The 144,179-nt window shown below is 42.6% G+C and overlaps 1 protein-coding gene across 2 annotated transcripts; it reads right to left on the minus strand.

Moving 5' to 3' along the window:
* Positions 1–12,279: 12,279 nt before the first annotated feature.
* On the minus strand, positions 12,280–96,652 carry HGF (hepatocyte growth factor). 2 transcript variants are annotated; one of them, XM_073328630.1, is made up of 18 exons: positions 96,463–96,652; positions 82,705–82,870; positions 78,791–78,903; positions 77,992–78,106; positions 68,895–69,022; positions 65,550–65,670; positions 60,777–60,895; positions 44,696–44,870; positions 35,964–36,091; positions 34,310–34,412; positions 32,817–32,956; positions 30,004–30,042; positions 29,369–29,465; positions 25,805–25,879; positions 21,243–21,386; positions 19,498–19,604; positions 17,796–17,941; positions 12,280–15,142 (listed from the first exon to the last, which is right to left on the minus strand). In XM_073328630.1, the coding sequence occupies exons 1-18, from the start codon at positions 96,536–96,538 to the stop codon at positions 14,969–14,971; spliced, it is 2,166 nt and encodes a 721-aa protein (XP_073184731.1). In that variant the 5' UTR covers positions 96,539–96,652; the 3' UTR covers positions 12,280–14,968. The 2 variants fall into 2 exon arrangements, with proteins under 2 accessions (XP_073184731.1, XP_073184730.1); XM_073328629.1 differs by having other exon boundaries at positions 68,895–69,037.
* Positions 96,653–144,179: the final 47,527 nt, after the last annotated feature.

Here is a 144,179-nt window from a genome sequence, read left to right on the forward strand (position 1 = left end):
AGCAGGGGAAAAAGGGAGGAGGTATTGCCTTATATATTAAAAAAGTATACACATGGACTGAGATTGAGATGGAAATAGGAAACAGATGTGCTGAAAGTCTCTGGATAAGGATAAAAGGGGTAAAAAACAAGGGTGATGTCATGGTAGGGGTCCACGTAACCAGGAAGAAGGGGTGAATAAGGCTTTTTTTTAAAATAGCTAACAAAATCATCCAAAGCACAGGACTTGGTGGTGATGGGGGACTTCCACTACCCAGACATCTGTTGGGGAAAATAACAGAGTAGGGCACAGATTATCCAATAAATCCTTGGAACATATTGGAGACAATTTTTTATTTCAGAAGTTGGAGACAGCTTCCAGGGGAGAAGCTGTTCTAGATTTAATTTTGACAAATAGGGAGGAACTGGTTGAGAATTTGAAAGTGGAAAGCAGCTTGGGTAAAAGTGATCATGAAATAATAGCGTTCATGATTCTAAGGAATGGTAGGAGGGAGAATACCAAAATAAAGACAATGGATTTCAAGAAGACAGACTTTAGCAAACTCAGGGAGCTGGTAGGTAAGATCCCATGGCAAGCAAGTCTAAGGGGAAAAACAATAGAAGACAACTGGTAGTTTTTCAAAGAGACGTTATTAAGGGCACAAGAGGAAATTATCCCGCTGCATAGGAAAAATAGGAAGTATGCCAAGAGACCACCCTGGCTTAACCAGGAGATCATCAATGATCTAAAAATCAAAAAAGTGTCCTACAAAAAGTGGAAACTAGGTCAAATTACAAACACTGATTATAAACATATAACACAAGTATGCTGGGACAAAAGTAGAAAGGCCAAGGCACAAACTAGCTAGAGACATAAAGGGTAACAAGAAAACATTATACCAATGTATTAGAAGCAAGAGGAAGACCAAGGACAGGGTAGGCCCATTACTCAATGAAGGGGGGGAAATAATAACAGAAAATGTGGAAATGGCAGAGGTGCTTAATGACTTCTTTGTTTCGGTTTTCACCAAGAAGGTTGGTGGTGATTGGATGTCTAACGTAGTGAATGACAGTGGAAATGAGGTAGGATCAGAAGAGATTAAAATAGGGAAAGAAGAAGTTAAATGTTACTAAGGCTATGTCTACACTACCCACCGGATCGGCAGGCAGCGATCGATCCAGCGGGGGTCGATTTATCATGTCTAGCCTAGATGCCATAAATGGACCCCGAGCGCTCTCCTGTAGACTCCTGTACTCCACCGCCACGAGAGGGACAGGCGGAGTTGATGGGAGAGCGGCAGCAGTCAGCTCACCGCGGTGAAGACACCATGGTAAGTTGATCTAATTACGTCGACTTCAGCTACGTTATTCATGTAGCTGAAGTTGCGTAACTTAGATCGATATCCCCCCCCCCCCCCACTGTAGACCAGGGCTAAAACAAATTAGATGTTTTCAAGTCACCAGGGCCTGATTAAATGCATCCTAGAATACTCAAGGAGCTGACTGAGGAGATATCTGAGCCATTAGTGATTATCTTTGAGAAGTCATGGAAGACTAGAGAGATTCCAGAAGACTGGAAAAGGGCAAATATAGTGCCCCTCTATAAAAAGGAAAATAAGGACAACCCAGGGAATTACAGACTAGTCAGCTTAACTTCCGTATCTGGAAATAGAACAAATAATTAAGCAATCAATTTGCAAACATCTAGAAGGTAATAAGATGATAAGTAACAGTCAGCATGGATTTGTCAAAAACAAATTATGTCAAAACAACCTGATAGTTTTCTTTGACAGGGTAACAAGCCTTGTGGATGGGGGGAAGTGGTAGACGTGGTATATCTTGACATTAGTAAAGCTTTTAATACTGTCTCACATGACCTGCTCATAAACAAACTAGGGAAATGCAACCTAGATGGAGCTACTATAGGGTGCATGCAAAACTGGTTGGAAAACCATTCCCAGAAAGTAGTTATCAGTGGTTCACAGTCATGCTGGAAGGGCATCACGAATAGGGTCCTGCAGGGATTGTGGTTCTTTTCAATTTCTTCATCAATGATTTAGATAATGGCATACAGAGTACACTTAAAAAGTTTGCAGACTATACCAAGCTGGGAGGGGTTGCAAATGCTTTGGAGGACAGGATTAAAATTAAAAATGATCTGGACAAACTGGAGAAATGGTCTGAAATAACTCGGATGAAATTCAATAAGGACAAATACAAAGTACTCCGCTCAGGAAGGAACAATCTGCCTAGGAAGGACTAGCTACAGAGCTTGCTTATACATGCACCAGATGTGCTCCTCATAAGATCCTTTAATGCTCTACTGGGCTAGGGCTGAGGGTCCTTTAAATAAGATATTTTATTCACAGTGCCACCTGGTGGCTGAATGGAATAATACAGTTTAACATTCCATTACCCCCTGTAAGGACAGGTTCGGCACTTAAAAGAGTGATTCATAGAAGAGCCAGTACGCTAAGCAGATTGCTGCCTGAACTAGCCACTGGGAGATGCTGAGGAGAATGGGTGCAGCCTAAGCCCCACCCCTCAAGGGGACTTAGATGCCTAAGTCTGGGCCAGAGGGAAGTGCATCTCGCTGTTTGGGATTCACAGCTATGAATCCTCGCCTCACCTAATTCACGTCAGCCCTTTTTTAAAGAAAAACTGAGGCGTAGGTGCTCCCCCCCATAACTGTCAGCACACTGGTTAAAGTCCTCACCTGGGCTATGGGGCACATGGGTCATTCTCTCTATTTCTCTCTCTAGCCCAATGAATATTTAAATATTAGTACATAGCGGAACAGCTTCCACAGGAGAGAGTCCGAGAGCAACCCACCCATAGCCCAGGGGTTAGAGATGGGAGATGGGAAATCCGAGTGCAAATCCCTGCTCCACAATAGATTGCGGGTAGAACTGAAGCCACAGCTCGAGCATCATGGGTGAGCAGTCTAACCACCAGTGTGGGGGGTGGGGCTAAAAAGTTATAAAGAGGCACCACCATTTTGTGTTGTGTGGGTTCAGGCATGCTCAGAACATGTCTACCAGACCAGGCCCACAGGCGAGGAACTCCTAGTTTGTGAATCCCACTGCGACTGTTTAAAAGACTCTAATAAGTATCTGCCAAGAAGTAAGCATTAAAGTAAGACGCCTTGGGTTTGATTAATCTGTATGCTTTGGCTGTTCTCTGGCCGTGCAAAGCAGCCATAAACCCAGCTAACAGCTAAACCAGCTGTAGGGCTGCTTAGTGTCACTAGAGCCACAGAAAGCAGCCAGATTGTACCAAGCGAATCTGACATTTGGATTTTAAAGATATTTTTCTCACTCCCCAATTCCATTTATTTTCATTGGCATGGTGTGACAGACCATCGTTTTTCTACCAACAAGACAGCGTTCCCACATTTCCAGAGCACAGGTGCTATGAAATATCGTGACGACTGACCTTCTGCTCCCTGCTTCACCAGGTGTTAACTGAAGTCACGTCTCCATTTCTCATAGTGTCATTTAATCTCAATGAATGAGGAAAGAAACAAGTGTTTGGGAAACTCTGGCATAAGTGCTTAACTCTTCTTCTGTTGCTTGCTGAGTGGGCTGTCCGGGGAGGGGGGAATATATCTTCTCTTTCTCACTCTTTGTGACAGAATATGCAATTCCTTCTTCTACATCATTTACATCACAGGTTTCAGAGTAGGAGCCGTGTTAGTCTGTATTCGCAAAAAGAAAAGGAATACTTGTGGCACCTTAGAGACTAACAAATTTATTTGAGCATAAGCTTTCGTGCTTATACTGAAAATATGCATCTGATGAAGTGAGCTGTAGCACTGAGCATCTCCATTGCTTTGAAGAGGCTGCAGGCAATGGGAGAATTTGAAACTTGATATGACGTGTTGTATGTTTAAAAATATTTTGGGGTTAGCTCTCCTGCTATTAGATCTCCACTGAGTTAAATGATGACTTTCCATCACAGCCAATATTTTTGCTTGCTTTGAGCATAAGTTTAACTTAATAACCATAATTAGGACAAGACTTTTGGAGGAGCCCAATATGTAATTTACCAAATACCCAAGCCTGTACTGTTGGAAAAAAGGGATGGTTTAGTTTGCCTCCCCCCCACCCCAGCAGTCAAACAAATGACTAAATAGATTGCCCCTGGAGTTCTGTTTCTGCACATTGGCGGTGCATTGTAAAGGAATCCAGTCAGCTTTGATTTCCTGTCAGGTTTGTTAATGCTAGTGCCTGACTACACAGACCCAGACCCGTGCTGTTGTCTGGCTTTTGTTTTTGTGGCTCTTGCTGTGCGTGAATATGGGGTGTCAAAGGGCTAAATCCTCATAAGGATTTAGGGGTGACAATGCTCTGCATTTCTCCTAGCACCCTGCCACCTGTTGGAAACCTCAGCCTCTCATTAGGTGCATATAAAAGGGATCATCAGAAGCCAGCAAACTGAGTTGTGAGCCATTTGTCTAGCTAGGAGTGAAATGCAAAGGAAGTGGGAGAAGCGTGGGGATGCTGCCTATAATCCTTTGATCTGTACCGTGGGGGGTGCCTAGCTCTCACTGATCTGGGCCTTATTTGCACTTACTTGCACTCAAGACTTAGGCGCCTAATCCTTTCTGGTGATAAACCAGAGAGGAGAGAGAACTCCCCCCTTATTTCCCCATTATAACCATTAGCCCAGTGAATAAGGTACTCACCTAAAATACAAATGACCTGTTTTCAAATTCCTAATTTGGACTTGAGTCCAGGTCTCCCAAATCGCAGGTAAATGCCCTAGACCCTGTGCTATTGGGTATTCTGGAGCATATGCTCACTCTCCCCCCAACACCTGCTCACCACTCTGCTGTCTTTTGCACTGGGTAGGCATGCTCCGATCAGGTTAGGAGGCCACCTTATTTGAGAATCCTGCTGTGGCTTAAGCACGAGCAAAAGCTCCGAGCAGCTCTTTAGCTGCAGGTCGCATTTGAATTGACAGCTTTGCAAATGCTGACCCTCAGAAGTGTAGGCACCTAGGGGACTTACAGGGCAGCTTAGTGGTCTTGGGTAGCTAAAGAGGCAGCTTGGTTTCTTACACACCTTTGTGGATTGAGCCCTTAGTGTATATTGCACATTTGGACTGAACTCCTGTATCATTTACATTACATTTGTTTGACTCTGCATCTTGTACTTTTCCATTTTAAATGACTGTAAACCAGGGGAAGGCAATAGGGAAAGGGTGGAGTACTAGTGGTCTAGGCCAGAAGTGGGAGCCAGGCATTCTTGAATTCTCCTCTCCATTTTGTGCTGGCTCTCTCCACCTAAAACTTATTGACCTACCTCAGCACGAGGACACACAAATTAATTAGTTCAGACCAAGTTCTAGCTTCATTCAATGAATGCAGTTCCCATTGACTTCAATGGGCAGATTTTTGACCTTTACTAGCCTCTTATGAGCTTTCAGGGAAGATCCTAGAGGAAGCTGGAAATGCCATGGGCTAAATCCTGACCTTAGGGATGACTATGGCAAAGATCAGATTGACTACATTGTAGCCAGGGTTTCCCTATGAGCTGAATCTCCCCTCCTGGGGCAGGGTTTTGGAGAGGGCATAGAAAGTTATGGAGCCTGGGCCCTGCAGAGGTGGTCTCTGGAGGAGCATGTAGCAGAGCTGCTGCTCTGCTCTGTGCACATTTGGGTGCATTTATGTCAGATTTTGCTCAGCTCGCCCAGGAGTGGCAAGTGTCCATTGCTGCCTCTGTCTGTAGCAGAATTTAAGTGTCCTGGCGTGTAAATACTCAGCATTATTTTTATATTCAAGCTGGAAAAATTGAAGGGAAAATGGGAAGAGAGTCAGGCCAGCAAAGCAGAAAGGGGAGCACCTGAGGTCGTTCAATATTTCCACCCTGAAGATACTGTGGAAAGCACTTTCCCATAGGAGAAAGCAAAGCGAAGTGTCTTCACACAGCCAAGTGGACTTCCATGAAGGGAGTGAAGGGATAAGCTTATCAAGAAGCTGTCCTTAGTGGACCATAAATCTTACCCTGAGAACAGTGTGAAAAGTTAAATTGCATAAATGTTGCTGTTTCCCTGTTGGTTTCCCTTGTCAGCATTCAATGGAATAAGGTGTGCCAGGATAAAACATGGAAGGGAAGAGCATGAGGATTACTTGTAAAAAGAAAAGGAGTACTTGTGGCACCTTAGAGACTAACCAATTTCTTTGAGCATAAGCTTTCATGAGCTACAGCTCACTTGTGCTACAGTACTGCCTCGAGGCCCAGACTGAGACTGGGGCCACATGTGCAAGGTGCGATACAAATATATTGTGAGAAACAGCGCGTGCCCCAAAGAGCTTACAATCAAAATAGCCAACAAGAAAGACAAAGGAAAGGAGGGGAAAAAGAGAGACACAGAGAAGCAATGTCATTTGCCCAAAGTGAGATAGTAGGTCAGGGCAGAACCAGGATGAGACAGCAGCTTGCTTGGTTTAGTGGCTTATGACATATTCACTAGACAAGTTGATGGCTTGGACCCAGAGCCTCAAAGGTACTTGAATGCCTCTTCAGGCACCCAAGTCCCCATGACAATGACACTGCCAGTCTAAAAACTGCTCAGCTGCTGTCAATCCCTATAAACATCTAAGTTGCCACAGAGCCACCAACTGCCTGATGTCACTGCACAGCTAACAAGCAGCTTGGAGCCCGAGCTCAAGCAAAAGCCCCACAGGTCCCCTCCCCGCCTCACCAAGTGCAATTCTCAAACTAGGCAGGTACATATTATCGTGCCAGTGAAGACTTGTTCCTGGGGGCATGCACTGAGCCTGTCTAACCTCTGATCTCTGTCAGACTGCACAATAGGAGGCCCGGATGCAAGTCACCAATAAGTAGGGAAGTACAGCACCAACACAAAAGGCAGCTGGGGAGGGGGCACAGTGAAATGGGATGACTGATAGAAAGCACCCTGGGAGCAGGGTGCCAGGGAGTCAGAGAGCCAGCTGGACAGGCAGTTGTGAGCAGCTCACTGTCAGGGAAAGTGAGCAGGACTGTGAACCTGGGGAACCCAGGGGCCATGGCAGACTGATGGGCAGCACATTGAAGCAGGTGGCTAGGCTGGCAGGAAACTAGCCAAGTTTCTGTCAGATACCTGATAGGAAAAAACAAAATAAACAAAAAACTTCTGTCCAAAAAGTTCCAGCCAGCTTTAATGGGAAGCATGTTAGAGGAAAGGTTGGAATGACCCTGCCTCCCACCCTAGCAAGTGTACAAAACTGCCAGGAAGTTATGAGTAAAGGAAAAGGCTCAGCCGAAAGTAAAAGAAACTAATACACATGGATTAGTGCTGGCATGTTAACAACTGCAGAGTCATTAGCTTTAAATGGGAACAGACGGGATTAAAGCATTAGATGTTTACAACTAAAGCAGGCCTTCGCTGTTAGGATAAAAGGGAAAGGAAGTCTGGAAAACCCAGCCTGTGTTTGAGAAGGAACATTCATAATGAAAGCAGGTGAGATGGGAGCCCAGAAAGAACTTTAATGGGGCGCTTATTTCCTGTAGTGGAAAAGCTGTGGCTTCCCCATGGACGTCTGGCTACCTGTGGATGTAACAGATGACTCACGTGAAGAGTCAGCAAGCTAGATTCCTGGACATGTGTGCATGGAGGCACTCTCACAGCCAGCCTCAGCAGAGACGGGCGCAAGCAACTGGTGAACATTGCAGTGAAATGATGTGGCACAAAAGTGAAAAACAAGCATCCAGTCTTATAAGTGGCAGCATCCTCAACTGTTTAAGGCAATTGTCATGGTCTTGAGTGGCGCCGCAGACACAGCCTATAGGAGAAACAGTCTTGGCATCCCCATTCTCCATAAGCTCATTGGCTCAAATGCCACCCACTTCACTCAAAAAGCAAACATTTGCTCCTAAGCTACTTGGTTACATAGAGGCAATCCAAATAAGCCCCCCCCCCAAATTAAGGTTTTAAAAAAGGGGTTTATAATTAAAAGCCTCTTTTTTTATTTATTGAGGTAGACTTCTCGCAGCGGATTGCTTACACTGAGCTGAGCTGCAGCCTTTCCAAGTTTTCCTTTAGCTGAAAAAAAAAGTAGAAGTGAAAGCATTTTAGCTACTCCATGGAGTAACGCCGTTGTGAAACTCGTGACTGTGCAGCAGATGGCACATTTACGCACCAGGCCTGATGAGCCCACGCTGACACAGTCCACATTACCAAAGCTTTACATTAAACCCCGTCCACCCCCGTGGTTGTATTACATAACCTCAATCCTCCAGGAAACAAAAACAGATGGGGAAATTTCCAGCTAATATAATCTAAACCATATTAGCTATTTAAAGTAAACTCTTATCACCAGTGACAAAAACCTCATCCCCAAATCACTGAAAATCTCTGTAGCCTTATTTTTTCTTTTTACTAGCCCCCATACAGTCCCTAACACTTCAAAGTTCATGTTTCCTAGCTTAACCACCTGCATATAAGGCTTTATAAAACTTTCCTCCAGAAATGCACTGTCCTAAGCCACCCAACCAAACGCACTATAGGCTAGAAGAAATGCCCCATGCTGAGAAATACTAGCACCTCTTGACAGGTGTCCTTCATTTAGGCTGAAATGAAGGACTGCTCAACACCTAATAATTGTTCTCTTAATAAATGCAATTACTGGGGGGAGAGGAGGTGTAATTCCATCCAGAACAACTAATTTATTTGTGTGTAAGAAATGGAATTCAACTACATATAACATGCATATATACGGAAAAAGTGGTTGAACAGACAACAAATGAACAAATCCTGTTCATTTTACGCATTAGGGCCAATTCAGCAAAGCACTTCAACAGGGCTGAAGCGTGTGCTTTGATGAATCAGGACCTAGAGTAATTCTACTGTAGTCAGTGGAAATAAATGCTCAGATGAACAAGGGGAGCAGACTTTGGGGTCTAACCGCTAGACTCAAATGGAGTTTGCCATTGATTTCCATGGGAGGAAGAGCAGGCCCTTGCCCTCTAAAGTGCAGTGTGGATTACAGTCTCTGTGTGCATCTGGAGAAGTCATTGCACTTCAAGTGTTTTGAAACAGTATGGATCATTTTTAAGCAAACCGAGGCTATTAGATTATGCTAGGGGAGCTTTTCACACCATATATCCCACATTATAAAAAGTGAGACCACATAAAAGATTTTATTTATTCATTTTAGAGCTTATTTGGTATTAATCTTTTTATGGTTTGCCATATTTGTTTCCAGATGTTTCCTTTCTTATTTATTGCAAAAGGCTTTTATTATAATGTAGCTGTCCAGAGATTGGCGCTTTTGAAGGCAGGGGTGATATACATCAGGGCATTGCTTAATGGCCTGCTGTGTTTACATGAGGATTGCAGAAAACAAACACTAAGCATTTATCTGGGCTTTCCTCCGGCCTGTTCAGAGTGCACTACTCTTGGAACTCCCATAGATAACAAAGCACTAACCAGTGAATTTAATATGATGGCAATAACGCTTAGCAGGGCTTTACCTCTCCAAACTGCTATGCAAACATTAGCTAATTCTCACACTTCTGTGAGGTTACCTAAGCATTATCACCATTTTCACTGAGACAATATGGTAACAGTTCATTTTTGTATCATATCACTTGTATTCCTAATTTTTTAAAAGAGGCAAACCTGGATTTCTGAAGTTAGTGACAAAATTCTCATTAACTTCAGTAGTCATGGATAATACACACTAATTCAAAATGTCACTTAGAAAACTTTTTTTTTAAACAGTGGATTCAAGATGCAAAATTCAAATCCAGATTTCAAACACCCCAAAATGTGAGCATTTTTTAACCAATTTTTGTGTTTTACCATTAATGAAGATGGGGCCTTTGGCCAAATTCAGATCTGGATTTGGATGTCAAAAAAACTCGACTAAGGTTTTGGTTTGCACCCACTTTGATTTTTAAAAACCAAGGACTAGACTTTTAACCCCAAACTGAAAATCAGTAGCAGCAGTACACACTTCTGTACAAGAGTGAAGTGACATAGAGGACAATTGTTCTATATCCTAAACTACAATGAAGTAAACAAGATGAATTCTGAGGAATCCGGGTCGCTGCTATTCATTATGTAAGGTGCTATACATCTCCTCGTAAGTGTGGAATGCCCTCATGTGGAATGCTCAGTGTTAATTGCATGTTTCCTGTTAGTTCCTTTATTATTTTTTTTTAAATACTTCCATCTTTTGGAACCCATGCCCTCATTCTGAGTGCAAAATTCTGATTGGGACGTCTGAGGTGGGTTGGTGGGATCCAATCCTGAATTGGGGGTCAATTCTTCCTTTTATATGCAAACAGTGTTACTGGTAGCATTGAATATGCATTAAGGGAAGAATGTCTATGTGACCCCAATCCTACCTCCTTTGCACATCCAAAACTCGGCCCCTGAAGTCAGAATTGGGCTTCTTGTTTTTTTCAAGGGCATTAGTGCCTCTGCCCAACAATACAATTTCCAAACCCCAAATAAGAAATCTGATGCTGATTTGGGTGGGTTTTTTTATAAAATATTTTATTAAGAATAATAAGGATAAAGGTTACAAAAATACCAACTTTGTTAACTAACAATAATGCCATTAATTACAGAATTTTTGTAATAGAAGTTATAACCACAGTGTTCCCTTTTTGATAGGCATTCAGCTAGTCTTATTCAATAGGCAACATTAATATGTTCCTATTTAAATACAAGAAAAAGAATCAAACCATCCACAGCTTTTCACTGACTGCTCCCTGAAGTCAGATTCCAAATTAGGAAATTCCACAGTCATATGTCCATGAGCCTATTTATAAGGACAGGTTTCAGAGGAACAGCCGTGTTAGTCTGTATTCGCAAAAAGAAAAGGAGGTAGGGTGAAAAGCAATGTTAGTTCTTGTCAGCAGCCCCAACACTTGCGATACAGTATTATACCAGTGCATGTGAAAGAAGAAAATAATTGCTAAGAAAACATTTAATGACCAGTCCAACAGACTATACGCTGCCAAAACTCCCATTGACTTCCAATGAGATCAGTTAGTTCATATTTAGACTTCTAAGGCGATATGATTTTTCATGCCTTTTGATATTTGGGGATTATGTAAATGGATGTGTGGTCATCTTAGACAAGCAACCTTCAAGCTCGGTGCTGCAGTTTTTTGGCAAAAAAATATCCACTGATTTCAATGGACATTTTTGCCTGAGTGGATTGTGTCCCTCACAGAAAACTTCAGGTATTATTCTAAAAACCCTCAATTGCATGAGTAGCCCCATGAAATTCCATGGCACTAAGTGCAGGAGTAAGGGTTTTCAGGATTTCCCTTGAAAGCTCTCATCTTAAACCCGCGGAAAGGATTTCAGCAGCATCAAGACTACTCAGACTTCTAATTCCCCGGGGAGTCATGCATTTGTTTTCGGATTAGGGTCAAGGGAAAAAAGTCTGGAGAGGAGGTTTGCAGTAACAAATGCAGATTCAGTGCTCAAAGAAAATCAATAATAAAGCTCCATTAACTTTAATGGGGCAGAACCAGCCCCTAAGTTTTTCGAAGTCCCATGTCAATTATGTATTACACTTTTGTCTGTTATCCCAGCCCTGGGACTAGTTATCCTTCTTGCCGGGATCAAAAATTTGAAAAACAAAGGATGAATTTGGGTTAAGACAATGTCAGTGACTGAGGTTTTTTCCTAATTACTTGTTTCATACCCTTTATACCACTACCACCCAATTTTTCTCTTAAATATGGCCCTGGCCAGAACTGCATCCACAGAGCCCAGGCAAATGCCCATTTAAGTCAGTAAGAGGCTTTCCTGTTACTTCAGTGAGCACTGGATCAGGCCCCTAGTTGTTTTAAAAAATATTGTTAAAACAATTAAAAAAGTCCCTTAACAGTGTCCTTTTGAAGGAGAATGCTGTAGCTATAACATTTGCCTGGTACAGTACCATTGGTACCAACAAGAAATATTCACAGGAATAAATGAAGTACAAATTAATTATCATGTCATTATTCTTCTCTTTCCTTGCTTTTCAGAGTGTCAAATTCCCTCCATACTGAGAGAGAGTGCATGTACCTTATAAGCAAGTGCTTACAAATACATTAAGTTCTAGAGCATTGACTCTGCACAACTCATTTTACTGAGATGCTGCCCAGAACAAACAGGTAAAAATCCTTACACATTGTCTAACAAAAAAACAGTATATTTATCATATATATATATATATATATATATATATATATATATATATATATATATATAATCATATTGTCCTCTGCACAGCAGAAGATTATAACTAAAATACTTTAGGATCCAATTTATTTTATTTTGTTGGTAGACATAACAAAATGCCTGCAAATATAATACAGTGAGCACATAACAAGTCTTACAATAGGAAAAGTAAATATGTCATTGTATACTTTATCCACGCTCTTCTCAATGGCACAAAATAAAAACTCACTTGGAGTTTCTCATCTCTCCTTAAAAGTTAATCCTTTTTGTTAAGATATAGTCAGCACATATTTAATGAGAATATACACTTTACATAAATGGCAACAATTTCTTGTAAGTGCTACAGGCTAAATCCTGCCCTCGACTGCGCTGGAAAACAAGAGGAGCCAGAGGGAGAGTATGAAGCCTAATCCCCTTCACTAGCAGACCAAGTGGGAGGTACACCCAGCTAACATCCAGGCATACAAGTGATGAGCCAGAACCTAGAAGCCCTTGTGAGTAGTCCTACTCATGTGAGTAGTCCCACTCATGTGAGTAGTCCCATTTTGGTCAGTGGGACTACTCACACAAGGAAGGATTTTCAGAAACATGCCTATTTATCTGCTTGCTGCAAGACCTCTTGCTTTGTGCCAGTAGATTGTTTTGGGTACTATTCAGCCAAGTATTTAACTATATAGCTAAGTCCCATTAAAGTCGAAATGCTTTGCTGATGAGGGACAGTTTGGGGAATCAGCACCTTCACAGCCTCCCAAGGCAGCTCCCTGCATAGTTATTTTTACCAAGGCAGGATTCAGCCCTATGTCACTTACATGTAATTAAGGTGAAATGTTCTTTACTTTTACACAGTGATGTCAGTTTAGGGGCTATGTAGTTAGATATGGTACATATTTTACAGTCTGCTATCTGAAACATATGCATTTACATAGTTCATGAATAAAGTAACAATGAAGTTCCTTATGCAATTTAATGTACAGTAGTAAGTACAATGGGATTATATAGTGTATCATTTTTTTCCAGCAGGTACATGGTAATTAGTGCCATCTAACATAAAATATTGCCATTTGCTAATTGTTTAGTACTTTCAGCTACACAATACATGTTCTAAAGGAGCACAAGGAAGCCTCATAGATGTTGACTATTTGTTCTCTTGCTCCATCTTCAGTATGGAAAATTATGGCCCTAGGTGTGCAAGTAGACATGTAACACAAGCAATTGCACTATTAGTGACATGTTGCATACTTTACAACAGGCCAGATTCATCTCTGCAATAATTCTATTGGCTTCAAAGGAGTTATACGAGAGATGTATTGTTTAACCACATGTTTAGGTTTTTCTCTAAGATAATAAAACACCTATAAATAAAACATATTTAATGTTACTGAAATCAAAAGATGTATTCCATTTGATTTGAAATATTTGTTGTTTCAGTGGTTCTGTTTGTTACATACGAAGGGCTGAAATTATGCCTTCAGACTGAGTATGCAATTTCCAATGCCCTCAGGCATACCTGAGGGCACAATTTGGTTTTAAATGCATTAATGACAACAGTATTCTTTTTTTTCCCTGTTGATTCTATCAGCTCATGATCAGATTCTACTCTTACTTACCCTGCTGTAAATCCAGAGTTATTCCCTTGAGTTACTGAGAAATCTGGCACTAAAGTCTCTATTTCAATGCAATTAATTTTAATAGTAAAAATGGTCTGTCATTAGCTAATCAGGATACATTCCTGGGATCCTATGAAATACACGTTTAGGCGTGATTTTTAAATATGAGGGTTCATCTACACTGCAGCTGGAGGTGCAGTTTCCAGATTTGATTGAGCTAGCACACTAAAAATAGCAGGGTAGCCACGGCAGCATGGGCAGCTGCATGGGCTAGCCGCCTGATTGCAATCCCACCAGTGACTCTAGATAAGTACTCAGGAAGTTAGCCCATGCCATTGCCAGAACCACCACAGCTACACTACTATTTTTAACATGCTAGCTCAATCAAATCTAGCATGTATAGATTTGTGTACATCTACCTGAGCAGTGAATTACACCTTCAGTTGCAGAGTAGATGTACCCTGGGACGATTAAAAAAAGATTGATAAGTTGCTCATCAACCCGTTTCTCTGTCTTGTCCCTTATCCATAGGGTATATTGTAATATCCCTTAGGACAGAAGTACAGAGCCAGATCCTATAAATCCTATGTAAAAGGAGCTCCCATTGACTTCAGTGAGAGCTCTGCTCATGGAGGGCTTGCAGAATTGGGCCCACAATGAAATGAGCAAATAAAGAGATTATTTTTAACATATTTAAATTCTGCATATGGGGGAAGAGAATTAGGTCCATATACGCTGTTCTTCATCAATGCACACAGCTCTCCGTAGAACTTTTGCCACAAACAGAGAGTGTATATGGTACATAGCAAGAGTAAGGGGTGTTAAAGAAAACAAGCTTTCTTTGTATCTCATGGACAAGCTGATCTGAAGAAGGAGCCGAAAGAGGCCACATGAGCTATTTCCACAAAACACTTCTGCATTCAGCAATAGTATCTTTGCAATTTTGTTTACCCATTCAAGTATCTTCAGGAGATATGTCACCATACTTGCAGATACTGTAGCTCACTTCAACATCTATAAAACAACACTGATAGACAAAATCTTCAGAAAACACCCATAAATGATCAGGAAACTTGACTATCAAGTAGTTTTTTTAAAAAAATCATGGATCTTTACATTACACATTAATTTCATGCTCTCTGAGATCTTCATGTGAATGGAATTGGTGGTTTTGTGTGAAATATTCAGCTATAACTCAGATTTGTACGTCAACAAGATTTTGCGTATCCACTTGGAGTAATATGCCACTCTGACAAAAATCCCAGGACGATTTGGAATGGCACATCCACGGCCAGGAACGATAACACCCACTATTATTTTCATCCTGTTTTGTTCACAGACCAAGGGGCCACCATAATCCCTCTAGGAAAAGAGAAATAAAGAACATTAATTTGTGAACAGCTAAAAGACACAGTTCCCCCTTGTTTTCTGTGAGCTATTGGGTAGCACCCTACTCTAGGAACCTTCAGTAAGACTATCTAAGGAGTAGTATGATATCTTCATTTATGCAGAGCATCACAAACAGGGCCTATATCAACAAACAGCAGGGTTGGCCCTAGGTTTTGTCAGGCCTCTATGCAAAGAGCCAGGCAAGAGAGACCCCATCCAGATACTGATTGTAATTCTTCCAAACTTCTACATACCAACAATATTGCTTCTTTCTCTCAGCTACCTGGCAAGTGCAAAATATGTACAGTATTCATAAAAGCCATCCAGCAAACAGGACAGGTGGTTGGAAAATCTCTGGTGCAATGCCAGGCTATTCATAGAAGGGTTCTGAGAGAGCCAGCAGTGCTATCCCTCTGTCACATGTTGGGCAGCAAGGCCCCTGGGTGCGTAGAGCTGCATGCGTTTGCACAGATGGCAAAGGCCACCGCCAAGAATGATTCAGAAATGAATTAGCCACAGCTATAAAAAGGAGAGGACTTCTTCTCTCCTCAATGAACCCCATAACTCATTATTTTTAATGGTGGTACACACATGCATCAATCCAAGCTCTACATGTATGATGGGAATTTTACATGTGTGGACTAGCATGTCGCGCACTAACTGGCCTGGGTGGAACCTGCTGGCACAGTGCATGCTAATGTAGAGCCATTGTAAACAGCATCACGTTAGCATGTACTAGAGAACTTTTAGTGTGCCTCTGCAGGGTCCATACAGTCCAGTGCGCAACACACTAGCATAACCAGAATTTATATCCATCTGTTGCTCACTAATGCACCGTGTAGACAAGCCCTTAGTTAGCGATGACATTCTTTAAGATTTGATTAGCTAATGAACGATGAAATCGTGCAGTCTTCATTCACTGACGCCAGTGAGTAAGGAATGCAGGACTGGGCACTAAGAAGTGTTTGCATCAGATCTTGAAATACTGCCTTAAAACATAAAAGATAACAATCCTTGTATCCTCTCCAGATCACTTCAGAATTAACAGTGATTGACCTCTTCCAAATACAGCTGGTTTTCTTAGTTCTTGCTGATTGCAGGCTAATTCACAGACTATGCCTGTACTATTATAGCATCACCAAACCTGCTAGTGAAATATTTATTGTCTGCTGGGCTTTCACCTGCCATTCTGACTTAATTTCCCTTAATCTGATAGCTCTGTTTTTCTGTTTGTTCCATACTGATAGATGTTGTTCCAAGAGGAACACAGGAAGAGTGAAACCATCCACTAGTTATAATCATAATTAATATTGATGTGCTTCATTTCTTCTTACATGAAAAAATGAAGAGCTGGATTTCCTGAGGACTTCTATGCAGGTGTGTCATTTATATCTTAGAACCCTGAGAACTAATTGATAATGAACCAAATGTTTAATTTTGAGGAAAATACTTCGTTATTACAAAATGATCCCACTGAGGAGTCATATTAACATGCCGCTACCTAAACAGGACCTGCCTCCCGCAAGTTTTGGTGCTGTCCTTGGGTAGGAAAAAGTCCATTGTTTTATTTATATTGAACTACTTAAAATTTCCTTGTACCCATCTAAACCAAATGTGTACTCATACTAGTGACTGTTGCCTTCTCCACCCATCATCTCGGCTGGCAGACTGTCAGTCTAAAAATGATACATCACTACAATAAGAGGATTTTGTACCTTTTCCTCTACATCCTAACCAATTCCCACTCAAAGGGACTGATTCAAACCCAAATGAAGTCAGTGAAAAGACACTCCCTGACTCAACTGAGCTTTGGCTCAGGATGCAATTGAAAGATACCAACTTCTCTCACAAAGCTCCACTTTTCTATCTAGAAACAGAGCTACCATCTGCTGTGTTTTTTTTCCCCAGTAAGATCCCCACCACAATCAAGGATGAATGCCAATATATCCCAGATGTATATATAACAACTAAAACTGCCCCAAATTCTGAATCTAATCTATTTCATAAAGCTGCAAACACTCTAAATCCCAGTAGTGGTTGCACAGATTGTGAGACATCTACCCTGAGAAGCTTGGAACTCTAAGGGCTTCCACTCTGTTCATAGCTCTCTCTTTCAACATCACAATGAGGTGACCTATTTTGTTAATTTCTTGGTCAACCCCCGACTTGGCTCAGCAGCTAACCTGATTGCAACCCTACTGGCAATTCAGATAAATTGCTGCTGCTGCTCACAGGGGGCGTGATGTTGCCACCTTTTTCGGACTGCATATACTTACTCCACAAACAGATCCCAGTCCACCAAAGCATGTGATTTAATCATGCTGAGTAAACTTAGCATGTGCTCAAGAGCTTTGTTGGATCGGGGTCATAGTCCCATTGATTTCAGAGGAACTAAGAATAAGAAACTATCCAATGTGGGTCAAGGTGGCAGAAAAGAGTCTTCCAGAGAGAGACCTTTGTTTGCAATGTGCATGGAAAGGAAATAGTATCCATGGTTTCTTTCCACTTACCAATTAAATGCAGAGAGAATAATTAGGCAAACACCAGGAACGTATTACTGGTAAAGGAAAAAAACAACCCCGGAGCAGATGTTTGTAGATTCTTGCACTCTGTCTTACTATTTTACCTCACACGGTCCAGTGCCAATGCCCTCAGCCCCAGCGCAGATTTCTGACTCGTTCACAGTCATCTTCCCTTTGAGATATTGGTTGCACTTCTCATTTCCCATAATAAATAGGTTTGCTACTCGGAGCAGGCCATCAAAGTGAATCACTAGCATTGAAAACAAGAGCAACAGTCAATTGTGCACAAATTATATTACATTTTAATGAAAATGAACACTAAGTACTAATACCGTTTATGCTGATATATACCACTTTATCAGCTGCACATTCTCCCAAACTCTCCAGTAATACACATGCATGTTTTAGATTTCTTACATTGTTACAGCTAAAAGACAGGTAAGAAAGTGTGTCTGGAGTGTGTGTAATATTTTTAGATTATAATACCTGGAGATGCGTGTTGTACTTGTAAGAGCAAAAGACTGGAATATGGATTTCTCGCTTTTATTCCCTAATCAACCAATGATTTGCTGTATGACTTTGGAAAAAAATCACTGAGGGTAAGATTGAGACTGTGGGTGCAAGTCTGACTCCACAAAAATCAATGGGAGTTATGTCATTGACTGCAACAGAGCCAGGATTTCACCTTTTGTCTTGCCCTGAATAAAGGGCAATATGCAGTTGTGCCACCCTCAGATCAGCATAGGGAAGGAACTATGACTTAGGGTATGTCTACGCTGGCCCATGCCAGCTGACTTGGGCTTGTGGGGCTTGGCCTAATGGGCTGTTTAATTGCAATGTAGATGCTCAGGCTTTGGCTGGAGCCCAGGCTCTGGCACCCTGTAAGGTGGGAGGGCCCCAGAGCTTAGGCTGAAGCCTGAAATTGAATATCTATACCACTATTAAACAGCTCCGCAGCTCAAGCTCCATGAGCCCAAGTCAGCTGGTATGGGCCAGCCATGGGTGTCTAACTGCAGTATAGACATGCCCTTACAAGCACAAATTCCTCCTCTCCCTTCACTGTTCAGCTACTCTGGATAGCACAGTATGGGTTGAAGTGCAGAAACCAGGCTCTGCTCACATTCCACTCATCTGTTTGAGGAAGAGGAAGTAGCAGCCCACAGAGCTCGCTCTCCCTCCTTGTCTAGCAAGTCCTAGTGCCCCCCATCTCTAGTCCCTATCCTAGATTTCCCACACTTACAGTCCAAGTCTCCTTGCCTAGCCATTCCTGGTTCCCAGCCCAACCCTCTAGGCTCTTGGCCCCCAGTTTCCTTGCCCAGCCCATTCCAGTTCCCTCCTGGCTCCTCATCAGATCTGCCTCTGTCACATGCATCCCAAGACTCCAGCCACCTTCCTGATGTTCCCCATCCCCACTGGCTTCCCATCCAGGTCTCTTTGCCCAGCCTTGAAGTCTTTAAACCACAATTCGAGGACTTCAATAGCTCAGACATAGGTGAGAGGTTTTTCACATACACAAAATAATGCATTTTTCCCTAGCCTCATTCTCAGACACAGCTGAATCATTTTCGCTTAATTTTCCAATAATATTCAGCTTCATGAAGACATCGAGCAGGGAAAATTTCATCTGAAACAGTTAAAGTTTGGCAATGTTATAAGCAATGGAAAACAAGATCTTATAATGGGACATTTTAGGGAACTTCAATATTAGCTAGCGCTACTAGTCTTGCCTATAATATGTTGGGAATGGGAACTAAGCAGACTGTCAACATATATTGTTTCATTCAGTTTTAAAAACTAATATCTTACATCCTGTGTGTCCCCATCCGTAAACACTGCAGGTGGTCCTCTCTGGAATGGTACATCCAGAAATGGGCAATCTGATTAGATCCACAAAATTATTGAATACTGCAGCTCTGCAAAGAGAAAACAAAGAGTAGATATGATGGATCTTATATAGCATTTTAAACTGCTTTTTAAAAAAACAATATGATCTATGATATATCACAGTAATAATTAAAAATTGTGCCAAATATTCTGCTTTATTTTTCTTCTCATGAAAATCTGGGAGTTCCTTTTAAATATTTTTTGAATTGCAGATGTTACTTCTCAAGTAGCTTTCCTGTAGTGCTGTTGCAGCTTTTATTCTGTTTAATTTGGGTTTTCTGTACAAAGATAAACAATGTAGGCATAAAGGGAATACCCTTAATTTGAATAAACATTTATGATAATATGACGGTACATATGAAGGGTCATATGTACAAAAGGAGCTCACTTACAATCTAGTGTTTATTCTATTCTATAAATTAAAACCACACGCCATTCTATTTAACTAGGCCTGATTATCAGGAAGAAAGATACATGTAGGGCATGATTTTTCCGAAATGGCATTTGTTTTTGTTGGTGCACAAGGTGAATGTGCATTTTTAACACATGTCCAAGAATCTGGGCTCCATTTTGACGGAATGCTCATTAACTTGAGAATCAAACTACATGCGCACCCCAGCCTCTCTGGTTGCTGCTGTTCCACACCAGTTATTGGGGCCACTGGATAGCATAAAAATAGATCTGTGAGCCCACTCTTGGTTAGGGAAACTAGATGTCCCGATTTTATAGGGACAGTTCCGATATTCAGGACTTTGTCTTATATAGGCTCCTATTACCCCCACTCCCCTATCCTGATTTTTTACACTTGCTATCTGGTCACCCTACTCTTAGTTATCCCAACTGTGGCCTTTTATGCCAGACTTCATGGGACCAGTGTAGAAGCTGCTTCTTTAGTACATAGTAAGTGCACGGGTACCACTTTTCAGCTATTCTGCTAGCAGACACCAGCATAACCCCTAAATAGAGACTTTGTACCAGACACAAGAATGACAGGTCAATTCCACCAGCAATGAATTGTTGGTACAAATATAATCTAACTACTATCCTTTGCACCAGCAAAAACTCAGGATGGCTGAAAAATCAGGCATATACTGTGAAGAATATTAAGCCAATCCCCAAAACAAGAAAACAATGATTAGCAACTAATCACAAAGTTATAAATTATATCACTGTGAGTAGAGTTGGTCAACATTTTTGTCAATGTTTTTTAATGAAAAATGGATTTTCAACCACCAAAAAGAAAAAAATCCACAGTTTTGTTTTCATCAACATTTTTCCTTTTTTGAAGGGGGAAATTTTTTCTTTCTTTTTTTTTTTTCATTTTATTTGGATGGGGAAAATCCTATTCTTTTGCTCTATTACTTTAACACACCCCATTCCAGTGGGGTGGGAGAACTTAAATATTGTAAAGGTTTTGTTATTTCTCCTCCCAAAAGGATTATTTTTGTTTAAAATAAATGAAAACTTTCAAACAAACTGAAAACGTTTCTTTTGAATTTTTTCATGATCTAGGCTTACTTTACCTTTTTATGACTAACTGTAAGTGTGAGTTTAATCTATATGGACATAATCCGTATTGCTACTATCTAGATCTGAGCCTACAGTACTTTCTTAGGCAAAACACTCATCAACTGGAGATCCTGGAGTTAGCAATATTAAGAACTAACCTGGCAAGTTTCAATAATACCAGATCAGACCCTTCAGGTCCATACACCAACTGGGAGATATTCAGAATTTGTTTATGTTTCTCTTCTCTTCCTTTGATATTATGAACTCCAAGCCAAGCTTCATAGTCTTTCAAATCTTTGTACCTGAATAAGACAAATTTAGTATGAGACATTGGCATATTACTTGGTCTAGTCTCAACACAAACATTCTTTTTTGGTATAGTAACATTCACATATATATTGAAAGAGATTAACTGCCACTCTTTGGTAGAGATGGACACACACTGCCATTTCCAAGTCAAATCAGAACTTTTCCAAAAATTTCATTGCATTCAGATATAGGGTTTTGGTTTGGAAATAAAGGCAAGCCATAAAGTTCACATCCAGTTCCAAAGTTTTTCAAAATCCAAAGGCATTTTGGTTAGCGTCCATCTCCACTATTCCCGTATTCTCTCTCTCTCTCTCTTTTTTTTTTTTTTTTTGGTTTTGTACATTTTATATCAATTCCACCAACTGTAAGATTGTATTGTTTCACTTTGCAAGTACTGCAGCTTGAACGAGAATCTGTTTACTGGTTTTTAAAATTGTGACATCTAAGACAAGAACTACTGAAGTTTTATTTTTAAAAGTGGGAGTGATCTTGTAGCAGGTTACCCATCTTTTCTCCACTTCTATATTAGGATAAAAATATGCAGTTCATTTCCACATATATTCATGGCAGGCCTCTTAGTCTATACACTGGAAGATGCTAGGTCAATAAATTAGAACATGTTAGTAATTCAGCAGTGTATAGAGAGGGGAAAACAATATGGATAAAATAAGAACCAATAGAAACTTGCATCCAAAACTCAAACTGATCCTTTGGAAGACCCAACAGGTCACACTTTTAAAAATTATTTAGTTTTCATTTGCACAATGAAACTGGACTTACTGATTTCAGCCAGGACCTAAAGAGGATGAACTGAAAGTTTGTTCTGTTTGTATTTCCAAGGCAGAATAAGAAAACTCCAGAAATTTCATGATCTCTCAGAATTCTTGTGAATATTCAGATCTTATGGAGCAATGATGGCTAAGTAGTAAGGCCTGGATGCACAAAAGAAGTCAGGTGTGTAATGCTGAGCATCACAGCACCTAACTTTTAGATGTCTAGAAAATCACTGCAATTCACTAAGCCTGCGTTAGGCACTTTGGCTCCTATACAATGAATGGGGAGAGATAGGCTCCTTAGACTGATTCACAGAAACCAGTATGCTAGACAGGGAGCTGCTTAACTAGCCAATGGGAGATGCTGACCAATGGTGAGTGTCAAGCCCCACCACCTCATAGACATAGGCATTTAAGTCCAGACTGCAGGGAAGCACCTATGTCTGCTAGCAATTCTCATCTGTGAATCCTCTCTTAGAGTTAGGCACCTTATGCCATTGTAATAAGCTGCTGAAAGAATCATAGAATCATAGAATCATAGAATATCAGGGTTGGAAGGGAGCCCAAAAGGTCATCTAGTCCAACCCCCTGCTCAAAGCAGGACCAATTCCCAGTTAAATCATCCCAGCCAGGGCTTTGTCAAGCCTGACCTTAAAAACCTCTAAGGAAGGAGATTCTACCACCTCCCTAGGTAACGCATTCCAGTGTTTCACCACCCTCTTAGTGAAAAAGTTTTTCCTAATATCCAATCTAAACCTCCCCCACTGCAACTTGAGACCATTACTCCTCTTTCTGTCATCTGCTACCATTGAGAACAGTCTAGAGCCATCCTCTTTGGAACCCCCTTTCAGGTAGTTGAAAGCAGCTATCAAATCCCCCCTCATTCTTCTCTTCTGCAGGCTAAACAATCCCAGCTCCCTCAGCCTCTCCTCATAACTCATGTGTTCCAGTCCCCTAATCATTTTTGTTGCCCTTCGCTGGACTCTCTCCAATTTATCCACATCCTTCTTGAAGTGTGGGGCCCAAAACTGGACACAGTACTCCAGATGAGGCCTCACCAATGTCGAATAGAGGGGAACGATCACGTCCCTCGATCTGCTCGCTATGCCCCTACTTATACATCCCAAAATGCCATTGGCCTTCTTGGCAACAAGGGCACACTGCTGACTCATATCCAGCTTCTCGTCCACTGTCACCCCTAGGTCCTTTTCCGCAGAACTGCTGCCTAGCCATTCGGTCCCTAGTCTGTAGCTGTGCATTGGGTTCTTCCGTCCTAAGTGCAGGACCCTGCACTTATCCTTATTGAACCTCATCAGATTCCTTTTGGCCCAATCTTCCAATTGGTCTAGGTCCTTCTGTATCCTATCCCTCCCCTCCAGCGTATCTACCACTCCTCCCAGTTTAGTATCATCCGCAAATTTGCTGAGAGTGCAATCCACACCATCCTCCAGATCATTTATGAAGATATTGAATAAAACCGGCCCCAGGACCGACCCTTGGGGCACTCCACTTGATACCGGCTGCCAACTAGACATGGAGCCATTGATCACTACCCGTTGAGCCCGACAATCTAGCCAGCTTTCTACCCACCTTATAGTGCATTCATCCAGCCCATACTTCCTTAACTTGCTGACAAGAATACTATGGGAGACCGTGTCAAAAGCTTTGCTAAAGTCAAGAAACAATACATCCACTGCTTTCCCTTCATCCACAGAACCAGTAATCTCATCATAAAAGGCGATTAGATTAGTCAGACATGACCTTCCCTTGGTGAATCCATGCTGGCTGTTCCTGATCACTTTCCTCTCATGCAAGTGCTTCAGGATTGATTCTTTGAGGACCTGCTCCATGATTTTTCCAGGGACTGAGGTGAGGCTGACTGGCCTGTAGTTCCCAGGATCTTCCTTCTTCCCTTTTTTAAAGATTGGCACTACATTAGCCTTTTTCCAGTCATCCGGGACTTCCCCGGTTCGCCACGAGTTTTCAAAGATAATGGCCAGTGGCTCTGCAATCTCAGCCGCCAATTCCTTCAGCACTCTCGGATGCAACTCGTCCGGCCCCATGGACTTGTGCACGTCCAGCTTTTCTAAATAGTCCCTAACCGCCTCTATCTCCACAGAGGGCTGGCCATCTCTTCCGCATTTTGTGATGCCCAGCGCAGCAGTCTGGGAGCTGACCTTGTTAGTGAAAACAGAGGCAAAAAAAGCATTGAGTACATTAGCTTTTTCCACATCCTCTGTCACTAGGTTGCCTCCCTCATTCAGTAAGGGGCCCACACATTCCTTGGCTTTCTTCTTGTTGCCAACATACCTGAAGAAACCCTTCTTGTTACTCTTGACATCTCTGGCTAGCTGTAGCTCCAGGTGCGATTTGGCCCTCCTGATAACATTCCTACATGCCCGAGCAATATTTTTATACTCTTCCCTGGTCATATGTCCAACCTTCCACTTCTTGTAAGCTTCTTTTTTATGTTTAAGATCCGCTAGGATTTCACCATTAAGCCAAGCTGGTCGCCTGCCATATTTACTATTCTTTCGACTCATCGAGATGGTTTGTCCCTGTAACCTCAACAGGGATTCCTTGAAATACAGCCAGCTCTCCTGGACTCCTTTGCCCCTCATGTTATTCCCCCAGGGGATCCTACCCATCAGTTCCCTGAGGGAGTCAAAGTCTGCTTTCCTGAAGTCCAGGGTCCGTATCCTGCTGCTTACCTTTCTTCCCTGCGTCAGGATCCTGAACTCAACCAACTCATGGTCACTGCCTCCCAGATTCCCATCCACTTTTGCTTCCCCCACTAATTCTACCCGAGGGAAGAGAGGGAGGGAAAAGAGGAGAAACTTACTCATAACTTTAGCCAACTCATAAGGATACTGACCTGGGAGGCTCCCAGTTGAAGTCTCCCTCCATCTGAGGGGGAGAAAAGATTTGAACTGAGATCTATCACTTCTCCAGTTCTAACCACGGGGCTATGTGACATTTGGATACAGAGCTCCTTCAGTCTCTCCTGGTGAAGCTGTTGCACTTTGTATCAGTAATTAGTCACAGGGGGAAGGGGGAAACTTGATTCTGGGACACTCATATCCTAGGTAATGCTCTAACCATCAGCCTATAAATTATTCTCACGCATGTTCTCTCTCTCCCCCCAGTGACTCAATGGGTTCAAACTCTGCCACACAAGTCTTTCCTCTTAACTTCTTGTTTCCATTCTTTTAAGGGTTTGGACGGATGAAATGTGCCACTAACTGTAGTTTTTGTTTCCTAATAATATCCAAACTTTAGATTCTCAGTGAACTGAACCTTTGAACTTTCCGAGATTTGCCCAGGTTTGTATTATACTCTAGCCAATTCCCAGCAGTAGCATGAAATTAAATCTTATAAAGAGGCAATTGTCTAATTATCACACTTGAAAGAGACAGTCGTACTTCATACTTTCTGTAAAATGTCCAGTGCTCTTTTGGAGCTATGATAATGATAATAAATGAATAGCAAGTTTCCATAAAGACATTCATTATCAAGAGAGAAGGACTGAAGATAGAGCAAGAGAGAAGACTGCAGGGTTTAAAGGGAAGATGCATTGTGCCACAGGCTTAAAAGAAAGAAAATACATTTCAACAATGTAAATCTACAAACTACTGTACCGAGAAGGGAAACATTGTCTTGCTGTTAGAACCCAGTTTTCCTTTACCAAAGTACCTCCACAGATATGTTTATTCCTAGGGGAGGAAAAAAAAACATAGGAAAAAAATTGTACTATTTGGTTTTTATCAAGCCAAAACTTCTAACAGCACTTCTAAGGCCACCATTCAGTTACACAATCATATTATTTAAATAAATTTAGTGCCATTAAAAGGTATATTGACAGCCCCAGAAAATGAAGATCTCCCTCTACAGTGCAGGTGAATCATGGATAATACTGGAGCAATGTAGGCTTCCCTCAGACTGCCCCACCAACCTATCTCTAAAGATGAGAGGGAAGTTCATCTCTCTGTTCATTCATTTTTTGGCCTCAATGCTGAGACTAAAATAAGGGAACCAAATGTAAAACTGTGATGTGGCTATCTGTCTAGTAGGAACTGGACTGAAATTACCAGCTCATTTCAGACAGGCCCCTAAACTGCCACCAGATGGTAACAACATTTGGTCATTACTTAGCTAGCTCGTATTCCAAGTATTGACCTAAAGGTGGAAAGTTCCTATTTGATTACCAATCCCTTGGGTTATCCAGTCCCAACGTACTTCAGTTGGAAACAATCTGCAATATGTGATGACCGGTGTGAGATTATAGAAACTGCGGCATACTATATCATGTAAAATTAAAAGGATTAAATATGACAGATATTCCAGGAATAAAGAAGAGAATTTGGAATGCAGATTAATTAGTTTGCTTCTTTCTACTTCCAAAATCATTATATTTATTTACTGCCGCTCTTTGGAAGGAGATACATCAGTGCTCTGGGCAAAGTTTAACTTCTCACATTTTATGAATTCAAATCATACAGATGTTCAAAGCTTTAGCAAGAACTACTGGAATGAGCCCAAATTCACTTATGCTTATTCTGTGTTGCAGTTCAAAGATAGCAGACTAACACAGATGTTTGCCTTCTACTTCTTTTTGGACTGTATTTCGGCTGGGGAACAAGTTGGGTTCTTTTTAAACGAAAGATTCCTTGTCACTGCATCACAAGTAAGAGTACATATAAACTTTTTGTCAGTGTCACTTGGCCAGATTGGCATCATCTCATTTAGAAGTTGTGACTGGTACATACACAGTGGCACACAGAGGTCAAAATTCTGCTTTAACAGTGGCACAAATTCAGAGTAACTTCTCTGCAGATGAAGTTACTCCAGATTTACTTAAGTGTAATCAGTAGCAGAATCTGGCCTAGATCTCAAGATGCTCAGGGTAATTAATTTTCTTTACATTTTAGAGATGGGCCTTAGCTGCAAAGTATGGTCCCAGATCTGGGTTTCAAGCACCCCAAAGTTTAAAGAGCTTCAACTCTGAGTTTGGTTTTGCCCATTTTAACACTTTGTAATGTTTTCAAAACTCGGATTAGGAGACTGATTTGATTTTAAAATTTCCTCCCTCCACCCCCCCCCCCCAAAATGTTCCAGAGTGATCTGAAGTTTTGGTTCAGACCTCTATTATAATTAGTGGGTTTGTTTCTAACAATACAACAGTTGAATAATAAAACCATACTCTTATTCACCAACAAAGTATTTTTCAATCATAATTTTGTTCTTTGTGAATTTTACTCACCCTCCCTACTACCAAACAAAATAAAAGCTTTTCGGAATTCATCTTTCAGTAAAAGACCCCATAATCTTTTAAGTGTCTCTGGTGATTCCCCCAGCCACTGGTCATTCTGTCTCTCTTGAGGATATATTGTGGTATGGCCTGAGACACAGTGTCCAAAGACACATTCCAATTGGCCAGTGGCTGGGCTTTTTCACTTATATCACCTGTGCAGCAACACCTGACAATGCACAGATGAAGCATCATCATCAAAAAACTTCACAAAACAAAGCTGCTATGTCCATTATGGGTATGGGAGAGAGAAAAGTTAACAGAGGAAGGGGAACAAAGGCAGTTAGGGCCGGAAGAGAGGTACTAGTGGCAGGTGGACAGAGGGAAGCACTGAGGGCAAATATATCAGAGATTTAGACAGCCTACTCTTCCAAAATGCCTTTTCTGCAGCAGTTTGTGGCCTGCAAGCTACTTTTAACCCACTTGCCAGAGTAAAAGCTAAACTGGGAGTTGCTTTTGGTGACCAAATATTAAAGGGGAGAATCAAGACACCTGCTATGGTAGGCAGATAGAAGATAGTTTTGGAAAGGTCAGAAATGTGCGTATATCATAGGGTTTGGGCAGCTGTGGGGTGAGAGAAAAGCCATGCCCACTCCTTCCTTTTCCTTTCCTCGGTCATATAACAAACCTCCTTTTCCTTCTTTGCTTGCATGTGCTGAACACACTTGTCTGGTTCAACATAGCACAGGTGCACCTGCCCTGCTTTGTCAGTAGTCCAGCTGAAGTCAATGCTTCACATGTTAAGCATGCACTTAAGTGTTTTGCTCGATCACACCAGCCTTGTAGGATCAATCCCTCAGCCACCTGATTAGTAGCTTATTCAAGAGGACAAAAACATTGTTTTTTGTCAAACCAACTGGGACGTTGAGACAGACCCTGGAAATATTATAAATGATAATTATTTGTATTTTGGCAGTGCCGAGGAACCCCAGTCATGGACCGGGACCTTATTGTGCTAAGTGCTGTACAAACGCAGAACAAAAAGTTGATGCAACATTCCTGTTATTCAGGGAACATGTCACCATAGAACAGTTTGATCATCCAAAATTAGCTTTTCTAATAGAAAGTGAGTTGGAGAGGGATGGGGGATGGGAGTACAAAGGGCTCAAATAGTCCATAGAGCTTTAAAGAAAGGCTAATATAGCTATCAAAATAGTGCAGAAATATACATCAATTGGAAAAGGCAAACAAATGGGTTAAGAACTGCATTTGTGGAGGAGCAGAATAATGAGTTTAAGGAACATGCATTTTTTTATGTTGGGAGTTCTTCATATGGTACCAAACGGAGAACAATATGAGATAAACTATTTCCATAACTTTATCGAATAAGATCTTTCATAATGTAATATACATTTCCATCTGTGGACATTAGGATCTTGTTTTACAGGGAGAAAAGGGATTTCCTTATTGCCCATATTTATTTCTCATACATATTGCATTTCAATTGCATGTAACGAGATGAACAGATAACCTTAAAATTTGACACTGGTTTAAATCCTGCATGTCATCTTAAATCTTAATGTACTGCTGTTAAACTGCAGAAGGCAACATGCAATTCAATTTTCTAACAAGAGACGCTGAAACAAACATTTTAAGGCTAGATGTGATGCCAATGATATAAATGGATCTACAGTAGCTAATCTGGAAAGCAGAAGATTATGCATGTTTTATAAAGAACAGTTCTTATACATAGGACAGAAATAATGAGCTTATAACCAGTTCATGGACAAGAAGAATACAGACTTGGATTCAACAGTTGTTCCAGCATATTTATACTTTGCTTATGCAGTGTTTAACCAAAATGTACGTGTGTCTTTACTGAGGTCTATGTTTTAGTGTAACCTCAAACCTATTTTTTTTTTAAAGTAGGGTCATCTTGATAAATGATAGTTACCTGTATGCCAAACTAACCATCCATCCTTCGTTAGTTTGCGTTGGGATTCCATTTACAACTCTCAAATGTTTTGTTGAGGCACAAGAAATGACAGTATCTGAAAGCAGGTCCAGAGATCACATTTTACTAAAAACAGCAGGAGGAAACCTGTACAGTTGCACATAAGGACCACAGAAAGGTCAATTTTTAAGAAACAGATTTTTTTCTCTCAGAGCTACTAAAAGCATTCAAAATTACATCAGTTGGAGTGGCAGTAGGCCATCTAATATTTAAACAGGCTGCTGGCATGAAAACATTTAAATAGTTTTATTGTTGAAATTCATATAATTATATAGCTAATACTGAAAGCTAGCACCATACCTCACCAGTTGGAAGAGTGAGTTTAAAAATGTATATCACAGAACACTATAAAGGTATCAGCTTGCCAAGGAATTTTAAGTGTTTCTTTTGTAAATCTCATTTTCTTAAGCCTAGAAGTAATTTGCTTTCTTTAGCTGATATTGTGGCATGCCAATCAGAAAGGATTGGCTAGTTTTAAGGAACTTATTCCTTTACCTCATACATATACACAGAACACTCAAAGAAAGTGGAACTATCATAATGGGACATACAGTATGTATGCAACAATTACTTACGATCTAAATTGGTTGTGGTAGGAGTTGTATCACCTTCACCTAGCAGACACACAAGACGTCCATAACAGTGAAAAATAAAAGAAAGTCTAAAATTAAGAGGAGTCATAACAGAAAAATAAATGCTATGTTATTGATTTTAATAGTTCACAAAGATTAAGGCTTAAATGAGCTTTGGAAAAGGCCACAAAGGCATAGAGGCAAGGAAGGGGGTAGAATTTAATTTCAGAAAAAATTTAGCAACATTTAGAAATGTTTATTTCACATTTTTCCTCTTGGCTTAATTTTGGATACATCTGAACTACACGGACATTTACCAATGCATGCATCTGGTTTCACATAAGCATCGGCCAATACTAATAAATAAGGCTGGTGTTATGAAAAGGAGTTACTTGTCCAAATCCAACTGACTTTCCAAGGAAGTTGGGTTCCTAACCCTAACCCTCTGGAAAATCTAAATCTTATTTATATATTGATATTAGGGAAAATTTATCTGAAGCCAAATTTGTTATCTGAAGATCAACTCAAATCCAGTTATATTTTTTTAAACTGCTTAAGCTTTGTTCAAGTTAGGAGAACTTTCACCTATAACTCTGGGGTTTGAATCCAGAAATAGCACTGCCAGTGGTGACCAAAAATAATTACCATTGCCACATAGCCCACTAGGGCTTGCTGTAAACCAGGAGTTGCTAACCTGAGCCTGAGAAGGAGCCAGAATTTATCAATGTACATTGCCAAAGAGCCACAGTAATATGTCAGCAGCCCCCCATCAGCTCCTCCACCCCACTCCTAGCGCCTCCTGCCCACCAGCAGCCCCACGATCAGCGCCTCCCTCTCCCTCCCCGTACCTCCTGATCAACTGTTTCGTGGCGTGCAGGAGGCTCTGAGGAGAGGGGGAGGAGTGAGAGCATGGTAGGCTCAGGGGAGGGGGTGGGAAGGGGTGGAGTGGGAGCAGGGCCTGTGACAGAGCGAGGGGTTGAGCAGTGAGCACCCCCTGGCCCACTGGAAAGTTGTCGCCTGTAGCTCCAGCCCCAGAGTCGGTGCCTATACAAGGAGCCGCATATTAACTTCTGAAGAGCCGCATGTGGCTCCGGAGCCACAGGTTGGCCACCCCTGCTGTAAACAATCCAAAAGTACTAATAATAAAATCAAAAGCTGAATAGATTTGACATTTGTTCGACTATTTCTTTTCCTCTACACTGACAAAACAAAAACAAAACACCTTTTACACAGTTTCTTTACTTTCAACAGATATAACAACACCTGAATCAGAGGATCTCCTTCTAAGGGCTGGTCTACACCTAAAACTTAGGTTGACCAAGCTGTATCACTTGAGGTGTGAAAAATTCACACCCTTGAGAGACCCAGTTGAGTCAACCTAAGCCCCAGTAGACACCACGAGCTCAATGGAAGAATTCTTCCATCAACCTAGCTACTGCCTCTCAAGGGGATGGATCTACTACAGCAAAGGGGAAACCCCTTCCTTTGCTGGAGCAAGTATCTACGCTGCAGCTGTGTGGCTGCAGCAATGCAGCCATACTGCTGTAGCGCTTGTATTGTAGACAGAGCCTGAACATGGCTGCAGGGTTAGGGGCTGAAAAAGTGCTGCCAGTTGCTCCTAGGAATTAGTGTGATTTTCTTCCTAACTCCTAGAGTGCATAGGGACACATTTCTGCCTTAACCAAGAGCCTATTTTACTCTTGAAATGTTCTCCCAGGTTATGAAGCATTTCCAGTTTTAAGATACAAAATGAAGATAAACATCTTTCAAACTTAAATGCGAATTCCATAATTTGCATCGTGAACTTTTCCCCCCACTATCTCTCAATTAATTTTTCCAATCCCTTTTCTTTATGTTTATTTACACCATTTAATTTTAACATATGATCTGTCTGAAAATGACTTCCACAATATTTGCCAAGAGGGGGAACATTACATCATTCTCTAAAAGTTTAAAGGGAGTACCCCATACACATATCTGTGGTTTTATTCCATATATAATGTATACTGTGTTTTGAGATGTAAAAATTCACACAGAGAAAAACACACATACACACACACACACACAAATAAAAGGCAATGAGTTTGTACTTTCTTGCTTCATATTTAAGACTATCAGCTATAGCAAATGAGTATAATGGTGAATAAACTCTTTGTACACTGAAGCAAAGATTTCTTTAATATTTGTCTCCTTTGATCACTTGAGTTATTTAAGTAGTACTGTAGAAATTTGGGCAAATTATGCTATCCAGGTACTTATATGAACCCCACTTTCCCCCAGAATCTGAGCACCTCATGCTCATTTATGTATTTATCCTCCCAACACCCCTATGAGGTAGGCAAGTGTTGTTATCCTTTTACAGATGAGGAACTGAAGCACCAAGAAGCTAAGTGATTTGCCCAAGGTCACATGGGAAGTCTGTGGCAGACGGAAAAGGGAATTGAACCTGGGTCTCAGGAGTTCCAGGGTAACACCCTAGCCCCTGAATCATCATTCTTCCTCTCCTTGCTTGACTATCACTGGTAATCTTGCAGTGGGCAGGATTCTTTCATCTGCTACAGCCCTTTTGTCCTGCTGTGGCAGCATAAATGAGCCTTGGAGCCAGTCAAGGGAGAATCTCCCTGGCACAGGCTTTGCACAAGGCATTTTCTCCCCATTGCCCCCAACTAATGCACAAATTATTCATGATAAGAGTTTAAGTTTTGTGGTGCCACATGTAACAGCCAGAACAAAGACAAATGTACGTTAAAAACAAGATAGCCGACATTATACAGCTGACGGTAATTCCCAAGTTGCAAGGCATCTTCAGTGCTTACATCGAGAAACTGGGCAGTAGTCCCAGGGAATGAGAGGATTGCTTGTGTAGCACCAGGGACCATGAGCATCATCATCTGGATTGCGGCAGTAGTTTTTCTTCAGTTTGCTAATATCTGGTTCCCTGAATACTGGTATGTGCCTACAGAAGAAAACATGCTACCAATAAGTATGTTGCTATAAACATTCATTCCTAATTTTAAATGAATTCACATGGACTATATTCAAGCATAAGAACTGCAGGGACGGTTGCAGAGTTGCTTTCTAGTTGCTTCAAGGAGTGGCAGGAAAATTCATTTCCTCAGCTCGATATGAAGAAACCTAGCACAAAGCTCCGTATTCAGGCAGTGTGCTCAATGGGAGGCTTTGGGCCACATTAAAGAGCAAATCATATTTCCTTTCAATTAGGTGGGAGTGGCTGGTGAATCAGGATTCCACGTTCCACACCAGAGATCAGAAAGAGGCCTAAAAATCCACCCACATGCCTTAAAGATTCCGCTCGTAGTGTTTTCAGAGTATGCATGCACACACGCATACATGTGCATAACAACAGGACTTCTCTTCCATCTAAAACTGTAGAGATTTTCTACTTATGCTGATGAGAATGGGATGAGCCAATCAAATCAAACAGTTTACAGGTCCCAATTAGAACAGACATATTTGTACATGCAGATCATGACAAATCCCTTCAATATAATGGGTTAATAACAGCAGTCAACACAAGTGTATAGCAATTCACGTATTGTACAGTGAGAAATAACCAGACAGTGACTACACAAACTAAACACACAGCACAAATCAGAGAGCAGCGAATTGCATTACTGAGGTAGAATAGTTTAATTAGGGGCCAGTAGCTGCGTGGCATCCCTGCAAGCTGAATGGCTGAAACAGTTCAATTTGTGATTAATCTTGTGAGGAGGGTGTTGTACCTTTAAGGCATCTGCACTTTTTGCTGTGGGAGTTATTTAGAGTCCCTTTCTGAGCAAGCTGAATTGGTGCTTAGAATACAATTGAGCTATGGACAGCCCGGAGAGCTCTTATTCTTGCTTTGAACCTTTCTTGGGTTGTTTATCCATTTTCATCTTAAAACCAACTTGAAACTATGCCTGTTAAACTGAGTTGCCTTTTTCACCACCAATCATCTTGGCTTCCCATTGCAGTCAATGGGACCTGAGGATGCTCAGCAGGGAGCACTCAGCAACTAGCAGTACTCATCCTTAGGGAGCAACTATGCTACATTCCCTACCCTCCTCGCCCACAACTTTAAAGGGCAGAGACGGGAAAATCCCAGGCATTGAATGTACGGGCTATGAGATCCCAAAGTCTGTAATTAGTGGCAAGCCTGAACAAAGACACATTGTACAATATACTTAAATGTTGACGGAAATTATGCTGGGAACTGCAGGGGATATTTTGAAGTGTTTGCATAAGACAGTGAGGTGCAAATTGGAGGTGATGTTTGTACAGGACTCATTTATGTCTTGTAGCTACACACCTCCTTAAGTCATCAATATTCTTGTCCCACATAGAGCATGTTAATCCAGATCTTGTTTTAGATAAATTCCCCATGTAATTCTTGCCATTCCCACGATAGCAATCTGGAAAAAGAATATTGAGAAAAAGAAATGTTGAAGGAACTTGTGCAATAATGAAAAGAAAGTTGTTCTTTTACAGCAAGCATCCACATAATTAAAGATAATCAAGTGCTATATTTAGCAGTCACTATACAAGATAAAGCAAATATAACCAAAACCAGAAAACAAATTAATGAGGGAAAGTCAACCTTTCTGAAATTAGATGATATATCCCCTTCTTAAGGCCTAGGGTCTTAACTATAGTATGCAATAACTTACTTTTACTGTGTCTTTCTTAGATAAATTGGAAGCTTTTCAGTTTAAATATAATTTGCTTACAGTTAACTTAACAGGGTCACTGCAAATTATTCTACTTCTAAAAGCTGCCAGAATATGTTGTGCTCTTTTTAAAAAGTCCAGATGTCCTCAATAGAACTGAGAACAAAACTTCTGAACTCATTAAGGAGAGGTTCTGGATTTTGGCAGCAATAGATAAATTGGAGTTTTTCTGTTCTCTGGCATGGCCAAAGAGTAGTGCACCTTCAACTTAAATACAATTTAAAAACATGCCTTGATAATGAAGCATAAATTAAGTTTATCGTATGATGTGCTGTCACCAAACATGTATGTGTAAAAATAATTTGAAATGGTCAATAACATAAGACTTTATGTATAAAATGATTGATTTGAATGGTCAATATTTTAATTCCAAACAGACTCCCCCAACACGCTTTTGTTTTTTGTTTTTTTACAAACACAAAAAAAAAGGAGGCAAAATTTAATCCTTGTTAATACAAAAAAATCCAAGCCCCTTATCCCACCAAAAATCTTAATGGAATGCTAGGATAAATGGAATAAAGCTGAAATCTTTTCTTATGAATTATTCTAAAATAGGGTCAAAGCCTGAGCATGCTCTACAAGATGCTGAATGCGGTCAACTCCCATTGATAACAATGCATCTTGCAGGATCAAGTTGACATATAGCAGAGATCTAATGGGAAAATATCTGTAGAAAATGTATGTAATGTTAAAGCTTCAGATTAGAATGCTTCCTGATTTTGTTTAAAATTCACACCTATCTGGGGTAGGTTGCATGTTATTGTCTACATTCATTGCCCGGTGGTCAGGAGTCCACATTAAAACAACCAACCAACCATACATCAGATCTGGTAGCCTTGTTGGCAATTTCAGCAGAGAGATCAAGACATAGCTAGGCCTGGAGAATGATCTAGAGATGGTCCCTCCATCTCAAGCAGAAAACACAATGGTCCAGATCTTCAATTGGTGTAAAATGGCACAGTTCCTTACTTTCAATGGAGCTGTACTGATTTATATCAGCAGAGGATTTGATACAATAAGGCGTCAGATGGGGGAACACTTTCACTGTTGCTTCCTTTGCCTGACTAGAGGGACTAGGCCAGATTCAGAACTCATTTATATGACTGTAAAACCAATGAAATTCAAATGAAGCCAGTGGACTTGCTCTGAATTGCATAGGTGTAACTGAGATCAGAATCAAGGAAGTCAGTCTGGCATCTTGAACTTAAAATATTTTATCTCCTTTGTATCAGTTACCTTGTTCATTTGACACATCACACTTAGGTATTTGGGAGCAATAACCGATCCGAATGTTTGGGTCAGTAGTAAAACACCAAGGTGACTCCGATCCATCTGGATTTCGGCAGTAGTTCTCTCTTAAATCCCTATAAAAATAAATATGCTATTTTATATTAGGCATAACCTAAAACTGCTGTGTTCTATTGCTTTTTCTATTACAAGGTAACAATAATAGAGGCTCCTTGAGGTCTGTATGTTATTGATCAGTAGTTAGTGCTGAGAGATTTAGGTGAGACAATAAGAAAGCAGGTACTAATAAAGTAAAGCAATTGTAACTGGAGTATGGTTAAAGAGGAATCATCTCCAGTAGATCTATGTTTTGACTAGCTATAGGATTTCACTTTAAGTACAATAATATTTTAAATGTAGTATATTGCCATATGGGAACTTCCACCATTTTTTTCAAAGCTTTCTCTGATTACAAAATTCTTGCATGGCATCAGATACACCTGAAACCTATTAAAAGTATTTAAAAAAATACAAACCATGCCATAGCATTAAAAATTCTCAGTACTTTGAATGGCTCTGTAGAATGTTCAGAAATGGTGTCCTGTAGTTTCTCGTTGATTTAATTAGGAAACTGAATCTTAATATATGAAAAAATTGTGTTGAAATCTTATACAGGTGTTACCTTTTGAATAGGAATCTAATCACAAGGGAGTCACTCTTTAAAAATCTCTCACAGCTTGAATTAAATAATCAAACTTCTCAAATGTAAGTTTTATTCTCTTTTCTCCTGAAAGCTGTTCTCACTTTCTTTGCAATTTCACATTCCACAGTATTTTCCCATCTGCAACAGTCATTGATAACTGACGTTATAATAAATAGGCCTGATCCTGTAACCCTTATTCACATGGGTTTTCCTCAGTCACACAAGCAGTTCCATTGACTTCATGAGGGCTAGTAGCATGATTAATAACTACTCATATGAGTAAGGCCTGCATATCAGCCCCATTATTGTTTTCAAGGTGAACTGTTACAGGGCTACTTTTTTACAGGAGATTGTGAGAACAGTACATTAAGCCTAATCTTACAATAGTAGTGACTCAGGCAAAATGTCAAAGACTCAATTGTATTTTGGCTGAGAAAACACTTCAGGAACAGCTTCACCGATTGTCTTTCAGGTGGGTGCAGGAAGGTCCTGCTCAAACATCTATGAGATTTATACAGGAGATTCAGGACCAGTTCCAATTCTATTCCCGCACTGAAGTGAACAGGAACGCAAAAGGTTAACATGTGAGTGATTTAAACCCAATATTCTTGCCCAAGGAGAGAATGCTTTTAGCTTTACGCCTATATCCAAGTGACTCCAATTATTGTTCATTTTACTGATAACTCTCTAAAGGATTGTCATAAATATAAAGGGAAGGGTAAACCCCTTTGAAATCCCTCCTGGCCAGGGGAAAGCTCCTCTCACCTGTAAAGGGTTAAGAAGCTAAAGGTAACCTCGCTGGCACCTGACCAAAATGACCAATGAGGAGACAAGATACTTTCAAAAGCTGGGAGGAGGGAGAGAAACAAAGGGTCTGGGTCTGTCTGTAGTCGTCTTGGCCAGGGACAGAACAGGAATGGAGTCTTAGAACTTTTAGTAAGTAATCTAGCTAGGTATGTGTTAGATTATGATTTCTTTAAATGGCTGAGAAAAGAATTGTGCTGAATAGAATAACTATTTCTGTCTGTGTATCTTTTTGTAACTTAAGGTTTTGCCTAGAGGGGTTCTCTATGTTTTTGAATCTAATTACCCTGTAAGATATCTACCATCCTGATTTTACAGGGGGGATTTCTTTATTTCTATTTACTTCTATTTTTTATTAAAAGTCTTCTTGTAAAACACTGAATGCTTTTTCATTGTTCTCAGATCCAAGGGTTTGGGTCTGTGGTCACCTATGCAAATTGGTGAGGCTTTTTAGCCAACATTTCCCAGGAAAGGGGGGGTGCAAGTGTTGGGAGGATTGTTCATTGTTCTTAAGATCCAAGGGTCTGGATCTGTAGTCACCTAAGCAAATTGGTGAGGCTTTTTACCAAACCTTGTCCAGGAAGTGGGGTGCAAGGTTTTGGGAAGTATTTTGGGGGGAAGGACGCGTCCAAACAGCTCTTCCCCAGTAACCAGTATTAGTTTGGTGGTGGTAGCGGCCAGTCCAAGGATAACGGGTGTAATATTTTGTACCTTGGGGAAGTTTTGACCTAAGCTGGTAAAGATAAGCTTAGGAGGTTTTTCATGCAGGTCCCCACATCTGTACCCTAGAGTTCAGAGTGGGGGAGGAACCTTGACATGGTGGCAGCGGTGGGATTAACCTGAAATCATTTGAGATCCAGTTGAGATTTTTTGAACTAGAAATACAGATTTTAAAAAGGAAATTTTTTTTTCTTTGGAAAGAAAGTCCAGAAAGCAGCTTTGAAACTGAAAGCAGCTTGGTTTCTCTCTGCTTTGTGGCCAAGCAGAGACAAAAGGGGATTATCTTGTGAATTGCAGGTTTTCTTTGCCTGGAGGCAGGGTACTTAACTCCTGCAGGGAAATTCACAGTCTTCCAACCCAGAGGTTTTTTTTTCTTTTCTTCCTAAAAGTAAATAGGGGGGGTGTGCTCTACCCATTTGCCTGGAGACAAAAGTGGCAGGGTTTTTTTTAGGATTTTGATTTTTTTTTGTTTTTGTTTTACAAGGAGCACAGGTTTGAAAAGAAATTTTTTTTTCTTTGGGCTGGGTAAGCAGGTTTCCAAGTAGTTGGAGGTTTTTTGCTTTAATTTGGGCCCAGAGCAGAGACAAGGGAATTGTCTTTTTCTGTAGGCTGACAATCACTATCAGAGAATAGGTATTCTATTCCAGCACAGCAAAATTTTACAGCCAAGTTTTGTTTGTTTATTTCTAAACCTCGGGTGTAAAGTTAGTTAAAAACAGAGAGGTTAGAATGGCCAAATCCTCAGCTCGACTACAGCTGGAATTAGCCAAATTTCAGGCTGAGGAAAAACAAAGGGAACATGAAAGACAGATAGAACTCATGCAGCTGAAGAAGGAACAAGAAAGGGAGGCAGAACAACACCAAGAGGCTGCCCACAAGAGGGAAATGGAGGCAAGGAAGCATGTGGAGGAGGAGAGGGAAAAAGAGAGGAAGCATGTGGAGGAGGAGAAGGAAAAAGAGAGGAAGCATGTGGAGGAGATGGAGAGGATAAAGGCCCAGCAGAATATACCAAAAAACCCTAGCAATCCTTCTCCAGGTACCACTTCCCATCCCAGAAAGTTCCCCACCTACAAGGCAGGTGATGATACTGAGGCCTTCTTAGAAAACTTCGAAAGGGCCTGCCTTGGGTACAACATCTCTACTGACCAATACATGGTAGAGCTGAGGCCGCAGCTCAGTGGACCCTTAGCTGAGGTGGCAGCTGAAATGCCTAAAGAACACATGAACAAGTATGAACTGTTTAAATCCAAGGCGAGAGTCAGAATGGGGATAACACCCGAGCAGTCTCGTCGGAGATTCCGAGCCCTAAGGTGGAAACCAGACATGTCATTTACCCGACATGCCTACCACATTGTAAAACATTGGGATGCCTGGATATCAGGAGCAAGTGTTGAATCTCCAGTAAATTTGCCCTTCCTAATGCAAATGGAACAATTCTTAGAGGGTGTTCCTGAGGAAATAGAAAGATACATCCTAGATGGGAAACCCAAAACTGTAATTGAGGCAGGAGAGATTGGAGCCAGATGGGTGGAGGTGGCAGAGAAGAAGAAAACTGGTCGCAGTTGGAGCGGAGACCAGAAGGGACCACCCCAGACCACACCCTATTACCGGGGGCCGCCCAAAGCCCCACCTACCTCCCAAAGAACCCTCCAGACCCCTTATCGTCCCACCACCCCGTTCTCCAGCAACCCTCCTCGCCCCAGTGACCCGTCAGCTGGACGATGTTTTAAGTGTAACGAGCTGGGGCATGTAAAGGCCAACTGCCCCAAGAACCCCAACAGATTACAGTTCATTGCACCGGAATCACACCAGAGGTCCACAGGCCCAGATACCTCCCAGATACCCTTGGAGCGGAGGGAAACTGTGAGTGTGGGCGGGAAGAAGGTCACCGCGTGGAGGGACACCGGAGCACAAGTGTCAGCTATCCATGCTTCCTTAGTGGACCCCAATTTAATCAACCCAGAGATCCAAGTGACGATTCAACCCTTCAAGTCCAACTCTTTCAATTTGCCTACAGCCAAGTTGCCTGTCCAGTACAAGGGCTGGTCAGGAATGTGGACTTTTGCAGTCTATGATGATTATCCCATCCCCATGCTGTTGGGGGAAGACTTGGCCAATCATGTGAAGCAGGCCAAGAGGGTGGGAATGGTCACCCGCAGCCAGGCTAAACAAGCCGTGAGGCCTAGCTCTGTTCCGGAAACTTCTATCAGGACCCAGTCAGAGGTGATGGACCTGGACCCCAGGCCAATGTCTGCAACAGCAGTAGTGGATCCAGTCCCAGAGACCCAGACGGAACCAGTCCCAGAACCGGAACCAGCCGAACAACCAACATCAGACACCGTGTCAGCACTGAATCCAGTACTTGCAACCTCAACACCAGAGGGCCCCACCGAACCTGAACTGGCAGCAGCCGATAACCCTACACAAGAGGCTCAGCCGGAGCCTGAATCCCAACATAGTGCACCAGCGGAGAGCGGTTCACAGTCAACAGAAACAGCTCCATCCCCTATATCGCTTCCAGAGGGACCAAGCCTAGGTCCACAATCCAATGAGGAACTGATGTCCCCAGCATCAAGGGAACAGTTCCAGACCGAACAGGAAGCAGATGAAAGCCTCCAGAGAGCTTGGACGGCGGCACGGAGCAACCCACCGCCTCTCAGCTCTTCTAATCGATCCAGGTTTGTTTTAGAAAGAGGACTTTTATACAAGGAAACTCTTTCTGGTGGACACCAGGAAGACTGGCATCCTCAGAGACAGTTGGTAGTTCCAACTAAATACCGGGCCAAGCTCTTGAGCTTAGCCCATGATCACCCTAGTGGCCATGCTGGGGTGAACAGGACCAAAGACCGTTTGGGGGGATCATTCCACTGGGAGGGAATGGGCAAGGATGTTTCTACCTATGTCCAGTCTTGTGAGGTGTGCCAAAGAGTGGGAAAACCCCAAGACCAGGTCAAAGCCCCTCTCCAGCCACTCCCCATCATTGAAGTTCCATTTCAGCGAGTAGCTGTGGATATTCTGGGTCCTTTTCCGAAAAAGACACCCAGAGGAAAGCAGTACATACTGACTTTCATGGATTTTGCCACCCGATGGCCGGAAGCAGTAGCTCTAAGCAACGCCAGGGCTAAAAGTGTGTGTCAGGCACTAGCAGACATTTTTGCCAGGGTAGGTTGGCCCTCCGACATCCTCACAGATGCAGGGACTAATTTCCTGGCAGGAACTATGAAAAACCTTTGGGAAGCTCATGGGGTAAATCACTTGGTTGCCACTCCTTACCACCATCAAACAAATGGCATGGTGGAGAAGTTTAATGGAACTTTGGGGGCCATGATACGGAAATTTGTAAATGAGCACTCCAATGATTGGGACCTAGTATTGCAGCAGTTGCTCTTTGCCTACAGAGCTGTACCACATCCCAGTTTAGGGTTTTCCCCATTTGAACTTGTATATGGCCGTGAGGTTAAGGGGCCATTGCAGTTGGTGAAGCAGCAATGGGAGGGATTTACACCTTCTCCAGGAACTAACATTCTGGACTTTGTAACCAACCTACAAAACACCCTCCGAACCTCTTTAGCCCTTGCTAGAGAAAACTTACAGGATGCTCAAAAAGAGCAAAAAGCCTGGTATGATAAACATGCCAGAGAGCGTTCCTTCAAAGTAGGAGACCAGGTCATGGTCTTAAAGGCGCTCCAGGCCCATAAAATGGAAGCATCGTGGGAAGGGCCATTCACGGTCCAGGAGCGCCTGGGAGCTGTTAATTATCTCATAGCATTCCCCACCTCCAACCGAAAGCCTAAGGTGTACCATATTAATTCTCTAAAGCCCTTTTATTCCAGAGAATTAAAGGTTTGTCAGTTTACAGCCCAGGGAGGAGACGACGCTGAGTGGCCTGAAGGTGTTTACTACGAAGGGAAATGTGCTGGTGGTGTGGAAGAGGTGAACCTCTCCATGACCCTTGGGCGTATGCAGCGACAGCAGATCCAGGAGCTGTGCACTAGCTACGCGCCAACGTTCTCAGCCACCCCAGGACTGACTGAACGGGCATACCACTCCATTGACACAGGTAATGCTCACCCAATTAGGGTCCAACCTTACCGGGTGTCTCCTCAAGCTAAAACTGCTATAGAACGGGAGATCCGGGATATGTTACAGATGGGTGTAATCCGCCCCTCTGAAAGTGCATGGGCATCTCCAGTGGTTCTAGTTCCCAAACCAGATGGGGAAATACGTTTTTGCGTGGACTACCGTAAGCTAAATGCTGTAACTCGCCCAGACAACTATCCCATGCCACGCACAGATGAACTATTAGAGAAACTGGGATGGGCCCAGTTCATCTCTACCTTGGACTTAACCAAGGGGTACTGGCAGGTACCGCTAGATGAATCTGCCAAGGAAAGGTCAGCCTTCATCACACATCTCGGGCTGTATGAATTTAATGTACTCCCTTTCGGGCTGCGAAATGCACCCGCCACTTTCCAAAGACTTGTAGATGGTCTCCTAGCGGGATTAGGAGAATATGCAGTCGCCTACCTTGACGATGTGGCCATATTTTCGGATTCCTGGGCAGACCACCTGGAACATCTACAAAAAGTCCTTGAGCGCATAAGGGAGGCAGGACTAACTGTTAAGGCTAAGAAGTGTCAAATAGGCCTAAACAGAGTGACTTACCTTGGACACCAGGTGGGTCAAGGAACTATCAGCCCCCTACAGGCCAAAGTGGATGCTATCCAAAAGTGGCCTGTCCCAAAGTCAAAGAAACAGGTTCAATCCTTCTTAGGCTTGTCCGGTTATTACAGACGATTTGTACCGCACTACAGCCAAATCGCTGCCCCACTGACAGACCTAACCAAAAAGAACCAGCCAAATGCTGTTCAGTGGACCGGAAAGTGTCAGAAGGCCTTTAACAAGCTTAAAGCGACACTCATGTCTGACCCTGTACTAAGGGCCCCAGACTTTGACAAACCGTTCCTTGGCCAGGGACAGAACAGGAATGGAGTCTTAGAACTTTTAGTAAGTAATCTAGCTAGGTATGTGTTAGATTATGATTTCTTTAAATGGCTGAGAAAAGAATTGTGCTGAATAGAATAACTATTTCTGTCTGTGTATCTTTTTGTAACTTAAGGTTTTGCCTAGAGGGGTTCTCTATGTTTTTGAATCTAATTACCCTGTAAGATATCTACCATCCTGATTTTACAGGGGGGATTTCTTTATTTCTATTTACTTCTATTTTTTATTAAAAGTCTTCTTGTAAAACACTGAATGCTTTTTCATTGTTCTCAGATCCAAGGGTTTGGGTCTGTGGTCACCTATGCAAATTGGTGAGGCTTTTTAGCCAACATTTCCCAGGAAAGGGGGGGTGCAAGTGTTGGGAGGATTGTTCATTGTTCTTAAGATCCAAGGGTCTGGATCTGTAGTCACCTAAGCAAATTGGTGAGGCTTTTTACCAAACCTTGTCCAGGAAGTGGGGTGCAAGGTTTTGGGAAGTATTTTGGGGGGAAGGATGCGTCCAAACAGCTCTTCCCCAGTAACCAGTATTAGTTTGGTGGTGGTAGCGGCCAGTCCAAGGATAACGGGTGTAATATTTTGTACCTTGGGGAAGTTTTGACCTAAGCTGGTAAAGATAAGCTTAGGAGGTTTTTCATGCAGGTCCCCACATCTGTACCCTAGAGTTCAGAGTGGGGGAGGAACCTTGATAAGGATATAACACACATTAAACAACCCTGACAATGCCCCAGGTCAATGAAGGGATTGACGCAGCAAATACAAGTGTTTTGCCCAAAACTACAGAGCAAGTGCTTCTCAGAGTCAAGGTTAGAACTCGGGCTGGAATCTCTTCCACTCAAGTCTTGTGCTCGGGCCAAGGGATCAGTGTCATTAAATCTAGACAAGGTAATGAAAATACACGCTAGAAATGTAATCATTAATGAGGGGGAAATAGAACTGACAAGACAACAAAATAAAAAAGGTTAACTCCATAAAATATTATAAATGTCAAGTATCCACAGTGAGATTGTTTAGCTTAAAAAAAGGGGGGGGGGCACCAAGATTAAGTTACTTCTGAATATTAAAACTACAGATAAACAATTGTCTCCTTCTAAGAAACAGTGATGCTTTATTAATGGGATTTAGGCCACAGTATTGTAAACACACATGTACTTAACTTTGAAATCAGTCTACTCATGTGGTCAAAATTAAGCTCATGGGTGTTTTCAGGATAAGGGTCTTCAGTGTGTAAAAACAAAGACAGCCTTGAACCAATTCATCTGTGACCCATAATAACCCATAATTTTTGTTTTCAAAGAGTAAGAATTATTTATAGCACAGTCTTGCAATCTTCGTGTAGTTTCCAATGTCAGAGGCAACAATGAACATGTCAGCATGCAGAGTAATGATGATGATGATGACAATATTAAAAAAGTAGTAACGTTTCTTTGAATACCCGTTGGCGACATGAATGTCTAAATTGCAGGAACTGATCTCTGCCCTGTAATCTATGACACCTGCACACGCTACTCACTTGCACTTGAAGTTTTCTGGAGTGATGTTGTGCTGGTGAGGAAACTGGGAGACCCAGTGCTGACACTGGACTCCACTCCATATGGTGTTCATGGTACCTCGGTAGCCCTCACCTTGTCCCTTGATGCACTCTGTCATTTCTACGGCAGCATCAGTGATGTTCACAATGGTCTGAGCTGTAAATGGAAAGAAAAAGAGTGGTTTCCTTTTCCTAAGAGTGAGTCTGGTGTTAGTGTACTGCAGTTCAGACTCTATAGCTATTCAAATCCAGGGCCTCTGATGACATTGTCAGTGATGGTCAAGTCTGGCAACTCTAAAACAATTAATTTCCTCTTTAAACTTTTACAAGACCAACGAGATTCTCTGTGGCCTCAGGGACTCATGTTAGCACATTTGCTTTCAGGATTAGGGCATAAAATGTCTGAAATATATAAGGGTTCCTTTGTAAATCTTGCTGCACAGAGAGATACTAGGTTGTTTCTACAGCAGTCAGTGTCAGAGTCATATTCTTAGTTATTATAATCCCAATCCTGAAAGTATTTACACACATTCTTAATTTTACCCAATTGAGTAGCCCCAATGGGACCTCCCACGTGTTAAAGTGAAGCCTATGCATAAATGTTTGCAGGATTCATACCCTAATGTAGGGAGTTTTTTTCCAACGCACCCAAAATATCAGTGATGGATTAGTGAACAGTACTTACCTAAAAAGCAATAAATCTTATTATTAGCTAATGTCCTAAAGCTCCTTTAAGCTACTCATTTTATGCTTCATAAAGTTAAGAAAAAGAAGTGCCCTAACTTCTGGAAATTTGAGATCAGAATTCTCTAGAGAGAGATAAATATTTTCAAGACCAACAAATGCATCAGATTCAAGGTCTTTCACAGATGTTAATATGATCTGCATTAATCCTAGTCTGGGCTGTTTTGAACTAAATTCAGACAAACAGTGGCTTCTCAAATGAGTCATTTCAAATGCTTGAAAGCCTCTTTATATTTCCTGTAATTGAAAAGTTGATGGAAAAGATGTTGTAGCACAAAAATTATTAATTAACGCAAAACTAAACACACTACGGTAATGTCAGTGTCTTCCAAATGCCCCCCAAAAAACATGTTTGAATAATTATTCAAGAGTCATTTTGTAATTGTTGCTAATTGGTATTTGTTCATAGTCTGATGAGTAATTTTACAAGTTAATTTACCAGGTATAGTTTTCAACTGTAAATATGTTAATAAACAGTCTCTAAATTAATTTTTCTATGTTCCAGGAATTAGAATAATATAGATGTGTTCTATTGATAATGTCATTCATTCTTAGTGCATCAGTAATTCCAGCCAGATCTCCTAATTTGCAAAGGGAATGGATCTCAGGAAAACGAAATGTTATAACATAGGTTTCTGTATGACTTATTTTCAAATCCCTCATTTTAAAGATCATATTAACATCAGTCAATAACATCAAGATGCACAGTGGTACTATATATATCTCTGTGCTAGAACTCTAAATTTCTCTTTTATTCATCGTAGGATGCTTTTACCTCTGCTTCATAGTCAGATTAATTGCCTGTCTCCCCTTCCCAAGGCAGTCCATCTGCAAAAGTTGCCCCTCTGCACTGAGGTTATGATTTCCAAGCTCATTCCAAAGCCAAAAGGCCATTGTGATGTCCCTTCTATGCCTAGATTTCTGCAAGCTGGTAAATGCACCCTCTAGGGTAGATTCACTAAAGGGATTTGAAGCAGTAGCTGTTCTTTAGTTTTAAATTTTTAAAAACATTTTTATTGATTTTATAAATAAAACCAGGGCAAAGGGAGAAGAACTGGCTCTTAGAGAAGCACCTAAGATAGAGCAGTAATGGGCAGGGTCAGCAGAGGCTTGGAGAGCTCTAGGCTGATGACTGTCAGACTGGGGCCCTGACACAAAGGGGCAGAGAAGGTGCTGGGGCTACAGGGAAGGGGCCCAGGGAAGTAGGCAGTGGAGGAGATTTGGAGGAGGGCAGTCAGTGGCTGCCACTAGAAGGTCCCTGGGTCAGGGCCCAAAGTAGCGGGTGGGCCTGGGCCTCCACTTCCCCCCACCCCCTGCAATTGCCAGTGATGAGTGGCTAAGCCAGACTGCAGTTTGCCCTTGGAGGAAGTGGCTAGACTGAGGATTGCAGTGACCCACTGAGGCGAGTAATAGAAACAAAAGCTGCCAGTCTAATAGCCCCATCTCTGTCACTCATAAAATGTGTGGCTTTGGACAAGTCACTTAACCTCTCTGCATCTCAGTTTCACCCTTTACAATGTTATATAATAATATCACATGACAGGGCTGTTGTGAGGATTAATTAGCAGAGCTGAGTGAATTATTCACAATGAACAATTTATCCTCTGAATGTATCCTTTCCCCCTCTTTTAGAATAATTGCAAATAGATTGCAATTTCCTCAGACTTATTCATTCTTTGAACTAATTTAATGATATTATTCCTCAACATTTATTCTGTGTATTGATCATAAACTGAGCTGACTATATTTGGAACTTGATCTTCATAAATTGAGCCGTGTCCTTTAGTTCCAATTAGTCAGGTAAGTCACAAAGTATTATTTCTGTTCCCTGATTGAAGGAGAAGCACTTCTGGCACCAATACTTAAGCCTCCAAATTTAAAATTTGGCTTCTGGAAATTCTCAAGAATGCAACTTTAAAATGCATTTTCCATGAACATTTGCAAAAGGCAAAACACAAAAGGCCTATGAATATGGCTAAAAAAATCTAAATGATTATTTCTTGTCTTACACTATCCCATCCACCCAACTCTATCAGGTCCCAATCCTGCAAAAAGTCCTGCATGGATTGCTTTTCAGGATCAGGTCTTAGTCCCTGATCCAGCAAGCCATTTATGCACATTTAAATTTAAACGCATGACTAATCTCATTGAGTTCCAAAGGAACAGTCATGTGCTTAAAGTTACACATGCTTAAGTGTTTGGCAGAAGAGACCTTAATTAGGGGCCTTAATTAGTAAAATAAATTAAATAAGGGCCTTAATTAGTAAAAAGGTAGAACTGACTTCAAAGGGAGTGTGATTCTGTGTTATGTTTTTACATTTTTATAAAAAGTGCTATGGGTTATATATTAACGCTGTCCTGTGAAGTTTTGTAATCGTTAGCAGAAATAATTTTGTCACTTATCTATTTTTTGGAACTTGAATGAAACGATTTCTTACAATTTGAGGACCAAAAGGAACCCCACTAATTTTATCACTTTGATTGATTCAGAAAGCTGTGACAGATTCTCCCACATCCCTTCTACGCCTCTACGCCTCTACACTTTCACCATCACACTCCTAACGCAAAAATAAAAAAGTTTCAAAAATGCAAAAGTACCAATTTTTCATAAAATTGTCTCTCTTTTGATATCTTTATATGAACTACTTATTAAAGGAAGCCCTTGTGCAGAAAAAAACAAAAACCATATGGAATTTTGGGAGAAAGGACAAGCGCACAACCTGGAGCTTTGCATGGCAAACTGAGGATGATCTTCTCGATCCTATTCCTCACAACAATGGTAAGGTAGGAAAAGAGCAGTCAACACTACCATTTGTTCCTTCCCTAGAGAATTCCACAGTAAAGAAATTAGTATAGAAGAGACTACCATTCTTAGAAACCAAGGAGAAATCCTGGCCACGTGGAAGTCAATGGCAAAACTCCCATTGACTTCCATGGCGGCAGGATTTCACCCCATGCTGGCATTTGTGGAAATTTGATATTAATGAAGGTGGAATTTTCTTTTAATGGTAACAGTAGCTAGGTTTACTAGAGAAAAATTAGGTGGATAATTCGCAATGAACCCATAGAGCCAAATTCTGTTCTCAGTGATACCAGTGCAACTTGTTCGAGTCAATGGGTTTACCAGGGTGTAAATGAGGGAAGAATTTGTCCCAGTTTTTAAAGACAAGCAGGTTTGTACCTAATACAGTAGAGGAACTGTTCTAAAACAACTCAGTCATAATAAAATGTGACCTGTGTAATGCTGCAGAGATCAGTGAGAAGCTGGGGTGATCTGTTGAGCAGGTACTGCTCATGCACAGTAAAGTTGCCCCAAAGGAGCCTTAATTCATGTCCTGTATTATTATTGAATTTGAAATTCTAGGCTATACCACAGCTTGGGTAACTTTCCTACCCTATATTTTGAACATTGGCTCTTCAACCCCTTCTATGTGCTTGGTAGCTTTATTATGATATACAGCACAGCAGAGGAAAAAATACCTGCTTTATAGCATTGGTGTGGAAGAACCATGTAGCGCCAATTTTAATCTACATTGCCTGAGGGATAACTAAAGAATATATTAGAGCTGAATCCAAAACAAAACACAGAGGGTCATATCTTGGCACATGCTGCAGCCTGAATGTTAACACCGACAATTAGATTGTTCTGGAATCCAGATACACATTTCAGAGTTGTTCTTACCTCTATAATGGGCTGAAAATCTCTGAATCCAAAACCCCTTTATATTTAATGTGTTCAAAATCCAGATCTGGATCCAAATTTTGACCCTGAATCTCACCTCTAGATTAAACAGAACTCCTACTCAATCTCATATTGAAAAGTATGCTAGAAGTAGAGAGATGGAGTCTTTATAAAGAGAGAGAAAGTAATACATAGTTACACAGAATGAACACTGTATCAACCCTCTGTTAGGCCCAATTGTAAAATTAAGTGGGAGGTAACTATCAAATTTTAAACACCAGTCTCTTCCCACTGACTCACTTCTATAAACATCTTTATGTTAAGTAAATATGAAGCTTGAGTTGCACTTTCTTTATTTGTGTAGTTTGTTTCAGCAAGACACTCTAAGGGCTTGCCTACATGTGGTCACTCAGGAAAGTCAAGACAAATTAAGTGAAGGTGCAGAAATTCAAGTGCACTAAACACCTGTGTGGGTACTCTCATTCAGAAGTAAAGTGTCCTTGGTGCATTGTTGCTTAGGAGGATTAAACTACAACAAACTTTACTTCTGAATGAGAGTACCCACACAGAGCTTTTAATTTATGCACATTAACTTCACAGCTTTAGTTAATTCATTTAAACTCCCTTAATAGACAAGCCCTAAGGCACAGCTCAACATTCAAATCAGCAAAGGAATCTCTGCTTCTAAAAAATGTAGTTGGCAAAAATAGAGGCGGTCCATTTCTTTATCCTCCCAATCAGTGTTGACAACAGCACCCTCGTCCCTCTGACCCACGCTAGCAACCTTGTTATTTCTGACTCCTCTTTCTCCTTCTCTTATCACATCCAGGTGCTCACTGAGTCCTGTTACCTCTTCAATATCTCCAAACATCATCCTTCCTCTCTGTCCCTTCTACTCTGATGTAGGCTTTCAATACTTCTCACACTGACTGACATCTGGAGTCTCCTCCTCTCTGTGCTCCCAACAAATGTCTCCTCTCCTCTTCCCCTGTAGGCCAACTAACTGTATCCTCTTTCTCTGTCATTCTAACCATGTTATTGTGTTCACCCCCCACCTCTGATTATTATAACAGGCATCCACTCTCCTTTCCCATTAATCCCAAATTCCTTGTCCTTATCTCCTCTTCACAATCCCTGTCCCTGCTTCCATCTCTGCTCTCATTTCCTCCTACACCCATTCTGCCTATTTTAATGCTCCTTTGTATCTTCTCTCCTAACTAGAAATTGGCCCAAGCCAAAACCACATCCACATATGTGAACAACTTCAAACCAACTCATGTGCTCAAAACCTCAATCCAGATCCAGCTACTGCAGTTTGAATCCATCTCTAATCCTAATTGTTGCCATCATCTCCTTCTCACACTCTTGGCTTTATGTCTTCATTTTCATACTGTCTTCTGTGCTTGGAAGAGACTTCAGTTTCTGGTACACCAAGTCCCCTGACTTCTGTCCATTCAAATCCTTCCATAAACATACATTTATTTTATGAAGCCATCCGTACATTGATTTCATCACTAAAAATGTTGCGTTCTTGCATGTGAACTGTCTCATATACCATATTTCTGAATTAAACTGCAAACTACTTGGATTTATTTGTGTTTTGCAAAGTGTCATATATACTAATGCATGCTATGTACCAAATCCTGGGCTGCTGCTGAGAGCTGTACTCTGCGAAGTTTGGGTGGAGTACGAGGGAGGGAGCACAAGGGCGACTGTAAGCCAAGAATTCACCTGTGCTGAGGAATCACATGGTAGCTGGTAAACCAGGTTTAAGGCTGTTTGTTCAAAGCTTCTCTAACACACAGTAAGTTCTGGGCCAACAATTAATAGTAATGATAGCAGCAGAAGGCAATTTCAGATTAATTTAGAGAAGATAATAATTGATTATCAATTTAGGGTTTTTTTTATTATGAGGTTTCATCGTCTACCTTTAATACTTTTATGGCCCCTGTAGTAGGAAGAGAGCCAGAGACATAAGCCCTTGTATCAGAGGCCTGGTATGAAGCAGAACCAGCTCACAGAATCTGGCAAGAATAGGGCTAATATTGCAAAAATACACATTCCTCAGAAGTGCTAAGCACAGAGTACTTAAGCAAACACATCCCAATATGAAGTGGTACCAGAACATCCCGATATCAAGGATGGTGCAAAAACATTCCCCAAGGATAACAGGAACACACTGACCCCTCCTAAAAGATAAAGTCAGGATGACAGTACGTAATAAAGATGTTTTGATCAAACCAACGTGTACAAGATAATAACTAGCCAAGTCAGGGGGCACTAAATAACTATGTCGGAGGCAGTACTAACTTGTTTGTATCAGGGTATAAAAAGGGTATAATCCTGAGTGTCTCTGGATTAAGTTTAGAAGTGTGTGCAACAAGAGTGATGTAGTGGTGGCAGTCTGCTATAGACCACCGGACCAGGGGGATGAGGTAGATGAGGCTTTCTTCCGGCAGCTCACGGAAGCTACTAGATCGCATGCCCTGATTCTCATGGGTGACTTTAATCATCCTGATATCTGCTGGGAGAGCAATACAGCGGTGCATAGACAATCCAGGAAGTTTTTGGAAAGCGTAGGGGACAATTTCCTGGCGCAAGTGCTAGAGGAGCCAACTAGGGGGGGCACTTTTCTTGACCTGCTGCTCACAAACCGGGTAGAATTAGTGGGGGAAGTAAAAGTGGATGGGAATCTGGGAGGCAGTGACCATGAGTTGGTTGAGTTCAGAATCCTGACGCAGGGAAGAAAGGTAAGCAGCAGGATACGGACCCTGGACTTCAGGAAAGCAGACTTCGACTCCCTCAGGGAACGGATGGCCAGGATCCCCTGGGGGACTAACTTGAAGGGGAAAGGAGTCCAGGAGAGCTGGCTGTATTTCAAGGAATCCCTGTTGAGGTTACAGGGACAAACCATCCCGATGAGTCAAAAGAATAGTAAATATGGCAGGCGACCAGCTTGGCTTAATGGTGAAATCCTAGCGGATCTTAAACATAAAAAAGAAGCTTACAAGAAGTGGAAGGTTGGACATATGACCAGGGAAGAGTATAAAAATATTGCTCGGGAATGTAGGAATGTTATCAGGAGGGCCAAATTGCACCTGGAGCTGCAGCTAGCCAGAGATGTCAAGAGTAACAAGAAGGGTTTCTTCAGGTATGTTGGCAACAAGAAGAAAGCCAAGGAATGTGTGGGCCCCTTACTGAATGAGGGAGGCAACCTAGTGACAGAGGATGTGGAAAAAGCTAATGTACTCAATGCTTTTTTTGCCTCTGTTTTCACTAACAAGGTCAGCTCCCAGACTGCTGCGCTGGGCATCACAAAATGGGGAAGAGATGGCCAGCCCTCTGTGGAGATAGAGGTGGTTAGGGACTATTTAGAAAAGCTGGACATGCACAAGTCCATGGGGCCGGACGAGTTGCATCCGAGAGTGCTGAAGGAATTGGCGGCTGTGATTGCAGAGCCATTGACCATTATCTTTGAAAACTCGTGGCGAACCAGGGAAGTCCCGGATGACTGGAAAAAGGCTAATGTAGTGCCAATCTTTAAAAAAGGGAAGAAGGAGGATCCTGGGAACTACAGGCCAGTCAGCCTCACTTCAGTCCCTGGAAAAATCATGGAGCAGGTCCTCAAAGAATCAATCCTGAAGCACTTCCATGAGAGGAAAGTGATCAGGAACAGCCAGCATGGATTCACCAAGGGAAGGTCATGCCTGACTAATCTAATCGCCTTTTATGATGAGATTACTGGGTCTGTGGATGAAGGGAAAGCAGTGGATGTATTGTTTCTTGACTTTAGCAAAGCTTTTGACACGGTCTCCCACAGTATTCTTGTCAGCAAGTTAAGGAAGTATGGGCTGGATGAATGCACTACAAGGTGGGTAGAAAGCTGGCTAGATTGTCGGGCTCAACGGGTAGTGATCAATGGCTCCATATCTAGTTGGCAGCCGGTATCAAGTGGAGTGCCCCAAGGGTCGGTCCTGGGACCGGTTTTGTTCAATATCTTCATAAATGATCTGGAGGATGGTGTGGATTGCACTCTCAGCAAATTTGCGGATGATACTAAACTGGGAGGAGTGGTAGATACGCTGGAGGGGAGGGATAGGATACAGAAGGACCTAGACAAATTGAAGGATTGGGCCAAAAGAAATCTGATGAGGTTCAATAAGGATAAGTGCAGGGTCCTGCACTTAGGACGGAAGAACCCAATGCACAGCTACAGACTAGGGACCGAATGGCTAGGCAGCAGTTCTGCGGAAAAGGACCTAGGGGTGACAGTGGACGAGAAGCTGGATATGAGTCAGCAGTGTGCCCTTGTTGCCAAGAAGGCCAATGGCATTTTGGGATGTATAAGTAGGGGCATAGCGAGCAGATCGAGGGACGTGATCGTTCCCCTCTATTCGACATTGGTGAGGCCTCATCTGGAGTACTGTGTCCAGTTTTGGGCCCCACACTTCAAGAAGGATGTGGATAAATTGGAGAGAGTCCAGCGAAGGGCAACAAAAATGATTAGGGGACTGGAACACATGAGTTATGAGGAGAGGCTGAGGGAGCTGGGATTGTTTAGCCTGCAGAAGAGAAGAATGAGGGGGGATTTGATAGCTGCTTTCAACTACCTGAAAGGGGGTTCCAAAGAGGATGGCTCTAGACTGTTCTCAATGGTAGCAGATGACAGAACGAGGAGTAATGGTCTCAAGTTGCAGTGGGGGAGGTTTAGATTGGATATTAGGAAAAACTTTTTCACTAAGAGGGTGGTGAAACACTGGAATGCGTTGCCTAGGGAGGTGGTAGAATCTCCTTCCTTAGAGGTTTTTAAGGTCAGGCTTGACAAAGCCCTGGCTGGGATGATTTAACTGGGAATTGGTCCTGCTTTGAGCAGGGGGTTGGACTAGATGACCTTCTGGGCTCCCTTCCAACCCTGATATTCTATGATTCTATGATTCTAAGGGATCTCAAAGGGAGTATTTTTGTCCAGCCGAGGGAGGAATGGAAAGTCCCGCCTTTCACTGAGCTGCGTCTGTTGTCACAGGTATGCTATGTGAATAACGTAGCTGAAGTCAAAGTACTTAGATCTACTCACCGCATTGTCTTCACTGCAGTGAGTCGACTGCTGATGCTCCCCCGTCGACTCTGCCTGCACCTCTCGCTCCGGTGGAGTACAGCAGTTGACGGGAGAGTGCTTGGGGGTCAATTTATCATGTCTAGACTCGATGCAATAAATCGACCCCTGCTGGATTGATAGCTGCCCGCCAACCCGGCAGGTAGTATAGACATACCCTCAGTATCCTCATAGAGTGCCAGGTGCTATTACCGTGCTTTGTCAACAATAAACCTGGTCTGGCGCCTTCGTACCTTAATAGATTTTGTGGTCATTGAGTGGTTCGTTCAAGGTCTGCTGTGCCGGCTGTCTGCACAGAGCTGGGACAGCACACAGGGAGAACACACACACGCTGCCAAACATCTAACCACAGCCCCCATTATGCTAGTATCTGAGCACCTTGCAATTTTTAATTTATTTATCCTCACAACATCCTTGTGAGGTAGGGAAGTGCTGTTATCCCCATTTTAGTGATGGGGAACTGAGGTACTGAGAGACTAAGTGACTTGCCCAAGGTCACACAGGAAGTCTGTGGTTGAGCAAGGAATTGAACCCAGGACTTCCAAATCCTCGGCTAGTGTCCTAACCACTAGAAGAGTGGTTTGCAAACTATTTAGGCTGTGTATCCCTTTCCAAATAACATAGCTTACCACATATCCCTATCTGAGATAGGCAGAGGCAATGTGTGGGGGTGGGGGGCGCATGCGTGGTCACGTGCCCCTTTAGTCTTCTGCCTTCTATTTAGAAACAACTCAAACTGTCTATTCAGAAACAACTCACCCCGCCCCCCACCCCCTCCCGGACGGTGATTTAAGAACCAAAAAGCCTGACCTGTCCGGGAAACTACGGATGTATGTTAACCGTACCTAAAGTTCTTTTTTAAAAAGATGGGCCTGAACTAAAAATGAGCTGTTTCACATGTGTGGGTCCCTGCCACTCCCTGGGGGTGTGCTAGGGTGACCAGATGTCCCGATTTTATAGGGACAGTCCTGATTTTGGGGTCTTTTTCTTATATAGGCTCCTATTCCCACCCACCCCCGTCCTAATTTTTCACACTTGCTGTCTGGTCACTCTAGGGTGTGCACATGTGTGTGTCCCAGCTGCTCCCTGCCCCCCTCATTGAAGCAGGTGTGCAGGGTTACTGCCCTGGGAACTGCAGGGCACCAGTGGATGTGGGGCTAGCGGCAGACAGGGGCGTGGGGCAGGGTTAGCTGGAGGCAGGGGATGCAGGGCTGGCTGCGGGGCAGGGGCTGACTGGAGGTAGGGGCTGGCTGCATGCAGGGCAGGGGGGTGCAGGGCTGGCTGGAGACAGGGGCTGGCTGCGGGCAGGGCAGGGGGTGGCTAGAGACAGGGGCTGGTGCGGGCAGGGCAGGGGGTGGCTAGAGACAGGGGCTGGTGCGGGCAGGGCAGGGGGTGCATGCAGCAGAGGCTGGCTGCAGGCAGGGTGTGCGGGGGTGGCTGGAGACAGGCTGGCTGCGGGCAGCGTTTGCGGGGGTGGCTGGAGACGGGCTGGCTGCAGACAGGGCAGGGGGTGTGTGCGGCAGGGGCTGGTTGCGGGCAGGGGGTGCAGGGGTGGCTGAGACAGGGGCTGGCTGCGGGCAGAGGGTGCTGGAGGTGCGGCAGGGGCTGGCTGCAGGCAGGGCAGGGGTGCGGCAAGGGCTGGCTGCAGGGAGCGGGTGCGGGGGTGGCTGGAGACAGGGGCTGGCTGCGGGCAGGGTGGTGGGTACTCACAGGGAGAGCAGCAGGATGCAGCCCAGGACCAGCAGAGCAGCCAGGGACCCACCAGGCAGCAGCGGGAGCCCCAGGGCCAGGGGAGCAGCAGCAGCAACAGGGCTCATGCCCAGGGCCAGGCGGCAGCCCACATGGCTCCCGCAGCACAGCGCCCCCGGCGGCCGGAGGAGGAATTGCATCCCCTGCAGGGAAGCGGGTTAACAACCGGGTCTAAAACTGCTTCAAAATTTAACAACCGATTCACGCGAACTGGTGTGAACCGGCTCCAGCTCACCACTGGGCACACCCCACAGTTTGAAACCCCCTGATTCTGAGGTACACCAACGCTGCTGCAGTTTTAATTGAAAGGAGATTCAACTTGATTAGATTGCCAAGTCTTACTAAATACATGTGTTGTCGGCCATGATAGGATTTTTCTCATATCCCCTCTGATGAGAGCTCACATACCCCTAGGGGTACGTGTATCCCAGTTTGAAAACCACTGCACTAAAACATCCACCATATTTAATGGAAAAAACCTCATTTACCTGAGTTTTATTCAGTTTTGAAGATTTTTAAAAAGTGGAGGGTTTTTTTCTGCTGTAAAATTAGAACACTACTTGATAGTATCATCATCATCACTATTGTCTGATTACTAATGTGAAACAGAATCAAGCAATTTATTGAAAGAACTTTTGTATGGTGGATATATCTTTTACATATTCACCCTTACACAGAACACTATCATTTACTATAAAGAAAATTTAGTTTCGAGTGTGGAATTTCCCCTGATATCAAATGAAGATCAAAAAGAAGACTGTGTACCCAATAAAGAGAGCCCAACTTCATCACAATATCAAGAGCAAAGTGCTCAGGATCATCAATGTAGGCCACTTATTTTTAGAAGGGCTGTACTGGGATTGCATTTCTTCAAGACTCTAACATAATCTTGACTGCTGGGGGAGTAGGAGCCATTACTAGAGTTTGGAAAAGATCCCCTAGCATATGTCTTTTGAAAAATTGGATCAGACTGTGAATGTTAAGAGTCACATTGGTTGTTAAGCTTATGTAACCACCAACGCCAGATGTGAATCTTCAGAGCACTGACACATCAACTTGGGAAATGCCAAAGGATAAACATTTATAAAAGTTGCATTTGTAAAAACTGTCAGAAATTATAACTTAAACAAATTTTTAGTAATAAAATCTCCACTACCGGAAAAAAGTATATGGATATGTTAGAACAGAGACTGATCATGTGTATTTTATTGAATATTGAAAGTAGTTGTGGACAGAGCTGGATTAGGGGTTTGTGGGGCCCTGAGCCAGAGCACATGGGGGCCCCTCCTCACCCCTTCTGCCTGCCATCCCCTTCAAGCCCCCCCAGCACTGCTGCCAGAGAGCAGGGTTGGGGAGCAAGAGCTTGCCCTGCTCCATCCGCCCAGTGCTCCTGCCACGGTGTGGGGTCGGGGCGCAGGGGCTTGCCCTTCCCCACCCACCTGGTGCTCCCCCAATCTCTGGCAGGAGCACCGGGCGGGCGGAACAGGTTGGGGGCGCCCATTTTTCCAGGGGCACCCATGGCTAATCAGCAATGGTTGTGGGAAGAATTACCCAATAAAAAATAAAGACTAAAGAAACGAATAGTAAATTGCTCTTCATAATCTTTAAACTAGGTGTATAGACTCAACTGTTTTATATTTGAGACAAAAACTAGGTCCAAACTAGATGATGTCTTTGGCTTAATAACTTCCCAGTTGTTCTTAGAGGCCAAAGTCGGACGCTCGAGTAGCAAAAAGTCCAGATACCAATATATAGAATAAGCTGCTTGTAGTTCACAGGGGAAGTTCACCGGAAATCTTTTGGCACAAGGTCACACATGAACTGATGTATAGATTTTTGAAGCCACTATTTTTGATCACATAAGGCAGCAGGGTCACTTCTAAGTAAGTTGCCACTGCTCTGTACACTCCCTTTATAGACATCATACAGCATGGCAAATTGTCCTCTCCTTTACACCACTTTTACAGTGATGTAACTCCTCTGACTTTAATGGAATTATTCTAGACTGGTGCTGATATATGTGAAAGCAGAATTAGGCTCAAAGTGAGGTTCTACATCAAGGAGTAAATCAGGAGTAACATCACGGAAGTCAACAGAATTACACCAGCATAAATACAGGGTAATGAGAAGTGAGTCATGTGTAAAAAGGTTACAGTAACATAAAACCAGCACAAGTGACTATGGACTGTTCAGAAGTATTGATGGGCAAAATTTTAAAACATTGAGAAGTTTAAATTGGATAAGAACCCAAAAGGTAAGGAGATAAATTCTGCTTTTACACTGTGAGCAGCCTCTTGGACACTATACAAGGGTGCAAAGCAGAATGTGGCCCCAGATGTTTTATCCACACTTTGACCAGTGAGGGGCTAGAAAACTGGAAGAATATATTTTTCATACAATTTCCAGTTATCTCTCATTTTGGGCTAGTTGAAAATACCACAAGAGCGCCCCCCCCCTTCTGTTTCTGGTCTCAGTCAAAACCAAAATTGCAGAGGACTACAACAATTAAAATAAACAATCATAAAGGTTCACTCAACTATTTTTCTTTTCTTTTCTTTTCTTTTTTTAAATCCACAAATAAATAAATTCAGCTTCCGCATGGATAAAAGTTCTAATGGTGTGGGTTTTTAACAGCATCAGTTAACCTTTAAAACTAACTGTGCCAAATTCTGATATCATTTATAACCATGAAACCTTACCAAAGCCACAATCTCTCTGAAGAATAGTACTGCACATAAAGAGCTCTCAAGACATAAGTCCATATATCCTTACACAGAAAAAAACTATGTTAAAAACGATGGTAAGATAGCAAAGTCCAGCTAAATGCCAGGAAATGCCAAAATTGAAGTTCCCTGTGTGACTTTAATTTCGTCGCTTGTGCATGTGCATTATGGCACAGCCCTTAACTATGTGATTCCGTTCCATTTTTTCCAAAGGACTCGTGTCTCATTCAGTGCACAGGATGGACCTGCTGTGGGGATGCCTCAGGGTTGTGTAGTGAAAGAGTGCTGTCTGCAGGATCCCTGCTTCATTTGCTGCTGAAGTTGAAAGGTGTGTAATGAAGGAGGCAGGGTTGCAAGAAGAGAAAGGATTGTCTCATGGTTTAAGCAGTTGAATGCTGCCCTGGACAGGGGGATTCCATCTCTGCATCTGCCACAGATTTCCTATGTGATGCTAGGCAAGTCACTTATATACACTTTTCACAAGTGGCCACTAATTATGTGTTCCTTATTCTCTGGGTGCCCAACTTGAGACACCTGATTTGCAGAAGTGCTGAGCACTCACGACTGCAACACAAGTCAGTGGGAGCTGTATTTTGAAAATATAAAGTGCTATATAATACTAAGGACACTAAAAATCAGCTCAAACTGGCACTCAGAATTAGTAGACACTTCATTTAAATCTCTCTGTGCCTCAGATCCCCATCAGTAAAATGGAGAATAATAGCACCCCTTATTTCACAAGTACATTGTGAAAATAAATTTATTCATGTTTATGAAGCACTCAGATACTATAGTGATGAATACTATAGAAATCCCATAAGGAAATGAATAATTCTGTCTTCAGTGGAGGGTTTGAATAGTGTCCAGTAAGCAAGCCAGGAGATTACATATTGAACAAGGATAAAAAATATTGAATAGCTGCTCATTCAGTGAGCACTATCCATCCTGAACACTGAATGTGGCAGGAGACCTGTTTAGAAATGTGTATGATTATGTAATTGAAGTCTGTATCATAATACATACACCCAAAGGGGTGGAATTAAGATTGCATAGACAACCTTAATTTTGGCATTTCCTAATTACTCTGTGCTCAATTTTGAAACCTTAGTGCTCTTTTAATTTTGGTTTTCTTGTGAGCACAACCCAACAGACTGCCCTTGGTGTGACAACCTGTCGGCAGAGACAGAATTATGGGGACAACCCTTACCCACCAAACTTGATTCTTGTGGGTGGAGAATGGATGGACCTTATAACAAGATCCAAGATAAACACCCTTAGGGCAAGGAGGGGCAGAGGCCTAGTAGTACCTCTAGAAAAGGCGGGAAAGTGAGGAAGAAGACGTATCTTTCCACTGGAAAAAGGGAGGAGACATGTGACAGAGTCATGAGGTCTAGCACTTGAGCCAGCACTCTAGGCACTATTATTATTATTAATTAGATTCACCTGGAGAATGCCTAATTGGACAAGGTGTACCTGATTACCAGGCCAGATTGGGGCCAGTGAGTGAATGAGCCAACTAGCCCATTAGCAGGGAAGCTATATAAACGGACATACGAATGCATGCTCAAGGGGAAAAAAGGAGAGGAACAGAAAGCTAGGAGAGCTTGACCAAGGGGTCCCTCTGATTAGAGTCACCTTATTCCCCCTCCTCTGTTTGGGAGAAGGGGTTAGAAAGTTTAAGATACAGTGTCAAGAGGTATGGAGACACTGCTATGGATTGGTGGAAGGATTAAAACACTGTAAATAAACTGCACAGTGGTGTTTACAAGGAAGACATCTTAGTGCAGTCTGTGTGGAAGAGATGGGAGTGTGGCATGCTGACGTGTATAATACAATAACTATAAAAAGTGCTAAATAATGCATTGCTGATTATGTCTTATGAAAAGAGATTAAAGAGATTGTAAGGGCTGTTCTTTGCTTACTCTGTTTTAAAATTGAACAAAGCACAATGAATGAACAATAACAGTTATATTCCCCACCCACTTAGAACAGACTATTTGAGTCCAGATTTGGGAAAGGAAAAGGAAGCAATAAATTTTTGCTTTAACTCACCACACGTTTTAATTGCACAGAACTCCCACGGGGTATCAGGGTCAAGAGTGTAGCACCATGGTCTCGGCTTGCCATCGGGATTGCGGCAGTAATTATCATCAAAGCCCTTGTCAGGATATCTGCAAACCACACCAACAAATGTGTTCAGCACGTCTGGCTGGCAACACTATACAGGCATGCACAAGACGTGTCAAGAACCAATTCCAGCTGAGACAAGTTTGATACATTGCCTGCTGGCTTGGGACCTGATCATGGGGGTTGGGGAATTCCCTCGACTCCCATAGAGGAGTCTCCTAGGAAGCACTGAGCAGAATCAGGCCCTTGGGCAGGGAGACTCAGCTGTGGTAATATGCAGGACACCAGATGGGGTAACTCAGCTAATCGCTTCACTCCACTGTAGAGCATGACCATCCCTTGACAGACACGCAAGCCTCATTTTTTTTTTTCCAAACAGCCAAATTAAGTGTGGATTATATAAACACTGCCTGGCATGCCAGACTCATTAAGAAAACAGGTTCTCTAGTGCAACAACCCTGGGTTCAAACTGGAAGCTATTTTCAATTGCTTTGTTACTAATGATAGCTCCATTTTGGTAACACAGCTTGTTCTAGGTCATGCCCTCATTTCCGGCACTGCAAAAAATATTTAAAACTTCCCTCTCCCTTTATCTTGTTAAGGTTTGAAACTGTTGTGTTATTTTAATTGTTTCCATGTTTGTCTCGCCTCTGTTAAACAGACAAGAGGGGGGAGCATAATAAGGAGACTTACTTTATCTAAATGGTCATAAGTAACAGCCACAAACTTCCGAACATGGGGATAAAAGTAAAATGTACTTATTGCCAATAAATGCAAAATGCTTTGGTTCTTTGGTTTTGCAGGTTTTTTGCAGCATGTTTGAAAGAGAACAAAAAGTAGGCTTGCCCGAGGGACTACTGTGAAAACTTCATAGAATCATAGAATATCAGGGTTGGAAGGGACCTCAGGAGGTCATCTAGTCCAACCTCCTGCTCGAAGCAGGACTGATCCCCAATTAAATCATCCCAGCCAGGGCTTTGTCAAGCCTGACCTTAAAAACTTCTAAGGAAGGAGATTCTACCACCTCCCTAGGTAACGCATTCCAGTCTTTCACCACCCTCCTAGTGAAAAAGTTTTTCCTAATATCCAACCTAAATCTCTCCCATTGCAACTTGAGACCATTACTCCTTGACCTGTCATCCGCTACCACTGAATAGTCTAGATCCTTCCTCTTTGGAACCACCTTTCAGGTAGTTGAAAGGAGCTATCAAATCTCCCCTCATTCTTCTCTTCTGTAGACTAAACAATCCCAGTTCCCTCAGCCTCTCCTCATAAGTCATGTGTTCCAGTCCCCTAATCATTTTTGTTGCCCTCCGCTGGACTCTCTCCAATTTTTCCACATCCTTCTTGTAGTGTGGGGCCCAAAACTGGACACAGTACTCCAGATGAGGCCTCACCAATTAAACTTGAACTTATTTAAGGGGACAAAAATGTTAACTACCTATGAACCTGAGACCTTCCCACAACTGCAAGCAGATGTGCTTCTCATGAGCACATGATTTACATGTGATTTACAAAGGTGTGCCGATGGGGTTCTCTACCCACCATACACTCATCCCAAAGTCTGTTTGTACAATCCTGCCTTCCTTGGGACAAATCACACTCCCTCTGCTACAGCAGGGTTTGAAAGATGGGGTTGGGAGACAATTTGAAAGAGGGTTCAATCATTACTTTCATTGAACCCTGCAGAATGGGGCGAGGAGACAGGGCTATGGCAACATGAGAGCCCTTTATCCGCAGTAGCAACTGTGCTTGACAATACTCATTAATGCTTCAAGACAATTACTAAGTTCTAAACTGGGAGAGGGGATGAAGTTTAAAAGTACCCTGATATCTCCCAGGACCTTCCTCTGACCCCTACAACTGATCAGTCCCTGGGATGGGGACAGGATAAGGGGGTCAGATCATCAGAACCATTTCCCCTAAAGGCCATCATGTAACTGTACATTAAAGGCTCAATCCTGCAAGATGCTGAGCACTCTGGTCCCAATCCAGCAAGACCCCCCACTTAGGCACAGACTTAACTTCAGTTGAATCATTTGAGCTTAACAGTCATTACCAGAGTGCTCAGCATCTTGCAGGATCATGCCATATAGACAGATAAACAGGGAAATTTCCAGCACTATCCACTGACTATTCTCAACGTCTATTATAGATAAATAGATATATAGATTCTTAGGGATCTGCTCCCTGCAAGGACTACAGATGACCTTGGTTGCAGGAGGATATTAGGGTACAAAGCTAGTCTGAGTATCGTGAATAGGGTGGGGCAGCAGGGAAAGAAGCCCTTTTTGACTTCCTCTAACCTTGGGGAACAGAAGAGCTCCAGTTTACCTCCCTCATTTGCTCATATACAGAGAGAGTGGGTAGGGAAAAAATTGTCCTGCCCAGTTACTGATTTTGCCTAGTGTTCTCAAATCTGCTTGCTTCTTTCCACATCCCTGGGAGTCAGCAGTAGCTACTTTAGTCCCTACAGCAGAAGACCATTTAGTGTCCCTTCCCCCACAGGTAGCCACAACTAGCAGGGATAAACTGGATGATGGGGTTGCAATCTGGCCCACCCAATCTCAGATTTATGTCACTGAGAATTATGTAATGGACCTGTAAGAGTTAGTCCAGTCTCCAGGTCTCTTTCCCCCAAACATACCCAGAGCCATAGTCTGCTGCTTGGATCAGAGGAGGATCCTAAGGGTTCCTGAGATCTTTCAGATCCCTGTTACACCTCCTTAGTGATTTTTGTTAGGTTTATTATTTGTTTTACCCCATCCTACCCCTGAAGCAGCAGTAGAAACCTTGACTTCAATGGCTAAGAAAGCAACAAGACACTTCTCCAATGTCAGAGACATGTCCACTTCTAGGTTTGAAGAGAGTTAGCCACTGAAGTTCTGAATATTACATATTTTTTTTCAAATAGACCAAGATTGCTCTTTAACACCAATGGACGATCATTATTTATTTATTCATGTTGAAATTTACATCCCAAATGCATCCCTGGCATGAGTATACTGTTGTAAATTAAATTACACCAGTGATTAATTTGGCCTTCTGATTTGTCACACTTAAAAAAAAACTGAATGGTGTTTTGTGGGGGCTAAAGCTTTTACTGTTCATAAATATGTTCAACGCCAAGCCACATCAACCTCAATTGGATTCCATGAAGGTGCAACAGTGTGTCTGTGCAGAGCACAATGCAGGATTCAAGCACTGGAATGAAATCCTATGAAATCAATAAGATTTCCACTGAAATCAATGACAAAATTTCCATGGACATCAGTGATGCCAAGATGTCACCCTTAGGGCAAGTCTACACTACAAAATTAAGTTGACCTAAGTTACATTGACATACAGCCACTACATTAAATAAATTGGTTTTGCATGTCCATGCTATGCTCCTTGTGTCAGTGGTGCTTCTCCTCAACAGGAGCACTTGCACTGATTTAATTGCCAGCATGGGACACTGTGGGATGGCTTCTGAAAGGCAGCAACACTCAGTGTAAGCAATAGTGTCCACACTGACACTGCGTCAGTATAATTACATAGACCTAAGTGGTACACCTCTTGTAGAAGTGGAGTTATGAAGTCAGTAAAGTGGGTGAGTTACATCGGTGGGAGCTACATTTAGTGCCTAACATCGAACTGACTGTAATGCAGAGCAGGTCTCAGACCTTTTTCCCCCCGGGTAGCTTTCATTTATTCACACCCCTGAGCAACATAAATTATGCTGACATAAGCTGTAGTGCAGACATAGCCTAAAGCTACCCATACCTTATTTTAAAGCATAATAAATATATTTCATTATTAATACTTTGTAGTTTATATGGACACATTCAGAGGAAGATCTCAGATACGTATTTTCAGATATGAATTAATCCCAACAACATTTTTGTGAGGTAGGTTAGCATTATTTTACCTATTTTATAAATGAGCCTAATTAAAATCAATTTTTTTCAGAAAAGCTTGTTTCAGTATAAGCCCATGAAAGATTCCCCCTCCCTAATGCAGTAAGGGTTCAAAGGCCTTTATGTGTGGCCTAAACCCACCCACACAGCCTCTCCAGAAGGGAGTGTAAATGTTGCAGATGGTTGTCTGCACTTTGGTGAATTTCACCCACTAGAATAAAACCTTTCTTGTCTGCAGTTTTTTAATGCTATTTCTAACTCATTTTTTTGGCATTATATCTATAGTTCATCAAGTTATTGTCCAAAACATAAATCTATTATCATAAAATGCTGAATTCAGCCACTCACAGTTGCTTTTCCAGGGTGAAAATCAGTGTTGATTTTTTTAACACCTTATGCAACATAAACTGGATAATTTAACACCTTATGCAACATAAGACTGATAATTGCATAGGGTCTAGCTATTCCTTATTGAAGTAAATGGATCTATTGTAAATTATTAATGTTGAAAGCTAATTTCATCAGTATTTTTAAAGGGCTTTGAGATCTTTGGGAGGTGTAAAGTATTACTGCTACTAGTAATTATTATTATTATTTATTTTGTTGTTATGATATTAGGGTTTTTTCTAGTGACGTCACTTGCTCTGTGTATACAGACATACATATCTCGTCAGACCATGTAAATTCGCATCTCCATAAAGTTCAATGCAGCTGATTTAAACCAGCTGAGGTTAGGCCTAATGAGTACCAGAATATGTGTAATTTAAAAACAAAACAAAACAGTGAAGTAGTATTTTACCTCTCTGGTCTGAATTTGTGCCTGTGTGGTCTCTGAAGGTCCCAGCGCTGGCATTCCTTGCCTGATTCAGTGTGATCCATTGGCCCTCTGTAACTTTCTCCATTGCAGGTCATGCATTCAACTGAAAACAAAAAATAGTATATTAGTAGCTCATAACACGAGTAGAAAGAAATTGCTGTCATAAACTCAAGCTGTCCTGCACAGAGAATTATAACGTTATAAAAATAATACTTCCTGGATCATCAATTTCACACAGGTGTAAGAAATGCCCTTCAGAAAAACGTCTCACTGTGGGTTCCTTTCAAGATCTTGTCAGATGTTTAGATTTGGTGCCAGATTAGTTCACCATCAAGTTACTTTGGATGCATCTGGATGGAAGTATTTAAGGCATTTACATACCCAGCTTCTTTCTTGGGCCTTTATAGAAATTAGTCTGAGTGTTAAACAAAGATCTAGATCTAAAGCACACACCAAGCAGGAAATGTTACTATTGATTAAATAAGTGATACTTGCTTGTGTGCCAATTATATAAATATATATTTATAAATATATGTACACATGCACATTAGTTGTGATGAAACCTGGTTATGGATAGAGTTAAAACCTCATTGAGATTAACAGGTGTGAATGCACCCATTCATTAGCATAACAATAAGGATACATTAATCACAATCACCCACTTAAGGCACAAGGGTTATGTGAACTCAATCAGGAGTTTTGGATTGTGTGGAAGGGTTTGTACTGAGTATGTTTTGGTAAGTCTATGGGTGAGCCCGTAGAGGCAGAACATAGAACCAGGGAGAAACAGAGACAGCCTGAAGAAAACAAAGCTGAAATCTGTAAACACAGGGTGACCCTAAGAGAAATGTGGGAATGATCTGGGTCAGGCATGCGTGCTTAAAAGATGCCTGGGCCAGTAAGCTAAGAAACCACTCCTCATAGATTCAGAGACTTTAAGGCTAGAAGGGACCATCATGACCATCTAGTCTAAACTCCTGCACATTGCAGCCCACAGAACCTCACCCACCCATTCCTGTAATAAACCCCTAACCTCTGGCTGAGTTACTGAAGTCCTCAAATCATGATTTTAAGACTTGATGTTACAGAGAATCCGCTATTTACACTAGTTTAAACCTGGCAAGTGGCCTATGCCCCATGCTGCCAAGGAAGGCATAAAAAACTCCCGGGTCTCTGACAAGCTGACCCAGGAGAAAATTCCTTCCTGACCCCCAATATGGCGATCAGTTAGACTCTGAGCACGTGGTCCTATTGCAGTTGGTTCCTCCTGCATTCAGAGAAGCAGGATGATGTACATTCCTTATAAATAAACAAGACTTCATCAAAGAATGTATCAGACTCCATCATCAATTTCTGCTCCCAACTGAAATATCCCCAGCGCCCTGAACTTTGGGTCACAAAGGGATAACTAATTTATATATACATTACATTTACATATAAATATACGTTTACATTTAAATGTGAAAATCACTTAGGGCGTGTCTACCCCTAAAAACATTACAGTGGCATAGCTGCGCTGCTGCAGCTGAGCTGCTGTACTGCTTCCGTGTAGACATTACCTACGCTGACAGGAGGGATTCTCCCATTGGCAAAGGTAATCCACCTCTCCAAGACGCAGTAGCTAGGTTGATGGAAGAATTCTTCTGTCAGCCTAGCACTGTATACTCGGGGACTTGGGTCAGTTTAACTATGCCACTCACCCTGGAAAATCCACATCCCTGATCACTGTAGCTAAATTAACCTAATTTTCTAGCGTAGACCAAGCCTTAGAAAATGATAATTTAGGCAGTTAGAGAATGAATTCTTCAGTCAAATCATAGAATATCAGGGTTGGAAGGGACCTCAGGAGGTCATCTAGTCCAACCAGGACCAATCCCCAATTTTTGCTCCAGATCCCCCTCAAGGATTGAACTGACAACCCTTGGTTTAACAAGCCAATGCTCAAACCACTGAGCTATCCCTCCCTCCATTATCAACCAGGAAGCCCTTGATCCTGCATTCAGCTGCAGGTCTAATCCCGGCTGGAGTGTAATTTAGATTCAGGCTGTAAATTTTGGTTCTTGGTCCAACAGAGCCTGGATTTGTTTGCCTTCCTAGCATACCGTAAAGCTTACTCCAAATGCCAGCGGTAAAAGAAGGGAATGGGCTGATTAGCAGTATAGAGGGGCTTGGATTTGAGGTAAATAAGGCAGTCATATTAATATATTCCTGAACTGTGGAACTGCTGAGCCCAACACTTAGAATCGATACATTGAATATCATTGACCGCATTTTGTGAAGTGCCGAAGGGAAGGCATGAGATTTAATACTATAAAAATCAAAACCAATAAATCACTACAAGAGGAAAGGAACAGCTTCCATATGAGGAGAGAATAAAAAGATTGGGACTGTTCATCTTAGAAAAGAGACGACTAATGGGGGATATGATAAAGGACTATAAAATAATGAATAGTGTGGGGAAAATGAATAGGGAAGCGTTATTTACCCCTTCACATAACACAAGAACTAGGAGTGACAGAATGAAGTTAATAGGCAGCAGGTTTACTGGAAGTATTTCTTCACACAACACACAGTCAACCTGTGGAACTTGCTCCAAGGGGATGTTGTGAAGGCCAAAAGTGTAACTGGGTTCATAAGAGAATTAGATAAGCTAATGGAGGACAGGTCCATCAATGGCTACTAGCCAACATGGTCAGAAATGCAACACCACACTCAGGGTGTCCCTTCACCTCCAACTGATGGAAGCTGGGACTGGACAACAGGGGATGGATCACTCAAAATTTCCTTGTTCTGTTCATTCAGTGGCACAGGCCACTGTCAGAAGACAGGATGAATCATCAGTCTTACCCAGCATAGCTATTCTTATGTTCTTATTTATAAATATCAGTTTAAATTGGAAGGCACCCAATCAGAATGTTCTACAGCAATTACACTGACCAATGTTCCTTACAGATTGTCACATGAGCATCATTTGAAAGGTGAAACAAAAATTTATTTTCAGAATTCATCCTCAAATCCATTATCTAGCTACATATAAAGTGCTAAAGTCAACTTGACATTAACTATGGACCTGCAACGGGTGCTTTCATAATGTACTGAACACAACAGAAATTGTTAGCTGATCTGTAGTGGACTAGAGAGCTATTCAAATTACCTAATTTGTGTGATAAGCATATCACTACTCAAACATCTCTTGCTAAATCATTCTTACTAAGAATTGAGCCGTTCTTTGTTCAAAGCCAATATATAAATACTCTCTAATAACAGTTACACACTTGCTTCCAGGGCAGAAGAGACTTTTCTATGGTATCAACTGTGTCATGTTACCTTCTGAACAGAGAGGAATGTCACAGACTTCATGGCGTATCTCTGGATTGCTTGTAAAACACCAAGGCCCTCCTTCTTCCCCTCGGGGATTCCGACAGTAGTTTTCCTGCAGGTCTTTACCCCGATAGCTCGAAGGCAAAAAGCTAGTTTTAAAATGACAATCATTACAGTATAAGAGCATGCAAACTTCATTGTGAATCTTATTGTATTCATGAACAGTTACAGCTTATCAAACTCTTGCTTGCTTCCCCCCCCCTGCACACACATCCATATACCTCTACCTTAAACCATATACATTTTCTCATTTTAACAAATGACAAGACCAAAGCTAGATTCAGCCATCTTTATTCCTGTGGAGTAATACCTTACTCAGCAACTAACTCCACTGATTTCACCCCAGGGTCTCCTACATTTAAATGTGCTTGTCAAATAGTTGCAGAGTTAAAGTAATGTAATTCAGTTTATCACGTAAGTGAGGTCATTTAACAGTAATCTAATCCACTAAATTTCCATTGTGTTCAGTACATATAGACACAGATAGATCTATTTCTATGGGGTAACTTGTGTGATAAAGTGCTAAACAACCTGAATAAAGGTAGCAGAAACCGTCCCTTAGATTGTGTGTTCTCAGTCCAGGTGGATCACCTTTCTTTATGGATAGATGGGAGAGCTGTACTGAAACTTTCTTCTGTTGTAATATGGGTTTACAGTATGCAAACCTGTGTATGACAACTACTGACCCAGACTCTTTACATATTATAAAAAAAACCTCCATTATATTTTACACTTGGGGTAACCATACCCAGGCATTGCATTCTGGAATGTGTTTCCATCCTGTTCCTATATAAACTTTGACATTCTGATGCTGCGTAAGGAGACCAAGTAGGAAATTAGCATCATGCTCCTGCACAGTTTTGGAACAACACCTCCAACCACCAAACTAAGTGAAGTATTTAAGACATTACTTTACCCACTTTGTCCCTCTCATATCCTGTAACCAACACGGCTACAACAACACAGCAAACAACAATGGAAGATATATTTTGCCATCTGACATGGAAACTCCACAACACGAAGAAGATGGAAGACAAACTCAACAGCAACGTCTACTTCCTGAGCAAATGCAAGAAACAAAACTACATCCCCAGAGAACTTCCATCTATAACCCTCTGACAACCACATACAACTCTGAACAGCTCTGCAAAAGGATTTCAGAAAAACTGAGGTGCAATCTCCTGCACCTCACATGTTCTGGAAGGGACCACCTCAAACGAGAAATCATCACATGCTCCCATACAGTGGAAGGGAAAAGTCATGAAACCTACCTGGAGATCATTCAAGAAACCCAAAACAACTATCAAAAAAATCCTGGTGATGGCCATGCAACACCAAAACAAAAGTGGAACCATCTATAACAACAACGCCACAACCCACAGAACTTCACCTCCAGGATAAACCAGGGCACCAGGACCTACCACACAGACGCTACACAACACCCCAAAATCATCAACCTATCACAACTACCCTAACTGGAACTGAATTACCTGTATTCTCCAACAGATTGAACTTCTCTCCCACCACTGAAACTGATATCATACTGACATGTAGAGAACTGGAAGAATTCTTTCACTGACTGTCTCAAAGAATTACTTCACAACACAGTTGACATCAACCAGAACTACCATGTCCCCACCGACAGTCATAAGAAAAAAGAATTATCTGACTGGACACCCATCAGTGGAGGAAATGACACACTTGATCTTTACATCACAAAAGACTGTGGAATCCTGAAACATCATACCAACCACAATCTCTCCACAGCCAAGAGGTCCGCTATATAGCCCCTGAAATCCAGCCAACATACAGCGAGCAGAGCAGCAAACAAAGTGAATGCCCTCATAGTCCTCAGCCATGATGAGTAAATCAATGAGGCCAACTGACAAATCTCCAACACCACCCTCCTATAAGGAATTCAAAAAAGACCCCCATACCACAAAGGAATTTAAGGATATCATCAAATCTTTCCCCAGACAACTCCAAGAGAAACTCTACAACCTCCTCCCCCATGAACCTACCCCAGGGAACTTCTAAATGTTTCTCCAAGATACACAAATTAGGGAAACCAAGCAGACCCATCATATCTGGCCACAGCATGCTTATGAATATGAGAACTCACAGAAATCATCCTCAAAACACTCACCACAAAAAGGGCAAGTTTTCTCCAAGACACAAGCAACTTCATCCAGAAACTTCACACATTAACAAACTCCCTCAGAACATCATACTTGCCACCATGGATGTCACCTCCCATCTACCAACATCCCTCACCATGACGGCCTCTCTGCCTGCATCAGATATCTTCACAACAATAAACGACACTCAGATATCCACCCAAAACACATCGAAATCATCCATTTCATCCTCACCCTTAAGAACTTCACATTCAACAAGCACTTTTTTCCAAACCACGGGAACAGCCATGAATAGTAGGATGGTTCCCCAATATGCCAGCCTCTTCTAGGTCACGTCAAGGAAGAATTTCTGAAAATATGCACCACAAACCAATGAAATACCTGATATACATCAATGATATTTTCATCATCTGGACAGATGACCTAAACTCCCTCAGAGATTTTCACCACAACTTCACCAACCACCACCCATCCTTCATTCTCTCTAGAACACTCCCATATAAGCATCAACTTCCAGGACACCATGATCAGCGTCTGCAATGGAAAGCTACAGAAAACTATACACAAGAAGCCCATAGATCACCAGACTTACCTCCAAAGATCCAATAACCACCCCAGACACACCAAGAAATCTGTTATCTACAGTTAGGCAATCAGATACCACAGAATATGCTCCAAGTTGAAAGCCTGGGATACACACCTTAACACACTTAAAACAACCTTCACCAAACAAGGACACTCCACCAGAGAAGTAGATTGCCTCATGGAATAGGTTATATAAACACCTCAAGAGAACCTGCTTCAATACAGAAAAAAAACCTAAAACATTGACTGTACACCCTTAGCTGTCACTTACCACCCCACACTGGAACTCTCATGAGGTATCATCAAATAATTACAACTCATACTTGATGGGGACCATGTCCTGAAATAAATCTTTCCCGAACCCCCTCTTCTGGCCTTCAAACAACCACCAAAGCTCACCAAGCTCATAATCAGAAGGATGGTACCTATAGACCAGGACTTACCAACTCAGAGCAGCACCAGACCCTGCCAAAATAACAGATGCAAAACGTTCAGACATAGGTCCACTGCTGCAATGATCAACACGGCCCACAACACACCTTTCAAGATCCATGAGTCCTAAAATGTATACCACAACATGTCATATACCTCATCCAGTGCATCAAATATCCCATCCTTTAACTTGTCCCTGCTCAGATTTAAATCAAAACCTGTTCCAGTACAAGGATTTAAGGTAAAATGAAGCTCCAGAACCAATCTGTGAGCTTTGGGGCACTGGACAAATCCAACTAAGTTTGTAACACTGGGCCTGACGTAGCAGAGACAGTCATGTCCTGAGATAGATATCGGCAAAAACAGAGGGTTCGGTCAGAAATTAGGAAGAAGATGACATCCACCATGTCTGCAATGATTAAATTTAAGAAACTTAAGAAAAGGTTGGAGTTTGGGTTCTGGTTCTTTTTATGAACAGGAGTGATATTTCAATCATTTCTTAAGTTTCCAGAATCTGTTTGCCCATGTCTAATTCATGTTTTAGTCCCATTCTTGTTTTAGTTCGATTTGCAGTGAAAAAAGATGAGGCTTTGTGAAAAGTGAAAGAATAATTTTTGGAATCAAATCAGTGGAAAGTTTCTATCAATGTACCCCTACCCTGGGATTATCTGAATATAGTGAGGATATTTTGTAATATTATATATTTATAAATTTTAAAGGAAGACTATATGGCTCATAAGACTAGCAATGAGAATCAGAGCCTTTCACCTCTTGGTCACTGATTTACAGCCATCTCAGCCAAGCTGTTAATGAGCAATGCCAGGATATGTCTTTGGTAGTATACGGAATAGTTGGTGTTCTTAGTACAGTAGTTAATGGATGTGTCTCTATACTGCAAAAACAAAAACACCCTTTGGTTAGTATTAATTGTCACCCTTGTTGGCAATCTTATCAGAGAGACCAGACTGAGCGGGCATGGAGTCTAAATGTTAGTCTACCCTCCAGATGAGAACACAGTTGAGGCACAATGAGTCGGCACATGAAGAAGCTTGATGTGTTCCTGCCAGATATCTACTCTATGAATAACCAAAAGACCATATCCATGGTTCTCAGTCTTGCACTTTTCACAGCATTATATTGACTCATTTCTTTAAAAAGCTAATACAACTGCTTTTCTACACACTCCTGGAGTAAAAAAAGGTTTATACAGAGAGAGAAACAAAGGCATAAGATGTGATTCCACAGGTCATTGCAGTCAGTAGAAAGATTCCCATTGATTTCAATGGATTTTGGATCATTCCCATAGGGAGGTAGGACTGCAGTAAAGTAAAAAATATATTTCCTGTATTTAGTGATGAACCCTTTGGAGCGAGTACTTCAGTCTGTATCTTAGGACTTGTCTAGACTAGGGATTTGCTCTAATTACAGCCACTGATGTAGCAGGACTGGTGAAACTCCCAGTGTAGACAGGAAAAGACACTATTTGCACTAGTAGAGCTTACCCCTGCTTGAAACTGGGGTAAATTCTCCAGAGCTAATTAGCTACTCTGCTTGTCTCTGAAGGGGGTTACAGTAGTGCTATGACTGTCATCAGTGCAAATCCCCAATTAGAAGAGACTACACTTGCATCTTATTCTTTAAACTGAATTAACCAGTTGTTGCACTCATACAGCAGAACTGATCCAACTCAGACAAGAAGTACAAGAACAGCTTACAGTTGCTGCCTCAATTGGATAACTGCATGGTATGAATGAATAACAAAAGGGGGAAAAAAGGAAAATCCCTGCCCACTCCCACACCACCAAAAATGTATTTTGTGTCTTTTTTTAACCTTTGGTTAATTAAGTCTTGGAACAGATTGAGGTGGAAAATACCCGTTACTCACATCCTGGTTGCAATCAGCACAATGTTGTAACATAATTTAATGGGAGTTTTTCCTTTTCTTGGTCCTTGGAGAGAATCATTTTTCTCATTTTACCATATTTCATTTATTATTTTACCATCAGAGAGTCTCTCAGCTCAAAAATAACCATTACAAAAGCCTGGCAACAGTCAATCCAAATTACCCTAGGATCAGGATCAAAACCATTTCTGAAATCATTCATACTGTACAGCATTACGTAGAGATCCAAGCTGGCAGAAGAAGATGCACAAGCAGCATCAACAGGTACTACAGCACCATGGTGGGAAGAGAGAAAGATGAGAACCAGCCAGGGCTAGCCCTCTTCAGGCACAGAACTGTTCACTAAGACCCATGTAGCACAACCTCTCCCCAAGTCATGCGAGCTCAGAAAAGAAAGAATCTTCAGGAACACAAGCCAGAAACACAAGCCAGCAGGAGTAGCTAAAGAAGCAATTTCAGCCACTGATGAAGTCATTCTGGAACGAACAAGAAGCCTGCAAACCATCACTCCATTCATTTTGCTCCTGTATCTCTTTGAACCTGCCCGTGTCTGCCTTGTCTATTTAATTTGTAATCTCTTCAGAGCAAGAAATGTCATTGTTCTATATCTGTACAGTGCCTAGAACAATGGGGCCTAGGGTTGCCAACCCTCCAGGTTTTGCCGGGAGTCTCCCGGAATCAGGCCCTATCTGCCAGAGGCTACTGAAGCCAATACGGGAGATTTTAGGGTGCTAAAAGTTCGGCTGCACAATGGGATTAAGGTAGGCTCTCTACCTGCCCTGGCCCCGTGCCACTCCCAGAAGTGGCTGGCACATTCCTGCAGCCCCTGGGGGCGGGGCAGACAGGGGGTCTCTGCACGCTGCCCCAAGCACCGACTCCGCAGCTCCCATTGGCCAGGAACTGCGACCAATGGGATCTGTGGGGGCAGCACCTGCAAGCAGGGGCAGCGCGTGGAGCCCCCTGCCTACCCCAGGGGCCACAGGAGTGTGCAAGCCACTTCCGGGAGTGGTATGAGGCCAGAGCAAGCAGGGAGCCTGCCTTAGCCCCACTGTGCTGCTGACTGGGAGCCACCCAGGTAAGTGCCGCCCAGCCTGAGCCCGCACCTTCTCCTGCACCCCAATCCTCTGACCCAGCCCTGAGCCCCTTCCTGAACCCAAACTACCTCTCAGAGCCCACACCCCCTCCTGCACCCTAACTCTCTGCCCCAGCCCGGAGCCGCCTCCTGCACTCAAACTCCCTCCCAGAGCTTGCACCCCACACCCACTCCTGTACCCCAACCCCCTGCCCCAAGCTCAGCCCAGACCCCCTCCCACACTCCAAACCCCTTGGCCCCAGCCCAGAGCCTGCACTCCGTCCTGCTACCCAGCCTCCTGTCTCAGCCGGGTGAAAGTGAGTGAGGGTGGGGGAGAGTGAGTGACGGAGGGAGGGGGGATGGAGTGAGCAGGCTGGGGCCTCAGAGAAGGGGTGAGGCAGGGGTGTTTGGGTTTCTGTGATTAGACAGTTGGCAACCCTAATGGGGCCCCAGGTTTGGTTGGGGCCTCTAGGCACAACTGGCATATAGAGTAATAACAATAACAATAGCATAATAATTTTAACATCAAAGCACAACCTTCCAGAGTCTGGAGTAAGTACAAGTTTTGAGGAAAAACTTATGCAAAATTAGTAAACCTATTTTTTTTCCACCACAAATGCCACCTTGTGATAACCAGATGTTGTGACCTAATAACTTCCACCGTACATGTTAGTAAATTCCAAACACTCCACTCTTTGCTTCTGTCCCATCTCACTCAAGCCTCCAATGATGACATTTTTTGACGTTGAGAAACAAAACTAGCATGCGACCACCTTGTTTATCGTGACCTTTTCAAACAAAATCTATTGCATAAGGCGGGAGGAAGTCAGCTTCACAGCATGCTTCTCAGATGAGTGGCCATCCAAATTCATTACTACAATGCAAAAGTAAAACTGCTAAAGATATTAACCAAATACATTTACAGTAAACCGAGTTCCTGTATCCTGCTACCACTAACGTCAATGGGAGTTTTTCCACTGACGCCGAAGAAAGTAGTATCTGAGAATAATTCTGAAAGGTGCTGAGTGCTGAAGTCTCGGGTGCTGTGTGAGCTAAGGACTCTGAGTTCCTTTCAGGATCAGGCCCTAAGCTCAAGAATTAAGTCCCATAGCTACTGTACCATTCTCCAATTATTGCTGTGTTATTATTTAATTTTATATATTATATATGTAATCCTAAATCTGAAAGGAAATATAAACCAAAACAATTCTGTGTGCATTTATTATGACTAGTTCTAAAAACGATAGCCAGTACCCTCAAATCCTCTACAAATTGCATGTAACTCTGCTTTAAGGCCAACTTCCTCTGAGAACCTCTCTCATGAATGAGGTTAGTTTCTAAACCGTTCTTAAAAGGTCAGAGTGGTAATGCTCCTCTGGAAATGAATGGGAAGTTATTCATTGGTTTGTTTATTGATTTCAAATATGTGTCCTAGGCTCGAGGTGCTTTAACAACGCTTACAATCCACAAGATTTGCAACATGAACCAAACTATAAAAACAATTGTAAGCACCTAAAACTGATAAGCTAACATCCCCAAACCTGCCACTCTATATTTGTAAAACTATCCCTTTCCCAAAGGCCTGGGGGGGAAGTCAAAAGATTGGCTTTGCAAAATTTTACAGTGCCCTGCAAATTTAAGGGATAAATTCTGTTCTCAATTACTGTTCACTGATGTAAATCTGGAGTAACTTCACTTCTCAGTGTAAATGAGGACAGAACTTAGCTCTTGCATCTTTAACATCAGATTATAGATCTCTAATGTCTAGAAGGGATATCTAATGGATCATCTCATCCATAACATGTATAGATAGCTGTAAACATATGATACACTGACTTTAAAATATATAGAGACTTTGATGGTTCCCAGGGTTGGTATTATGACTCCAGTGTGATTAACTCCCATTTAAAAAAGAAATAGCCTAATTGGTTAGATGGATTGGTTGGATTTGAATGCTAGGGCCATCAGCAGAAAGAAAGGAAAAGACTGCTCTATAATCCTCCTGAGCAGCCCTAATACAGCTCCTTGCTCCCACCCTCTGTTCACCTCTCATCATTTGTCCTCTCTTCACTGCCCTCAGCTGTAAGACTCAGCTGGCTGGACACACCTTTAATCAGCACCTTCCTTCAGAGCTAAGTGTGGTGCAGGTTAGAAATCCTACACTCATCAACCACCACGCTTCCACTCAGTGCATTTCAGAAGCAGCATCCTCCACTGAGTAATCTTCGTGCAGCAGCACTTACCTCCACCCAACCCCCAGTAGCAATTTCCTTCCAGAAATACACCCCAACTCTCTCCACCCAGCCCAGCATCTACCCAGCAGCAGCCAGAAGCACAAAAAAGCACTCTGTAGCCCCCCCACCCCCTCTCACCCCCTGCATTTCTAAAATATACACCATCATGCTACCTTGGGGCATTTATGATTGTTAAAAGTAATCTCAATATTTAAAATTTGCATCTATAAAAGATAATTAACTTGGGGCCCTGGCAAAAGAGAATATGACTGTTTTGGATCACGGGCAGAGAAAGTTTGTAGATCCTCAGACTTCTTTAATTGTTTGATCTGGGATATGAATTAGGCCATAACTAGGTTACAGAATTCAATGGAGCAATTCAGCTACTCAATGGCATAACTGAATTCAGAATCTGGTCTACCATCTATACCAAAAATCCTTCATTTTAAATATAGGTTGGTAACTGGAAAGGTCATTTCAGAGACTGAGGGGGTGAAATGCCTGAAGTTCTGGAAGAGGAGTAGGGTCAAAGACCCAATACTCATTTGTAAAATTAAAAATGAATCAGGAGCTACACCCCACCATACATGTTTGTATTCCATGTTCTTTAACTTTAATGTACAGAATACCAGCAGAGTTCCAAGAGAGTCCGCCCTTCTTATGTTCAGACTATGCTTACCTGTGCTCGTGAGGTATCATAGAATTCCATGCCTGACACTGGATGCCACTTTTGGTAACAGATATTGTTCCCTTGTAGTTTGCGCCTTTACCAATGATACAGTTTCTAATGTAGTCTGTTGGAAGAAAACAGAGGAAAAAATAAGAACCTAGTGGAAAGTCTTGTTTACTTGTTGAAAATTAGAGCTGGTAAACATTTTTCAAACTAAAAAGATTTTTGTTGAAAAAGTAGCCTTTTTTTTTCCAGAAAAGTTTTATGTTTTGTTTTTTTTTCTAGAAAGGCATGCAGCTTTTTGTGCAAAAGCTAAAAATCAATTATAATGTCATGTCATAATTTTTAGTGTTTCCACAAAGAAGTGCCTTTTTTTCAAAATACTTAATCCTAAACACTATCAAAAATGCTACTGAAAAGGTAATTACGATTTTTCATTTACCAAAAGCACATTCTGAGCACTTTCAACGCACACTGACATCAGTGACCCAAACAGGAACAGCACCCAATCCTATGGCAATAACTCACTGGATTAGGCCCTTAAGTAGTAAAGTAAGTGGCAGTGCAATCCAGCACATAATATGATACATAAATACCAAAGGTCACACAACTCAGGCTCTTAAATGTACAGTCCATCACTGTGCTGTGCATCTCAGCAAAGATAAAGGGCATCTTGTAAACAGAGAGTTTTAAGGCACAACACATCAACTCCTCGAATGCATAAACCATCCTTTCTTCAGGCAAGACACACAGTCCTAAAGGTCACTTGCTGACTCCCTTCTCTGTGCTTGGGGAATAAATCAGTTACCTTTCTTTTCATATAGATCAAATGCGTGGTCTTGCTTTTTCCTCACTCCATTCGTCATGCTATTGAAAGAGAACCAATGGCATCGTTTTGTAGCTCTGTCAAAAGCAAAGGCCCTGAAACAAAAATCTCGATAAGGAAAGGAATCCTACATGGTTTACAGCAATGATAGATGGCATATCAATGAATATACTATGACAATACATCTATTTTTACTGGGAAATGCACAGAAGCAGCCCAAATTGGTATTTAACCCACAATTGTGCTGACAAGCATTCAGAAACAAAGAAATTAAGTGGTTGTGGTTGTAGCACTAAATACCAGTTTTGCTGCTTGCACTAATCTCAGATTGCACTTGTCATTAAAAATCTCTATTTTAAAAGTAAGACTAATGTGGCTGAGGCAGTACATGAAGCCTCAGTTGTGCTCTTTTCTAAAAAAGACATTCCCTTCTGCTACAAGAGGTGTGGAAAGAAAGAGGGGGATATACTGCATTGAACCCCACAGGCCAAATTCATTCCTCATGTCATTAGATGCAACTTAGTTGACTTCAATTCTGTGGATTTACACTGGATATGAATGTGGCTGATTAACTTGAAAATAATGACAATACTGTGTACCTATACAAAATCTTCCACCCCAGGATCTCAAAACATTAATTGAAACTTGCATGCCTCACAGGGATGTAGTAAGTATTTCACTCATGTTGCTTAAAGATAAATGGAAGCTCAAAGTGGAGTCAGGAATATTATTGTTAATAATTTCGATTATGATAATCCCCTTTCCTCCCATCCTTGTCCTTTGCTGTTGTTTCGTTCCACTCCACTGCTGACTTCTTTGCCCCTTCTCTCCCACCACAAAGTATATCCCTCTAATCTCAGCCCTTTTCTTCTCCAATATCTGCTTTCTTCACTCTGCTCTGGTGCTACCCAGCCCTATTGTAGAATATCTCATGACCAACCAGACTTCCTTCGCTACAGGTTTGTCCACTCCTCCTTCAGTTCTGCTTTATTCCTTCCCAGAATAGCACCATTTCTCCAGCTCTACTGACTCCCACTATTTCTGCAGCCTTATTAATAGACTTTTTAAATCTTTGACTCCTTCCTAAAATACCCCATTTCGTAGTGCCCCAAACCACTGTCTCTTTGCAAGATTTCATTGCCTTTTTCAAAGAAAAAATATTACAAGATAAGATGCAATCTCCCTCCCCTTCATCTTCTCCCCTGTCACTACCACCAACATTTCTCATCCCTTCTCTAACTACCTGTTCTTTGGACTCCAACTCCTCCAAACTGCTAACCTTCATCCCTCTGCCCCTTCCTCAGCCTCTCTTCTGCCCAGTTCTCCTAAATATGTCATATCTGATCTCCTCTTTTCTCACAAAAATTCAACTATTGATCCCCATCTGCCTCTCCAAATATATTTTCATTTCCCTTCTTCTCTTCACTTCTAAACTCACTGAATGCATCATTTACAGCCATTTCCTTGAGTTCCTCCTCCAGCTCCATCTTGGATATCTTCTAGTCTAGCTTTTGCCCTCTCCACACAAAGGATTCTAACAATCTTTTCCTGATCACATTCTCAGGGCTGTTACACTCCCCAAAATTATTTTTATTATTAATTATGATTATTATTATTATTGGAACTGACATTGAACCAAAAAGTAAATTAGTCTCACAGCTTGACCGGACAGTTTTATCTTATGTACACAGTCAGTTTCATTTTCTGACTGTCACACTCTAGCACAATGCTGAGGATTGGGCTCCCAACTCTAAAGGGGAAAGTTATAATTATATTTATTTCTAAATATTTATTTTTCACTGGCATTAAAGAAATCATGTCGCCCTCTGTGCACTTTATATCAATGCTTAGGGCCAAATGCTATATCAATTGACTTAGGGCCAAAACCAAGACATACCAATTGAGGGCCCTGGATACATAAAATCAGTCCAGTTAATGCTGGATGAGAGGGCTGGTTTCTGGGAGCCGAGGCAAGAACCGTGCATTTTCCGACAGTGCATAGAGCTGTGCATAATGGAAATCTCTGCCTGACACTGTGGAGGGGGAGTTTGGTGGCAGCCTAGGGAAGCAGTAGATGCAGGGCCTGTGGATCCATGATTAGGCAGATCTGCGATTCATTCTAGCTCATGAAGCAAGCAAACATCAGAAGCAGGACAGTGCTGCCACTCTGCCAGCTGGATGCAGGATTCCTCCCATCCCCCACTCCTCCCAAGCCCTTGTATATCTCCCCAGTATGCAGCCTTTTTACTCATGCTGTGCACAGAGCAAAGGATTTGCCTCTGAATGAACGCAACAGCCACAGTCGTGATGGAAAATCCTTCACAAATGAGAAAGTAATGAAAAAATATGAGCAGTTCTAGATTATTTTTCATAATGGATTAAAATAACATACATGTATTAACCTACTTTCAGGACACAACAGCCAGAGCAGCCACAACTCATGAATGCTTGAAGCAATTTTCCTGAGCAGATGTAGGAATTTAGCATTGTTCAAAGTCTGGCAGAGTTCAGAAATAATTTTTATATTATGAAACCTAAGTAATTTTATTGTGGGCCCCATATCTGCACTCCTTCAGCTCAGCTCAATGGGCAGGATCCCATGCTGTCTTGAATCTTATGTATGATCTGATCCAGTTCCCACTGAAGACAATGGGAGTTATGACTCTTACTTCAGTGGGAACAGAATTAAGCCCAAAGTCATTTACACCATGTGAATAGTGAGTGTCAGTTGGGTGCAACATGCTACCTACCATTCTCATCAGGAAGCATTTTACACCCCCTGGCATTCATTTCTCACAGGTGTACACAAGGGGCAAGACAGTGGGGTGGGGGAAAGGATCAGACCTAATGAACTTAGGGGCCAGAACTTGTACCACTGTTGATGACTTTCGTGGGAGAAGGACCAGGCTCTATATGAGCTTCTGAAGAAGTGTGTTTTTTACTCATGAAAGTTTATGCCCAAATAAATCTGTTAGTCTTTAAGGTGCCACCAGACTCTTTGTTGTTTCTGCAAGGGAGTTCTCTAAATAAAGCATCTGATCCTGGTCCCATCTGTAGTCAATAGTAAAACTTCCACTGCCATCAGTGTTGGTGGATCCCATTTTCCAGCACAGGAGTTATCTGCATCTCTCCTCTGCAATCATTTTCTTTCATTTGTAGTCACAGTCATAGATTAACACAGGCCAGAGGGAAAATTCAGGTCCAGTGCATAGTGGGCAAAATAGTGTGTTTTATTCCAAAAGAGAATATAGATCAAGCATTACAATAGGCAGGGAAGCAATCAGCAGCATAATGTGTTGAAAAAAAGACAGCAGGCACCTCAGGATATTTTTCACTTAGAGTTTTCCATTGTAATTATTATGGAGCTCAAAATGTTTGATCCCATTGTACCAGAGATTCAATGTATATGCCAATGAACTTCAGCCACGCACTTAACTGTGTTCCATGTGTGAAATTCCCATTGAAGTCAACATGAGTAACATGTAAAGAATGAAGGCAGAATATGGCTTAAAGTGGTGCTGCAGCTGTAATAACCATTTTATAAGCAATGGAGAAATTGAGAAAACTCAGACACTCATCTTTAACAAAAACAAATCTAAAACAAGCCATCCACATCTTAATTTGAGCACATTTCTTCAGATCTAGTGTGCAAAAAAAAAAAAATTACAGATTGCACTGGTAAAGAAATCAGAACAACTCTCCAATTTCACGTTAAGGGTTTGAGAAGACCAGAGAATCTCTGACCATGAAGAGCAAGATCCCAGCTGTCAAAACACAAACTTCAGGATATACACTCTATCCAAGATGGCAGTTCCACTGATGTCAATGTAAGTGATGTGCATGGCTAGAGGTCACTTCAATAATGAAACAAAAATATCAAAGATGTAATAACTTACTTGCAAGGGAACGGAAAACCTTTATTCCTGCTGCATCTCTTGGCACATTGTTCTGTCGTGTTTAATAGCTTGGTTTTTCCCACTAGTGATAGGTCTGATTTAATTAGCATAGTCTCGCTTGTTTTTTTGAAGTCATGAAGAGCATTTCTCCTTTTCCCTTTGCCCTCTGTGGAAGAACCCAAGAAAAGAAAAGAAAAGAAAAGAAAAGAAAAGAAAAGAAAAGAAAAGAAAAGAAAAGAAAAGAAAAGAAAAGAAAAGAAAGACCTTTAAGGAGATCAGCCAAGATAATGATTTTACTTGACAATATATAAAGTTTATTAAGAAACCAAACCCACATCAGCCCCCGTAGCATGGAGGGGGAAATATCACTTGTAGTCATTGATCTGCATTCGTTCAAACATAGAGATCTTTTAAAAATACAGCAGATAATTTCAGATAAACAATTGTATAAGATATTAGTCTACAAAACTAGAAAAGAGTTGGTGCCAGGAGTACATCACCTTATATTTCATGCTTTACTTTCCTATTTCTCCTTTTGTACTTTTTTTCTCTCCTCTCTACAAGTTGAAGCAATGCATGTTACAAAAGATGCTCAGCAGCAATTAGATTACAAAAGAGGTTCTCTAGAGCCTGTTAATTTTTGCAAATATAGGCCTGATTCATCATTACCTTGCACCATGTGTAGGTTATTTGTGCCAGTGCAAGGTGAGTTTAAAATACTACTGGGTCAGGATGGTAGCGTTTTACATTCATTGTGCAATGGTGTAAATGACTACACAAGAGGCAGGACAGCAGAGAATCAGGCCCCATGTCTCAGAACAGACTTCCACCAACTACAGGAGGGTTCCCAGGAGCCCCTGATTAAAAGTCCACCATGCCGTTATATGGAAGGCTATGATGAGTTCACTCCTTCACTGGATGTTGCTCAGGCAACCATCCAAGAGACGAATTACCCCTTGGGCTCCTCAAAATAGTTTGAAAAGGGTTGGGTTGGTTTGTTTTTGCATTTAGATCAGATTTCACCAAGCTTCAGGTATTAAAAACAGAATTCTCAGAGAGAGGGCAACCCTCCTGCAACAAATCCCTCCAGAACCTTCACACTGCCATCTCCCTCTCTTTTCCAACTGCACAAGTTGAACAATGGACTATAGCTACATATATAATATATTCATTTATTTTTCAGGGAGAAATTACAATCATTGCCAGGAATGGGCAGGTTAATATAGACTTATTTTACCAATGGTGCTGATTACACTCCTGGGTTGTTGTTGTTATGTGAAAAAGCTTTTGTTTAAAATGAAAATATTAATAGATTCCCTAGTTCCGCACTTCTTTTTCTGTAGCTCCTGTATTCAAAGGGCACAGAATTAATCACATGCTAAGGGGTAAAATTTATGGAGAGCCCCTTGTTAAAATATCCACAGTGCATCACTGGTACCTATTTTCCCTTTATTGTGTAAAATCAGGCAGCTGAAATGAAGTTGCCTTTTCCACAATACTGATTCTAAAGTCAGTGCACTGCAACACACATTTCAGTCTCATGAGCCAGAACTACCACAGGAAAGTGATCCTTTTAAACAAAAGGTGGTAAAATGTTGAAAACGCATATCTTATAAGATTTCTTTATTATTGCTGAATTAGTTAAATAGCGCCTGAGCCAAGATCTCTATGACAAATGAAGGTGAGAATCCATTCAGTAATATCAAAGTATTTCTTTCTGGTTTCTGCTGATAACATTTCCCATCCACCGATAAGTGTCATAATCATAAATCCATGTGATAATGGATTCTTAAACTGTCACTAGCTAGCATGAGAGAGCTAGATAAAAAAGTGAAGTAGCTTAGCTTAGCCTAAAAGTAATGGAACATTGTTTTGTTTTGTTTTCTAAATGAACTGTTGTCCAAAGAGGATTAAGAGTTTGATCCAGCAATTTCAAACAACCTGATTTACTTTAGATCTGAAACAACTACACTCTGTGGCCCTGATTGCAATCCAAGAGGAAAGGATCAAATAAATCCTTTGTGTAACTCCATTACAGCTAACAGAGCTATACCAGAGATGAATTTTAACCATGAATGCTTATAATTCTAGTAATAAAAAAAAACAGAAATAGTTAAATGAGAGCATGAACTTTTACTTTAAAAATAATAAAACAGAGTCATTGCATAATCTTAAATAATTCTCAAGAAATGTTCTCTATGAGATTAGGGCCTCTCAAATGTTGGGCTGTAATCAGTAAATGATGTACGGCATGTAGGATGGCCACTGCTGCATCTCCAGAAAACAGGACATCCCCTCAGTTGCCCCACCTGCCAGCATGATTTCGCACACACTGTGTGTGCAAGCCACACCAGAGAGGACAGAGTGTCATGCTCTATAAAATGGTATCTTCTGTGTGTGATAGCAGATAAAACCACTTCCAGTTTTATGTCAGTACTTGATGTGGACAAACCATACAAAAACAGGACTGTCCATCTTAAAACTGAATGAATGGCTTGCCTAGCCACATGTAATTACAATTCATCCCTACTCTCTAAACTCTGAGTAACCTAAACTCCTGGTTAACTGAGAACGGCTTATTTCCCTGTATTGCCTATACTGAAGAATGTTTTTTACTGAGCAAGTCAAAAATTTATAACTTGAGTAGCACTGAAGATCCACAACTCTGAAGGTGAATTTTGTAGGAGCAGTGCTACGTAGCTCAGCAGAAATCTAACCATGCAGAGCTTAGATACCTCATAAGTAAGGCCCTACTTGAATTGAGGGATGATTGTTAAAAAATTGCAGCTGAGTTGCGGACAAGTCATGCAAAATTATGGAAAAGTAATAATTTATTATTTGCAGTAATAAAGTCCATTATTACTTTCCCGTGATTTTCTCGTCAACCACCCAGAGCTGAGAGCGGAGGCTTCTGCTGTCGGCCAGCAGGGGCTGAGAGCGGGGAGTTTCTGCTCTCAGCCCTGGGGTGGCCAGGGCTCCCACTGTCAGTCCCATACATGGCGAGGCTCCTGTTGTCAAAATTGCAGTAGAAGCGTAATATTGCGGAATGCTCAAATTCCACAATATCGTAAGTTAAGTAGGCAGCTTCAGTCTTCTACAGTTTACCTTCACTACCAAACAAGATGTTGGGTTTTGGTCTGGTTTTGATTTTTTGTTTGTTTATCTAAACAAGATAACTATCTCCTGTCAGTCCTCTTCTTGTACAATCCAGGTGTAAACAAGGCAACCTCAACAAAATGGTAGTTTTACTTCAATGTAGCTTATGGAGGTAAACCTAGGGGGCAGAGAAGGACCTATGGATTACCTTGACCATCTACAGGAACACAAAGCTACCTTGTCTACATTAGGATTTTACAATAAAATAGCTCTCTTTGTAAAAAAATTTAAAAAACACCTTTTTTTTCTACTGTAGACACAGCCATACAGTACACAGCCACAGAGTAACTTCAGACTGTAGAGCAGAACTGAAGCTCTCCAGCAACCTCCATTTAGTCAAATCTCCAGTTTTTACTGAGTTTTCATATATCCTCCAAGGTTTCCATAAAATGAGGGTTCATAATTTTACTTGGGAATGTTGCCAATGCTTACGACTTTATTTCTTCCAAGTTGTAATGAAGAGATACTGCAGAGGGTAAAATCCTCCACACTGCTACATGTGCCAAGGCGATAGATACTGGAGATCTACAACACATTTCCACCAATAGCAAACTAGACCAAGTCATTCAAAAATGTCAAGAATATTTTGATCCACACAAGAATGTCACTTGGGAAAGGCACATTCTCACTACAAGACACCAGCTGCCAGGTGAGATCATTGATCATTATGTGAATGATAACGATCACAGACACAAGTAATCAAACTAAGTTACCTGACTTTGAACAGTTAACTGATGGACTAATTAGAGAGTAAATTATTTGTGGTATTACTGATAACCAGTTCAAAGTAGGATTAAGAAAAGAACTTACCTTTGCAAAGAACAGTAATTAAATGGCTAATGTAAACTATGCTTCCCAAATGAATTGAGAAGCAACCAATGAAAGGACAGAACTGCATCTAATTAAAAATGTTCACTGAGGCACAGAGGCAGAATAAACAAATGGCAAAGATTATATTTGTTTGGAATAAATGTGAAAACAACCAGAGTATATGATGCAAATTGTCCAACAAAAGAGCAACCATTCTGCAAGAGAATGCCACGAATTGCAAAAGAAATACAAAGGCAAAATACGTTAACAAATATACAGCTGAAGGAGAAAGCCGTATGGTGATGATGTAGAAACAAAGTTTCCTGATTAGGTCTCAATAACATTTACAGTGCAAGTGTAATCCACACACCTCCTGGTGTGGTGTTCTGTCCCATCTAGTGGCACCAAGACCACTTAGAGAGAGAGATTAATGAGTTTGCTCAAGCCTCAGCTAACAGGCAGCTGGCTTTTAGCTCTTGTGGTAGAGGCTCATGAACTAAGCTCCAGAGGTTCCCAGTTTGATCCCGCCGACGCAAGATTTTGTATAATCTTGTTGGTGTTACACAAGATTACGCAAAAGACCAGTTTCTGACAAAACAAATAGATGACCAAACATAGATTTCAAAATAGGCACTGGAGCTGAGTGCAGTATATACAGTGATAGCACTCTGTTAAAATAAAAAGCATATTTGATAATGCACACAAAATGAGCCAATGTGGCAGAGCCACACTGGCCTGTTTATATAAGAAGAGATAGCAGTCACTAGAGTTTGAAACTATGCAACACAAATACCAGATTTGCGTTGAAGAACAGTCTGCAAATACAGATGATCAAATGAGTAGTCTACTAGTCTACAAAACAAGATGCAAAATATATTCTTAAAGAATTCAATGAGGTTTTTAAAGGGACTAGAATCTACTAGGATATACATCCTGAGTATATCATATATTGATACAGGTTCCAGCCTGCCACCACAAATACATATAGAAAGTAAAAGCTAAATTTGACCAGACAGCAAAATTAGACATTATTGAAAGAATTCTGACAACAACCGATTGGGTTAACAACATAGTCATAATAAAATCAAACATGTTAAAGATTTGTGCAGAGTCAAAAATTTTTAACAGTGTCATCAAACATGGTATGAGAAGGTCATTCCTTGACTACTAAATTCAGAACTGTTCAGTTTTGGATGTAAGCCACAGTTTTTGGCAGACCCAGATCAATGGAGAAAGTATAATAATTAGCCTTTTCTACATCCCTTTTGGTAGATATGTTTAAGTGACTTCCCTTTAGAATTGTTTCAGCACTAGAGACGTCCCAGAGCTTTGAGTATATGGATGAAATGAATAATTGCCCATGAATGCTGGTTTGGGTCAAAAATGATCAGCACAAAGAGAAGTTGCATAATGTTCTGCAATGTGCCAAAGAAAAAAAATTTAAATCAAATACGAAAAAATGCCAGATTGGGTTCAGTGACATTAGTTATGTAAGACACCAGCTTGGTGAAAAAAGCATTTGCCCAGACCCAAGAAAATGGAGACAATTGTACAAGGAGGCCATACAGAGATTCATCCCTAGCTTGTCTTAATGTCTACACTACGAAATTAGGTCGATTTTATAGAAGTCAATTTTTAGAATTTGATTTTATACAGTCGATTGCGTATGTCCACACTAAGCGCATTAAGTCGGCAGAGTGCATCCTCACTACCATGGCTAGGATCAACTTACGGAGTGGTGCACTGTAGGTAGCTATCCCACAGTTCCCAGAGTCTCCACCACCCATTGGAATTCTGGGTTAAGCTCCCAATGCCTGATGGGGCAAAAACATTGTCACGGGTGGTTTTGGGTACATGTCATCAGTAGCCCCTCCCTCTGTGAAAGCAACAGCAGACAATTGTTTCACGCCTTTTTTCCTGGGTTACCGGTGCAGACGCCATACCACGGCAAGCATGGAGCCCACTCAGCTCACTGTCACCGCTTCTGTTGTGGTCAAGTCTACTGTGGGGGCTGCTGTGATCCAAGAAGCCAATGCAATCATTGCCGTTCTGTTATAAAGTGTAGTGGCTCTGGGAAATGTGCGGGCCTTTTTAGATTTTAGGTATATCATATTCCTGTCCTTTGTCACTCATGACAAAGTCTTGCAGCCGTACATTCCAGTCCGGTCAGTGCTGTAACACCCCATAGCACTTCTGTGGTTGACACATGTAACAGCTCCAGGGCTCTTGCTCTTTTCCCTTGGCTGAGGTACCTTGCCCTACCAGGACCTCCAAGCATTCGACACAGAAGCATCTGCAGCAGCTGGCATTGCTACACAGCAGCAGCTCCTGGGTGCCTTCACAGCAGACGGTGCAGTAGGACTGCTAGCCGTCCTCATCCATGGTGTATGGCTCCACCGCTTCCACTGCAACTCTGCTCTCCTGCGAGCTGGAAGCTTCTGCCTCAGGCTGCTCTCCCAGCTGGCAGCACCGCGCGGTTGCACCTACCCCAGCCTACCCCTTGCTCCCATGGCTCATGAAACCTGGACAGTAGTAAGGAGCAGTTCAACCATAGGCTGCGCAAGAGTGCAGAATGGTGATAGCATGTGTCTCTTTGGATGTTTACAAGCTCACTGGTGCTGTTGGTCAGACCTCAGCTCAACCAACATTCCCATTGTTATTGCTGCTTGCTGTGTGCTCCATAGTATCTGTGAGAGTAAGGGGGAGATGTTTATGGTGGGGTGGGAGGTTGAGGCAAATTGTCTGGCGTCCAGTTTTGAGCAGCCAGACACCAAGGCGATTAGAAAATCACAGCAAGGTGCTCTGTACATCAGAGAGGCTTTGAAAACTAGTTTCATGACTGGCCAGGCTTCAGTGTGACAGTTGTGTGTGTTTGTCCTTGATGCAAACCCACCCCCTTTGTTGATTTGAATTCCCTGTAAGCCAAACACCCTCCCCACTTTGAAATAAAGTAACTGTTGTTTTGAAATCATGCATTCTTTCTTTATTAATTAAAAAAAATGAGATAACGGACAAGGTAGCCCGGGTGGGGTGGAGGAGGAGGGAAGGACAAGGCCACATTGCTTATTGTAGCCACACTAAAAATCAAACTGTTTGAATGACAGCCTTCTGTTGCTTGGGCCATCCTCTGGAGTGGAATGTCTGAGTACCGGAGCCTCCCCCACCCCACGTTCTTGGGCATCTGGGTGAGGAAGCTATAGAACATGGGGAGGAGGATAGGCGGTTATACAGTGGATGCAGCGGAGGTCTGTGCTCTTGTTGGCTTTCCTGCAGCTCCAACAGATGCTTCGTTATGTCCGTTTGCTCCCCCAACAGATGCTTCATCGTGTCCGTTTGCTCCCCCGTTAGCCTCAGGATCGTGTCCTGCGTCCACTCTTTGCGCTCTCTTAATTCTTTACTGGCCTCTGCCACTGAATGCCTCCACGCATTAAGCTGTGCCCTATCAATGCGGGAGGACTCCATGAGCTCGGAAAACATGTAATCGCAAGTGTGTTTTTTTCACCTTCTAATCTGCGATAACCTCAGGGACGGAGATGATAGGGGGAGTGTAGAAACATTCTACGTCTACAATTCTGGGGGGACTGCATGGTCACCTGTGCTGCTGAGTTCACCATGCTGATCAAACAGGAAATGAAATTCAAAAGTTCCTGGGGCTTTTCCTGTGTACCTGGCTAGTTCATTGGAGTTCAAAGTGATGTCCAAAGTGGTCACAATGGAGCACTCTGGGATAGCTCCCAGAGGCCAATACCATTGATTTCGTCCGCACTATGCCAAATTCGACCCAGCAAGGTTGATTTTAGTGCTACTCCCCTCGTCGGGAACGAGTACAGAAGTCGATTTTAAGAGCCCTTTAGATCGACAGAACGGGGTCGGTTGTGTGGACAAACTCATTTTTAAATCGACCTAATGCGGCTAAATTCGACCTAACCCCATAGTGTAGACCAGGCCATAGTTAAGTGCTTCCCACAGAATGCTGCTTGAAGACAATTGTCATAAATATAAAGGGAAGGATAAACCCCTTTGAAATCCCTCCTGGCCAGGGGAAAGCTCCTCTCACCTGTAAAGGGTTAAGAAGCTAAAGGTAACCTCGCTGGCACCTGACCAAAATGACCAATGAGGAGACAAGATACTTTCAAAAGCTGGGAGGAGGGAGAGAAACAAAGGGTCTGGGTCTGTCTGTAGTCGTCTTGGCCGGGGACAGAACAGGAATGGAGTCTTAGAACTTTTAGTAAGTAATCTAGCTAGGTATGTGTTAGATTATGATTTCTTTAAATGGCTGAGAAAAGAATTGTGCTGAATAGAATAACTATTTCTGTCTGTGTATCTTTTTTGTAACTTAAGGTTTTGCCTAGAGGGGTTCTCTATGTTTTTGAATCTAATTACCCTGTAAGATATCTACCATCCTGATTTTACAGGGGGGATTTCTTTATTTCTATTTACTTCTATTTTTTATTAAAAGTCTTCTTGTAAAACACTGAATGCTTTTTCATTGTTCTCAGATCCAAGGGTTTGGGTCTGTGGTCACCTATGCAAATTGGTGAGGCTTTTTAGCCAACATTTCCCAGGAAAGGGGGGGTGCAAGTGTTGGGAGGATTGTTCATTGTTCTTAAGATCCAAGGGTCTGGGTCTGTAGTCACCTAGGCAAATTGGTGAGGCTTTTTACCAAACCTTGTCCAGGAAGTGTGGTGCAAGGTTTTGGGAAGTATTTTGGGGGAAAGGACGCGTCCAAACAGCTCTTCCCCAGTAACCAGTATTAGTTTGGTGGTGGTAGCGGCCAGTCCAAGGATAACGGATGTAATATTTTGTACCTTGGGGAAGTTTTGACCTAAGCTGGTAAAGATAAGCTTAGGAGGTTTTTCATGCAGGTCCCCACATCTGTACCCTAGAGTTCAGAGTGGGGGAGGAACCGTGACATGGTGGCAGCGGTGGGATTAACCTGAAATCATTTTGAGATCCAGTTGAGATTTTTTGAACTAGAAATACAGATTTTAAAAAGGAATTTTTAGGAAGTCCAGAAAGCAGCTTTGAAACTGAAAGCAGCTCGGTTTCTCTCTGCTTTGTGGCCAAGCAGAGACAAAAGGGGTTTATCCTTCCCTTTATACTTATGACAACAATACAGAATGGCACTGGAATAATTTTAATTTCCAAAGTTTTCTCTTGCCAAAAAAGGGTGCTGACAAAGCATAGGTGCTTCTGTAACAACAATCTGGAAAAAACAAACATATATGTTTTTTCCTTATTTTTGTGCTTTACAGTTGCTTTTGAGACGGAGGGAGAAAGGAGGGAGATTGTTTTTTGTTTATTGTTCATTACTATTTTTTTATTTTACCAGTGACTCCTTCCTACAAAAGGTATCTCAGTAGAAGGCACCAGGATTAACCTTTTATTAGAAACCTGACTTTCAAATTCAGTAAGCCCCGTCTTCACAACTCATATGTACACAGTACCAAAGTCCATTAGACTGAAAATAATGGTAACAGCCAATATTGTGTTCTAAAGTCAGATGGTATATACATAGAAGTGCTGTCCTTAGCCTCGCACTGTAAAATGAGTCTTTTCTTTTGAGAGCTGTAGCCCTTCAAAGCACTGTATTTACCACAGAAATAAATCCCCCCCATGTCACACTACCGTCCACAGTGAAAGCCACCATCTTTACAAGCATTTGGTGTCTCTTTCACCTCCAGCAGTGTGTTGTGTACATCCTTCTGGAAGAGGAGCTTGGTGGTTGCTGGGTATGCAAGGCAATGGCAAAGGGTGCAAGGAAGCCCACCTCCCCCATTCTAGAATCCCTGCATACTGGGCAGCCACGGAGTGGTTGGGGAGCAGAGCCACTGTTCCATGCTAGCACTGGCCTCACCAAGATGAGGTGGGGGTGAAAACAGGGAACGTGACCCACCCCTTTTCATGCTTTCTAGAAGACTTGCTCAGTGAGCGCAGACAGTGTGTGCTGCTTCCATTTAGAAGATGGCAAAGCTGTCGCTGTAATGTGTTCTTCCTGAGTGATCCAGGAGGAATTCCAGCTATGTCGGTCCTCTGGATGTTGCTACTGCAGGGTAGCCCCCAACGTGAATGCTGGGGGAGAAGTACAAGTCTCTAAACCCACCCTTACAAACAGAATTGTAAAACTCCTCTGCAGGGTCCAGGGAGAATGCCATTAAGTTGACTGCTCTCCAACTATGGTAGGACAGGCCCTTGCCTCCTGACTTCCAATCCTGTATCGTCCCTGCAAAGCCATCCTTCCTCTCCTTCACAAGGTTTAGAAGGATATAAATTGCATGTAATACTCAGAAAAAAAAAAGACTCGGAGGAAAGATGTCATCCTCTGGAGAGAGGATGCACATTTCCCTCCCAACTCTGGCCTCAGTTAAAGTATTATCTTAATAAGAGATAAGCTTCTCCACTAAGAGGCTTTTCTTTCTTTGACTTCAGAGCACATTTTTCCAGTTTGTATGCAACATCCTAATCTCAAGTCTTTTTATTCTATTTTTCTCTGGTTATGTTGCTCACAAAAATGGCATTAATGGAAACAAAAAATCTGTTAAGTAGGGTAAATGCATGAGAGCAAAACAAGAAGCCATTGGCATACTGTGCCAAATGGATTCTATTAACCAGAAGGAATACAGTCTTCAAACTGGCAGAGTTTTGCATTGCTGATGGCATATTGTATAATGATTATTCACAAGTAGGGAGTGAAAAGAATAAATTACATTAGATTTGTAAAATACATGCAGTTATGCAAGCCACGGGGACACACAACACTCCTATGGCTACCAATATTTGTATAAAGCATTTTTAATTAAAAAAACAAAATGTTCTCCCACATCTTGAATACACCTGCACCTCATATTCTTTTAATCTCATGTGACCTACAGAAAATGCTGTAAAACTTGGTGTTAAGAAAAATGCTAGATTAAAGACCTCTTCATGGGAAAATCTGATGCATTTTTATAAATCTTTCATTCCCAATTTTACATGTACTAATTTGTGTTCCATAAAAATGGGGGTCATTTTAGTTCAACAGCTTTTATTGAGCTAAGCAGTCTGTTTTTAACAGAGTAAAAGACGTACTGACTGGGAATACTGGGATGTTATTAAGAATATCTAAATAGGCTGAATATCAGGGAGGAAAAAAGTTCCTCAGGAAAGTTATTAGCTTATAGACTAGTCTCTCAGTGTAAATGATAGATACCTACAGAATACTGCAAACGGAGAACAGCTGGCTAGTAAGAACTTTACATATTTATCTTATTCATCTGTTCTTATCTTATTATTTATATATTTTAAAAAAATCAGACCTCTCATAATGGACATAGCTGGCTCACATCAACACATTCTCAGTATTGTATTCTTCCCTCTCTCTCTCTCTTTCCCACTGACATATCCTGACTTCTGAGTCCTGCAAGTCAGAGACTCTTGTGTTCATACAGAACCTAGTATGTTGGACCGCCAAGGTTTAATTTGGGCTTATAGGTACCACCATAATACAAATAATACATAATACAAATAAACCTTATAGCTTGACACATTTAACATCAACAGAATAGGGACATTCATATATTAGCAGGTAGGTTGATCTGAAGATATAAGAAGTCTCCTCTATCTCTAAGTTCTAATACACAAATCAAAAAGAAACTCTTCAGAAATGAAGCTAACGCATTTAATATTTTTTTCAGAGTGTACAGGGCCTCTTAAAAATCTCCAGTAAAATAAAAACCTCAATGGAGAAATTATTCAAGGAGAAGTCTTAGTATATGAAAAAAACAATATATTTTAAAAAAATTAATGGCACAATTTTCCCTCATGTATCTTGTTCTCACAGGAATTTAAAGTTTGGCTTTTTTGATGAAACTCAAGCTCTTCTTGAAAATAGGAATTAAAAAAGCAAAACAAACAGAATCAAGGCTCCGAGCTGTCCAATAGTGGTGAGTGGCAAGACTCATCTTCTTTGTCCAATAGGATGGATACAATATTAAAGTGAGGGCAGAGGGGGTTGGAAGGGGGGTGAAAACGGAGAGATGTTGCTGAGACATGGAAAGGTCACCATTTTTCAAAGAGGGTGCAACTCAATGGAATGGAAACTATGAGGCACATGCAGAAGGGAAATAGTACAAAGAAGTGTACTAACATGGGCCTATAACCAGAATACCTGCTGAGCAAGCCTCACAACACTGAAATCAATGGAAGTAGAGGGCACACAACGCTTCTCGTGAAATGTTCAGCACCTTGCAGAATTAGGCTCTTATCTTAGAAGAATATGACAGGATCAATTGAAGGTGATACCAACAGCGTATTTGTGACTTGCACATTCAAAACACAAAATAATCAATTATTTGTGCAATTCATTATCACTTTTTCGTTTTTAAGAAGGCATTGGATCCCTCCTGGAGATATATCGGAGGATCACAGAATCGAGCCCCAGGTCTGGACAGCCAGTGAGTTCTTGAGATTATCTATATTTAGAGGGGGTTCACTGTGTAAACTCTGCTTACCAACTACAAGCTTTTGGGAAACAGCAGCTGCTTCCTCCAAGACACCACAGTGCAACTGCAGTCTACAAAGCAGCTATTTGTTCATTATGCCTTCAGAACCTGTCCCACAACTCCACGCTCTCTATGTGTGTCTTTGCTGGACCTCTTCATTGTTTATCTGCCCTTCTGCTCTCTGCAGATATATTGCCCACTTTGCTGGCAGATCTTCTCCCTGAGTTGCATGTTAGCTTTTCTTTCTGTCTGTCTAGCAGAGTAGCAGTCTGTCTTTTACTGCTTTGGGGAAGGAAGGAAGGAAGGAAAGGTTTGTGGAAATCTTTGTAAAACATTATTCCTCAAGTGCCTCACCGAAGAGCCAATAGGAATGCAAAGCCAGTCCCTCCGCTATCAAAAGGAGCACTTCAGAAAATAAATTCAACTAGACAGCTTCCAAGAATTGATTGCTTATTATTGTTCACTTCTAGCACCTTCCACACCCCCAGTTTAATCAGGAACTGAATTGAGATACTAATGAAATTAGAATTAATTCACGCTTAGAAATAGCGTATTCCTGCTGCTGAATGTGCAGGAAGACATGCCTGCTATTTGGACAATGACTCCAAACCACATACTATCATATGTTTTGGATGTTCGTTATCTCACAGTTATTTAATCTATTACTGTGCAATAAAGTACAGATGTTTCTTCTTGCCCTGATAACAGCTGAGAGTTCCAAGAAGCAATCATGAAATATTCTCTACCATTTTTGGTTCATCCAGCTCCCTGTCTGTCCTGAGACACCCCTAAATGTGGGGAAGAGTGAGAAGGTAATGGTAGCTCAGAAGCCCAGAGCTAAACCGCACATACAGGCTGTTCGTGCAAAGAATATACACAGAAATACACAAACACAATGAAAAATCATTGGCACAGATAGTATAATATTTCATACACTACTGCCTTTCACACAAAAGATCCCTAGTGCTCAGAAACTATTCTCCGGGAGAAAGGATAAGATCCATCCTCCCTCCTTCAGTGCAATGTGCCTGCAGCTTTAAACTTGCCAGAGCAGAAGGCTTGTTCCACTAGAAGTGACACTTGGTTTACAGCTCACCATTTCTGTTCTGCAGCCATCCGGGAAGGAGTAGGTAGGTGTGTTTGTTTTACTGAGGTAAGGATGGTGGGGGTGGAGATTTTTCGCCTCTCTCTGTATCATTTCCCAAAGGTTTGTAAATAGTGCACATTTCCACCCACCATAATAAATGGGAAAAGGAAAGAAAAGGACGCAGAAAAGAGAGATCGCTGGCAAAAAGTGAGACAAAAAACTAACCTGCCAAAGGGATGGTGACGGGAAGCAGCAGCAGCAGACAGAGCAGCAGGACCGGCAGGAGTTTGCTGGCCCACATGCTGCCGCTGGGCTGCCCCAGCAGCTCGCAGGGAGGAGGAGAGGAGATGGCTGGTGGAAGGACCCCTGTGCACAGTCGGTCACTAGAGGAGGCTGAGTGAGCCGCGCTGCTTTTTATTGCGATGATCTAAGTTTGTTGTGTGATTAACTGGAAAGATCTGAGTCCCAACTCCCTCTTACGGTAAGAGATTGTTTAACAACATCCCCTCTGCCTCCTCTCCCCCTCCCCTGCACCCAGCCGCAGCTGCCTCCTTCCCTCCCCCCAGCCAGCCAGCAGGCAGCTCCTGCGGCAGAGGGGTGCAGGGCGCCCAGGCGAGCTGCATCGCCCGGTGCAGGGGGGCTGGCAGGGCGCTCACCCGGGGCGGGGAGCCCGGGGGCAGCGCCGCGCTCCAGGGTCCTGACCCGGTCCTGACCCGGCTCGACTCACTGGGAGCTTTGCCTGGTCTCCAGCGACCCGGGTCCCAGGACCGGCCCGCGGAGTGTTACATGGGAACCCAGGTCTGCCCCAAAGCGGCGTGTGGGCAGCAGCCGGGCTCCCCTGCCGCCACGCTTCACCCGGACCCTCCCCACATAACCCCTGCCTCACCTGTGACCAGACCCCCCCCCCCTTCTCGCACCAACAGCCGGACCCCCCCCCCGCTTCCCATCTCACCTGCAGCCAGACCCCCCCACGTATCCCCTGCCTCACCTGTGACCAGACCCCCCCCTTCTCGCACCAACAGCCGGACCCCCCCCCCGCTTCCCATCTCACCTGCAGCCAGACCCCCCCACGTATCCCCTGCCTCACCTGTGACCAGACCCCCCCCCCCTTCTCGCACCAACAGCCGGACCCCCCCCCCGCTTCCCATCTCACCTGCAGCCAGACCCCCCCACGTATCCCCTGCCTCACCTGTGACCAGACCCCCCCCTTCTCGCACCAACAGCCGGACCCCCCCCCCGCTTCCCATCTCACCTGCAGCCAGACCCCCCCACGTATCCCCTGCCTCACCTGTGACCAGACCCCCCCCTTCTCGCACCAACAGCCGGACCCCCCCCGCTTCCCATCTCACCTGCAGCCAGACCCCCCCCTTCTCGCACCAACAGCCGGACCCCCCCCGCTTCCCATCTCACCTGCAGCCAGACCCCCCCCCCGTATCCCCTGCCTCACCTGTGACCAGACCCCCCCCTTCTCGCACCAACAGCCGGACCCCCCCCGCTTCCCATCTCACCTGCAGCCAGACCCCCCCCCCGTATCCCCTGCCTCACCTGTGACCAGACCCCCCCCTTCTCGCACCAACAGCCGGACCCCCCCCCCCGCTTCCCATCTCACCTGCAGCCAGACCCCCCCCTTCTCGCACCAACAGCCGGACCCCCCCCGCTTCCCATCTCACCTGCAGCCAGACCCCCCCCCCCGTATCCCCTGCCTCACCTGTGACCAGACCCCCCCCTTCTCGCACCAACAGCCGGACCCCCCCGCTTCCCATCTCACCTGCAGCCAGACCCCCCCCTTCTCGCACCAACAGCCGGACCCCCCCCGCTTCCCATCTCACCTGCAGCCAGACCCCCCCCGTATCCCCTGCCTCACCTGTGACCAGACCCCCCCCTTCTCGCACCAACAGCCGGACCCCCCCCGCTTCCCATCTCACCTGCAGCCAGACCCCCCCCTTCTCGCACCAACAGCCGGACCCCCCCCGCTTCCCATCTCACCTGCAGCCAGACCCCCCCCCCCGTATCCCCTGCCTCACCTGTGACCAGACCCCCCCCTTCTCGCACCAACAGCCGGACCCCCCCCGCTTCCCATCTCACCTGCAGCCAGACCCCCCCCCCGTATCCCCTGCCTCACCTGTGACCAGACCCCCCCCTTCTCGCACCAACAGCCGGACCCCCCCCCCGCTTCCCATCTCACCTGCAGCCAGACCCCCCCCTTCTCGCACCAACAGCCGGACCCCCCCCGCTTCCCATCTCACCTGCAGCCAGACCCCCCCCCCCGTATCCCCTGCCTCACCTGTGACCAGACCCCCCCCTTCTCGCACCAACAGCCGGACCCCCCCGCTTCCCATCTCACCTGCAGCCAGACCCCCCCCTTCTCGCACCAACAGCCGGACCCCCCCCGCTTCCCATCTCACCTGCAGCCAGACCCCCCCCGTATCCCCTGCCTCACCTGTGACCAGACCCCCCCCCTTCTCGCACCAACAGCCGGACCCCCCCCGCTTCCCATCTCACCTGCAGCCAGACCCCCCCCCCGTATCCCCTGCCTCACCTGTGACCAGACCCCCCCCTTCTCGCACCAACAGCCGGACCCCCCCCGCTTCCCATCTCACCTGTGACCAGACCCCCCCCCCGTATCCCCTGCCTCACCTGTGACCAGACCCCCCCTTCTCGCACCAACAGCCGGACCCCCCCCGCTTCCCATCTCACCTGCAGCCAGACCCCCCCCCCGTATCCCCTGCCTCACCTGTGACCAGACCCCCCCCTTCTCGCACCAACAGCCGGACCCCCCCCGCTTCCCATCTCACCTGCAGCCAGACCGCCCCCCGTATCCCCTGCCTCACCTGTGACCAGACCCCCCCCTTCTCGCACCAACAGCCGGACCCCCCCGCTTCCCATCTCACCTGTGACCAGACCCCCCCCCGTATCCCCTGCCTCACCTGTGACCAGACCCCCCCCTTCTCGCACCAACAGCCGGACCCCCCCCCGCTTCCCATCTCACCTGCAGCCAGACCCCCCCCCGTATCCCCTGCCTCACCTGTGACCAGACCCCCCCCTTCTCGCACCAACAGCCGGACCCCCCCCCGCTTCCCATCTCACCTGCAGCCAGACCCCCCCCCCGTATCCCCTGCCTCACCTGTGACCAGACCCCCCCCTTCTCGCACCAACAGCCGGACCCCCCCCGCTTCCCATCTCACCTGCAGCCAGACCCCCCCCTTCTCGCACCAACAGCCGGACCCCCCCCGCTTCCCATCTCACCTGCAGCCAGACCCCCCCCCCCCCGTATCCCCTGCCTCACCTGTGACCAGACCCCCCCCTTCTCGCACCAACAGCCGGACCCCCCCCCGCTTCCCATCTCACCTGCAGCCAGACCCCCCCCCCCGTATCCCCTGCCTCACCTGTGACCAGACCCCCCCCTTCTCGCACCAACAGCCGGACCCCCCCCCCGCTTCCCATCTCACCTGCAGCCAGACCCCCCCCTTCTCGCACCAACAGCCGGACCCCCCCCCGCTTCCCATCTCACCTGCAGCCAGACCCCCCCCCCCGTATCCCCTGCCTCACCTGTGACCAGACCCCCCCCTTCTCGCACCAACAGCCGGACCCCCCCGCTTCCCATCTCACCTGCAGCCAGACCCCCCCCTTCTCGCACCAACAGCCGGACCCCCCCCGCTTCCCATCTCACCTGCAGCCAGACCCCCCCCGTATCCCCTGCCTCACCTGTGACCAGACCCCCCCCTTCTCGCACCAACAGCCGGACCCCCCCCGCTTCCCATCTCACCTGCAGCCAGACCCCCCCCCGTATCCCCTGCCTCACCTGTGACCAGACCCCCCCCTTCTCGCACCAACAGCCGGACCCCCCCCGCTTCCCATCTCACCTGCAGCCAGACCCCCCCCCCCGTATCCCCTGCCTCACCTGTGACCAGACCCCCCCCTTCTCGCACCAACAGCCGGACCCCCCCCGCTTCCCATCTCACCTGCAGCCAGACCCCCCCCGTATCCCCTGCCTCACCTGTGACCAGACCCCCCCCCTTCTCGCACCAACAGCCGGACCCCCCCCGCTTCCCATCTCACCTGCAGCCAGACCCCCCCCGTATCCCCTGCCTCACCTGTGACCAGACCCCCCCTTCTCGCACCAACAGCCGGACCCCCCCCGCTTCCCATCTCACCTGCAGCCAGACCCCCCCCGTATCCCCTGCCTCACCTGTGACCAGACCCCCCCTTCTCGCACCAACAGCCGGACCCCCCCCGCTTCCCATCTCACCTGCAGCCAGACCCCCCCCCGTATCCCCTGCCTCACCTGTGACCAGACCCCCCCCTTCTCGCACCAACAGCCGGACCCCCCCCGCTTCCCATCTCACCTGCAGCCAGACCCCCCCCCCGTATCCCCTGCCTCACCTGTGACCAGACCCCCCCCTTCTCGCACCAACAGCCGGACCCCCCCGCTTCCCATCTCACCTGTGACCAGACCCCCCCCCGTATCCCCTGCCTCACCTGTGACCAGACCCCCCCCTTCTCGCACCAACAGCCGGACCCCCCCCGCTTCCCATCTCACCTGCAGCCAGACTCCCCACCCCGTATCCCCTGCCTCACCTGTGACCAGACCCCCCCCTTCTCGCACCAACAGCCGGACCCCCCCCGCTTCCCATCTCACCTGCAGCCAGACCCCCCCCCCGTATCCCCTGCCTCACCTGTGACCAGACCCCCCCCTTCTCGCACCAACAGCCGGACCCCCCCGCTTCCCATCTCACCTGTGACCAGACCCCCCCCCGTATCCCCTGCCTCACCTGTGACCAGACCCCCCCCTTCTCGCACCAACAGCCGGACCCCCCCCCGCTTCCCATCTCACCTGCAGCCAGACCCCCCCCCCCCCGTATCCCCTGCCTCACCTGTGACCAGACCCCCCCCTTCTCGCACCAACAGCCGGACCCCCCCGCTTCCCATCTCACCTGTGACCAGACCCCCCCCCGTATCCCCTGCCTCACCTGTGACCAGACCCCCCCCTTCTCGCACCAACAGCCGGACCCCCCCGCTTCCCATCTCACCTGTGACCAGACCCCCCCCCGTATCCCCTGCCTCACCTGTGACCAGACCCCCCCCTTCTCGCACCAACAGCCGGACCCCCCCCCGCTTCCCATCTCACCTGCAGCCAGACCCCCCCCCCGTATCCCCTGCCTCACCTGTGACCAGACCCCCCCCTTCTCGCACCAACAGCCGGACCCCCCCCGCTTCCCATCTCACCTGCAGCCAGAACCCCCCCCCCCCCCGTATCCCCTGCCTCACCTGTGACCAGACCCCCCCCTTCTCGCACCAACAGCCGGACCCCCCCCCGCTTCCCATCTTACCTGCAGCCAGACCCCCCCCCGTATCCCCTGCCTCACCTGTGACCAGACCCCCCCCTTCTCGCACCAACAGCCGGACCCCCCCGCTTCCCATCTCACCTGTGACCAGACCCCCGCCCCCGTATCCCCTGCCTCACCTGTGACCAGACCCCCCCTTCTCGCACCAACAGCCGGACCCCCCCCGCTTCCCATCTCACCTGCAGCCAGACCCCCCCCCCGTATCCTCTGCCTCACCTGTGACCAGACCCCCCCCTTCTCGCACCAACAGCCGGACCCCCCCGCTTCCCATCTCACCTGCAGCCAGACCCCCCCCGTATCCCCTGCCTCACCTGTGACCAGACCCCCCCCCTTCTCGCACCAACAGCCGGACCCCCCCGCTTCCCATCTCACCTGTGACCAGACCCCCCCCCCCGTATCCCCTGCCTCACCTGTGACCAGACCCCCCCCCTTCTCGCACCAACAGCCGGACCCCCCCGCTTCCCATCTCACCTGTGACCAGACCCCCCCCCCCGTATCCCCTGCCTCACCTGTGACCAGACCCCCCCCCTTCTCGCACCAACAGCCGGACCCCCCCCGCTTCCCATCTCACCTGCAGCCAGACCCCCCACACACACATCCCCTGCCTCACCTGTGACCAGACCCCTTCCCCCGTCCCGTGGCACCAACAGCCGTACCCCCTCCCCCCCGCTTTTCCCATCTCACCTAAAGCCAGACCCCTGCCGCACCTGTGGTCAGAACCCCCTGTCCCAGTCTCACCAACAGCCGGACCCAGACCCCTCCCTCCTGCCTCACCTGGGGCCAGACGCCTTCCCTCTCTCACCAACAGTTGGACCCCACCCCCCTCAGCCTCACCTGCGGCCAGACCCCTATCCCCTGTCTCACCAGCAGCCGGACCCTCCCCCGTCCCATCTCACCTGCAGCCAGACCACCACCACCACCCATCCCCTGCCTCACCTGCGGCCAGACTCCCGTCCCCTGTATCACCAACAGCCAGACCCTCTTCCCCCCATCTGTCCTCTGCCTCACCTGCAGCCAGACCCACCCAGTCCCCTGCCTAAGAAAAATCATGGAGCAGGTCCTCAAAGAATCAATCCTGAAGCACTTATATGAGAGGAAAGTGATCAGGAACAGTCAGCATGGATTCACCAAGGGAAGGTCATGCCTAACTAATCTAATCGCCTTCTATGATGAGATTACTGGTTCTGTGGATGAAGGGAAAGCAGTGGATGTATTGTATCTTGACTTTAGCAAAGCTTTTGACACTGTCTCCCACAGTATTCTTGTCAGCAAGTTAAAGAAGTACGGGCTGGATGAATGCACTATAAGGTGGATAGAAAGTTGGCTAGATTGTCGGGCTCAACGGGTAGTGATCAATGGCTCCATGTCTAGTTGGCAGCCGGTGTCAAGTGGAGTGCCCCAGAGGTCGGTCCTGGGGCCGGTTTTGTTCAATATCTTCATAAATGATCTGGAGGATGGTGTGGATTGCACTCTCAGCAAATTTGCGGATGATACTAAACTGGGAGGAGTGGTAGATACGCTGGAGGGCAGGGATAGGATACAGAGGGACCTAGGCAAATTGGAGGATTGGGCCAAAAGAAATCTGATGAGGTTCAATAAGGATAAGTGCAGCGTCCTGCACTTAGGACGGAAGAACCAATGCACAGCTACAGACTAGGGACCAAATGGCTAGGCAGCAGTTCTGCAGAAAAGGACCTAGGGGTGACAGTGGACGAGAAGCTTGATATGAGTCAGCAGTGTGCCCTTGTTGCCAAGAAGGCCAATGGCATTTTGGGATGTATAAGTAGGGGCATAGCGAGCAGATCGAGGGACGTGATCGTCCCCCTCTATTCGACATTGGTGAGGCCTCATCTGGAGTACTGTGTCCAGTTTTGGGCCCCACACTACAAGAAGGATGTGGATAAATTGGAAAGAGTCCAGCGAAGGGCAACAAAAATGATTAGGGGTCTGGAACACATGACTTATGAGGAGAGGCTGAGGGAACTGGGATTGTTTGGTCTGCGGAAGAGAAGAATGAGGGAGGATTTGATAGCTGCTTTCAACTACCTGAGAGGTGGTTCCAGAGAGGATGGATCTAGACTGTTCTCAGTGGTGGAAAAGGACAGGACAAAGAGTAATGGTCTCAAGTTGCAGTGGGGGAGGTTTAGGTTGGATATTAGGAAAAACTTTTTCACTAGGAGGGTGGTGAAACACTGGAATGCGTTGCCTAGGGAGGTGGTGGAATCTCCTTCCTTAGAAGTTTTTAAGGTCAGGCTTGACAAAGCCCTGGCTGGGATGATTTAATTGGGGCTGGGTCCTGCTTTTGAGCAGGGGGTTGGACTAGATGACCTCCTGAGGTCCCTTCCAACCCTGATATTCTATGATTCTATCATTCTATGATTCTAAGCTCCAGCCAGATGCTCTTATCCAGATCTCCCCCACCTCACCTATGGCCAGACCTCCCATCCCCTACCTCACCTGGGGCCAGACCTCCTCAGCCAGAAGCCCTTCTCCTGCCTCACCTACAGCCAGACCCCCTCACCTGTAGTTAGACCCTCCTTTCTCTCCTACAGCCAGCCCCCTCCCCCATTCTGCAGCCAGATCACCCCTGGTCTTTCCATCATCTTCAGCCAGACCTCTGACCTGAACCGTCCCCCTTCACCTGCAGATTGACCTTCCCCCCCTCTCCCCCAGGCTGCAACCAGACACCCCTGGGCTCCCTCCCTCATCTGCAGCCAGATCACCCCTCCTCCATTCTCTTTCCCTCACCTTCAGCTAAACTCCCAGTTCCCTTCCATGACAAGCAGTCATATCACTTATTTCAATCAAATTCTCCCACTGTCCCCAGCTCCTGTGACAGCAGCAAGGCAGATATAAACCCTTCCTCAGCTCCCCCCGACCCAACAGTTACCCCAATTTCTTCTTCCACACCACACCCCCACTCTTCCCATGCCATGCAGCCTGACCTCACCATCACCACCCTCACTCCACCAGCCAAGTTCCAGTTCCCTAAAATTATAGGAACTCAAAAGGGCAAGTCAAAAAAGGCAAACACAAGCTGGTTGGGTGCAATTAGAAGAAACAAACAGCAGAATCCAAAGGTGCATTTATCTTCACATCTTTCATAGGCAAATGTCAACTATGTTTTTTCTATCAAACTTTAGTGTTACTTATGCTTATGTTACTTATGCTTATGCTCAAATACATTTGTTAGTCTCTAAGGTGCCACAAGTACTCCTTTTCTTTTTACACTGAAGCAGTGTCATTAATGCTCAATTTAGGTTGTAGATCAATTTATCAAATAAAATTATAGAGTTCAGAATAAAGCGAATTCTCTGTTTAGACTCCTGGCTGACCTTAACTCTGCCGTCTTATCCCAGGAATCCACCCTCTGTCTCACAGGGCCATTTTGGCTAATATGTGTGGGGCACAGATAACACAAGCAGGCAGGAAACCATAATTCCCTTCATTTTCCACAAACCATCCAGAAACCTCCACATGTTGCCATGCCAACCTTAACAGCAGCCATATTCAGTCTCCTTGTATTATTCAGAGACACCCTCTCCCTCCCCTTTGCCCACTCCTACTTTCTGCATTAATACTGCTCATCACTTTTTACCCTTATGTTTGCCACACTTACCAAATGCAAGCAAAAAGGGTGAGTTGAGGTCATATTAGCATGTAACAAAAAAAAACAACAGTCTAATGCATATTTTGGGGGTTTAGTGTGCAGGTGGTATTGGTGGCCTTTGATATACAGGAGGTGAGACTTGATGTGTCTTCTGGCCTTAAACCCTATGACTCTGTGACTCTGTTAAAAAAATGGCCTTTTTTCTTAAACAGAATATTTTTGGAGAAAAATAAATTTCCATTTTTGAATCCCCAAACATTCAGTGTTTTCTTCCTCCTTTCATTTTATTTTTTGCAATGGAAAAAGCAGTCGGCAGAGAGGAGATAAGTGAAGTGAAAGAAGAAAGGGGGCAAAGAGGTCTGTGCAGCTAAAAAAAATGTAAAATGAATATTTTTGCAAACAATTTAAAATAAAAAAAATGTCCTTTTCAAAACTTTCAAAATGAAAGTCATTTCTAAATTTTTCACAAAAACAACAGTTTTTCAACCAGGTTTAATCCCTACTCAAGCCTGGAAGCATCAGGAACCATCACCACACATTCTCCCCCTATGAGCCTGACACCCCTCTGACCACCACCAAACTTCCTACCATATCTTGATTTGGGTTAAAACCTCTGTAATCTCATCCACCCTCCCAACATGAGCTAGACACTCCACCTTTCCCACACGTACCATCTCAGTAAGAGCTACAAACCCCTATCTTTGTCCCACCTACCAAATGCAGGCAAGAAGGGTGAGTTAAGGTCATATTACCATGTAACAAAAAAGCATTCTAATGCATAATACATGTTGTCTTGGAACAGCTATACTATAATAAGTAATAATTGATTTCTGGTCCCCCTCTCCAATAAATAGGTGACAGTGGAAAAAACAAAACCTCAAACCACTCATCTGCTAAGAGTCACCACTTCGTTGCATTCTGTTCCCCATCCTTGATTGTCCATTTAGGGCCTGATTTTTAATACCGACTTTCTCTGTTTTGTGCCTTGCAGATGCAAATCATGGCATGTAAACATCTACTTACTGGATTAACCAATTAGGCAAGCTTCTTAGGGCATGAATCGTGTCTTAACATTCATTTGGAAAGAGCTTGGCATACTTCTGATGCTATATAAACAATTACTAATATATTTTTCTTCCTCCTGCAAACTGACAAAAACATCAATATAATCTTGATGGATAGTTAACATAGTGTGGTGGGCAGGCAGAGGTATGGGACAGAGTTGAGGATGGTGTTGGAACCTTGAGTGAGAATTTACTCACTCTTCTTTAAATTCTATTGTTTTGTTTTATTCAGACTGGGATTTTCCAAAGGCCCTAAGGGTGCCAGCCACCAAACTCACCTTGACTTTCCGTGGGATTTGGATACTTAAACTCTCTTAGCATCTTTTGAAAATTCCTGCCTTCAGTATTTTTTCAGTCTACAACAAAAGTCTTGGTTTTGCTAAATAGTTTTCAAATATTGTTTAAAGAAAAAAAAAATCAAGAAGCAAGACCAGATATTTATTTAACTTGGGTAAAATTTTGAAAATGGACATAGGAACCGAAGTCCCATTTTCAAGAATGACTTAGGCACCTGAGTACTGTTGAGGATCTGTGCCTAGGAGCCTCATTCCCACTGATTTTAATGAGACTTAAGCTCTAAAGCTAAAATCCTCAAATATATTTAAGTGCCTATCTGACTCTTTGAGTACTTAGGTCCACCATTTAGGCACCACTGACATTTTCAAATTGACATTTTCACTCAGGTGCCACCTAATCATCCTGTGGGTGACTAAGTCTCATAGGTGTCTACATTTCCTGCAGTCAGCATTTTCATTTGCAAAGCACCTAAACCCTGACATCACGCCACAGCTAATGAGCAGCTCAGAGCCCTGGATTAAACCGAAGTCCCAGAGGCCCCAGAGCAGGATTCTTAAACTAGGTGGGGGAAATGCATGGCCCAATCTTGTAGGCATGCTTTGAGTACATGTAAGACCTGATACCTGTCAGACCCCACAATCCACAATAGGCAGGCCAGAGGAAAGTCACTAATAACTAGAGGGGGTGTATTATTATTAATAATTATTTGTATTGTGGTAGTGCTTGTGAGCCCAAGTCATGGACTAGGACCCCATTGTGCTAGGTGCTGTACATACACAGAACAAAAGATGGTCCTTGCCCCAAAGAGTTCACAATTTAAGCATATTTTCCTTCAAATTAATCAAATTTCATCTTAAAGTGCAGTTATTCCCTGAAAGGGAGTCTGTAAAAATGCTTATAATGCTTATATTGTCTCAGTGATTTCCAGAATAAATTTGATCTTACAGCTAGAAAGAGGAATAAAGATTTAAATATGCTGTAGCTTAACTAGAAGTTATGGGTTTGATGCAGGAATAGCTAGGTGAAAATCTATGGACTCTGCTATGCAAGAGATTAAACTAGATGACCATAATGCTCACTTTTGGCCTTCAAATCTAAAAGTCTCTCTCTCTCTCTTCCCTCCCTTCCCGCACCCCACAACTGCCAGTCTTTCAAATTCACCCTGATAACCCTGTTCCCATGACATTGCCAGGGTTAAAGATGGTGTATTTGGAAATTAGCATAACAATCTTGTACAGGATGTCCAAGGAGACGAGAATCTTGTTCATTTTACCCTAGATGTATTGACTCTGAGCTGTTAACAGGAGTAAATAGTTTCAAAAGTTTATTTTGCTTGGTAAAGTAAGCAGACATGAGCAAAGAGCTAGATGAGCAAATGTATAGAAGTTGCTATATTTACACAATCCCTTTTCTGACCATAACCACACTTTAATCTGTTTTTCAGATATAGCATCTTGTGCAGAAATCTCAAATATTCACAATTTTGGCCTTGACAAAAGATACTGAGTCCAAATTAAGTTTAAAGGGAAGCATTTTTAGTCACATGAATCACCTAATGAGTTCAAAGTAAATCTTTAAAAAAAAATTCTTGGCTTACATATCGTATTAAGTATATGAATGGTTTGTGTATCACTGTGAGCCATGCATTATATGCACTCCATGGGGAGAAGGTTGCAACAGCTCCTCCAGGAAGTGAAAACAGTAGGCGATGACTAAGGCAAATCACTCAGGTTATAACACTTCTAGAGAAGTCACATATTATGGTTCAAAATGATAAACTGGAGAAGATGGGGATTAATATGAGAATTGGAAATCAGATAAGGAACTGGTTAAAGGGGAGACTACCACAGGTCATACTGAAAAGTGACCTGTCAGGCTGGATCGAGGTTAGTAGTGGAGTTCCTCAGGGATCTGTCTTGGAACTAATCTTATTCAAAATTTTTATTAATTTCTTTGGCACAAAAAGTAAATAAAATAAAATTTGCAGATGACACAAAGTTGGGAGGTATTGCCAATAGAGAGGAGGACCTGAATATCATACAACAAGAATATCATACATGACCTTGAAAACTGGAATAATAGAAATGGGATGAAATTTTATAGTGCAAAGTGCAAAGTCATGCACTTAGGGATTAACAACAAGAATTTTTGCTATAAACTGGAGTCTTATTGGTTGGAAGCAATGGAAGAGGAGAAAGACCTGGGTATATTGGTTGATCACAGGATGACTATGAGCCGCCAATGAGCTGTGAAAAAGGCTAATGCAATCCTAGGATACATCAGTCAAGGTATTTCCAGTAGAAATAGGGAATCATACAAGGCACTAGTACAAACTCATCTGGAATACTATGTGCAGTTCTGGTCTCCCACGTTTAAGAAAGTTGAATTCAAACTAGAACAGGTGCAGAGAAGAGCTTTTAGGATGATCAGAGGAACAGAGAACCTACTGTATGAGAGGAGACTCATAGAGATTGGCTTGCTTAGGCTAATCAAAAGAAGGCTGAGGGGAAATATGATTGCTGTCTATATTTACATCAGAGAGATAAATATCAGGGAGGGAGAGGAGTTATTTCAGTTAAGCATCAATGTTGACACAAGAACAAATGGATATAAACTGGCCATCAGCAAGTTGATTGACAGAAGCAGGGAGTGGATGACAGGAGATGGACCATTCAATAATTACCTGTTCTGTTTATTCCCTCTGGGGCACCTGGCATTGGCCACTGTCAGAAGACAGGATACTAGGCTAGATGGACCATTGGTCTGACACAGTGTGGACATTCTTATGTTCCAAGTTTAGGTTTGAAATTAGATGAAGGTTTCTGGAACAGCCTTCCAAGGGGAATAGTGGGGGCAAAAAAACTAACTAGCTTCAAAACTGAGCTTGGTAAGTTTATGGAGGGGATGAGACTGCCTATAATGGCATGTAGCCAATCTGCAACTGCCAGTAATGAATATCCCCAATGGCTGAGGATGCAAGATGGGTAGGGCTCTGAGTTACTACAAAGAATTCTTCCCCAGGTATCTGGCTGTTGGGTTTTGCCAAAATGCTCAGGGTCTATCTGATCACTATATTTGGGGTTGGGAAGGAATTTCTCCCCAGGTCAGATTGGCAGAGACCCTGGAGGGTTTTCGCCTTCATCTGCAGCATGGGACACAGGTCACTTTCAGGTTTAAACTAGAGTAAATGGTGTATTCTCTGTAACTTGAAGTCTTTAAATCATGGTTTAAGGACTTCAGTAACTCAGCCAGATTTATGGGTCTATTACAGGAGCAGGTTGGTGAGGTTCTGTGGCCTACAATGTACAGGAGGTCAGACAAGATGATTATGATGGTCCTTCTCACCTTAAAATCCATGAGTCTATTTTTACTGTCTTTTTAAAAACAGGACAACATATGACAGGGGAAAGAAAAGTCCAGCGCATAGATTGGGATAACTACATGCCACAAAATCTCATTTAGATATACTGGAGTCTACCAAGATCAAATACAACTCTAATTATTTACAAACTTTCTTACTTCTTCATCCCTATATTTTTGCAAGAAATTCCATATATTCTTTTTCAAGAAGACACTGGAGCATAGGCTCTGTTTTAATGGCTCAACTCTTTGGTAGATATAGGACCTGACACTGTTCCCACTGAAGTCAATTGTAAGGGAGGGGGGGTTAAGTGGGCTATGTATGCATACTTATGTATGTATCTATGTATGAATTTATTTAGATTATTTAAGTATCTGTCCTATATTCTATTTTGTAACAATTTAATTAAAAAACTTAAAACAGTCAATTAAGTTTGTCTTGTCATTGTGTTAACAAAATAAAAACCTACCCCCTCCCACATTTAATTACAGCACCCTCCACCTGTATCACTGATTCCCCATCCCATTGACCCACTTCCACACCACATCCTGAAAAGAGAAAATGGGATGTATTTTCTTGTGATTGTTAATTGTTCTTTTCATTATTAATTTACAGTATTAATTATTTTTATTATTATTAATTATTATTAAGGCATAATGCAAATATGGTTACTTCCATAGAGGATTTCCAATAAAGTTAATGGGGCTCCATGCAGGAGTACTATATTTACAGGATTAAATGTTTACAGGATCAGGTCCTTAAAGTTCAGGCCTGCTCTGAAAAAAATGGTTATGTAAAAATTGCATCACTGATCTAATTCAGCAAATCTACTCCTTGTGCATATTCAGAATCTATATCTACTGACTTAGGAGTTAAAAATAGTACTTTTGTTTTGTTTTGTTTCTATTTCATTCACTCCTTTTAGCCCTGCAGTGCCAACACAGCCAAGAGAGGGTAAACATCAGCAGCAGAATTGTGAACTAAATGCTAATCAATGACATCTGTGTTACTCATCTCTAACTTGATCTACAGAACCTTTCTACTGATTCTGATGTGTAAGAATGAAAAGGCCCCACTTGACTCTTAGATCCAAGGATCAATTTGTGAGGCTGGCAGTTAGAAAAACAAACATAATTTTAACTTCCAAAGTGAGTATCTATGATATTGATTAATCTGATATGAGTGAATAAGCATGGAACCCCATAACTCCATAGTTACTATGGTCTTGTCTATAATTATAGTGCTCCAGCAGTATGGCTGCACCAATGCAGCTGCGCCGCTGTAGCGTGTAGTGAAGAGGCTACCTACGCCGATGAGAGAGCTTCTCCCGTCAGCATAGGTACTCCACTTCCCTGAGAAGCGGTAGCTCTGTCGATGGACAAAGCCCTCCCATCAACACAACACTGTCTACACCAGGAGTTCAGTCAGTATACCTGCACCACTAAGTGACACAGTTACACCAACATAAGTCTGTCATCTAGACCAAGCCGAAGTTAGTTTTTAGAGGATAGTCACATTGCACATTTTTAAACATTCCTATATTCAACCATTTATCAGTTAACCTTCATTTATTATTATGTATGTGTGTATGGTTAGGTGTTAGCAAAAATTATTTAACCAAAATCAATGTATTATTAAGGGCTTTACACTTATGCTACCTGAGTCACACGTCCAGCATACTTTGTGCTGGAAATATGTTTAAAACTGTGTGTAAGCTTTTATTCTTGGCCTATGGAGAAATCATCAAGGACAAGACAGTGTTTTGCAGAGCTTTGCTAAAGTAATAAACTCTTATAATTGTTGCAAGATTGTTAAAACTAACATTGTACAGATATCCAAAAGCCTTGGGTAGTAGATACAAAATGTACGGGAAAGGAAAATTAGGGTACATCGTGTCATAAAGAAATTTGTGGAGTTTCCTGTGTCTGGTAACAGACTAAGGTACACATATGGTTAATAGCGAGTTAATATTTTTTGGAGCAGACTACACTGTGACTGCAACCCCTGATTAGGTCACCTTAACCTTTGCCTGACTGTATGTATTGTTATATGTTTGATTAAGCAAAGTTATCTGATGACTTATAATAAATGAACCATAACATAGTCAACCTTAATATACCGGTCACTGCTGCTCCTTCTTTAATACATGGGTTTTAGCACATAGCCCAGAGTTTTGTCACACCTACTGAATGTGTATTGTTTTTCTTTGAAATGTAGTCTAAAAGCAATAGTCTACCTGGCCTCTTCTCTCTGTGTTTATTGCCCACTGCCTCTGGAAACTTGTCTTTTTCCAGAGTGATTTAATTTTTTTAGTTAAAATAATTCAAGTGTAGTAATGTTTATGCATGAATTCTGAAGATTATTTATTACCAGAGAATCCCATCATCCATTTTAAATAAAAAAAAATTAGCCTCTATAGTTGTGGAGGAAAACTTGAAAATGTGAATCTTAAATGATCCAACACCAATAGTCAAATAAAAAGAATCTAAAATGGGGTCCTGACTCATGATTTTTGAACTCCTGAGGTTGACAATACTGCTACCCTTACTCTGAGGCTACATTAGGTGCAAATAGTATTGTCATTGGCATAAAGAAGAAAGGCATTAAAAGACAGAGAAAAAATATTTAAAAATAACACACAGACTTGGCCCAGCAGCTATCAGAGAGCCAAGGGACCTCTTCTTCCCATCTGACTCCTTCATAAGAGAAACATCAGTCTGAAAATAATGAGAAAACCTCACCAAAAAAATGATGCTGGAAGAAAAGTTGCAGATGTTACACCATAGAGACATTCATAACAAAGGTTCATGCAATGGATACTAAACTAGAGGAATACATTGGCTGTGCTCAAAGAATGTCTCTTCCCTTTTACAAAGATTCTGCCAGTTTGAGACAGACTTCCTATACATAAAGACCAGGATTAAAAAGTCCATATATTTTTTTAATTGACTTCATTGGCCTTGGATCAGGTTCAAGATGCAAAATTCTGCCTTTACTGTTGATATCTCTCAGATAGAAACTTTTGAAGTGTGCTCACTTTTTGATAAGAGAATGAATTAAATGCACAGAGAAGAGTGAGGTTTAAAAGTTGATGGATTATGGGATGAGTGGAGTTACTTGAAAATCCAGAGACACATAAAAACATTAGACCTGGAAATTCCAAAGGATGAAGACTTCCAGGGTCAGCTTGTCAAGAGTAAAATATCTAGGCTTTGATATCAAAGAAGATCCTTTGTATCTAGAGTGCTGTCACACTGTTCAACAAAAAAACAAGATGGGGATGTAGTAGTTGTCATCCAATCCCTCAGACCTGAAGGAATATTAATAGCAGCACTGAAAAAAACAAAAACAAAAGAGGAACTCACAACTGAGGGCCCGAAAGTGCTGATATTTCCTGATTTATACCTGGCAATCCAAGGGCTACAAGCTCACAAAGACATCAGAAAAAGATGTTATCAGTGAAGGAGTCTCAGACTGAATTCTTTTCAAGAACAGGTCATCCGGTACTTCAGTTGAATCAAAGACTCCTGGTTTGCCACGTGATCTTTGCAATGCAGCTACTGGAAATTAGTCAGGGAGGAAAAGAGACATTTGGCTGTGGAATCAGGACAGGAACTCTCAGAAGAAGACTAAAGAAAACTTACATTTCCTAACTATTTTTGCTCTCTATACTGAATAAGAAATATTTCCATACATTGTTTATCAGTTAAAATGCTTAACCACAATTACTGAACAATAATGAACATGGTGTAACCTTGGCTACACTTGTTATGCAACTATTGCTTTGCAACTATTGCAAGGTCTGTTGCTTTTCTGTTCCATTCAGTTTCTTATGCTGCACCCATCACCAGGGTATCCAAGTGCCTACTGTCACAGTGCCCATCCACATAGCTCACAGGGGCAGGCCCATGGCCTCCAAGACTGGGCCTTTGGCACCAGCATCCCCGTCTCTCGCCATGGCTTTCTACAGCAAATCCAGTCAACCCAGACTCCTGTAGGAGGCTTGTACTGTAGCCTTTCAGGGCGCAATGTTCTCAGTGAGTATTTACAGTGACACAGGAAGCCTTTTCAAAACAGGATAACCATTTATTAGTCACCTGGCACACAGAATCAGGAAGTCCTTAGGTTAGCACAGAGAAAAGAAGGTTAAAGCATATTCTGGTTAGCCAGAGCCCCAGCCAAACTGTAATTAACCTCATTATTCAGGCTCTGTGTCTTTCTCTGACTGATCTCCTTCATCAGATCCCTGGACAGGCCTGACTCCTTCCAGCAGCCAACTTTTATCATAGAATCATAGAATATCAGGCTTGGAAGGGACCTCAGGAGGTCATCTAGTCCAACCCCCTACTCAAAGCAGGACCAATCCCCAATTAAATCATCCCAGCCAGGGCTTTGTCAAGCCTGATCTTAAAAACTTCAAAGGAAGGTGTCAAGGTTCCTCCCCCACTCTGAACTCTAGGGTACAGATGTGGGGACCTGCATGAAAAACCTCCTAAGCTTATCTTTACCAGCTTAGGTCAAAACTTCCCCAAGGTACAAAATATTCCACCCGTTGTCCTTGGACTGGCCGCTACCACCACCAAACTAATACTGGTTACTGGGGAAGAGCTGTTTGGACGCGTCCTTCCCCCCAAAATACTTCCCAAAACCTTGCACCACACTTCCTGGACAAGGTTTGGTAAAAAGTCTCACCAATTTGCCTAGGTGACTACAGACCCAGACCCTTGGATCTTAAGAACAATGAACAATCCTCCCAACACTTGCACCCCCCCTTTCCTGGGAAATGTTGGATAAAAAGCCTCACCAATTTGCATAGGTGACCACAGACCCAAACCCTTGGATCTGAGAACAATGAAAAAGCATTCAGTTTCTTACAAGAAGACTTTTAATAAAAATAGAAGTAAATAGAAATGAAGAAATCCCCCCTGTAAAATCAGGATGGTAGATATCTTACAGGGTAATTAGATTCAAAAACATAGAGAACCCCTCTAGGCAAAACCTTAAGTTACAAAAAAGATACACAGACAGAAATAGTTATTCTATTCAGCACAATTCTTTTCTCAGCCATTTAAAGAAATCATAATCTAACACATACCTAGCTAGATTACTTACTAAAAGTTCTAAGACTCCATTCCTGGTCTATCCCCGACAAAGACCAGCATATAGACAGACACAGACCCCTTGTTTCTCTCCCTCCTCCCAGCTTTTGAAAGTATCTTGTCTCCTCATTGGTCATTTTGGTCAGGTGCCAGCGAGGTTACCTTTAGCTTCTTAACCCTTTACAGGTGAGAGGAGCTTTCCCCTGGCCAGGAGGGATTTCAAAGGGGTTTACCCTTCCCTTTATTTTTATGACAGAAGGAGATTCCACCACCTCCCTAGGTAACGCATTCCAGTGCTTCACCACCCTCCTACTGAAAAACTTTTTCCTAATATCCAACCTAAACCTCCCCCACTGCAACTTGAGACCATTACTCCTCGTTTTGTCATCTGCTACCACTGAGAACAGTCTAGTCCATTCTCTTTGGAACCCCCTTTCAGGTAGTTGAAAGCAGCTATCAAATCCTCCCTCATTCTTCTCTTCTGCAGACTAAACAATCCCAGTTCCCTCAGCCTCTCCTCATAAGTCATGTGTTCTAGTCCCCTAATCATTTTTGTTGCACTCCGCTGGACGCTTTCTAATTTTTCCACATCCTTCTTGTAGTGTGGGGCCCAAAACTGGACACAGTACTCCAGATGAGGCCTCACCAATGTTGAATAGAGGGGAACGATCACGTCCCTCGATCTGCTGGCAATGCCCCTATTTATACATCCCAAAATGCCATTGGCCTTCTTGGCAACAACGGCACAGTGTTGACTCATATCCAGCTTCTCATCCACTGTAACACCTAGGTCCTTTTCTGCAGAACTGCTGCCTAGCCATTCGGTCCCTAGTCTGTAGCTGTGCATGGGATTTTTCCATCCTAAGTGCAGGACTCTGCACTTGTCCTTGTTGAACTTTATCAGATTTCTTTTGGCCCAATCCTCTAATTTGTCTAGGGCCCTCTGTATCCTATCCCTACCCTCCAGCATATCTATCTCTCCTCCCAGTTTAGTGTCATCTGCAAACTTGTGAGGGTGCAATCCACGCCATCCTCCAGATCATTTATGAAGATATTGAACAAAACCGGCCCCAGGACCAACTTCTGGGACACTCCGCTTGATACCAGCTGCCAACTAAACATGAAGCCATTGCTCACTACCTGTTGAGCCTGACAATCTAGCCAACTTTCTATCCACCTTATAGTGCATTCATCCAGCCCATACTTCTTTAACTTGCTGACAAGAATACTGTGGGAGACCGTGTCAAAAGCTTTACTAAAGTCAAGGAACAACACATCCACTGCTTTCCCCTCATCCACAGAGCCAGTTATCTCATCATAGAAGGCAATTAGATTAGTCAGGCATGACTTGCCCTTGGTGAATCCATGCTGACTGTTCCTGATCACCTTCCTCTCCTCTAAATGCTTCAGAATTGATTTCTTGAGGACCTGCTCCATGATTTTTCCAGGGACTGAGATGAGGCTGGCTGGCCTGTAGTTTCCCGGATCCGCCTTCTTCTCTTTTTTAAAGGTGGGCACTACATTAGCCTTTTTCCAGTCGTCCGGGACCTCCCCCGATTGCCATGAGTTTTCAAAGATAATGGCCAATGGCTCTGCAATCACATTAGCCAACTCCTTTAGCACTCTCGAATGCAGGGCATCCGGCCCCATGGACTTGTGCTTGTCCAGCTTTTCTAAATAGTTCTGAACCACTTCTTTCTCCACAGAGGGCTGGTCACCTCCTCCCCATGCTGTGCTGCCTGGTGCAGTTGTCTGGGAACTGACCTTGTTCGTGAAGACAGAGGCAAAAAAAGCACTGAGTACATTAGCTTTTTCCACATCCTCTGTCACTAGGTTGCCTCCCTCATTCAGTAAGGGACCCACACTTTCCTTGACTTTCTTCTTGTTGCCAACATACCTGAAGAAACCCTTCTTGTTACTCTTAACATCTCTTGCTAGCTGCAACTCCAAGTGTGATTTGGCCTTCCTGATTTCACTCCTGCATGCCTGAGCAATATTTTTATACTCCTCCCTGGTCATTTGTCCAATCTTCCACTTCTTGTAAGCTTCTTTTTTGTGTTTAAGATCAGCAAGGATTTCACTGTTAAGCCAATCTGGTTGCCTGCCATATTTACTATTCTTTCTACACATCGGGATGGTTTGTCTCTGTAACTTCAATAAGGATTCTTTAAAATACAGGCAGCTCTCCTGGACTCCTTTCCCCCCACCCATGTTATTCTCCCAGGGGATCCTGCCCATCAGTTCCCTGAGGGAGTCAAAGAAAAAAGAATATGGGATTTAAGTTGAATTTATCCCCCTTCACACACCTTTCCAGCCCTTTTGTTCTTGAGCTGGGGGATGTTGCTCGGCTTCCCCGTTGAGAGATAGGGAAATCCATCTCCCTCTGGGCCATTGGTTACTGGGAGTCAATGTCCTAGTGACTGGATTTGCCATTGTCTTTTTGGATTCTCCACTGAGGTGGGGCAGATTATCTGATATTTTTGTTTAGTTTTCAAAGTTACTTGGAAGACTTTCTAGGAAACAGCATCTTCTGAACCAATATCCATCCTATATTTATCTTACCCAAATAAACTATAAATTCTGTTACACAGGAGAATGGCAATTTTTGTAGTTTCTGTTGGTCTCAAATTAATCTATTTTGATGTCCACAAGATTGTTCATCGCTTCAACTCTCTCTTTTGCCATCTAAAGTGATTTCCACTCTAAACACAATTTAACAAAATGAATAATGGGCTAAATATTTGAAATAGAAGTGGGCAGTCCAATTCCAAATACTACAAGGCTTCTGTGGGTTGTTTTGGAGGGCAATACGTTTCATCTGTGCAAAATATGTTCTTGGTACAGTGAACTGACAAACTATTCGTTTTCACCAGTTTTGAGACAGCAAATGTGCAGTGGTTCAATTTAACTACATTTCATTCGTAAAGAAAACAATTTAAAACCCTGTTCTTTAGTTTATTCTTACCAATCAGGTTATACAACTTCATTTATGAATAAAATAATCACCTTCCCACAAACACTTGAATTTCCATGCACTGGTGTGATTAGCTACATCTTAATACAACATTCCAATGTACTTCTTCACTGCAGATCAAGCACAGAAATCCTTCTTCATTTGTTATGGATCAATAAAGTCTTCTCATGGTCCTGTAAGATTATTTTATGCACAGAGCCTTCAGTTATGGAACCATTACAAATAACCCAGTGATAAATGTGAATTAAAGCCCCTGTTAGAATTGGAAGACAAATAAGCTGGGTCCTCCAGCTTGTGAAAAACTACATCTAGACCTTTTTTTTCAATAGTGCCCTTTGGAGGATACATCTGGTATTTATTCTCCAGGACTAAAATAGCTAGTAGGCTACCTGCAATTAAGCTGTTCCATGTCCCAAGGATGTCTGATATGTGGTCCCATTGGAAGAATTGGTATGGAAAGCTGACTCTAAATCTGGAAATAAATTTCAATGATTAACAGAAACATGCAATTAACTGATACAATGAATGTTGTATGTCACAATTTAAAAAAATTCTAAGCACTGATTACATAGGTAAACCACTTCTATGCAGGGTTTCTATAAGCTAAATGGTAAAGAATATGGGATTTAAGTTGAATTTTTTTAAATGAATTATATAGGAAAAATCAATATTACATGACAGTAACGTCTTCCAGTCTTTTAGTGATTTTTAAAAAACCTTTCTTTTGGATCATAATAGAGATTTTTTTTTAATTAGTTGTGACACTGGGAGCAAATCCTAGTCTATACAAGCAAAACTAATAGGCATTTTAGGTGGAGTAAGGAGTTTTATCAGGTTATTAAGAGGGATATCACTATGCCAAAGCCTGCATTAGCCCTGTGAGCATTCCCCGTGTAAGATAGCTAATTCAAAGAACTATGTAACTCCAGAATAATTTACAAAATCATCAAGTGAGGTACAGATTACTATGGGAATAGACATTTGTAGAACCAACTGAGTTAATTAATTGCAAATCTGGATTCTGGACAAACCAGTCTATAACGAGTAGCTAGTCTTTGTGACATTATCTTAAAAAGTGAAGGCAGGACAAAAAAAATAACATTCCAAATGGGAATGAAAGGTCATCTGACAGGCAAAAATTCCTGTGCACTAGATGTGGCTGAAAACATACAGCAAGAAACTGCCCAACATTTGCTCAAATATGCCGTAAATGCAGTAGCGCGGAAAAAACACTATTCAAAAAGTATGTCGTACAGTTAATGCCAAGAGTGACCACATGCTTAAAAAACAACAAAGCAATGACATAGCTTTTTGAGTACAGAGCAAACTGCTTCAGAATGGCAAATGCAGTGTTTGTGGCAGTGTTGTATTGTTTTAAACTGAATACAAGAGCACAAATGAACTGTTATTCTAAAGAAAATACATATTACTGTAGCTAAGGAAATGGTACAGTAATCTAAAGCCATATTCTGGATTTAAAAGTGTGAAAGGACCAGTAAGAGTTACAACTTGTTGTGAAAACCAGTATCACTTAACATGGCAAGGGTAAGTGCAGATGTACCTCCTGTGTTAGAAATGGAAATCTGTATTGCTGTGAAGTTAGTGAAAAGAGGATTTGTTGTAAATGCCATAGAATCACAAATACAAACAGGGAACACAGGAGAAGTCTTAGATGTCTTCCAGGATGTCTGGATGAATACTACAATAAGACCTACAAATCACTAACTACAGTGATCCAAGCACCCAGAAAAATTCCACTTGCCCGGATAGATGTATGAGAAAACTTGAACTCTATAATGTAGAAAATCTGTGAATTATTGGAAAACCTAATAAAGTCAGTGTACGCGTCAATTCACACAATTAAAAACAAAGTAATGAAATGTGAACGTTGTCTGATGAAAAGAAGTGGCAGAAAAGCTCCCAGAAGTAAAAACAGTTTTAGTTCTAGGTCCAAGACAAATGTTCTGAGAAATAAAGTTAGATAAGTCCAGTTCTAAGCTAGTGACTTTCCATATAAACATTATGGATGGGAACTTCAGCTGGTGTGAACTTTCGTGGCTCCATTGAAGCCAATGGAGTGATGATAATTTACACCCTCTGAGGAGCTTTCCCTGTAACTTTAAGCAAATAACATGTGGTATTAGTTCTGTTCCCAAGGCATCTCACAGTAATTGCACAGAACTTTGAGCAATTACAAGGTGTTGAAGTTATAACAGATGATGTTCAAATTTGGATTTGGGACCTTAAAAATACAATGCAAGATTTAGGCAAGTTTTACACAGAGCAAGAGAAAGCCATGTAACAATGAACTTGCAAAATTTAAAAGTGGGGGTGGGTGCTAGAAGAAGTTCTCTATCTTGGACATAAGTTGAGCAAAGATGACTTAATTGCTGATTCAGATAAAATAAAGGCAATGATTGAAATATACACTCCACAATGTAAAGCAGATCAACAGATATTTATGGAGATGATAAACTCTTTGATAGAATCCATTCTGATCTGTGATCAATAAACCATTTGGGGAACTGCAGAAATTGGGAAAACAGGCATAAATAGGCACCTGGGCAATTAAAAACACTGATTACCAGTCTGACAGTTTTAAAATCTAGTGATTTAACTATGCCAATTGCATTAATAAATGCATCTTCCAAAGGACTTAACACAAGCCTTATATAGAAAGGGAAGTCAGAGGTATTTGAACTGAGATCTCTAAACAAGGGAGAAAGAATTTTATCTTAGACTGAGAAGAAGATGCTGGCCATTGTGTTTGATGTCTTAAATTCCCACCACTACGTAAACGGGAGAGACAAGATACACAAAGAAACTGGTTGAGGTGTTTTGTAAAGTGAACTTAAGTAACCTTTAGCACCACTTAGAATTCACCGTGTGATGTCAAGTCTACCAATATAGGATCCCCATGTAGAATTGTGACGCAATGTACCTGACCTTCATGGCCCCTTTCTGGAGGCCCCACTGCTCTGCTACACCACAGCTCAGGAAAGAACTTTCTGAGAGGAAAAGAGCAGTACGTAGAGAAGCATACGAGAAACAGTTGTTTTTGGGAACCATTGAGATCCAACAACTAGAAGAGCTGGGGATCAACAACAGCCAATCAAGGCCACAGTTGGTAACAGGTATTCAGGAGGAACCTTGCTGATATAAATCGGGAGAGGGAATTAAGTCCCAGAAGGGTAGGAACAAGGAACTACTTCTATTTGAGTTTGTTGTACACCAGGAGAGGGTTGCAATGTGTGACCTGACTGGAGGGCTGAGTCACAGAAGACGCACAGAGGCAGTCTGGCAACCTGCAGAGGATACTGGGAGCTGAAGAGACGTTAGCCCTGATTTTCTGAGAAGCTGAGTACCTGCATCTTCTATTGATTTTAACTAGAAATGTGTGTGCTCAGCACTTCTGAAAATCAGAGCTAGCTTGGCTACCCTTACTAAAGTAGTAAAAGTGAAAGTGATATTGATAAATATGACAGTTGTATAGTAAGCAGTATCCACCTGCCCATTGAATTCCACAAGTTCTTATCAGAACTGATCAGGAACTTTCTAACAAATTTTTTTTTCACTGGAAAAATGTCAGTTAATGAACAACTAAATGATTTGTGGGAAAGGATTAGTTCCGACATCTCTCCGGATTCAAAACATTTTTGAGAAAAAAAGGTTTGAAATTGTTCAAAACATCCTGTTATGATGTTTTCAAAACAAAAAGTGTGTTTTCTGTTTCAAGACTGTAGTTCATTTGTAGTTAAAAAGAAGTTTAAAATATTAAAAACATTAAATGAAATAGAAATTATCAAAATGTTTTGATTGAACCAATCTGATTTTTTTTTCAGATTATCAGATCACAAACATATTCAAGATTTTGACATTTCACCCCAATTTGGGATGGGAAAAATTTCAAAATCTCAAAACTGTCACGGAATGGGAAAATCATTTCCCACCCAGCTCTAGTTATGATTAAACAATCCCAGTTCTTAGGAGTTCACTAAGAACAGTTCCCTATCCAAGAAGATAATACACCTACCCAGGGGAGCTGTATTACAGTTGCAGAGGAAACCATAATTTAGCCTTCCCTAACTTTTATGTATTTGAAATCTCATTGATCTAGTGTAGCTTGCATTACACACACATGTATGCGTATGTGAGCATGTGTACATGGGTCTAATGCATGGCTAGGGTAGGGCCCTATGAATGCAGACATCCTGATTATATTCTTAAAACAGCCATGACCAAGTTACTTAATCTCACTGTGTCTTTACCTTTATCTTAACGTTTGCAAAATAGTTATAATTATTTTTATCCACATCATTCATACGGTCTTACGAGGCTTCATTCATACATTAAATGTCTGAAAACTGTTTTGCGATCTTTGATGAAAGCTGGTGGAGGTGTATAATTATTAATTACATATATTTTAAATTATAAACCCTTCAGGGCACGGGATTGTCTCTTTATGTTTGTGCAGTGTGGGACCTTTGGGCACTACCAAAATATCAATTTTTAATAATAATTAGAAGTGGAACTCTTACTTTAATTGACATGGCATCCAACACATGTAAAACACGTGGCGAATACAGTGGGTGAAATCCTGGCTCTACTGTAGTCTTTGACATATTCTGTGCAAGTTGAACGATTTCTTCACTTTTTTTGTGGTCTATAGTTTTCTTCCAGGTATTTTTACAAGATTCTTTCTTGAGTCTTCCACAGATGAAGTAGATACTTCTTGAAGAAAATTCAAAAGAATACTGGATATGAAAATAAATATATCCCAAGGGAATAGTCCTCAGTAAACCAGCAAACTCCTTTCTTAAACAGTCAGATATATGACTGGAGTATTGGTCTCCACAGATTGTACATGAAAATCAGATGGGCATGGGGAAAATGATCCAATTTTGCCAGTTGTAAGTTTGACACATGTGGTACACAGCTGTTCTTTACATGAACAAATTCTTGAGAAGCTAATTTGCTGGAAGCAAAGTATGTTTCTTGAAACCTATGGTAACTATATCACAGTGCTTTAGCAGTTTTTATTTGCCCCTGTTACCGTTGATAATATACAACATTTCATGACATAAGATATTGGTTTGTCTCTTTTAAGATGGTACTGGAAAGCTCAGAGAAGTGATAATATGCAACATGTGTTTTGGGGGATTGCCTTTGCTGAACAGTGCAGCAAATGGGAATGTAACTACTAACAACCACAGAAAACTAGCACAGAATGCCTAAGAGATGTGTGATAATCCCTAATATATGGCCAAGAGACTGTTCTGGAGGAGTTTCTTCTTGTTTTAGGTTGGTATTTTCAAGAGCGTTCAGCACTGGCCTAATTCTGCTTCCACTGAAGTTCCTGGTTATAAACTCTATTGGTTATAAACTTAAGCAATGTTAGGTGATTGCTGAGTGCTTTTGAAAATCCCAGCCTTAATAATTTACTATACAAATATGAGATAGGAGCATTACTGTTTGAGTGACTCTGCCCATACTTTGTTTCTACCTGTCCAATCCCTTACTCTTAGAGTCCACAACCCACAATTCAGTAAAGCACTTAAGCATGTGAATTAGAGCCCACGTGGGCCAGGTCCCCAGGCTGGTATAGATTGGTATCACTCCATTGAAGTCTACAGAGAACGCTGATTTACACCAGCTGAGGATTTGATTCCTTCTTAATCTTATTCTCCATCCTTTCTCTCTGCTTTTGATGATATTAGTGTGTGGTCCAGCCTCTCTCCAAAACCCAAGAGCAGTTTCCGCCTTCAGCTCCATCAGGATACTGAGTTGACGTGGGGTTTTCATGTCAGGTGTGTATAATGCACTCTTGGAACATCTATAATGGGAAATCCCCAGACGGTGTGAGACCACCAAACTATGGGGAGACAAGAAGGAAAAAGAGGAAGGGTGAGGCAAAAGCATTGCTGCAAGGCCACAGAGGGGGATTGCTTGTCTATCTTAGCGTGGGCTTGATAAAGGTTTGAAGAAATGTCAGCGGTCCTACTCTTCTCCAACCAGTTCAGTCATCACCAGTGGGCATGTTTTGAAGTTTATTTTCTTAGCTGGTGTATTTTTGCTACGAAGGCCAAGGTGCTAAATGTATTACTTATTTTAGTGCCCATGTTTGCCAAGGGCACGTCGGGCTCAGGATAGGCACCTTTTTAATAGTTTGTACTAATCTAAATTGATGAATGAATTAGCCACCCAAATATCTTGCTCTGTTTTCATTCTTCAGCCCCTTTGCAGCTCTTGACGAAAGATGCTGGGAGATTAATTTCAAATCTTACTTCAAATTGCAATTTTTTTAGAGTCTTAAATTCAGAATGTTTTCTGACATTCTACTAGTGCATGTAAATTTTGTCCATTGTGAAAGGGTTTTCTTCCTCTTTTTTCCGCTTCTGTTTTCTTAATCATATTTTTTTATTTCCCTGTGATATTTTACATTCTCAATCTCTTTCCTTTGCATTTGTAACTGCTCAGTGACATTCATAAATGATTAATGACTTGATGGCATATGCTGCTTTATAGCAGGAAAGCCATTGATATACCTTTCCCTTGGGGTCAATTATCCTATGGCACAATATCCTTTACCTGCTGCATCAAGGTTCTGAAGCTTGGCTGTAAAAGCTGGAGTTGTAGTACTTGAAGAAATCCAGAATACCTGACTTTGAACTACGGGATTCTTTCTGCCTTAGTTTCTATTTCCTAGAAATAACTTCATTTCAGTTGCAGTTCTGCTTCAAAAGGTAAAAGGAAACAGTACCAATTATTGTTATATAAAGATTTGTTTGTTGTAGCATAGTTTACTGAAAACAATTGGGTGGGAGACGTGCCTCCATGATGTTTTATGTGTAATTTGGTTCAGTTATAGTCTATTTAATGCATATTATAAAAGCCCCATATGTTTTTAAAACTGTGTAATTAAGTGCTCAGAAGGAAAATGTAGAATTAAGCAGCATGTATATTATGAATTTCTTGTTAGACTATGACCATAAGATTGTAAAAGAGTGCAAGGGACAATAGGAGCTGTAAATAGTAATTAGACAGCAAATAAAATGTTAAACCCACAAGTCTTGAGTACTTTGGCTATATTTTGAGGATATTGTATACTTATATAGGATCTCAATCTGCTTTACAAACATTAGTTTAGCTTAAAACCCCCTGTGAGTTAGGTATTTTGGCTCCCATTTTATAGATAAGGAAACTGAGCACAGATGGCTTAAGAGACTGACAGCTGAGGACATTCATCTGAGCACCTCACAATACCTCAGTACCATGAGTTAGTCCAACTGACTTCAGTGGAATTACTCATAATTGTAAGGACTCCTCTCATGAGGATGTGGCCCAGGAGATTTGGCCAAGATCACACAATTCATTTGTTCCAGAGATGGGAACAGAATCCAGATCAGCCTTCTGGGAGATTAATCACGTTCCTCTCAACCTTGAACTCTGCAAATGTGTGAAACAAGTTATCAAAAATTTACCACAATGTGGAACATTTGGGTTTTGTTGCATGACGATCCATAAACAAGAGATTACAGTATTTTTTTTAATAGAAAGTTCTCGGGGAAGTTCTCCTACTTTGTTGATCAATTAAATCAGTAATCTTTTGAAGATGGTAAAGGATCACTACCCAGGCTCCTGGAGGACTGGGGAGGGGATGTGGGGTGGAGAGGATCCCTGTACTAGCTTTTTGGAGAGGAGGGGTTTGGGAGGAAGGGTTGACTCCAAGTTGACCCCAGTTCAAACAATGCATTCCCAAATGGTCCTCCAACATTAGCAGAAGGCACCGTTCCCCCAATTTGTGCAACACTCCCTCTATGCCCCCCCAGTGTAATTAGTGCAGGCTGTCCCTACTTGCAGGCTGCTATGTCTGCCTGGCCCAAGAAGGCCCACACCTGCCCCTTCTCTTCTGGCAGTTCTGAGCCCTTCATCTCCATGGTTCAAGGCTTGTGAATGAAGAATCAATCAGGAACTGAATAGGCAGTGTTTGGATCAGAGACAACCTATGTCTGCTGATACTGGAGGGGCACAATGCAAAGGCTGAACCACGTGACTGCCCCATGTGTCTCCTCAGGGAGGAACCTTCCAGCCCCACCTCCCTGCAGGGACTGGGGCCACAGGAATGGGGAGCATGTGCCTCTGGGCCAGCCAGACAGCCCCGGCCCGGCCCCGGCCCCAGCCCCAGCCCAGGGAGACTCACAGCACAAGTGTCTCCCTCGAGCTCTGGCACCCTCACGGACACCTCAGCGTGGGGAGGGGTCGAGGGCAATGCCCCATCTGCAGCTGAGCAGGGGGACTCTGTTCCCAGAACCTTCCCCAGTGCCATCCCCACCAATCCTTCGCCTGGCCCAGGGCCACCATGCTGTCCCCACCAGACTTATTTGAGGGGGGCTCTGTCCTTCTCCTTCTGCACCTCCTTCCAGCACATTTCCAGCTCACTCAGTCGCACTACCTGGCATCTGGGCCTGGGCAGGGAGTGGAGGGGATGGAACAGAGCCACTTCTCAAACCACCTGAGGGTGGCCACTCTTCTGTGCAGCACGGTGGCTGCCTGAGAGAGATCCTAGCTGGGGAGGCAGCAACAGCCCCACCGCTTCCATTCCCTGCTCCGGCCAAACTGCCAGAGACAGAGGCCAAGCAAGCTAGAAATACGCAGAGGATGGGGAGGCTCCGGCTTGCTCGGCCCCTGCTGCCCTCCCGCCACGAGCCTGCTGCCCTGTCGCTGGAACCCTGCCATCCCCCCGTATGCTGGAACACTGCCACCCCCTCCCCAGCCCTGCATCCCCTCCTGCACATTCCTCTGCACCCCACTTTTTTGGCAAACGTGGGCATTTGAGTTGGCAAGAGCAAATGGGACAAATGCACACACACACACACAAAAAGCCAGGATGGCCGCAACAGGGTTTAAAAAAGGGACCGTCCTGACCAAAACAGGACATATGGTCACCCCAGATAGAACCCAGCTGCTCAGACCCAGTCCTGCTGCCTTTCTTTCCCACTTTCCTCTTGTAAAAATTATGTCAGCCCAACCTGATTGCAGAAACCTCTGATAAGACATCATTGCTCTGTCCCAAGAAGCAGCTGTCTTGGTCTCTGTTTCACACACATCCAGCCACTTACACACAGTCTCTGTTCCTTCACCTCCCTCAGCTCCTCCCGTTTAAACCTGGGAAACCCTAGCCCAAGGCTCTTCTCTGACCATATGGCCTGGAAAAGTGATCTGGCCATTAGCCCTTCTATTCTGCAGCTGTTCTGCAACACAAAGGAAGCATAGATCTAATGGCCCAAACAAGGAAGAGTTCTTTAACCCACACAATACCCCTATAATGACTCTCTAGGGGCATTTACTGCAGGGGATCTTTTAACTTGTTCTATGGAGACTGGGTGCTAATACATCAGTGGCCCCTAATATGCTTGTCATGAGCACCTTCTTCAAGAACAAAATTTTTATCTTCCATTCTCTCTGGCTTAGCGTTTAGCATAATTATTTATTTCTAATTAGATACATTGGGGAATTCTTTTAGCATACGTACCTTGAGCTTGTTATGAATTTATCCTTGTAGAAATGGTGCACTGCTTTATGGATCAAAGTAAAATTACGCTTACAAAATATAAGGAAAAGGCCAAATTTCTGCCGCAATAAATCAGTGCATCTTCATTAGCTTCAACTAGCAGTCATTCTTTTAGGTGCAATTACTGCCTACTCCTCTGCAGTATGAGGGTTTCTGACTATAAAATTAGTATGGTTCAGTTGTGCAATGGGAGAAAAGGTCAGCATATGGGATGGCGTGTTGCAAGGGAACACAAATTGCTCCTCCCCAACTCAAGTGCAACCAGGGAGCTCCCCTGGAGCAGTGCACCTCCACTCCCACCTCTTCCAGTGTGCTCAACATACCCCTTAATGATAGCATGTTGAGAGACTCCTGCCACAACAAGGGCCTAGCTGACCTCTCGAGCCAACCCTATATTTCTATAATTCTGTATTTAGTACCAGACTTGAAATCAGGTGCTTTCTGTAGAGTAAAAGGGCCTGTTCCAGTTGCAATGTCAGTAAAGATGTTCTAAGAGGAGAAGAATCTTCTGGGATTCAACAGTTGCCAGAACCATAGGACACTTTAGCAGAGTGGTGAGAAGAGGAGCAGCGGTGGGCAGTATGCGAAGCATCATACTGAAAATGCCAGTGTGTTTAAATAAAACATTAAAAAATTAGAACAGTATTTACCTGTTCACTGGGGTGGGGGGCACACTGCATTCTGTCTGTATCCCCTCCCCACTTATGTCATCTGCATTCACCCTTGCCTTGCTCCTCCATGCCAGCTTCCTATATTGTGAGCAGTAGCATGGAGAAGAGCAGCTTCTGTGGTACCACTATAGTCCCTCTCCCCGACACTTGACAGTAGGACGAGACACCAAATAAGCAGTGGCTATGTCCCTGCCCTTCAATATGCCAGACTGCACAGCTGTGCCACTGTGCCATGGGCTATATTCTGTGACAGCTATAGGGTTGGTGCAGGATACTTCTCCAGACCAGGAGGACACCAGGAAACAGATTATGAGTCTCTAGGATACAGTTTGGTTCCCAATCTGTTCATGGCCCCAGACATGGGGCCTGTGGGGGAAAGCCACTGTCCAGCCCTGAGATAACATTAATTAATTTAGACCTTCATGCCACTCTAAATAATTGTCTGCCTTTATAGGGTTTTTACACACTTCAGACACTTGCAGATGCTTTCGTCCCCACTTCACTGATTGCTTAGTCAGGCTGCCGATATTTAGTTCTTTTCCTTTCCTAATTATTTAATAGTTTTTTTTTTATCATCTCTGAATTCCCTTCACCTTGTTAGCATTCTTCTGCTACTGAGAGTGCCCAGACTGAATTCCCTATTATTCAGTTTCCAGTAATGCTTCATGTTAACATGGAACACAGATTAACAGAGCCATGAACTTGTCTTTTCCTAGGATTTATGGTGCTGAAATAAATGTTAAATTACCTTTCGATAGGCTCTTCTACGGTTAGCGGGTGGGGAGGTTACCTCTCTCTGCTCCTTCTAAAAAATCCACTGTTCACTTTGGAATAGTTTATCTAAATGCAGAGGATTTTTTATATAAGGAATCCAACTAATGAATGATAATGAAAAGGATTCCTTTCTTCTCTCTGGAGAAGGAGAGGTCTGGATTAAGAGGCAGTGGAAGGATTTCCTTTATGTAATTAATCTGAAATGCCCAAGGGTTCACAAAATCTGAGAGAGCAAAAAAGGGACAGGTCTGGTAGGATTTAATGAACATCAGCCTCAGAGAGAGTTTGTGTTGTTGCAGGTCAGGCAAACTCTGGTCATCTTTCATCCAATTTATAGGAGAATGAGCCCAGAAAGGTAATGTTCACCACGGTTTGCAAACTGATTTATACCAGTCAAGTCAAAATGTGAGCGTTTCTGTTGACATTGTGTTTAATTGGGCACGGTAATGACTAAAGGCTTTTAAAGGTCACTCTGTCCAGATGTTCAGCTATTAGTCACCATCACCCAACCAACTTTCTACAGTAAATACAGATAAAATAAGGAAACATTGCAACCTTCAACAAGATTAGTCCTCAGGGCTGGAGGGATCATGCATTTCTGCTTTTTTGCCCTCCTAAATGTAACTTTTCCACAGCAGAGAATCTTATTGGAAGTTAAACTTATTTTACAAAGAAATAGGACCAGTTCTTGCTTTTCTCAAGCAACTAGTTCTCACTTCCATGAGTAGTCCCATTGTAGAATTTGGCTCATAGGTAGCATATCTATTTTATTCTTTCTAAAGCCTTTATTGGAGTGCTGGCTCAGCTACAAATTCTCCCAAAGCTGTGGCATGTCCAGATCATTTGGTCCCATCCCTCCTATAGACCTTTAGCATTAGTACATTGTCCTAATTTTACACCAGTATGTAGTATTCATCTTTACTGTTGTTCCAATATGCTTTTAGTAACATTTTGAAGTAGGGCTGTCGATTAATTGCAGTTAACTCATGCTATTAACTCAAAAATTGATTGTGATTTAAAAAAATAATCACGATTAATCACACTGTTAAACAATAGAATACCAACTGACATTTATTAAATATTTTGGATGTTTTTCTACATTTTCAAATATACCAATTTCTATTGCAACACAGAATACAAAGTGTACAGTGCTAACTTTATATTATTTTTATTACAAATATTTGCACTGTATAAATGACAAACACAATAAATAGTATTTTTAAATTCACCTCATACAAGTACTGTAGTGCAATCTCCTTATCATGAAAGTGCAACTTACAAATGTAGTTTTTTTGGTTACATAACTGCACTCAAAAACAAAACAATGTAAAACTTTAGAGCCTACAAGTCCAAACGGTCCTACTTCTTGTTCAGCCAATTACTAAGAGAAACAAGTTTGTTTACATTTACTGGAGATAATGCTGCCCGCTTTTTAATTACGTCACCTGAAAGTGAGAACAGGCATTCGCATAGCACTGTTGTAGCTGGCATCACAAGAAATTTACATGCCAGATGCACTTAAGATTCATACGCCTCTTCATGTTTCGGCCATCGTTCCAGAGGACACACTTCCATGCTGATGATGCTCATTAAAAAAATCTGTTAATTAAATTTGTTACTGAATTCCTGGGGGGAGAATTGTATGCTTCCCGCTCTGTTTTACCTGCATTCTGCCATATATTTCATGTTATAGCAGTCTCAGATGATGACCCAGCACATGTTGTTTATTTTAAGAACACTTTCACCACAAATTTGACAAAATGCAAAGAAGATACCAGTGTGAAATTTCTAGAGATAGCTACAACACTTGACCCAAGATTTAAGAATCTGAAGTGCCTTCCAAAATCTGAGAGGAATGAGGTTTGGAGCATGCTTTCAGAAGTCTTAAAAGAGCAACACTCTGACGCGGAAGCTATAGAACCCAAACCACCAGAAAAGAAAATCAACCTTGTGCTGGTGGCATCTGACTCAAAGGATGAAAATAAACATGCGTCGGTTCGCTCTGATTTGGATTGTTATTGAGCAGAACTCATCATCAGCATGGATGTATGTTCTCTTGAATGGTGTTGAAGCATGAAGGGACATACAAATCTTTAGCGCATCTGGCACGTAAATATCTTGTGACGCTGGCTACAACCGTGCCATGCGAATGCCTGTTCTCACATTGTAAACTAGAATTGGGTAGCATTATCTCCTGCAAATTGTAACCAAACTCGTTTGTCTGAGTGATTGGCTGAAGTAGGACTGGGTGGACTTGTAGGCTCTAAAGTTTTACATGGTTTTATTTTTGAATACAGTTATTATTTTGTACATAATTCTATATTTTTACGTTCAACTTTCATGATAAAGAAATTGCACTACAGTACTTGTTATGGGGGAATTGAAAAATACTATTTCTTTTGTTTTTTTACAGTGCAAATTATAATAAAAAGTAAATATAAAGTGAGCATTGAACACTTTGTATTCTATGTTGTAATTGAAATCAAGATATTTGAAAATGTAGAAAACATCAAAAATATTTAAATAAATGGTATTCTATTATTGTTTAACAGTGTGATTAATCATGTGATTAATCCCAGTTAATTTTTTTAATCACTTGACATCCCTATTTTGAACATTTATATTACACACGCCACATCGTATAGTAAAAACTCAGTAATTTGCACTTTGGTAAACTACACAATTATAATTAGTGTACACACAAATATCCATCTCTCCCCTTGTCTCAAAGATTTAATAGTCAAGTCCTGCACTGAGCTACCATATTACTGACATTTCTTAGTCATTACAAAGCACGCTACAGTGCCTTTAAGGCACACGATAGAATATTATCGCAAATAATTCAAACTAAACTAGTTATCAAAAACAAATGCAACAAGTACATTTTAATGTAGTATTTTGGGGGTTTTCTTGCATATGTTCACATATGGCCCAATCCTGAGGGATCTAATTTAATTTAATGTAAACTGAGAGAGTTCAGCACCTCTTAGAAGGTGCTTAGCAGCTTGTAGGATTTAATCAAATATGTTATTTATGAAGTAGGTGAAATGGAGTGTACTGGAGGAGCAATTGAAATTTTAGTGATTGTGAGCCAGGTTTGGGGGGTTTTTTTTTAAAGCTCTAGTTATTTCATAGAACATACAGGTCTTATAGAAGTTTTCCATCGTGTCAAACTTTTTTACATTATTTTTTCCCTCTCCCACTTTCAGGCAAAACATGGATCTCAAAAAGCTCTGAAATTACATTAATTATGACATTGAGGATTCTTCTGCTTTACAGACTTGTTCATAATTCATCATAACTAAAAGCACATAGTCTATTGAGAACTGTTGTGATAGCCAGAGTGAATACATCTGATGGCATTGTACCAGGCATCATAGAGTCAAGTTCCCAGATCTGGCTCAATTTTGCAACTTCATAAACCTGTGAGGTAGCCCCACAGGTGATGGCAGGTAGGGTCAAGGTGTGCACCCCTTCCTGCATTGATGGAGTGTTTGAGAGCACAGTGTGCTGGGATGTTTGTGTCCATCCTGGTGAACTGGCCAAAGACTATGCAATGCTGCTTTTGAACAAAGTAAGTGATTGGAGGAAGGCCAGATCTCTGGGAGATTATAGCATTCCACACAAAGTCCAATCACTTTATGGTCAGGGTTTTGTGCTAACACAACATATGGAATGCCTCTAGCTCCTCCAAGTCTGTCTGTAAAAGATCCAGGTTTCTGACCTATATAACAGTACACAGGTTTGATATATGCTGAGCTTTGTCTCAGGGCAGAGATGTTATTGCATTTGTAGGCAAGAAATGGACTTCATGCAGGAGGTGGCAAGACAGAATCATTGCAATACACCCTGTTTAGAACTGGCATTCATAATCTTGCAGTTAAACAATTCAAGAGCCAACCTTGCTGCCACTAAAAGTCAATGGCAAAACTCCCATTGACTTTAATGGAATCAAAACTGAGCCCTTTAATTGCAACTTCTCATGCTATTCTCTGATTTAGTCTTTGAAAAACTACAAAGAAATTCTTACCACTTAACTGGTGGCTGCAGGCATTGGACCCAAATATCTTAGAAAACCAAAGACATTACTCTTAGGCTGTTTATAATTTATTTTTAGAGGGGTCTGAATTAAATGAATCAACTATACCACTACAATTTGTACCTCAAACCCTCTTCTTTTAGACATAAATTAGTTACATTTAGTTGCTCAAAGTGAATGCTTTCCAGCAGAATTGTAATTAGTAACTTAAGATACAGCAGTGCAGTTGTTTGTCATTAAAATCTGTACAGTTGCTTCTTTGCAAGTAATTAACATTACCATAGTATAGGGAATACTGGTAACACCACAGTCATGTTAATTAAGCAAAGTAATTGCACAGATATAGCTAACTACTCTACACTCACAAAAGTGGTAAGAGAAATCTATTATTTTCAGGAGGCTATCTACAGTATAACACTTTCTGTTCGCCAAAGGAAAATGATTCTACTGAATCTTCTTGTCTACCCATCTTTGTGATGGTTCAGTCATGCCCCTCATTATTCTGTGCTCAGGTTCCCAAATGAGATAAACAGCATTCTTTAAAAGATATATTGCCAATCTTTACAGTAGAATTCATTTGCTGGAGTATAAATCTAGAAGCGAGCTCCGTGATGCCTGAATACAGTCCCATTTAGTCTGGGAACATTGTCACAATTTACGTAATGTGCTGCTCTAAAGGTTAACAAGAAAACATCCAACCTCTTTTTTCAAATGTCAGCCAAATACTTTATAGATTTCTCCGCATCCCCTTCTGTAGCCCATTTAGTCAAATTAGTGCAGCTGTCTGAAAGATCAGATTTAAGGCCTTTGAATGTTCCCTGGAGCTGAGAACAGATGCCTCAGGAGGCTTGCCAGACAAAAGGTAAGGTGGATTAGCGCAACGTGTTTTCCAAGCACATTGTTTAGACAGAAGTGACAGGTGGAAAGGTAAAAGTCCAGTCTGTCGATTGAGAGATCTCAGATGCCTGGAAACAAATTTACCAGTTGCCATCAGGCTACAACACAAAGAGCAACACTGCCCTTTATTTATAGGCACTGCAGGTAGTGGACCAGGTCCGGCTACATGTTGGTTTCCAAAGTGATATAAATGGAGTGTGGCAGCTTGACTCAGAGTTACCAATGATACTGCACTGCAAGGAGCACGCTTTGCAAAAGAGCAGCGTGAGCCTCTAGCCAACTCATACTGAAGATGACAACATGACTGCTAACCAGAGGGGCAATCATTCCATGCCCTCTTGAGGTTTTAGGTTGCTAGCTAGTTCAGGGCAGCTTCCCTTGCACTCCCTTGAGATCCAAACTGGAATCCTGTCCTGTTCCTTGGGCACAGTGGTTGGAGGCTCCATTTCCCCTTCTCCACCACTAGCAGAGCCATTCAACATGGATGAGTCTTCCTCTAAACTGTCTATAAAGCAGTCAAGAAGCATTGCAGGAGAGATCATAGGATGTTTCTTCTGCCCCTTGCTTGCCCTCCACCATTGCTTATCTCATTAGTAGTCCCTGTGAGAAGAATTCCTCCCTCAGTGAGCAAATCACCTGAAAGGGGGCGGGCTCTCATACTAGCCCTCACAATGGGGTCAGTGCACCAGGGAGGAGTGATGTTCCTCTTCCCTCACTAACTAGCTGACGTACCGATATGGCTTCCATCATCATGAGCACCTCACAGTGTATTTTCCCTCACAACGCCCCTGTGAGGTAGGGATGTGGTACTATCCACTTTTTACAGATGGGTAGCTCATGTACATAGACTAAGGGCCAGCTTTTTTTTCCTTTTTAAGATATTTAGATGCCTAAAGATGCAGACAGGCAACTAGGAGCTTTTGAAAATCCAACTAGATGTCTATCTGTAGGCACATAGGGCCAGATTTTTAAAGGTATTAAGTGGTCACAGTCAGACAGAAAGGAGCTGGGAATTGAACCCTGCTCTCTTGAGCCCTCAACTCATGCCTTAATCAAAGGGCTCAAGAGAGCCCTCTTAGATATAACAAGCAGCTCTAGAGGTACAATCCTGAGAGACAACATGTGTGGTGCAAGCCCCTATGTGCAAATCACACACACCAGCTCATTGTAAATTCCCAAAGGTGCTTACTAACCACTGCAACTGAAGAAAATGGCAATGTGGTGAGGATGTTGAGAAAGATCTGAGTCCCACCAGTACAGAAACCTTCGCGGTGTATCTGTAGGGCCCTGTAGGGATACTACTAACTGAGATCCAGCTTTCTTACAAATGCTGGTCCATTCTCTCATTGATGCTCATGCATGAAACCCATTAACATTATGGGAGATAGTGATGTGTCGAAGATAGAATATGCCCTATTATGAGGCCAATCCTGCAACCCTGGTGCTGGCTTGTCTCCACTGGCTATTATGGATGTATAAAAGACTGAAGATAAAATTTTCAAAAGTGCTTAAATGACCTAGGAGCCAAAGTCCCATTGAAAGCCGATGAGATTTAGACTCCTAAGAAAAATAGGCACTTTTGAAAATTTTACCCTGAACGATTTATATAATTATTAGTGTTTAATGAGCAACTGTTTATTACAATATGAAGATCAAGAAACAGTAGCCACCATCAAAAAGTGAACAATTATGTCTAGTTACTGCACTATATCAGAGATACCATAGTTTCTAACTATAGCTAGAACACTGCATGGTAGTCCCTACCATAATGATTCATTATATATCATTAAAAAATGGCAAGACAGATCAGGTATATCTATATGACGAATTGCATTGATCACTCCTCACCTTCACTCTGCCCACCAATCTCTCTACCAAGTCTAATTCTAACACTCCAAACACTGGAAGAAGTGTGGTTGCTTGGGGCAGGTGTGTGTGTGTGTGTGTGTATGAATGCACATACACACCTTTCCGAATTCAGGGAATAGAAAAACTGCAGAAGTGTTACAGCCATAGATCTGAAACATATTTTAAACCTATGGTAGGTTTAAGTGGATTTAAAGTTTACTTAAAACACCTATAACAACTTTCTCTAGTTCATTTTCTGCTAACTAGTTTGCTTTAGGGACCAATATATAAGACAGATATTTTATTAAATTAAAACAGAAAGAGTCTATCTTTGTGTATATATTGGCAAGTTGGTTCTTGGCCTAAATCCTTCCTTGAATTCCCTATTTACATTCAGTAAAAATAATCTAAATTATGTTTAGAATGTGGTCAATTATAGGCATAAAGGTAGATTTCTGTACATGCCAAAAAGACATTTATGAATAGAAAATGGTTATTTTTAAGCTACCACAAGAAGAATAGGATCATAATTTAGCACAGTTATATTTTGCAGACATAATCACCTTAAACTACTTTACAAGTTATCTTTTTAAAATATAAAGTTTTTCTTCAAATTCCAGATTAGCAAAATAAATCACAGCTGTGGCTTACTATAGGTTCTGACCTACTATGGGCTCCCTTTTGCAAATTTCTAAATTCAGCTAACCTAATTTACTAGAATTTTTCATCAGTTTCTCATTTGTGCTGTAAAATTATCAACTACAGTATTATTGGGAGAAGGGGGGAAGCAAATTCAGTGGTTTTTAAGATTTACTGAACTTTACAAGTGGGGCTTTCAAGCACTTGTGGTTTCATAAGCATTGTGAAATCTCCCACCACCCCATAATTAAACTAGTACTTGTTTTTATGGAATTTAAATTAAAAACATGTTTTTCCAACCTAAAGGAATGCCTGAGTCAAGCAAACAGAAATCTTAAAAGACAAAATTGTATGATGTTACTTCTCCTTTTAAAACTTTAGGCCACAATGGGAGTTTTGCACTTGACTTCAGTGCGGTGAGGCTTTCTCTACAAGGAATTAGGACAAACTTTCTAAAAGTAGCGTTGATTTTGAGTGGCCTCTTGTCTTGGGGCACCCCACATGAGATACTTTGGGTCTGATTCTTCAGAGATACTGAGTTTTCAAAACCCTAGAAATCAAATAGAGTTACAGGTGCTCAGCACCTCTCTAAAACATGCCCGAGCTGTCTCACGCTGGATACCCACATTATTGCAATACCAAAAATCAACAGCCACTTTTGGAAATTTTGACATCATTTCTTAAAATAGAGATTGAAAGAATTTGCTGTGTATATAGAAAGTGTCATTATTGTTGTTAAAATTAGCTGCGTGGAATACATTGAGAGCAGAAGTGAAATTTGGCAAGCGAGGGGATCATGAAAAATAGCAGTTCTTTGCATTGTCTAAACCTGGCTTCTGTAACTCGTGATCCCTAATGTATGGGCATTTGGAAAAGGGAAGCCAGGCAAGCGGGATACTTAGTTTCCATCAAAGAAATATTAAGAGTCTAAAACTCTAGACAACAGAAGTGACACATTTATAACAATTGTGGAGGAGAGGTAGGAAGAATGAATGTGTTTAAAGGGCACGGTTAAATTTAGATTGACAGTTTCATTCTGTTTAAACAATTTCCTCATCACAAACTGTAATTTTTTTCTGAGCTCAAGTGCTTACCACATTGCCATCAATCATCAGCAAGAAAAGTCTATACGAAGATCTTCTGGAGATGTCAATAAAAAGCCAATCCTTATGCAATGAGTACTCGATCCAAGAAAGTGTTAATTGCAAGGTGCGGAATCACTGCTACTTCTGCTGACTGCAGTGGATGCTATGTAATTTGCAGAATTGACCCTTGAGTTGCCATTTACATTCCTGGGGCCGGTTTGCCAACCTTCTGTGGAGAAACGTGTAGGAAATTGGGGAGGGGAGGGATAGCTCAGTGGTTTGAGCATTGGCCTGCTAAACCCAGGGTTGTGAGTTCAATCTTTGAGGAGGCTGTTGAGGGATCTGGGCCAAAAATTGGGGACTGGCCCTGCTTTGAGCAGGGGTTGGACTAGATGACCTCCTGAGGTCCCTTCCAACCCTGATATTCTATGATTCTAAGAAAGGGGCAAAGGAGAAGGAAAAGTCTGAGGTTGAATTCATGGAGTTCGCTATAAACTGTCCCCTCAGGGGAGTGGAATGAAGTCTTCAGATCTCACAGAAACAGAGGGAAGAGCACCCCAGTATTCACTGGGAGCTGTCCATGCTGCTGCACTGTGGCTCTCTCCCATTGGGAGCATGGAATATAAAACATGGCAAGTAGCTAATCCAGCTCCTGGCCATATTATCACCTTCCCAGAGTTCCACATGGAAATTTGAGTTGTCCAAACGGGTGCTGCAGCCTCCTGCCCTCTTTTGCTTCCAGCCTCATCTTCTCCCCACCAAATTCAGAGGAAGGCTGTATGCAGCAAGCAAGCAGGGGTGACTGGACGGTGAAGCAGAAATATAACTCCTGCCTCTGGGGGAGATTTGTGCATTGAATGCTCCCTCCCAATATGGCTCCTCAAGGGGTGATCTGGACCAGACAGACACTGATCTAACACGTAGGATAAAGAGGCAACAGTACATAGCAACTTTAGATAATACAAAGCCAGGCTAATGCAAAGGGATAGAATTATCGGTGCTTTGTCTCTTTTATTGTCCTGAATATATTTCTGCAGGAATTCTTTTATGAAAACCTTATTCCCAGCTGGTCATAACTTAGTGAAATTCTCGCTCAATTTTCCAAGCTTGGTCTCTGCTCAAAAGTAAGTTTTTCTGGATTGTTTGAGTAAAACTTGAGCAGTTCTTGGGTGAGAATGTAAAATAATAGTTTTGGGTTTTTGGGGGAGTTTTTTTGTTCACTATTCAAAGAAAAAAATACCCTAAACTTGAGATTTTTTTAAAATAAAAGCCCAAGAGAATAGCTGAGGTTTCAATGTGGCATGGAAATAGCCTTCACTGTGGTGCAATGGACAGTTTTGTTCCAGACAAAACCAGTTATGCTCATTTGGAAAAATCACACGAGAAACCTTCATAGGAAAGGGGGGTTTTGGTTTTGGTTTTGCTTAACTTGTTAAAGGCCTGATTCAGCTTCAACTGTATTTTATACAACCTTAAATACACTTGTGGAGGATTTAGGAGAATGGTGTATTAGCTATTCTCTGTATATCAGCCCATGGAAAGTACCCATCAAGTCAAACGAATGCCTCATTTGCAACACGTAACAATGTCAAGTAATAATTTAGAATTAAATTACAACATTAACTCTTTAAATTACCATCTCGTTATGAGCAGTGCTTCAGTCACACATTTTACTGTAAATAAACTGTTTGTATTTAATACAGCTAGATATTTTGTACCTGAAAACACAAGGTTTTTATGCCATCTCACTGAAAAATTCAGTTTTAAACTTATTTATACTTGTCAGCTTTTGAGGTTTAGTGATAATTATGAAATCTAATGTGTGGAACTATAAATTTTGTCTCTGGAAAAAACATTTTTAAAACAGTTTTTGAAAAATATTTTAATATTCAATACTCAGAGAAAGTATAAGCTGAATTTTTAAAGTCACTTGAGAGCAGATCACAGGAAAAATACAAATCAGTTTGACTTATCTCTTCTATAGATATACTGTACATCAAGAAATATTTTGAAAAAGGCACTATTAAGAGTGTATTTATTTTACTTTGAGTGAAATACTACTATAATAAAAGTGCATATATCTGCAAAGGGAAAGAATCCTGTTAAATGTATAGTACATTGATCCTAAGAATATTAGAATCATAGAATATCAGGGTTGGAAGGGACCTCAGGAGGTCATCTAGTCCAACCCCCTGCTCAAAGCAGGACCAATCCCCAATTTTTTCCCCCATCCCTAAATGGCCCCCTCAAGAACTGAACTCACAACCCTGCATTTAGCAGGCCAATGCTCAAACCACTGAGCTATCCCTCCCCCTAATAGGATACAGAGTAGAGAGATAGGAACTTATATGAAAAGAAAATCACTCAATATATATTAGACTGTGATGAAGATAAAATTAGCGTAAGCAGGCAACAATTAATACATATTACAAGGTGCTACACATGTTTATCTAAGATTCTAGTGGGAAAGCATGATATTATATTGTATCTGAGAATTATGTGGTCATCTACTAGACTGTAATATTGTACAAATGGGCAGAGATAAGGTTGTGAGCACAACCCTAATTTTGGTAATTCCTATGTAATTATGCAAGATTTATGTTCTATTGTGTGTTACATATAAATAACTATATATATGCATTTGTGTGTGCATATGCCTTCAGGCTGGGTGTTTCAAAGATACCAAAGGAAGTTAGGTGGTGGCACACAACCCCCACTGAATTTCCCTTTGGCTCCTTCAAAAATCCGAGAGGAAAACTGAAAAAGACTGTCCCTCTAATAAGTCTTCTTGAAGACAGATAGGCATGTTGTCCCATAAGGATATCGTAAGATGTCATACCTGTTACTATTGTCACACTATCAGAAATTGATCCTTTGACTCAGTTACTGCCCTGGCAATACAAACAATTAAAACATACCACCAATTCTGAGATACAAAAGACACAATGTCGTAGTTGGAATTATTTCAAGCAAAATAAAATGAAACCATACAGTGGACCAAAGGCTTGAGTAGTTGGACCTGATTCTGATCTCAGTTATACTGCTGTAAATCAAGAGTAACTCCAGTGAAGCTAATGGAATAACTTCACTCCACAAGAGAGTCTCCAACAGATATCAAAAAGAAGTACACACCTCTGTGACACAGCAGCCCATGGGTGGTTCAGCAGTTCCTATCAGGCCTGACAAACTCACTACACCATAGTCTTTATCTATAAAGAGTGTCTTGCAAGATATCAAATAAAAGCTAACAACACATTGATCATTAATATCATTGTGACATGTTTGAATTAACACTATGAGGAATTATGGATACTTACTGTTTTCTTCCAGACAGGAGGGAAGGTAGTTATTAATGTAAATTAGGCATTGTGAAATAAATACAAAGGAAGCCACATTTGCATGTAAGTCACATTTGTGGAAAAGTTGAGTGGGGGATATTAAATCAGCATGGGAAGACACTGGAATCTGAATGCCTTCCTGACCCTGGAAATAAAGACCACAAACTATGAGAAATATAAGGAAAACCAAAAGGACATTTCATTGTCCATCTTTGAGAGAGCAAAAAGGACAGTGCTTTTTGTATCCATGAAAGCTGGCTTCTAGCCAAGGGATCTGGAGATGCTGGGAGGCTGCTTGAGGTGAGAAACTTAAATATTTTAGCTTGCTAAAGTTGTCTAACTTATGTCTAGTGTCGCCTAGAAGCATGTTATGCTTTTATTTGTAACCATATCTGTTTCTACTGCCCTTACTCAGTGTAATTTGAATCTCTGTTGATAACATTCCCCTTTGTTTTATCATGTGTGAATTCTGAGTTGAATCACATAAACTGATGAGCACACTCTCTTTGGAAGCAGTGGACTTGGTAATTATTGTGAGCATCCAGTGACAGGGGCTGGATTCCACAGGAGAACACTCTTCAAAGGGGCTCAGAGTCCTGAGATGTTTGTCTGGGGTGGGCTTACAGACCGGGGTGACAGGGAGCTGTCACCCAGTTTAGCTCCAGCAAGTCTCTCTTTTGCTAAGGCAAAGGGATAAAAATGTCACTCAATAGTTCCAGGAAAGTGTCACAACTTCAGCTTCATCTAACTCATGCTCAACCTTAATAGTGATGTTAAGACGGACTAACTTTCCAAATGAACAGACGATGTGGCGGTAAGAATGTGGATACAATGTGGATACAAGAGAGCGGGGGGGGGAGAGGGGGGGATCCACCATTAAGGTTTTGGATATTCAGCGAGTTGGATGAAGCTGGGATGTGTGTTGCTTTTCAGTATCTCTTGGCCATGGAAGTGAATGTCTTATGGAATGTCAGAGTATATTAGTGACAGTGTTTTAGGTGATGCAAAGGTGGGCAAGAATGCTGGCAGCTTTTCTCTTAACTTATTTCCTTGCTTTTAAGGGCTTGTTGAGGGTCGGTATGTCTTGTTGAAACCTTAACTGTCACAAAACAAGGCTTTTTTGTTAATAATAATAACATTTCATGCCAAGAATCATTGAATGAGGAGATTGCAATTTTACCTTGATTTGCGTCTTCACCATTACAAGTGAAAATCTGTCCCCAATGATCAATGTCAAAACCCCATTGACTTGAACGGGCCAGGATTTTAGCGTAAAAATATAGTTACATTATTTGGAGTATTAAGACTGTAGATTTCTTTTTTTCTGATTTCAGAACTGTAACGGTGACATAGGATAACATTTGAGCCATATCTGGGATAGATGCCAATAACATAAGAGGACAAATCTTGCAGGCCTTTACTCATGTGAGCTGTCCTAATGAAATGATCTGTAAGGGAAGCAGGACTTGACCCAATATTAAGAGGTCATTAAAAAACAGAAGTAGCCTTAGCTCATAAACAAAATACTCCGTGCATGTTCAAGGAAAATATTGGAACCATTTCCAAAATTAGACTGGTCTGGGGACAGGTACGCAGCACATGCTCTGTTGTGTACACAATCATGTTGTGCTTTAATAAAGTAGGCGCCTTTTCACTCTGAGATCTGAATAGCAACAGCAGTAATTCTGTTTAACTGTAGCCAGACGAGTGCCAGCACCGTTACCCTGAACTCCACAGAAATATATATTTTGCTTGGAGAACGAACCAATCTAAGCAAAAAGTACACACGCTGCTCCTCTTTCTATAGCAAGGTTTATAATATGGCTCCCAGACTAAAAATCCCTTCTCACGTTGGTCAGGGAAACACAGATGGGCCATGCTAGCAACAAGTTTGTTTAAACACATTTGTTGTTTGCCCAGTTTTGTTTCCCATGACTAGGAGTGCAACCAACATACGAATCTGTATGCAGGATAGGCATTATCAGCTTTGCATTATTAATAATTGTAAAGTTGGCCCTTGCCACACTATAGCAGTGTGCTCCAGTGTTCTAGCAAGGGTATGGCTGTAATGTTCAGGTTGGAAACTGATGTTTTTAGTTTCTCTGTTCTTTTTTTCTTTTTTCCCATTTAGGTGATTATGGCATTCCTCTACTGTTAAAAAAAAAAAAGACATGCTGAGTAAAAACAAATAGAGAGCTAATGAAAGAGATGAGTTTGAGGCCACCCATTTAAAAAATAATCATCAGAGTAATAAAAGTAATAGAATTTAGACTGGCACCTTCCCTTTTAATTTTCCCCATGACAGGGTACTTTATGAGTCATCTCTCAAAGGGTCAGTGCTGCTGGCAGGCCCGATTGATCAGCCACTTTACTTCTCCTGAGGGCCACAGAAAACAGGATCATGCTTTGTTTTTGTTTTTACTATTGGAGAGCAGAACATGTAGCAGATGCAAACAATAGGAGCAAAGGCGCACAGCACACCATGACTCCAACTATGCCTTTTTTTATGGGAAAAAACACCAGTCTAGGAAAGTAGAGGATCAGAATTCTAATTTCCGTTTTTTCTCCTCTCTCTCCTTTTAATATATATTGCAAGATCTATGATTCATGCAAGTGAATTTTATTAACGAGGTTTCCTGCTTGGTGGGTTAGCACCACAAAAATGATTAAATAAGGTCTTGATCCAGCATGGTCCCCTCATGTATGTCTAACTTTAAGCATGTGCGTAGTCCCAGCAAAGTCAGTGGGACTACTCCTGCTCAAACTTGGGCATGTGCTTAAGTACCTTACCGGAAAAGGCCTTAAACTTTACACTGAAGCCTCCTAGATAGCCAAAATGAACCTATATTGCCTTATAATGTGTCACATTATTAGCATTGAGTATCACCTTCAGGCATCAACCAAAATCGGGATGCCATTGTGCTAGGCAGTGTACAAACACAGTGAAAGACAGTCCCTGTTCTGAAGAGCTACAGGAGCGGAAACAGAGTCATTGAGATTTGCTCAAAACTGCACAGTTGGTAGTGACAGAGCCTGGACTGTCACTACCTCTGAACCCCAGTGTAGTGTCCAATCCACTAGTCCACACCATCTCTCATACAAAGTAAAGTTACACTGTGTCTTGGCTGCACGTTTCTTTTTACATATTAAAGCAGCTGGACTCAAGGACTTTTCAATAACATGCTATAACTAATAATGTTTAACACTTACCTCATGTTTGACGTCTTCAGAGTCCTATATAAACACTGATGCAATAATTAATAATCCTCACATTGATAATAGCAATTACTCCAAGTTCTTTATCACTAATCATCCGATTGTTCAGAACCA

The sequence above is a fragment of the Lepidochelys kempii genome, chromosome 1 (assembly GCF_965140265.1).
Source record: "Lepidochelys kempii isolate rLepKem1 chromosome 1, rLepKem1.hap2, whole genome shotgun sequence".
Taxonomy (NCBI): Eukaryota; Metazoa; Chordata; order Testudines; family Cheloniidae; genus Lepidochelys; species Lepidochelys kempii.

What these genes read in the sequence shown, in the direction of transcription:
- HGF (XM_073328629.1), bottom strand. Translation starts at nt 96,538, where the DNA reads ATGTGGGCCAGCAAACTCCTGCCGGTCCTGCTGCTCTGTCTGCTGCTG. An exon ending in CATTCCTCTCTGTTCAGAAG is followed by an intron (nt 65,671 to 68,894) that starts GTAACATGACAC and finishes TTTTGTTTTCAG; the next exon opens with TTGAATGCATGACCTGCAAT. An exon ending in AATATTGATGACTTAAGGAG is followed by an intron (nt 32,957 to 34,309) that starts GTGTGTAGCTAC and finishes TTTCTTCTGTAG; the next exon opens with GCACATACCAGTATTCAGGG.